Source organism: Dendrobates tinctorius, unplaced genomic scaffold (genome assembly GCF_039654945.1).
Source record: "Dendrobates tinctorius isolate UK_male_01 unplaced genomic scaffold, ASM3965494v1 ptg000058l, whole genome shotgun sequence".
NCBI classification, from domain to species: Eukaryota; Metazoa; Chordata; class Amphibia; order Anura; family Dendrobatidae; genus Dendrobates; species Dendrobates tinctorius.
In genome coordinates, this window is record NW_027361726.1 from 11,062,292 (window position 1) to 11,206,470 (window position 144,179).

General features: G+C 43.6%; 1 long non-coding RNA gene across 1 annotated transcript; it reads right to left on the reverse strand.

Moving 5' to 3' along the window:
• Positions 1–43,204: 43,204 nt before the first annotated feature.
• LOC141092218 (uncharacterized) lies at positions 43,205–115,089 on the reverse strand. Its single transcript, XR_012232710.1, has 2 exons — positions 114,903–115,089; positions 43,205–43,540 (listed from the first exon to the last, which is right to left on the reverse strand). It is a non-coding gene; the product is annotated as an uncharacterized lncRNA (long non-coding RNA).
• Between the last annotated feature and the right edge of the window lie 29,090 nt (positions 115,090–144,179).

Below are 144,179 nucleotides of genomic sequence, written 5' to 3' on the forward strand. Positions count from 1 at the left end.
CCAGGTCGTTTCTTGCGGTGTCATTTGTCCCCACATGTAGTAGCAGGAATGGGTAGTCATCTGTAGGTCTGAAGAGTCCTGATATCCTGTCAGACACATCTTTAATTTTTGCACCTGGAAGACAACACATTTCTCTTGAAGTTATATCCGGTCTGCAGATAGCGGCCTCTGTTCCTCTCAGCAGGGAATCCCCCATGACCACCACTCTCCGTTTCTTCTTCACAACATTTTTCTTTCTCCATCCAGGAGGACTCTGAAGGCGTACAAGGTTGCTGTTTGTTGGCAAAGTCTTATCCTGATGTATTTCTTCATCGTTTTCCTGCGTGAGAGCCTGGTACTGGTTTCTGAGCAGTATGGGTGCTGACTGCCTCGTGATCCTCCTGCTTCTCTGGGTCACATGTCTCCATTCCTCTGTTTCTTCAGGTGCACTTCGAATTTCTTCTCTTTCTGTAACATGAAGAGATAATTCTGCTCTGTCCAAGAACTCTTCACCTTCCTTAATGATCTTCAACGTAGCCAACCTCTCTTCGAGATTTTGCAACTTTTCCTCCAACAGGGACACAAGCTTGCATTTGTGGCATGTGAAGTTTGGCTTTTCCACTGGTAAATCTGTGAACATGTAGCAAGAAATGCAGCTCACCAAATGGCTCCTGGCCTCTTCCATCTTGAGATTTCTTAAACACGATGAAAGATGAGCCAAATTTTGCGCGCCGATAGGCGCGTGGTTTTTCCAATTTCCTCTTTTCAGCTGCAACGGCCAAAACCCAGTAATCGTTGAGCTCGCGGAGACTCTTCACTTATCCCAGAAGGCACTGGGAATATGCAAATGATCTCCTCAAGACTCTTCCCCTGGTTTTCCGATTTCCTCTTTTCAGCTGCAACCGCCAAAACCCAGTGATCGTTGAGCTCGCGGAGACTCTTCACTTATCCCAGAAGGCACTGGGAATATGCAAATGATCTCCTCAAGACTCTTCCCCTGGTTTTCCGATTTCCTCTTTTCAGCTGCAACCGCCAAAACCCAGTGATCGTTGAGCTCGTGGAGACTCTTCACTTATCCCAGAAGGCACTGGGAATATGCAAATGATCTCCTCAAGACTCTTCCCCTGGTATCATGATACATTAGAACCTTGGTGCTGTCTACAATTTATTTATATATATTATTTTATTATATTTTCATGATTATTATTTTGGTGGTACAGTAATTATTTATTTATGTTTATATTATATTGGATTATTTTTGATGATTTATATGATTTATTTTGTAGTCCTTATACATATTTATAACTATTTTTAAGAGTTGGTGTGCTGCATAGGCACTTTTTTCTTGAACGATTTTAATAATTTTTTTGCCAATTGATTTCAATAAAGGCTTTTTATAATATTGAGCCATCCCTGTTTTATGTCTTATCTCTTTAATATTATTCTATTATTTTAATTTGGGTCCAGCATTGTGGTTATATACAGTATATCTATGGCAAATCATGTATACTATGAATTCACTTTTCCCGGTAAGTGCAGCTTGCAAAGGGTTAAGCGTAGGGAAGACTCAGTCACTAGGGATGAGCTTTCCGATATTGAAATATCGGAAATTGGCCCGATATTTGCAATATTGGAATTCCGATTTCCGATTCCGATATTTTTTTCACATCGGAAATCCCTACTAACCATAAGCATAACCCTAAACCCTAACCCTACTAATCCTAACCCCTAACCCTTACCCTAACCCTAACCCCTAATCCTTAACCTAACCCTAACCCTAACTAACCCTAACCCTAACCCTACTAACCCTAAACCCTAACCCTACTAACCCTAACCCTAACACCTAACCCTTAACCTAACCCTAACTAACCTTAACCCCTAACCCTAACCCTACCAACCCTAACCCTTAACCTAATCCTAACCCTAACTAACCCTAACCCCTAACCCTACTAACTATAAGCATAACTGTTGTGAGTTCATTTTCCCCTTCGTCACTGAGGTCTGGTGAACTCCCTATTCTGGTAAAGGAAGGTAATGAGCCTGATTATCAGGCACCTGAGCCTAATGAGGATGACTGGCTGAGTGGAGTCACGGACTGGATATAAGGCTGCCGACGCCCTTCAGCCCTGCGGGTGATTTCTCTGTGGACTTCTAGGAAACCAGTCTGATTCCTGCTCCTCTAAAGCTAAGTTTTCTGCTTTGCCTTTTAGCATTTGTGTTTTGTTTTTGTTTTCCTTGCTTTTCTGGATTCTGCCATTCCCAGCTGGGGTGAGCTGATTCTTCTTTTGCTTTTTGCTCTGTCTTCAGAATATTCCTGAGTACTGACATAGTCTTTTTGAAGCCTAGCGTCTTTAGGGCCTTTTTCACTGTCAGTTTGTTGGCTCTTATTTTCATAGGGTTTTTCACGGATTGCAGACAGCAGCCTTCCTGTCCTTTCCTATCTAGTTAGCTTGGGCCCCGTCTTTGCTCAGTCTATCTTTCTGTCTGTGTTGTGTTCTTTCTTCTTGCTTCACCGTCATTATATGTGGGGGGCTGCCTTTTGCTTTGGGGTCTGCTCTGGGGCAGTTTAGATTTCCCTTTCTGTCTTTAGGCTATTTAATTCTCTGGCTGTGATCGAGGGGTCTAGGGCATCGTAGGAACCCCCCACGGCTACTGCTAGTTGTGTTGATAGGTTCAGGGGTCTGCAGTCCGATAGCTGCCAACCTCTCTGGTTTTCTGGACTTAGCTAGCATTTCTGTTTTTGCCTCCTACGGTGACTCAATCATAACACATAACCCTAACTGTAAACCCTGACTCTACTAACCCTAACCCCTAACCCTAACCCCTTACCCTAACCCTAACCCTACTAACCCTAACTATAACCCTAACTAACCCAAACCCCTAACCCTACTAACTATAGGCATAACCCTAACCGTAAACCCTTACTCTACTAACCCTACCTAACCCTAACCCCTAACCCTTACCCTAACTCTACTAACCCTAACCCTAACCCCTAACCCTAACCCTTACTCTACTAACCATAAACCCTAACCCTACCCCAACAAATCCTAACCCAAAGAAAAAACACAGCTGTTAAGAAGATGGCGACCAGTTTTCCTGCTACAGCTTTTTGCTCCTCTGCAAACTACTTCCCCATTATCCTGAGGTGTTTCCCCTCCATTTTATCCATTATATAGCACTATAGTGGTCATTTTGTAATTCCGATTTTTTTCTCCCATTGACTTGCATTGATATCGGAAATCGGAAATTCTGATATCCGATATTTTTTCAATATCGGAAATCGGAATTCCGATACGATATCGGGCAATATCGCTCATCCCTATCAGTCACCTACAAATGGAGACATAAAACAGTCACAGAATTTCTATCAAGATCATTTGCAACATTCTTACATCTCTTACTCCAAGATGAGTGAAAAATGATCGTCTGCAGCATGACGTTGTGGAAAGAAAGTAGCGCCCAGTGACATGCTCAGCATGACCCCAGGAGTGAGTTTTTTTTGGCTGCATTGTTTAATGAAACAAACCTCAATAAAAATATATTTTGCTTATTAATTTTTTTTAAGGTTTCTTTCTGGTCCGAAACTCACGGAAATGTCGCACAACCGTAGTCTTTTAGATTTGCACCATTCTTTTTTCCATTGAGATACAACTGCTGTGCAACACGTCGACTTCCAAATTCACCGGCCCTTGAGCTCCACGATTACTAACCAGCGCTGACATTTTAGCAATTCCCACATCCTGAAGAAGTTTCTGGGAAATATTCGTTTTCCAGAAATAGCAGCTGCTTGGCAAATATTTACTGTTATTGAAATCTTCAGAACTCTTTGTCCTCGCAAAATATCCTTGAACGTTTTTCTGCATAATACATTCCAGCTTTTACCTGCTGGCAGAGATTTGCTCAGAAATTATTTCATTTTTGCATAAGGACTGAAATATATATATATAAAAAATGAAGTTTCTTGTTTCCGAGGTAACCAAGAGGCAAGTTTATATTTTACTGCTGTTTTTAAGCTTTTGAAATTGCATGTTCAAGCTCTGCTTTGTCTAAGGATTGGTGACAGAAATTACAATTAGTCATACAGGCAAGTATGTACAAAAGTGATCTCCAAGGAAAGAAGCTGTAATAGGTCACTGGAGTACTTAAAGTGACCAGTGACAACAGCATGTGCATCCATGCACTGAATAACTGTTACGCAGAAATCATTTACACAAATATTGTGTATTGTGCAAAAACACATTACATTACTGATCCTGAGTTACATCCTGTATTATACCCCAGAGCTGTGCTCACTATTCTGCTGGTGCAGTCACTGTGTACATACATTACATTACTGATCCTGAGTTACACCCTGTATAATACCCCAGAGCTGCACTCACTATTCTGCTGGTGCAGTCACTGTGTACATACAGTATATTACTGATCCTGAGTTACATCCTGTATTATACCCCAGAGCTGCACTCACTATTCTGCTGGTGCAGTGACTGTATACATACATTACTGATCCTGAGTTACATCCTGTATTATACTCCAGAGCTGCACTCACTATTCTGCTGGTGCAGTCACTGTGTACATACATTACATTACTGATACTGAGTTACATCCTGTATTATACCCCAGAGCTGCACTCACTATTCTGCTGGTGCAGTCACTGTGTTTTAGGCGTTGGGTTCCTGTCGCTGCACAGCAGGAATCCCGAGCCTTGCTTCTGGCGGTCTCCCATTCCTCTCCAGCTGCAGAGGAGGTTGCTCAGCCGACTCGTCGGTCCCGGCGCTCTGCCCAGACTACCTCCATGGGTTTGGTTGCTGCTGCCACCTCTGGGCCAACTATAGCAATGCATGCTGGTCAGCATCAAGTCTCTCCAGGTACTAAGTCCTCCTGTCGGTCCACAGAGCATGCCCGTGGAGTGATCTCCCACTGGAGATCGAAGGTCACATGCTCAGGTCCTCCTCCTGTTCGGATTGGCCCATCCGAGAAGCCAGGAAGGTCCCGGACGCTCGTGGCTATAAAAGGTTCGCATAGCCACTCGGCCATGCGCTAGGATAGACTGTATTTTCAGACTATAAGGAGTGAGTGATGAATGCACGTATGAATGTCTCTGGTGACTGACTCATTAAGAAACCCCTACCCTTGGTACGCATGTGTTGTGCAGCCTAGCTTGCTAGCGCCCAGACTTAGGCTTAGGCGTAGGTAGGACAGAGTCTGAGTCAGGCATTAGGCCTCTTTCACACTTCAGTTATTTGCATCAGTTACAATCCGCCAAAAAGGCAGACAAGTGGATCCGTTCTCAACTGATGTGAACGGATGGCACAAGATCCGTTTTGAGACGGATCCTGAAAATGATGAAATTTAAAGGAATCGCTGGCCGGGAAGAGGAGAGAGAGAGAGAGAGAGAGAGATTTTTTTTTTGTCCGGCACCCAGACAGAATTTGGGGTTAATTCAGTGTCTGGAGGATCCGCCGGCCAAAAAAACGTTGCAAGCTCCGTTTGGAAATCTTTGAGGATGTTGACGGACAGCAACATTGTGGCGGATCCTCAAAAAAATGGATGCAACGGACGGCAATCAGTCAGGATCCGCCAATAATGAAAGTCAATGGGGAAAAAAAACGGATCCGCAAAGAAAAATGGCGGATCCGTTTTTTTTCAAAATTGGCGGATCTTGACTGATTGTCAAAAACGGAAGTGTGAAAGAGGCCTAAGGCTTCATCAGTGACTCGGCACGCCTCAGTGCAAGTGCTCCACACTCCAAAGCCAGCGTCTTTAGTGGCGTTCGTGGCATCGACGCCGCATGCTCATTGGGCCTAGAGGGACTCTAACCCCGTGTCCTTTGGGTTAGAGTCCTGTGGCCGCTTTCTGTGTGCTCATTGGCCGGGGTCTGTGGGCTAAACAGGCCCCGGCATTTATGTTCAGCGGTAGTGCGGCTCTGTGAGTTAACAGAGTTCGCTCCTCTTCACACTGGGTGACGTAACCCACGTGTGACTGTTTTCACACCGCTTATTTCTTCCGCCATTATCTAGCATCAGTATACCACTTCTGCACGGTGGACCCCGGGCTGCGGACGCACCTACTATTATTTTATAATTTGGTGCGTTCCACCAGCCCTAACACTGTGTACATACATTACATTACTGATCCTGAGTTACATCCTGTATTATATTCCAGAGCTGCACTCTCTATTCTGCTGGTGCAGTTACTGTGTACATACATTACATTACTGATCCTGAGTTGCATCCTGTATTATACACCAGAGCTTCACTCACTATTCTGCTGGTGGAGTCATTGTGTACATACATTACATTACTGATCCTGAGTTACATCCAGTATTATACTCCAGAGCTGCACTCTCTATTCTGCTGGTGCAGTCACTGTGTACATACATTACTGATCCTGAGTTACATCCTGTATTATATTCCAGAGCTGCACTCACTATTCGGCTGGTGCAGTCACTGTGTACATACATTACATTACTGATCCTGAGTTACATCCTGTATTATACTACAGAGCTGCACTCACTATTCTGCTGGTGCAGTCACTGTGTACATACATTACATTACTGATCCTGAGTTACATCCTGCATTACATTCCAAAGCTGCACTCACTATTCTGCTGATACAGTCTCTGTGTACATACATTACATTACTGATCCTGAGTTACATCATGTATTATATTCCAGAGCTGCACTCACTATTCTGCTGGTGCAGTCACTGTGTACATACATTACATTACTGATCCTGAGTTACATCCAGTATTATACTCCAGAGCTGCACTCACTATTCTGCTGGTGCAGTCACTGTGTACATACATTACATTACTGATCCTGAGTTAAATCATGTATTATATTCCATAGCTGCACTCTCTAGTCTGCCGGTGCAGTTACTGTGCACATACTCATTACTACTCCTGTACTGATCCTGTGTTATATCCTCTATTATACTCCAGAGCTGCACTTACTATTTTGCTGGTGCAGTCACTGTGTACATACATTGCATTACTTATCCTGACTTACCGCCTGTATTATACCCCAGAGCTACACTCACTATTCTGCTGGTGCACTCACTGTGTACATGCATTACATTACTGATCCTGAGTTACATCCTGTATTATACTGCAGAGCTGCACTCACTATTCTGCTGGTGCAGTCACTTTGTACATACATTACATTACTGATCCTCAGTTACATCCTGTATTATTCTCCAGAGCTGCACTCACTATTCTGCTGGTTCAGTCACTGTGTACATACATTACTGATCCTGAGTTACATCCTGTATTATCCTCCAGAGCTGCACTCACTATTCTGCTGGTGCAGTCACTTTGTACATACATTACATTACTGATCCTCAGTTACATCCTGTATTATTCTCCAGAGCTGCACTCACTATTCTGCTGGTGGAGTCACTGTGTATATACATTACATTACTGATCCTGTTCTGATCCTAAGTTACATCCTGTATTTTCCTTCAGAGCTGACTGTAATTCGGGGCTGTTACATGTCTTTGGGTAGTGCGTATAATATACACGTCATGTCTGGACTCCGTATAATAGAGTGATGATAATGAACTTATGTCCAGATGACATTTACAAATATCAATATAGTAATGCTTTCATGAACAGTGTGGAAGACTAGGTGCAACACGAAGGGATGAGGGTAAGATAGCCCAGACACTAGGTTAAGGGTGACTGGAGACCTCTAGGCAGATCTGATAACACCCTTCCTGCCCTACCTTCCCTAAATTGGTTCCTCATCAATTGCCGAACAGGAACCTAGGCCCTGTATCTCCCTAGAGTAAAACCCTGGGTAGAGAGGGAGTGGGCTGTGTGCACTAGTCTGTCCCCACTGTACACTAAAGACAAGAAGGGAGACAAACAAGTGGAATGAACTTTGCTTGAGCAGACTCAGGGAAGTAACACCAAATGTCCTCCGACAGCACCAGAGAGGAAGTAAGCCGACTGCTATAGTTCCAAGCCTTCAATTGGGAAAAATGTGAGTATCACTGGCAACACTCTGCAGCAGACTGGGGATATATAAACCCCCAGGTCTAAGGTGTGTCAACTAGAGCCAGAGGGAGGTGGTCGCTGGGTCCAGGACTCAGACGGATTAATGAGGAGTCTGTAATGCCGAGACCTTCTGCAGCCAGATGCAGAGCGACAGTCTGTTGCATCTAATACACCCATGACAAATGCCTCGCTCTATCTATTGGGATTACAAGGATTGATGATATCTGCTCTTGGCTTTGATGGTTGCCTATCACTGATTACATCCTCCAGAAGGAACTGAGGTGACCAAGAGCAACAAGATCGTTCTGTCTGTTTTTTGTCTATCAATGTCTCAAAACAGATTACCAGAAATTAGTGAAAGAATACAAACACAACAAGGTGAGAGCCCAGTCAATGGGAATTTGATGAGATGAGTATAATGTTATAATGGAGAATGGGTGCTCAACTGTCTGATTGGTGGAGCTTGGAAGTTAATAGATACAATAAAATTAGGTATAAACTTCAGCACTCAGAAAAATATGTTGCAATTAAAAGTTTATTAACAGAAGCATTGACCCAAAATGGATACCAGATCATCAAAAAGTCAACGTTTCGGCCTGACAACCGGCCTTTATCAAGAGATATCTGCATTAGAATATAAAATAAGCAGAAAAACACATAAGTTTTAACAAAACATACTATAAGGGTCTTATAGCATATTATCTATATAATTTGACAATCTTTATAATAAAGGATATAGAGGATAGCCCTTTGAGAAGGATGCTATCTAGCCAGGTGCGATATTAAACATGATCAAAAAATGTATATGAGATCTTAGTGCCTAGGAGGGAGAGCGAAAAAAGGAAAATGATTAGCATATCAATAGCCATATTTGCAAAGATTAAAGGGATATTATAGAAATATGTTCTGGTGAGCATAGAGAACAAAAAAAATTGAAAGTAAAAAATGAACAATAAATAATTGATAATGAATAAAAAAAAGATAATAAATAAAAAAGAGGGGAAAAGAAAATTATAAAAATGTGGAAAAATATATGCAAAAAAAAATTTAAAAAAATATATATAAGAAAAGGGGAATAATGTACAGAAATTAAAAAACAAAAAGGAAAGACAAAAGGAAGAAAAAAATATAAAAAAATGAAGAAGCTAAAAATGAAAAATGAAAAGGAAAAAAGATAACAAAGAATGAAAAAAGAAAAAAATATAAAAAATGAAAAAAGAAGAAAAGAACTAAGTGAGACTATAGACACAGAAATGTAGAATAGAGAATAAATAAATAAATAATTAAATAAATACTAATAATAATAATAATATGTGAAGCATGTTACCTGGGAAGGAAAGGGTCACTTAGAGTAGTAATTCAAAGGTGCAAGGAAATAATCCAGGTGAATAAAGCGAAAGCTGGTCAAAAAATGAAAAGTAAGAGGGTTGAAGAAGGTCCATAAATAAAGCCATTCATGTAGTAGAAAGTCATTCATTTAGTAAATATTCTGCCCGTAGGATCATGTGTAAAGGAAAGAGAAAGTAACCTGGTTGAGTTATGAGATCATGCTGCAGAGTAGCGCCATGGTGGTGTGTGAGGTCTATGGCATCTTTTATATGACGCCATAGACCTCATAGACCGCCATGGCGCTACTCCTTTTTTCTCTCTCCCTCCTAGGCACTAAGATCTCATATATATTTTTTGATCATGTTTAATATCGCACCTAGCTAGATGGCATCCTTCTCAAAGGGCTATCCTCTATATCCTTTATTATAAAGATTGTCAAATTATATACATAGTATGCTATAAGACCTTTATATAAAGTTTATATGTTTTTTTTTGTTTATTTTATATCCTATTGCAGACATCTCCTGACAAAGGCCGCTTGTCAGGCTGAAACGTTGACTTTTTGATTATCTGGTATCCATTTTGGGTCAATTCTTCTGTTAATATGCTTTCTATTGCAACATATTTTTCTGAGTGCCGAAGTTTATACCTAATCCTAAAGGAGGCACAAGGAATGTTTTTAAACTGGAGTTTAGATTTGTGATATAAAATCAGATTATTAAATTTGCTGTACTGAAAGGGACTTGTTGCAGCAGGAACCTATCCCACTCTTGCTGTAAGTGAGACCAGACAATGTCAGTGATTGCACAATGTGTGGGTGCAAAACCATCAATGAACTACAGAAAATACTGTATGTCAAATCAGTCCAAATGACATGATGTTCTAGAAAACAAAACCAATAATTGAACTGGTAAATTAAAACTCTAAAAAAACTTGCCAAATTGATAGATGGAAGCCAAAGTTTTGGCAAAACATAACAGTGCACAGGATAAAAGTGTGACTAAGGCTTTATGAATGAAATGCATGGAGTTTATAGGGAATCTGCAGGGACTCTGTATGCCGCCATATGGTGCCTCTCTATACTACCATATTGCCTTTTATTTTTTTTGCATATACCGTACATCTGCTTTTCTGAAAACTTACAAAAAATTGTAACAAATTAGGAGAATAATGAGAAGAATCCAGTTAAAAAATAGAAAATATTAGCAGACATGCATGGAAGCCACAAGTCGAAGTGTAGAATGAGAGTACGTCTAACATGTCAGTCTATCTTCCACATGTATACCTCATCCATGAATTAAGCGCTTTTACATTTTCCCTCCCAATTGAGAACCTTATTAGCTACAGCAGAGAGCACTTACAAGACTGGAGGACCCACCATTTGCAATACTGTTTTTTCCCTGTGGGGGCACTGCAGGATAACTAGATGTAGGCAGAGAAGGAAAAGGAGCTAATAGGAAGAACAGATACAAGGAGGGTGAAGGAGAGGTGAGAATAAGAAGGTTTTTGTTACAATTCCTTGTCTAGAAATTCAATTTGTTCTGGATTTATATGATTTGAATCAAATTTTACCCCTGAATTGAATGAATCTGCCCTAATTGACTTAGCAAAAATTTATTCTCCTTTATTCTCCATGCATCCTTCATGTAGAAATGATACTTTTTTTTAGTAACTTTATAATGATGGACCAATACGGAAAACAACAGTGAATAAACTACAGAGAAAAGTTTTTACATTTTTGTCACTTTGCAACAAAATATCTTCTCTGGTAATAACGCGGCTCTACCCGTCTGCTCCTGGGCAACTTCTCCAATGTTTCTGGAGGAAGTAAACTTTATAATGAACCACGTTGTAGCTCGGGAAGACATTCTAGCATGTCAATTTAAAGTTACATTGTTTAGACATGACAAAGAGATGTGAGGTTTTGAAGAGGTAATGAATGAGAAAGAGAAGAGGTCGAGGAGTGTCAAAGCTTCTGGGATTTTAGCAGGTGTTGAGGATCAATCCTTTGAGATTCTTCTTCTCACATGATCTCACCTATCTTGAAGCCGATGTCTTTACAGATTCGCACATCATCAAAGGGCAGACAGTTCTCATTGAACCTCCCACCAGAGCTGCTAAACTTTTTCTTGAGACTTCTGGTGTTCCTTGCATTTTTTTATATTCCATCTTCTCTGGAAGAGCAAAAGTGTTGTCTCTTTTTAAGAAAAAAATCCCAAATAAGCATTTTTTATTTTTAGAATCTACAGGCAATGAGATCTTCTATATTCCAGGCTTTGTGTGATTTCCGTTAATTCATAGGGTCAAATATGAAAAGGATAATTAACGCGAAGTGGACAACAGCTTTCTGAGACTTTCTGGAGTAGTTTTGTTTTAATATGATTAACACTAGGACTACTGGACTCGTGACCCCGACTAGAACTACTGAATGTAGTCATTCTGACTACTGACTTGTTTTCGTTTATTTTTAGAGTTTCATTTGTGGTTATTTATTAATAATTATATTTTTTTAAATATATTATTATTGTGAGATCCAACAGTATTGCTTTGGAATGTTTTCTTTCTGGTTTTTCATATTTTTCTACAGGAAATAACAAAAGTAAACTAGGTAAAACAATAATAATAGACATTTTACAATCATTTATTATTAAAGTGCACACATATAAACAACAACTCAAGAACAACAAGCAGAGAAAATGGCTCCTAGGTCAGTCAGTGCTCCTTCTCCTCAGTACCTGAAGAAGGCCGTTGGGTCGATACCGGTTGTACTTCATAATAACGTTTTATTGAGATTCAGCTCCAATTCTACATTTTCCTTCTCCTCCTAAAAAGTACGGCATAATTGAACTTCTAAACATTTGTTGATTCGCATTTCAGGCATCGTCTTTCATTTACGGCGGTACATTGCCCACACAAAGACTTACGGCAAGTCATACAATAGCCAACAGATCGATTATTTTTGCATTTTTCTTTTATCTGGCAAAATTTTTTTTGATGCATCACATCTGAAGATGTAGCAACTTGGGACATGCCACCCTTTCCCCTAGATATACCATAAGGACCACTCAACTCTGTAACAAGCTTTTGCAAAAATGCCTTGTGTGACAGTTTTTCGACATGGTTCACTGCTGAAAAATAGAAATGAAATGAAAACTAAAAGAAATAATACATGTTCTGCCACCTTCAAATGTAGGTGGGCTGAATCAGTTGACAGACAGCTAAACTCTTTCCTAACAATTCATTGAGGTAGATGCAGGGGGTCCTTTACAACTTTTATTGCTAGGATCATTGTAAAACTACAACAAAAAAATAGCAATACTGGACATATATACAGTATATATTCATATAACACAGCATACAATGAGAATCACCAGTAACATATCCCTGCTGTTTTGTTCGCTACCTCTATACAAATATAATGTTCGTTCATTTTTGACTGGACCTATAAAAGTCTTGATGTTTTAGCTAATTTATACATTTTTTCGCAGAATTATACTGCATGTGAACATGGTTGATCATAAACAAAAGAAAAATGAAAAAAACACGTAATTTTTATCGTTTTCGCCTCATAAACCATTACATTGCGTTATTGCTATATTCATGCATATTGCCCATTTGCAGATAAACAAATATTCTTTCTAGCTGTAAACTATAACTAATAACATCAAGCTGTATGCAAATATAGTTTTTCCCCCAAAAAATTGCTGCTTCACACTATACAGTACAAAATAATCGAATAATATGACAATAAAATGTTGTATCTGCTATATACTTGTATGAGTTTTTGAGCTCTTATGTCTGCATGTGTTCTCTTTGCCTCTTCAGCTGAATTGAAAGTAATTTACTATCCAGACTACTGTCTACTGCTAGGACCAGAGAAAAACAACACCCATCTTTAGCATAAGATAAGAGCCTACAGTATTACAAACAAGCTCTTTTCAGTTCAGCAATACACAGTAATAGAACCAGGTAACACAAGGAAAATGTGAAAAGTTGACATCTGAATTGAACTACATGTATATGAACATCAGGGTAAGTAAGATACAGTGAAAAAATTATGCACAGAACTTTACAGCAACTTTTAGTGACAAAAAGACAGCAATATATAGCAGGTAGTCAAAATGACTTCCTTTAGTAGTTAAAGGTAAATTTTGAAAAAAAACGCGCAATTTTTTCACCAAAATTATTTATTGTCACAAAATCTTTTTTCACATCTTATTTCAGGAAAAGTCACCGAGTCACAAGCCAGAATTCCGAAAAATGTAGTCACAGAAGAGAATGGTTTTCTGCTTCGGAGAAAAGTAAAAATGGGAATTGTGGCATGGAATTTACTAAAAGTCACCAAGCAAGGAACTAAATTGCCATTTCTTTTATGAGCCAATGGTTTATAGCAAATAGAGTTGAGCGAAACGGGTCGGTCAATTTAAAAAATCGCCGACCTTTGTCAAAGTCGGGTTTCATGAAACGAAACCAGACCATAGCGTGAGGTCAGCCATGAGTTCGGCGACCCGAGCGCCAAAGTCGCGTTTCAAATAATGCTTCCAGCACCTTTTTTCAGCCAATGATGGAGGACGCACAGACCTACAGCTTAGAGTGCTGTCCGCTTTTCAAACAGTTTCGTAGATCGGCTGTTTGATTACGGTGAAAACAAGACTAAGACAGCGTGTGTCAGTCCCTATACAAATAGACAGAGATTGACAATTTTCCATACAGACACCGTATAGTGGTGTACGATCCTTACACACTACCGTGTACCGGCTGGTATCACGGACAAATAGAAGCTACCTGTGTGTTACTGTGGAAAAAAAAGCCGAGGAGTTTTTCCATTTTTCCAGACCTACACCTTAGAGTGCTGTCAGCTTTTCAAACAGTTTGGTAGATCTGCTGTTTGACTATGGTGAAAACTAGACAGAGACAGCATGTGTCAGTCCCTATACAAATACACGGAGCTTGACAATTTTCCATACAGACGCCGTCTAGCGGTGTACGCTCCTCACACACTACCGTGTACCGGCTGGTATCACGGACAAATAGAGGCTACCTGTGTGTTACTCTGGAAAAAAAAGCCAAGGAGTTTTTCTGTTTTTCCAGACCTACACCTTAGAGTGCTGTCCGCTTTTCAAATAGTTTCGTATATCTGCTGTTTGACTACGGTGAAAACTAGACAAAGACAGCGTGTGTCAGTCCCTATAGAAATAGATGGAGATTGACAATTTTCCATACAGACACCGTATAGAGCTGTCTGATTCTCAAACAGTATTGTATATCTTCCTTTCGCATTACAGTAACATCTATACAGAGTCAGCGGAGATTGTTAGTTACACAAAAAACATATACAGCTGTACACTTCTGATACAGTTCCGTACATCTGCTTGTTGGATTACGGTCCAATACATACTGTGAGAGCGTCTGTGACTAACAAAATATATACGTAGATTTAATTTTTTTCATACACCTTACACTGCTGGATGCTCCTCATACAGTACCATCTCTCTGCTGGTATTTTTGGTACATTTTCCCAAACATGAGGAAGTATGGTGGAAGAGTCTGCGGACATGGGCAGGGGGGCGCAGTTGGTACTGATGGTGGTGGTGCATCGGCTGGTTCTGGCAAAAGCACAATAGCTGCTAAGGCAGGAAGTGTTGAGCCTGCGTCATCGTCTGGCCCAAGAAGGCAGTAAGTACATTGCCGAAACAGCCACCAGCTCTATTGCCTCCTCTTCTGAATGGTCGAAACCTGCAAGCACGGAGTCGTCAGTGCAGGGTTCTGGTCAGGAAAAACACCTTTCCTTGTGTCCTTCACCCCCACCAAAAGTTAAGGATGCAGCAGCCCACACTTCAGATTACTCTATGGAGCTCTTTTCACATACCATGCCTGGGTTATCCAGTCAAATCCAGAATTCCCCAGTCCAAGATGAATCTGACACAGAGTGCACTGATGCACAGCCACTGCTAGATGATTCTGCTGGTACATCGACCCAGAGCACTACATTGCCCTCACAGTCTATTGAGCCAGAATCTGACCTTGATGAAACTCAGGTGCCCCTTCCCGCATACTATACCACCTTACACTGTGACACAGAGGAAGGTAAAGAGGAAGGTGCAGATGATTTTGAAGAAGAGGTGATGAATGACCCAGTTCTTGACCCGGATTGGCATCCATTGGGGGAGGAGGGTGGCGCTGGCAATAGTTCAGATAAGGAGAAGGATCCACAGCAGGCATTGACATCGCAGCAGCGGTTATCTGGCAGGCCCGTAGCTGTCCAAAAACGTGGACCAAAAACAAAAAGAGTTGCAGGACAGCTTGGCCAGATGGTCAACTTAGCACAGCGTGCAAGGCCAGATAATGTATACCATAATAGGAAGAGTGCAGTGTGGCACTTCTTTGTCCAAAATCCTACTGATGAGGCAAAGGTTACCTTTAACAAGTGCGGAAGGACCTTTAGCCGAGGTAAACAACTCAGAAATTTGAATACCAGTTGCATGCTTAGACATTTAACCAACATGCACTTGCAAGCGTGGACGGACTACAAAACTTCAGATAGCACGTGTGCACCTGCTCCAACTCAAAGTAGCCAGCAACGCTCCATCTCTTCCCCCACTGTAAGACCACCGCCACCATTAAGCACACCACCAGCACTAAATGTGGAGTTGTCGTCGCAAGGCCAAAGCACTCAGGGAATCACAATGGTTTTGCAACACAACACTGAATCTAGGCCATCACCACCAATACCATCACCAACCCCCTCTCACTCCATCCGGTCCACCACTACGTCCCCCATATGCAGCTCTCCAGTCCAGCTCACCCTACCAGACACTCTGAGTAGGACAAGAAAGTATTCATTGTCTCATCCGCGTACACTTTGTTTGAACGCCTACATTGCCAAACTAATCTCATTAGAGATGATGCCCTACCGGTTGGTTGAAAGTGAAGCTTTCCGTGACCACATGGCATACGCTGTCCCACGCTATGACCTACCCAGTCAGCACTTCTTTTCTTGAAAAGCCATCCCTGCCCTCTACTGGCATGTGAAAGACCGTATTGTCCATGCACTAAAACAGTCAGTGAGTGGAAAGGTGCACCTCACAACAGATGCATGGACCAGTAGGCATGGCCAGGGCTGTTACGTGTCCATCACTGCGCACTGGGTTAATGTGGTGGATGCAGGCTCCACTGAGGACAGCGGCAGTGGAACAGTGCTGCCTAGCCCACGGTGTAGGAAACAGTTGGCTGTAGGCTTTCGCTTCTCCTCCTCCATCAGCGTAAGCTCGACCACAGAGCGCAGTCGCACGAGCACTCCATCCGCAGCTGGCAGTGTTCCACAGGAGGTGTCCCACAATCGAACAGCTAGTGGTAAGCTTCAGCAGGCTGTGTTAAAGATGATGTCTTTGGGCGACAACAGACACACCGCGGAGGTACTGACCGACTACTTGCAGCGACAAACTGAATCATGGCTGGGCAGTCTACATCTTGAGGCAGGCAAGGTAGTCAGTGATAACGGCCGTAATTTTGTGGCAGCCATAGCCCGTGCAAATCTCACACACATACCTTGCCTGGCTCACACTTTGAACCTGGTGGTGCAGTGCTTCCTTAATAATTATCCGGAGTTAACATCCCTGCTCCATAAGGTGTGAAGACTGTGCTCGCACATCCGTCGCTTGGCCGTACACTCCAGTCGTATATAGTGAGGGTAGTGCAATTAGGCATATATGACATGTGGGGGAAGAGAAAATGTAATCAGCAATCATAAATTGTAATTAGCATCCCACCATGTACACCCAAGGACTGTGAATGACCAGTTGTAATTATATGCAAAGCACAAGGGAGAGGACGAATCCAAAAAAACAACTAACGGTCATACGTAAAATTGCTTTTTTGTGATGAAAGGCAAGGTACAAACGTAACATGCTATACAGCCACAGAGAACTAGTAAAAACAACAGATAGGGACACAAGGACCCATGTAGCCAATGCTGCACTGAATTACACGTATGATTACATAGGCAGTAGTATATATTACTCACTATCATAAAGAATTGCCAGTGCTGCACTGAATAACGCCTATGATTACATAGGCAGTGGTATATGTTGCTCACTGTCATAAATAATTGCCAATACTGCACTAAATAGCGCATATGATTACATAGCATTGATATACACTCACTGGCCACTTTATTAGGTACACCATGCTAGTAAGGGGTTGGACCCCCTTTTGCCTTCAGAACTGCCTCAATTCTTCGTGGCAGAGATTCAACAAGGTGCTGGAAGCATTCCTCAGAGATTTTGGACCATATTGACATGATGGCATCACACAGTTGGCGCAGATTTGTCGGCTGCACATCCCTGATGCGAATCTCCCGTTCCACCACATCCCAAAGATGCTCTATTGGATTGAGATCTGGTGACTGAGGAGGCCATTTGAGTACAGTAAACTCATTGTCATGTTCAAGAAACCAATCTGAGATGATTCGAGCTTTATGACATGGCGCATTATCCTGCTGAAAGTAGCCATCAGATGTTGGGTACATTGTGGTCATAAAGGGATGGACATGGTCAGCAACAATACTCAGGTAGGCTGTGGCGTTGCAACGATGCTCAATTGGTACCAAGGGGCCCAAAGAGTGCCCAGAAAAAATTCCCCACACCATGACACCACCACCACCAGCCTGAACCGTTGATACAAGGCAGGATGGATCCATGCTTTCATGTTGTTTACGCCAAATTCTGACCCTACCATCCGAATGTCGCAGCAGAAATCGAGACTCATCAGACCAGGCAACGTTTTTCCAATCTTCTACTGTCCAATTTCGATGAGCTTGTGCAAATTGTAGCCTCAGTTTCCTGTTCTTAGCTGAGAGGAGTGGTACCCAGTGTGGTCTTCTGCTGCTGTAGCCCATCTGCCTCAAAGTTCGACGCACTGTGCGTTCAGAGATGCTCTTCTGCCTACCTTGGTTGTAACGGGTGGCAATTTGAGTCACTGTTGCCTTTCTATCAGCTCGAACCAGTCTGCCCATTCTCCTCTGACCTCTGGCATCAACATGGCATTTCCGGCCACAGAACTGCCGCTCACTGGATTTTTTTTCTTTTTCGGACCATTCTCTGTAAACCCTAGAGATGGTTGTGCGTGAAAATCCCAGTAGATCAGCAGTTTCTGAAATTCTCAGACCAGCCCTTCTGGCACCAACAATCATGCCACGTTCAAAGGCACTCAAATCACCTTTCTTCCCCATACTGATGCTCGGTTTGAACTGCAGGAGATTGTCTTGACCATGTCTACATGCCTAAATGCAGTGAGTTGCCGCCATGTGATTGGCTGATTAGAAATTAAGTCTTAACACACAGTTGGACAGGTGTACCTAATAAAGTGGCCAGTGAGTGTATATTGCTCAATAACATAGGCAACTAACGGTGACAGGATGGAATAAGTAAAGTAACCATTAGTAGACGCACAAATAGCAAATTGGATGATAGTAGACCAGGCAGCAATCAAAAATATAGATTCATATAGACATTATAATTACCTGGACAAAATAGCAGCTGGCAGATGGAAAAACAAGGGGTCCCTGTGTCCGCCCCAACACGCATTTCGGAACACCTTTGTCAGGGGGCACATAAAATAATATAAACAGCGCTGTTGTTTAAATAGCGGGCATAAACCGGAAATAGAGCTGACGTCAAATCCGGAAGTGGTCATGTGTTCCTATGGTGACGCACTCACAAAGGCGTGTGTAATGGATAAATAAAAATAAAAGGCGACAAGCCAATGTCTGAAGAACACCCACATCCTCCCGGCATGAAACCAATGAGATGTGGCACCAAGAACACGCGGGGCCCCGCGAGACTGAATGCTCATAGCTCATGGCGTCAGCACAGGAAGTACTGTGGGAGTCACACAAATGCAGAGGAACACTGAGGGAGGCGCCGCCATATTGGAAGCTGGCAAACATGCCCAATTTTACATGGGATACTAAGGGCAATTGCCGGTATATGAGAACAAAATGCTGCACACTAGTTATATAACTAGGGCTACCAATGCTTAATAAAAAGTTCTAAATATACCAGACAGCTACACTAAGACTATTATAATATAGATAATTCACGTGGAATAATATGCATACATATATCCAAAAAACGGGGCATAAACACTCATAGATATACACAGTAACATGTATATAATAAGATAAGACAATTATGACGACATATAAATTAGAAACATGTATATAGAGATGGCACAATATACATATCCAGACTACAATAGTAATGTAACTGATGACAATCAAATTATGGTACCACGAGAATGACGAAATGGACAGCACACACAACATATGTAAAGAATACAGTGTAGGAAAGCACACATTAGGATTAATGGACCAAGGGAAATTGGAAGTCCATAGTAACGCATAGACATGTCCATAAACCAGCAACCAGCTACTGACACATAATAAATAGAGGAAACATCAAGGCAGCCTGCGTCCACACAGATTCATCCAAGAATCCGTAAATGAATCAGGAACAATCTGTGCATTAATACCAGCGATCCATCAGGGAACACACGAAGAAAAACAAACATTTTCTGGCATATCAGTGAGGGGAAGGAACTTCATTTCAGTGGATCACACAACAACTGATCCATCCGAATGCCCGCAAGAGAAACATAAACAGCTGGAAAACATAAAAATATAAAATCAGAGAAGGAACTAAAAGCTGTACGACAAGGGGACTCCACAGACACCTATTCTAAAACAGGGGAAAAACTTAGACTCTCATTTAACCCGTGAGGATTCACAGTTTTTAACGTCCAAATCCAACGAGCCTCAAGACGTGCCAATTTGGTTGATAACTTCCCTCCCCTAATGTTGACATCAATGGCATCAATACCTCTAAATTTAATCAAACTGCCATTACTACCATGGTAAAGTTTGAAATGTCGAGGGATTGTCTTTAGGGAGGATATATCCACCTGGCAAGCTGACACCTCAATACGCAAGACATGCTCACGCACACGCAACTTCAGCTGACGAGAAGTAAGGCCTACATAGATAAGTCCACACGGGCAAATTGCGTGATAGATAACATACCTGGTATCACAAGAAATAGATTTCTTAATATTAAAAATCTTGCCACTAGAGTCAGCGAAGGTGGTGGCGTGAACAATACTTGGGCAGGTGACGCAGTGGCCACATGGGTAGCAACCGGGCCGCATAGGCCTACTATCAAGAAATGTAGTTTTAGGCTCACTGACATAGAGACTGCGGGTAAGATAATCCCTCAAATTTCTGGCCTTTCTGAAGGATAATGCAGGTCTCTCAGGTACAATTTTTGACAGGATCGGATCCACCCTAAAGATGGACCAGGACTTCTGAAGCCCTTTGCGAACCTTATTTGCTTGGGAATTATAGCCAGTCACAAACCTAACCTGAGGCTCATTGGATGAAGATGTACCTCCCGCATTACCATAAAGAAGGGACGAACGAGAGCTATATTTAGCCCTATTATATGATCTTTTTATGGAACGCCGACTATAACCTCTCTCCAGAAAACGACCCCTCAATTCCTCAGCCCGTTTCTCAAAATCTGAATCTGAGGAACAGATCCGTCACAAGCGGAGGAACTGCCCCACAGGTACCGCTCTGATAACATGCCTTTCTTGAGCACTCTGGATCCTCCTCGCATTTTGGGGAACTCATCCTTGATTTGTTAGAATAATTTTCATTAACCCACAATTTTTTCGTTTTTAAGGGGTCCTTCTACCTGCAGCTCCAGGGGACAGCCATGGGAGCGGCCTTCGCGCCCTCCTATGCCAATCTGTTCCTGGGGCTGTGGGAGAGGGACCTCTTCTTGTCGGATCGCCAGTCGTCAATGGACCGGGTCCTCCTTTGGACCCGGTACATTGATGACATATTTTTGATCTGGCAGGGTTCCCCTTCTGATCTTTCCTCATTTTTGTCGAACTTGAACAACAATGATCGGAATATCCGTTTGACATTCATATATGATAGGGAGAAAGTGGAATTTCTCGATACCTCAGTCAAGAAGGATGCTGTGGGTATGCTACAAACCGACATCTATCGTAAACCTACAGCCACCAACTCACTCTTGCATGCCACTTCATGTCATCCCAGGCATGTTATCAGATCGGTACCTGTGGGGCAGATCCTCTGCTTGCGACGGATCTGTTCCTCAGATTCAGATTTTGAGAAACGGGCTGAGGAACTGACGGGTCGTTTTCTGGAGAGGGGTTATAGTCGGCGTTCCATAAAAAGATCATATAATAGGGCTAAATATAGCTCTCGTTCGTCCCTTCTTTATGGTAATGCGGGAGGTACATCTTCATCCAATGAGCCTCAGGTTAGGTTTGTGACTGGCTATATTTCCCTGGCAAATAAGGTTTGCAAAGTGCATCAGAAGTCCTGGTCCATCCTTAGGGTGGATCCGATCCTGTCAAAAATTGTACCTGAGAGACCTGCATTATCCTTCAGAAAGGCCAGAAATTTGAGGGATTATCTTACCCGCAGTCTCTATGTCAGTGAGCCTAAAACTACATTTCTTGATAGTAGGCCTATGCGGCCCGGTTGCTACCCATGTGGCCACTGCGTCTCCTGCCCAAGTATTGTTCGCGCCACCACCTTCGCTGACTCTAGTGGCAAGATTTTTAATATTAAGAAATCTATTTCTTGCGATACCAGGTATGTTATCTATCACGCAACTTGCCCGTGTGGATTTATCTATGTAGGCCTTACTTCTCGTCAGCTGAAGGTGCGTGTGCGTGAGCATGTCTTGGGTATTGAGGCATCAGCCGGCCAGGTGGATATATCCTCCCTAAAGACAATCCCTCGACATTTCAAACTTTACCATGGTAGTAATGGCAGTTTGATTAAATTTAGAGGTATTGATGCCATTGATGTCAACATTAGGGGAGGGAAGTTATCAACCAAATTGGCACGTCTTGAGGCTTGTTGGATTTGGACGTTGAAAACTGTGCATCCTCACGTGTTAAATGAGAGTCTAAGTTTTGACCCTTTATTAGAATAGGTGTCTGTGGAGTCCCCTTGTCGTACAGCTTTTAGTTCCTTCTCTGATTTTATATTTTTATATTTTCCAGCCGTTTATGTTTCTCTTGCGGGCATTCGGATGGATCAGTTGGTGTGTGATCCACTGAAATGAAGTTCCTTCCCCTCACTGATGTGCCAGAAAATGTTTGTTTTTCTTCGTGTGTTCCCTGATGGATCGCTGGTATTAATGCACAGATTGTTCCTGATTCATTTACGGATTCTTGGATGAATCTGCTTGTGTGGACGCAGGCTGCCTTGATGTTTCCTCTATTTATTATGTGTCAGTAGCTGGTTGCTGGTTTATGGACATGTCTATGCGTTATTATGGACTTCCAATTTCCCTTGGTCCATTAATCCTAATGTGTGCTTTCCTATACTGCATTCTTTATATATGTTGTGTGTGCTGTCCATTTCGTCATTCTCGTGGTACCATAATTTGATTGTCATCAGTTACATTACTATTGTAGTCTGGATATGTATATTGTGCCATCTCTATATACATGTTTCTAATTTATATGTGGTCATAATTGTCTTATCTTATTATATATATATGTTACTGTGTATATCTATGAGTGTTTATGCCCCGTTTTTTGGATATATGTATGCATATTATTCCACGTGAATTATCTATATTATAATAGTCTTAGTGTAGCTGTCTGGTATATTTAGAACTTTTTATTAAGCATTGGTAGCCCTAGTTATATAACTAGTGTGCAGCATTTTGTTCTCATATACCGGCAATTGCCCTTAGTATCCCATGTAAAATTGGGCATGTTTGCCAGCTTCCAATAAGGCGGCACCTCCCTTAGTGTTCCTCTGCGTCTGTGTGACTCCCACAGTACTTCCTGTGCTGACGCCATGAGCTATGAGCGTTCAGTCTCGCGGGTTCCCGCATGTTCTTGGTGCCACATCTCATTGATTTCATGCCGGGAGGATGTGGGTGTTCTTCAGACATTGGCTTGTTGCCTTTTATTTTTATTTATCCATTACAAACGCCTTTGTGAGTGCGTCACCATAGGAACGCATGACCACTTCCGGTTTTGACGTCAGCTCTATTTCCGGTTTATGCCCGCTATTTAAACAGCGCTGTTTAAATTATTTTATGTGCCTCCTGACGAAGGTGTTCCGAAACGCGCGTTGGGGCAGACACAGGGACCCCTTGTTTTTCCATCTGCCAGCTGCTATTTTGTCCAGGTAATTATAATGTCTATATGAAACTATATTTTTGATTGCTGCCTGGTCTACTATCATCCAATTTGCTATTTGTGCGCCTACTAATGGTTACTTTACTTATTCCATCCTGTCACCGTTAGTTGCCTATGTTATTGAGCAATATATATCAATGCTATGTAATCATATGCACTATTTAGTGCAGTATTGGCAATTATTTATGATAGTGAGCAACATATACCACTGCCTATGTAATCATAGGCGTTATTCAGTGCAGCACTGGCAATTCTTTATGATAGTGAGTAATATATACTACTGCCTATGTAATCATACGTGTGATTCAGTGCAGCATTGGCTACATGGGTCCTTGTGTCCCTATCTGTTGTTTTTACTAGTTCTCTGTGGCTGTATAGCATGTTACGTTTGTACCTTGCCTTTCATCACAATGAAGCAATTTTACGTATGACCGTTAGTTGTATTTTTGGATTCGTCCTCTCCCTTGTACTCCAGTCGTATGCAGAAGCTGCAGCGATTGCTCCACCTCCCCAAGCACCGCCTAATCATAGACCTTGAAACAAAGTGGAACTCCACCCTGCACATGGTTGAGAGGCTGTGCGAACAGAGGTAAGCTGTAATGCATTTGTGGGAGGATACACAGGCAGGCAGTTTGAGGGATTACATGGAATTGTCGGGTGTGCAGTGGTCAAAGCTGAAAGACCTCTGTAAAGTCCTTCAGTGTTTTGAGGAATGCACACGGCTGGTAAGCGCAGACGACACCATCATAAGCATGAGCATCCCACTTATGCGTCTGCTCATGCAAAGTTTGATGCACATTAAGGATCAAGTATCTGCAGAGGAGGAGGAGGGAAGCCTTGATGACAGTCAGCCATTGTCTGGTCAGGGAACTGTCCTGGAAGAGGTGGAGGAAGAAGAGGAAGAGGAGGAGGAGGATGATGAGGGGGATAATTATTTTGGGCAGGAGGATGCTTCTCAGGGGCAAGAGAAAATGTTGGCATTCCAAAGTCAGGTATAGTGTTTGTGTGTGACTGTAGGGATGTGGATTTGCCAGAAAGTGCTCCTCCACCCACCACTGGCAGTGCATCATTGACACCTGGAACATTGGCGCACATGCGCGATTATGCCTTGCGGATCCTAAAAAGGGACCAACGCGTTTCCAAAATGATGAGAGATGACAACTACTGGCTTGCCAGCATCCTCGATCCATGCTACAAAGGCAAATTACACATCATCATGCCACAGGAGAACCTAGAGATAATATTGGCTAACAAACAAGCAACTCTGGTAAACAGGTTGTTTGAGGCTTTCCCAACACACAGCAGCGGTGCTGTTTCTCCCACGAGCCGTAGTGGGTGCAATGGAAGAGGTGCTCGTGGTGCACACAGCCGAAGTGGCATTGGAGACAAGGGTTTAATGACCATGTTGTGGAATGATTTCTCAAGTACTGCTCACATGACTGCTAATACTGCATTGATTAAAAGTGACAGGAAACAGCAGTTGTCAACTATGGTTACAAACTACTCCTCCCATATCGATGTTGTCCCTCACAAGTCATTACCCTTTGACTATTGGGCCTCTAAAGTGGACGCCTGACCTGAATTGGCACAATATGCCTTACAGAAGCTCGCTTGCCCTGCTGCTGGTGTGTTATCTGAAAGAGTCTTCAGTGCTGCTGGATCAATCGTGACAGAAAAAAGGACTTGTCTGTCTACCCAAAAAGTTGATTACCTAACCTTCATTAAAATGAACCATGCATGGGTTGCAAAGGATTTTGTCCCACATTCCCCTGATGACACATAGGTTGCCAGAAAACTGCCTCGCTTTTGTCCTCCTCTTCCTCGGACTTGCCCAATTCCGCCCTTTGCAGCAGCTGAAAGTCCAGCCAACACATCAACATATGCCATTTTTTTAAACCTCTCTAAGTGGGCTGCCCACCCCCCCATGGCTGGGGTGAACACCTGGCACACCCGGGCAAGTGCCGTTGCTCTGAACAGGTGGATGGGCCCACAGATGGCCGACGGCACTGGTAGAGGGCCCCTCATAGTACAATACAGTGTCTCTGACGGTGGGGGGGCCCACTCACCGTCAAACACACCATCATACTATGAGGGGCCCTGTGCCAGTACCGTCGACCATGAGTGTGCCCCCCCTGCTTGGTCATGGCCACAGCACTTGCAAGTTGCAATACTTACCTCTCCCTGCTCCACTGCTGTGTAATCTGGGCAGTTAAATTCTTCACAGGGATGGCCACTAGAAATTTGGTGTATTGATCGATGATGGTTAAGATGTAGCTATGCCCAGTCCTGCTGGCCTCTACCTTCAGATGATCAATGGTTACCATTTGTAATGGACATCAACTTACAAGCGGATGCAGTGGTGCTTTATGATCACCTTTCACAGTTGTGATAGTCACAGACGTGTGAAATTCCTGCCACCATTTTTCAATGTCTCCTTTCATGCCAATCCAATAGAATCGCCTACGGCCTGTGGCTTCTGTCTTTGGCACTCCAAAATGACCAGACAAATCATGATAGGCAGTGAGGACCATGTGTACATTTCTCCCTGTGATCACAGTTTGATGGAGACGAGTAACGGTGATGTGATCCACTCTACTGTGATAAAGCAATCCTTTCTTCACAAAGAACCATTTTCGCTGTCTCAACAGACACAGTAATTGAGGGTCTGCATCACCTCTGCAACATCTACCGGGAGGTTTTCCCACGATGATTAATTCCCAAATTTCTGATAACACTCAAATTTCCATCTGTACTTGTATCCATGTAGTTTCCAGTAGCGGAAAGTCTGGACTGGCTTACTGAGATTGAAATATATACGAAGATTTAAAAGTACCAAAACACTGTATACTGTTGTACGCTTCGACTACCTTTCCCTTTTTCTACTTGTTAAGTTCTGGTGTAATACATACTGAGCCTGTGAGTGTCTGTGTCTGACTCCGGAAGTATAGATGAAAATTTACAATTACCCCTAGACTAGATACACCTGGTATGTGCTGATACAGTACCTTTGTTCCAGATTTTGTATTACGGTATCATACATAGTGAGCGAGCGTGTGTGAGCGTGTGTGGTTTATGCCTTCTATATATACGGGGGATCGGAGATACCAATTTTTACCCTATACTCGATACAGCTTGTATCTTGTTATACAGTACCTTTGTTCGACATTTAGTATTATGGTCAAATCCATACTGAGTAAGCGTCTGAGACTGACTACGGGACTATGTTTACGGAGATTTCAATTTTACCCTATAACATACTGTATATACTTGCTATCTTGTTATCCAGTACCTTTTATAAAACATTTTTTACTATGGTCAAACCCATACTGAGTGAGCATCTGAAGGTGACTCCGGAAATATATACCGAGATTTCAAATTTGCCCAACACTGTATACAGGTGTACACTTGTGCTACATTACCCATTTACAGCTTTTCATATTCTTGTGTAATCCATACTGGGCCTGAGAGCGTTTGTGTCTGCCTCCTGAAATGTATACGGAGATTCAGAATGTTTACACTATACTATATATACCTTGTATCTGGTGATACTGTACCCTTTTTCACCTTTTTATTTTATTCGGTATTCCATACTGAGCCTGTGAGCATCTGTGTATGACTCATGAAATATATATGGAGATTTACTGCTATCCCTAGACTGTATAAAGCTGTACTCTTCTGATACAGTACCATATATCTGCTGGTATTTTGGGTCAATTTTCTAAAACATGAGGAAGTATGGTGGAAGAGGACGTGGACGTGGGGGTGGGGGCCAGCTGATACTGATGGTGGTGGTGGTGCATCTGCTGGTAGTGCCAAAAACACAATAGCAGCTAAGGCAGGGTGTGTTGAGCCTGCGTCATGGTGTAGCTCTGGAAGGCCTGTAAGGCTCCGTTTTATGGGAGAAGGTTGACTGCTTTTAAAGCCGGAGCATCAGGAACTGTTTTTGGCTTACATTGCTGAAACAGCCTCCAGCTCGATCGCCTCCTCTTCTTAAGTTAAAAAAATGCAAGCACATAGTCGTAAGTGCAGGCTTCTGGTAAGGAGCAACCACTTTCCTTGTGTCCTTCACCCACACCAAAGGTGAAGGATGCGGCAGCACACACTTCAGATTACTCCATGGAGCTCTTTTCACATACCATGCCTGGGTTAATTAAAAATGGGGCCCATCATATACTGGAGCATTCAAAATGGGGGACATCTGACACTGAAGCAGCATCTATGGGGCCCATCGTATACTGGAGCATTCCATAAGGGGGACATCTGACACTGGAGCATCATCCATGAGGTCCATCATATACTGGAGCATTCTAAATGGGGCAGATCAGACACTGGAGCAGCATCTATGGAACCCATCATATACTGGAGCATTCCATAAGGGGGACATCTGACACTGGAGCATCACCCATGAGTAGAGTTGAGCGATACCGTCCGATACTTCAAAGTATCGTATCGGATGGTATCGGCCGATCTTTAAAAAAAGTATCGGTATCGCCGATTCCGATACCGGAAGTCCCATTCAAGTCTATGGGACTTCCGGTATCGGAATAAGAAAAACCCTTTCCTGCCCTTGTACAGCCTCTCTGGGGTCTGTACGGGCCTTTCGGGGGGCTGTGCCGGCCTGCCAGGGGGTCTGTGCAGGCTCCGGTGGTCTGTGCCGGCCTGCCGGTGGTCTGTGCAGGCTCCGGGGGGCTGTGCCGGCCTGCCGGGGGGCTGTGCCGGCCTGCCGGGGGGCTGTGCCGGCCTGCCGGGGGGCTGTGCAGGCTCCGGGGGTCTGTGCAGGCATCGTCCGATGGGACTACAAGTCCCATCGGGCGATGCCTGCTACCATGACAGTGATTGACACATTAGCCAATGATGGGACAGTAGTAGTCCCATCATCCGGCTAATGTGTTAAATGTAAAAAAAAAAAAAAAAAAAAAAAAATTACATGCTACATACATACAACATGCATACTACATACATGCTACATTCATACTACATACTACATACATGCTACATTCATACTACATGCAACATACATACTACATATATACTACATGCATGCTACATACATACTGCATGCTACATACATACCACATATATACTACATACATACTACATGCATGCTACATGCTACATACATAACACATATATACTACATGCATGCTACATACATACTACATGCTACATACTACATATATACTACATGCATGCTACATGCTACATACATACTACATATATACTACATGCATGCTACATACATACTGCATGCTACATGCATGCTACATACATACTACATACATACTACATGCTACATACATACTACATATATACTACATACATACTACATACATACTACATGCATGCTACATGCATGCTACATACATACCACATACATAACACATATATACTACATGCATGCTACATACATACTACATGCTACATACATACCATATACATACTACATGCATGCTACATACATACTACATGCATGCTACATACATACTACATGCATGCTACATACATACTACATGCTACATACATACTACATATATACTACATGCATGCTACATACATACTACATGCTACATACATACTACATATATACTACATGCATGCTACATACATACTACATGCTACATACATACTACATATATACTACATGCATGCTACATACATACTGCATGCTACATGCATGCTACATACATACTACATACATACTACATGCTACATACATACCACATATATACTACATACATACAATACATTCATACAATACATACATAGACATACAGTACATATAACATAGAGTAACATACTTACCAATACTTGTCACATTGTTCCCCGAAGCCATTGTCTTTCCGGAATAAATATTAACATAACAAACCACAAAAATACTCACCCACGATCCGAAGCAGTCCACGAGTGTGTCCCACGACGATCTTGGGTAGAGAACGGCAGCATCAGATGATGCTGCCGTTCTCTACGGGCTGCAGGAATCCAATGACGGAAGGTAGGTATCCTTCCGCACTGTATTCCTCCGCCACTTAAAAAAAAAAAAAGTCCCTAGTCTCACTTTATGCCATTGCTGTGTGGGAAATGTGGCACACACCGCGCATCATGATGACGTCAGGCCGTCAATCAACTGAACTTCCGATTCCGATGCCGAATTCCGATATTGAAAAAATATCGGAAGTCGGTATCGGAATTCCGATACAGCAAGTATCGGCCGATACCCGATACTTGCGGTATCGGAATGCTCAACACTACCCATGAGGCCCATCATATATTGGAGCATTCCAAATGGGGCAGATCAGACACTGGAGCAGCATCTATGGGGCACATGATACACTGGAGAGTTAGAAATGGGGCCCATTATATATGGAGCATTCTTAGGGCCCATAAAACACTGAAGCATCATCCATGAGGCCCATCATATACTGGAGCATTCCAAATGGGGCAGATCAGACACTGGAGCAGCATCTATGGGGCACATTATACACTGGAGCATTAGGAATGGGGCCCATTATATATGGAGCATTATTTGGGCCCATAAGACACTGGAGCATTGTCCATGGGGACCATCATATACTGTAGCATTATGTGGAGCTCATCATATACTGTATGGAGCATTATATGTGACCAATTATTCTGTATGGAGAAATATATGGGGCTCATTATTCTGTATGGCGCACAATGTGGTGGCCATAATACTATATGGAGTAATATACTGTCCTTTTTTTGAGCTATTGTAGAATTTAAAATAGATCAGTCATGTCATGTAAGCAGTGATGTATTTGTCATTGTACTATACCTATATTTCTGTGCCGTATCGGAGCATCATGAGTTGTGGTATGTGTTAAAGGGGCGCTCTTTGGCCCAGTGCACATGAAAACCTGGAGCCAGCTCTACCCCCCCACAACTTTATCCAAATAACCCCGAGTTTTCAGTGCGTAACTATTATTATAAAGTAAATTAAGGTTGACAAGCTTCAGTAATAAGAATTGATGTTTTTGGCATTGAAATGGGCACTGTAGGTGTGTTTACTGTCCTCCACTCCCTGCTGACTTTGCTTCCCCATTGACTTGCATTGGGTTTCGTGTTTCAGTCGGCCTCCGACTTTTCCCTATAGTTGGCCGATTTCGTTCGACCCGACTTTTGAGAAAGTCGGGTTTCATGAAACCCGACTCGACCCTAAAAAAGGCAAAGTCGCTCATCTCTAATAGCAAACCCAAAACTTGGTGAATAATCTCGATAACCCAGCTGGAGAATGGATCTATATTGACAACTTGACCACTGGAGACTGGCACTGATTTTACTGCTGGGTTACTGATTTATACGCACTGGATATATAGCTAGACCATAAATTATTGAGCACTGTATCTAGTGCTGGCTCGTTGGAGCCTAGCAGTGTATATACAGATGGCTAACTACTGTATTCATTGCCTTATTGCTCAGTGACTGAGTGGAGTCTCTACTAACCCAACATTATGTGCAGTTCCCAGTATTACTGAGCACATGATCCCATCTGACCAGTGGTTTGTACAGTGCCCAGTATGCCAGGGACCCAGCAGTATATACATTGCTCAATTCAAATTGACCCAGATGTTAGCTCTATGCCTAAACTCCAGTTAGACCACACAAAAAATACTGCTGATGTCCTGTATTCCAGCACTAATTACAGTGCTCAGTGAGTTCAGCAGTGATCCAGCTGTAGATACAGTACCGGTCACCAGTAGAGTTGAGCGATACCGTCCGATACTTCAAAGTATCGGATCGGAATGGATCGGCCGATCTTAAAAAAAAGTATTGGTATCGCCGATTCCGATACCGGAAGTCCCATTCAAGTCTATGGGACTTCCGGTATCGGAATAAGAAAAACCCTGTTTTTGCCTTGTACAGTCTCTCTGGGGTCTGTACGGGCCTTTCGGGGGGCTGTGCCGGCCTGCCAGGGGGTCTGTGCAGGCTCCGGTGGTCTGTGCCGGCCTGCCGGGGGGCTGTGCCGGCCTGCCGGTGGTCTGTGCAGGCTCCGGTGGGCTGTGCCGGCCTGCCGGGGGGCTGTGCCGGCCTGCCGGTGGTTTGTGCAGGCTCCGGTGGGCTGTGCCGGCCTGCCGGGGGGCTGTGCCGGCCTGCCGGGGGGCTGTGCAGGCTTCGGGGGTCTGTGCAGGAATCGTCCGATGGGACTACAAGTCCCATCGGGCGATGCCTGCTACCATGACAGTGATTGACACATTAGCCAATGATGGGACAGTAGTAGTCCCATCATCCGGCTAATGTGTTGAATGTAAAAAAAAATAAAAAAAAAAATTACATGCTACATACATGCTACATGTGTGGGAATTTCCCACGCAGCAATGGCATAAAGTGAGACTAGGGACTTTTTTTTTTTTAAGTGGCGGAGGAATACAGTGCGGAAGGATACCTACCTTCCGTCATTGGATTCCTGCAGCCCGTAGAGAACGGCAGCATCAGCTGATGCTGCCGTTCTCTACCCAAGATCGTCGTGGGACACACTCGTGGACTGCTTCGGATCGTGGGTGAGTATTTTTGTGGTTTGTTATGTTAATATTTATTCCGTAAAAGACAATGGCTTCGGGGAACAATGTGACAAGTATTGGTAAGTATGTTACTCTATGTTATATGTACTGTATGTCTATGTATGTATTGTATGAATGTATTGTATGTAGTATGTATGTAGTTTATATGTGGTATGTATGTAGCATGTAGAATCATAGAATCATAGAATCATAGAATCGTAGAGTTGGAAGGGACCTCCTGGGCCATCTGGTCCAACCCCCTGCTCAAAGCAGGATTCGCTAAATCATCCCAGTTAGATGTCTGTCCAGCCTCTGTTTGAAGACTTCCATTGAAGGAGAACTCACCACTTCTCGTGGCAGCCTGTTCCACTCATTGATCACTCTAACTGTCAAAAAGTTTTTTCTAATATCTAATCTGTGTCTCCTCCCATTCAGCTTCATCCCATTGCTTCTAGTCTTTCCTTGTGCAAATGAGAATAAAGTTGATCCTTCTACAATGTGACAGCCCTTTAGATATTTGTAGACAGCTATTAAGTCTCCTCTCAGTCTTCTCTTTTGCAAACTAAACATTCCCAAATCCTGCAACCTTTCCTCATAAGACAGGGTTTGCAGACCGGTCACCATTCTGGTCGCTCTTTTCTGAACTTGCTCCAGTTTGTTGATGTCTTTTTTAAAATGTGGTGCCCAAAATTGGACACAATATTCCAGATGAGGTCTGACCAAAGAGGAGTAGAGGGAAATAATTACTTCACGTGATCTAGACTGTATGCTTCTGTTAATACATCCTAGAATTGCATTTGCCTTTTTTGAGTCACACTGTTGACTCATATTCAGTCTGTGATCTATTAGTATACCCAAGTCTTTTTCACATGTGCTGTCACTTAGCCCTATTCCTCCCATTCTATATATACTTTTTTCATTTTTATTGCCCAGATGTAGTACTTTGCATTTCTCCCTGTTAAAAACCATTCTGTTAGTTGCTGCCCACTTCTCCAGTTTATTTAAATCTTTTTGAATCCTCTCTCTCTCTTCTCTAGTATTAGCTATCCCTCCTAGCTTTGTGTCATCAGCAAATTTAATCAGTTTACCCTCAATTCCTTCATCTAAATCGTTGATAAAGATGTTGAACAATACAGGGCCCAGGACAGAGCCCTGTGGTACCCCACTTGAGACATTCTTCCAACTGGATGTGCAGCCATTTACGACCACTCTTTGGGTCCGATCACTAAGCCAGTTATGAATCCACCTAACAGTTGCCTTGTCCATTCCATACTTAGTCATTTTTTCAATAAGGATTGTATGAGAGACTTTGTCAAATGCTTTGCTGAAGTCAAGATATACTATATCTACAGCATTTCCTTGATCCACCCAATCAGTAATACCATCATAGAAGGAAATTAAATTAGTCTGACATGACTTATTAGTTACAAACCCATGCTGACTCTGTTTAATCACTTCATTCTTATCCAGGTATTGACATACATGTTGTTTAATAATTTGTTCAAAGATCTTTCCTGGTATAGAAGTCAGACTCACCGGCCTATAGTTGCCTGGGTCCACCTTCTTCCCCTTTTTGAAGATAGGAACAACATTTGCTCTTCTCCAGTCTTCTGGCACTTCTCCTGTTCTCCAAGAATTTTCAAAGATTATGGAGAGGGGTTCAAAAATTTCTTCTGCTATCTCCTTCAGTACTCTGGGGTGTAATTCATCTGGACCTGGAGACTTGAATACATTTAGGTTAGCTAAGTGTTTCCTCACTATCTTTCTGTTTATAGATATCCTGGATTCTTCTATTCCCTTAATAGGACAGTGAATAGCAGTTGATGTTACATTTCCTTTCTGAGAGAAAACAGATGCAAAATAGGAATTTAAAAGTTCAGCCTTCTCAACATCCTGTCTTACCATTTCATCATTTTCATCCTGTAAAAATCCTATAGCATCTTTGACTTTTCTTTTACTTTTGACATATCCCCAAAATCCTTTATTATTGCTTTTGACATCTCTTGCAAGCCTCAATTCATTTTCAGCTTTAGATAATCTGATTTGTGCCTTGCAGGTTCTGCAGACAGCATTATATTCTTCTTTAGATATGCCTCCTTCTTTCCATTTTATAAACATTTTTTGCTTCCTTTTTAGCATGTGCTTAAGTTCTGTGTTCATCCATCCTGGTTTCCTTAAATGCTTCCTATTCTTCCCTCTTTTCGGAATTGTTAACAACTGTGCTTTGAGAATTTCATTTTTCAAGATTTCCCATCCTTCCTGGACATTTTTGTCTTTAAGGATATCCAGCCATTGGATCCCTCCAATTCTCTTTCTGAATCCCTTAAAATCTGCCTTTCTGAAATCTAACCTTGACGTCTGAGTCTTCACAGGTCTTCCGCCTCTAGTTATCCAAAATTCTAAAATAGCATGGTCGCTACCTCCTAGGGTCCCAGCCACTTTTACCTCCTCAACCATTTCCTCCCTGTTTATAAGGATTAGATCCAAGGTAGCAGTTCCCCTTGTTTTCTCCTTTACCTTTTGGAAGATAAAGTTGTCAGCAAGAGAGGATAAGAATTTCCTTGACCTGTTAGTTTTGCCTGAGAGAGATTCCCAACAAATGTCTGGATAGTTGAAATCTCCCATGACAACTATGTCATATTTTTTGGAGAACTTGGCCATTTGATGCATAAAGAGTTCATCCATATCTTCAGCTTGCACAGGCGGCCTGTAGTAAATGCCTACAATGGTGTCCTTTCCATTGTTCTGTCCTTGTATTCTTACCCAAACAGTTTCCACAGAACTCCCAGTCTCTGAAGCTTCAATCTCTGTGCAGATATACGCGTTTCTAACATACAATGCGACACCCCCTCCTCGTTTATCAAGTCTGTTTCTTGCAAATAAGTTGTATCCTTCTAGTCTTGTATTCCAATCATGTGTATTGTCCCACCAAGTTTCAGTGATTCCAATGACATCATATTTCTTTTCCTGTGTTAGTAGTTCCAATTCTCCTTGTTTGTTGCCCATGCTTTGTGCATTAGTATAGAAACATTTTAGTTTGTGATTGGTTTCTCTTTCTCCAATATTTTTTTTAATTAGATTCTTTCGTCTTTGTTCTTCCTTTCCACTTCTAATAGCAGAGTTCTCAGTAGCATTTGTCAGGTGTATGGCTTTTTCTGGTCTTTTGCTTCCCTTCCCATGTTGTTCTAGATTAAAGCTCTCCTTACAAGTGTAGCAAGGCGACTTCCAAATACCTGCTTTCCAGTCTTCGTAAGGTGCACCCCATCTCTAGCAAGTAGTCCATCGTATAAGTAGTTCACTCCGTGATCCAGAAATCCAAATCGTTGCTGACGGCACCATCGACGTAGCCAGTTGTTCACCTGCAGAATCTTATTCCACCTCCTTGTTCCATGGCCATCCACTGGGAGGATGGAAGAGAAGACCACCTGCGCTCCCAGTTCTTTCACTTTCTTGCCTAAGTCTTCAAAGTCTCTGCAGATGGTTTCCAGGTCATTTCTTGCGGTGTCATTTGTCCCCACATGTAGTAGCAGGAATGGGTAGTCATCTGTAGGTCTGAAGAGTCCTGATATCCTGTCAGACACATCTTTAATTTTTGCACCTGGAAGACAGCACATTTCTCTTGAAGTTATATCCGGTCTGCAGATAGCGGCCTCTGTTCCTCTCAACAGGGAATCCCCCATGACCACCACTCTCCGTTTCTTCTTCACAACATTTTTCTTTCTCCATCCAGGAGGACTCTGAAGGCGTACAAGGTTGCTGTTTGTTGGCAAAGTCTTATCCTGATGTATTTCTTCATCGTTTTCCTGCGTGAGAGCCTGGTACTGGTTTCTGAGCAGTATGGGTGCTGACTGCCTCCTGATCCTCCTGCTTCTCTGGGTCACATGTCTCCATTCCTCTGTTTCTTCAGGTGCACTTTGAATTTCTTCTCTTTCTGTAACATGAAGAGATAATTCTGCTCTGTCCAAGAACTCTTCACCTTCCTTAATGATCTTCAACGTAGCTAACCTCTCTTCGAGATTTTGCAACTTTTCCTCCAACAGGGTCACAAGCTTGCATTTGTGGCATGTGAAGTTTGGCTTTTCCACTGGTAAATCTGTGAACATGTAGCAAGAAATGCAGCTCACCAAATGGCTCCTGGCCTCTTCCATCTTGAGATTTCTTAAAAAGATGAAAGATGAGCCAAAATTCGGCACGCGGTTTCTCCGATTTCCTCTTTTCAGCTGCAACGGCCAAAACCCAGTGATCGTTGAGCTCGCGGAGACTCTTCACTTATCCCAGAAGGCACTGGGAATATGCAAATGATCTCCTCAAGACTCTTCCCCTGGTTTCTCTGATTTCCTCTTTTCAGCTGCAATGGCCAAAACCCAGTGATCGTTGAGCTCGCGGAGACTCTTCACTTATCCCAGAAGGCACTGGGAATATGCAAATGATCTCCTCAAGACTCTTCCCCTGGTTTCTCCGATTTCCTCTTTTCAGCTGCAACGGCCAAAACCCAGTGATCGTTGAGCTCGCGGAGACTCTTCACTTATCCCAGAAGGCACTGGGAATATGCAAATGATCTCCTCAAGACTCTTCCCCTGGTTTCTCCGATTTCCTCTTTTCAGCTGCAACGGCCAAAACCCAGTGATCGTTGAGCTCGCGGAGACTCTTCACTTATCCCAGAAGGCACTGGGAATATGCAAATGATCTCTTCAAGACTCTTCCCCTGGTTTCTCCGATTTCCTCTTTTCAGCTGCAACGGCCAAAACCCAGTGATCGTTGAGCTCGCGGAGACTCTTCACTTATCCCAGAAGGCACTGGGAATATGCAAATGATCTCCTCAAGACTCTTCCCCTGTAGTATGTATGTAGTATGTATGTGGTATGTATGTAGCATGTAGTATGTATGTAGCATGCATGTAGTATATATGTAGTATGTATGTAGCATGTAGTATGTATGTAGCATGCATGTAGTATGTATGTAGTATATATGTAGTATGTATGTAGCATGTAGTATGTATGTAGCATGCATGTAGCATATATGTAGTATGTATGTAGCATGCATGTAGCATGTATGTAGTATGTATGTAGTATATATGTAGTATGTATGTAGCATGTAGTATGTATGTAGCATGCATGTAGTATATATGTGTTATGTATGTAGCATGCATGTAGTATGTATGTAGTATGTATGTAGCATGTAGTATGTATGTAGCATGTATGTAGTATATATGTAGTATGTATGTAGCATGTAGTATGTATGTAGCATGCATGTAGTATGTATGTAGTATGTATGTAGCATGCATGTAGTATGTATGTAGTATATATGTGGTATGTATGTAGTATGTATGTAGTATGTATGTAGCATGCAGTATGTATGTAGCATGCATGTAGTATATATGTAGTATGTATGTAGCATGTAGTATGTATGTAGCATGCATGTAGTATATATGTAGTATGTATGTAGCATGTAGTATGTATGTAGCATGCATGTAGTATGTATGTAGTATGTATGTAGTATTTTTTTTTTTTTTTAACATTTAACACATTAGCCGGATGATGGGACTACTACTGTCCCATCATTGGCTAATGTGTCAATCACTGTCATGGTAGCAGGCATCGCCAGATGGGACTTGTAGTCCCATCGGACGATGCTTGCACAGACCCCCAGACATCAGCACAGCACCCCGGCAGGCCGGCACAGCCCCCCGGCAGGCCGGTACAGACCCCCACAGGGTGCACAGACCACCGGCAGGCCGGCACAGCCCCCCGGCAGGCCGGTACAGACCCCCACAGGGTGCACAGACCACCGGCAGGCCGGCACAGCCCCCCGGCAGGCCGGTACAGACCCCGGGCAGTCCACACAGCCCCCCGGCAGGCCGGCAGAGACCCCCGGAAGGCCCAAAATGACGGCGCATCATGATGCGCACACACCGCACATCATGGTGACGTCATTTCGGCTGTCAATCAACTTTGAACTTCCGATTCCGATGCCGACTTCCGATATTGAAAAAATATCGGAAGTCGGTATCGGAATTCCGACACAGCAAGTATCGGCCGATACCCGATACTTGCGGTATCGGAATGCTCAACACTAGTCACCAGTGGTCCAGGTGTTATTACTGTACCAAGTCTTTTGTGGTCTAGGTGTTACTACAGTGCCAGTCTCCAGTAATCTAGGTGTTATTACAGTACCAGTTTCCAATGGTCCAGGTGTTATTACAGTTCTAGTCTACAGTGGTCCAGGTGTTAACACAGTGCCAGTCTCCAGTGGTCCAGGTGTTATTACGCAGCCAGTCTCCAGTGGTCCAGTGATTATTATAGTGCCAGTCTCTAGTGATCCAGGGGTTATTACTGTGCCAGTCTCCAGTGGTCCAGGGGTTATTACAGTGCCAGTCTCCAGTGGTACAGGTGTTATTATGGTGCCAGTCTCGAATGGATTAGCAGTGCTAAATATACATTTCTCCTATTGTAAGTAAAGGACCAGTCTACAATGAATTAGTGGTAAATGTGTTACGTGCACGCCGCTAGGTTCAGATAGGGGCAGAACAGGTCTCATGAATTCTTTGGAACTCTGGGGGAACTGTTACTCAGAGTGTCCATGTACTGCAGCTTCCTCAGGCACAAGATGGATCCACTTGCTCACACAGATACAACAATAGAGTCCTCATGAACATGAACAGTGTAGTTTAAAGTCACAGCACATTGAGTACAATTCAAGTCTCTTAAGCACAGGCTTTATCACAGCACAGCTGCTTCTTAGAGGCACATTGACAAACAGTCTCTTTTGTTAGCACAGTTCAGCACAGATCAAGACTCTACACAGGCACAGCAGTACACAACATTTCTTCTAGCACAGTGAGATGACGGAGGGGGGAGGGTTTGCTGAGGGAGATTATCCCTGCAACACAACTTCTTATTATACCTATCGTCCTGCTCCTGATAGACTTTCTCAAGTTGCAGTATATGGGTAGCCCAGCTCCACTCTGTAATAAATTCCTGTGTCCCTATGGTTCACTTGCCTGAACGTATTTGGGAGACAGATCATACACAGACTCATCCTTTTTGGCTGCAGCCAGAATGTAAACAAGTTTCCCACAATTTCCCTGGGGCTCGAAACACTCCCTGTCTCCTGTGACTGTGTTAACCCCTCTAGTTGCTGGATGCTTTTGAAGCAACAGCAGTTAGCACTATTTCTGCATGTCACAAATGCAATGACCAATACAATCCAGAACAAAACCAGCAGAAAACACAGCATCAGTTTTCAATAAAGCTGCAGTAAATGCAGTACCAAAATCTAGAGACCAAGCTTTACAACAGGGTCCAGATCCCTGTGATCAGGTAGTAAATGCAGTGCTTAAAGGGCTTGTCCAGGTCACTTCATAGAAGCTGCACTGCAACATCAACTTATGGACAGGATTGGTGCTGTTTCAGGAAGAAGGTAGCAATGTTTATCTAATCTGGTTAAATTCAGGAACTCAGGAGTAAGGAGCGCATGTGCTTTTGGTTTAACTGCCAACTATATCATTGTGTACAGTATCCAAGAAAAAATCAAAATGTGCATATTCCCTACAATAAGTAAATCAGTAAATGGTAATAGTACTTGTAAATACCGTATTTTTCGGACCATAAGACGCACTTTTTTTCCCCCAAAATTTTTGGGGAAAGTGGGGGGTGCGCCTTATGGTCGCAATATACTCACCTCCGGGGCTCTGCGGTGCGGTGGTGGCAGCGGGCGGGGCTCTGCGGGGCGGTGGTGGCGGCGGGCTGTGCTCCGGTGCAGGGGCGGCCGCTCCGCCGGCATTTCCTCCAAGCCCAGAGGCCCCCCGCACATCCCTTGCTGGCCGCCGAGATTTCGGGACGAGATCTGAAGCCGCGCATGCGCCGTCCCCGGACCGGCGGCCATCTTCCCGGCGTCCATGTTCCCGGAGGCCACCGCAACATGGCGGCGGCCAGCAAGGGATGTGCGGGGGGCCTCCGGGCTTGGAGGAAATGCCGGCAGAGCCGCCGCCCCTGCACCGGAGCACAGCCCGCCGCCACCACCGCCCTGCAGAGGCCCACCTGCCCCAGCACAACTGCCCCAGCCTCAGGACAGCTGCCCCAGCCTCAGGACAGCTGCCCCAGCCCAACATAGCTGCCCCACACAGCTGCCCCAGCCTCAGGACAGCTGCCCCAGGACAGCTGCCTCAGCCTCAGGGCAGCTGCCCCAGCCTTAGGACAGCTGCCCCAGCACAGCTGCCCCAGACTCAGGATAGCTGCCCCAGCCCCACAGAGCTGCCCCAGCCTCAGGACAGCTGCCCCAGGACATCTGCCCCAGCCTCAGGACAGCTGCCCCAGCCCCACACAGCTGCCCCAGCCTCAGGACAGCTGCCCCAGCACAGCTGCCCCAGCCCCACATAGCTGCCCCACACAGCTGCCCCAGCCTCAGGACAGCTGCCCCAGGACAGCTGCCCCAGCCCCAGCACAGCTGCCCCAGCCTTAGGACAGCTGCCCCAGCACAGCTGCCCCTGCCCCAGCACAGCTGCCCCTGCCTCAGGACAGCTGCCCCAGCACAGCTGCCCCTGCCCCAGCGCAGCTGCCCCAGCACAACCAACCTGCCCCAGCACAGAGCCACCACCGCACGAGCCTGGACCACTGAATGACCCCTGTGACTACTCCTCCACCTGTGCCGGATCCATTCCCAGGTAAGCTGAATTCGGACTGTAAGACGGACCCCCATTTGACACATTATTATTTTTTTCCCTATTTTCCTTCTGAAAATTGGGGTGCGTCTTATGGTCCGGTGTGTCTTATAGTCCGAAAAATATATAAGGGACTTAGTTAACACTATTTTTATCCAAAATGCATAAAAGCCATCCCACCACGGCAAGGTGAACCCATCAGGATGGTCCTACCCTGTCTCTAATATTAAAACCCTGCTGTGTATCAAACATTGTCAATGTAAATAAGGGCACTTGCAGTAGGGTATGTGCTCATTTTTTTTTCTTGGGTTTTGATTGTGAAATGGCCACAATATGAACATTGATATCGTATGATACACTGTAAGGTTTTAATACTAGGCAGGTTAGGACCAACCCAATAGGTACACCTTGTAGCAGTGCAATGGCTTTTATGCCTTTTTTTTAATCAAAATGGTGATAACTAATTAGCCTATATTATTTACATGTACTGTTGCTATTTACTTCTTTACTATTGCTGTTGTTACTCTGCATAGAATTCTCATATTTCTTGTACTTTGAATAGAATATTAATGGAGCATAAAACATCTCAGGCATTTAAATGATCCCGACAGCCATTCTGATCTGCTTTTAATCTCAAATTGTGCAAGAAAGTTCCCACTTCGCTGACTGGTCATTCTCACCCTGGGGATACAAATACTTCCACTCTGACTGTGTTTTATTTTGTTTGATAATAAATGGTGCATTGCATGCAGGCACATGTCAGAGGATGTTAGGGGAAAGCACGCTGGAAAGAGCAGCTAATCCAGAAGAAGGTTGTGAGGTCATAATACAAATGAATGAACAAGGGCGTAACTACAGCAGTCACAGCAGTTGCCACTGCGACTGGGCCCGGGGGGAGACAGGGGCCCGGCAGGTCATACCATATCTCCCAACCATCCTGATTCTCGCGGGACAGTCCCGTTTTTGACCCCCCCCACCTGCGTCCTGCCCGGGAGTCTATTTTTCCCTGCACTGCACTGAGCCGCCAACCCCCCATGCACCCCATCCTCGCCCTCCCACAGAGAGCCACCGCAGCTCCCCACAGCCAGCAATGACGTCGCTAGGCTGTTCTATAATGTGTGCACAGGACCTGTGATGAAGTCACAGGAGGGGAGGAGTCAGGGGGTCACTTGATCAGGGGCCTTGGTATGTGCAGGACTCTGCTGTGCTGGTCGTCATGGTGCTGGATGAGGGTAAGTTTATGTGTGGGGTCAGGAGGGGTTTTCAGTGTTGATGTAGCAGAGCCATGTGTGTACAATTTTGGATGAAGCGGAGCCATGTGTGTACAATTTTGGATGGAGCAGAGTCATGTGTGTACGAGGTGCACGGAGTGGAGCCGTTTGTGTACGTGTGTGCAGAGCGGAGCCATGTGTGTACGAGGTGTACGGAGCAGAGCCGCATGTGTACGAGATGTTCAGAACGGAGCTGCGTGTGTATGGGGTGTGCGGAGTGGAGATGTGCGTGTATTTTGGCATGGGGGCCCCATTTGAAAGTTCGCACCAGGGCCCATAACTTTGTAGTTACGCCACGGTGAATGAATGTAGTATTACCAGCTTGTTTACTTGTGGTCACAATCAACAATGAACAGGCATGCAAAGCAGAGCTGTAAAATGGCCTTAAAGGGGATGTCTGGTTTAGAAATCCTATAAACCTGTAAGAAGGTTGATGTTAGCCTTTGGACCCAAACACGACTGCTTGAGGATGGTACAGTGACAGGTTAATTTGAATCAAGTTTACCAGCTATGCTTAGCTGCCACATACTGTGTAAAGTATCTCAGGAAGGATATAAACTTAATGGTTATGCAACAATGTTGGCACATTGCTTCATGGGTTCACTTCAAGGCACTGAGTTTGGAAGTTGCACAATAACCGTAACAGTTTTTATGACTGTTTTATTACTATGAGCCACAAAATGTGGCTTTTATGCTATTAAGAGGTAGAGAGCTTGTTGGCTACAATACTAGCAGGCACATAGCTTGATGGTTATACTATTAAGGCATTCCCAAAAACTTGTCAGTTGCACTACTAGGGGGCCTACACCTTGGCACTTATGCTACTAGCCATCGCACAGCTTGATAGTTCTTCTACTAGAAGGTAGAGAACTTGGTTGTTATATTATTGACAGGTACAGAACTTACTGGTTACTTTACTCAAAGGCACAGAACTTGATAGTTATACTACTAGCAGGCACAAAATTTAGTAGCTCTATTACTTGCAGGCACAGAATTTGGTAGCTCTATTACTTGCAGTCATAGAACGCGGTAGTTATGTTACTATCAGACACATAACTTTGTAGTTATATTATTATCAGACACATAACCGTGTATTTATACTGCTAGCAGGCACATAAATGGATAGCTACGTATCTAGCAAGTACAGAACTTGACAGTCATTCTTCTAGCAGGCACAGAACTTGGTACTTATACTACTAGCAGGCACATACATTTTAGTTGTATTACTAGCAGGCACATAATAGTTACATCACTAGAAGGCATAGAACTTAATAGTTACATTGCTAGCAGCCACAGGACTTGAAAGTTATACTAGTAAAAGGCACAAAACTTGGAGATTATGTTGATAGGAGGCTCAGACGTTGGCAGTTATATTGCTGGAAGCAACAGAAATAGCAGGCAAATAGCTTGGTGGAAACACAGCATGGCAATTCCCTTAGGAGGCACACAACTTGGTGGCTGCAGTACAGAGCTTGGAGTTTACACTGGTGTCTGTTGCAGAATTTCCCCCAATCGTTCCTTTTCTTGATTAAAATCTGTTCAGGGGAATTAATAGCATACAGGTTTGTTTCTGTGCACAGACTTCTTGAACTACACTTACAGTAGCATACTTTTATCATTCAATCAAAGTGTTATAACCTAGTAAAAAGTATATCTACAAACACAAAATAATTGTAAATAATCATTTCCTTTACAGCTCTGATACAGCAAGGTGTAATATCTGTGAGAGTTGGTGGAATCCTTCACCATAGGACTCCTCCTCACTTTACCTATTAGGACCTTTTTCCTGACATGTCTTTCCTTAGTTTGTCCTGTCTCCTTCACAGTTAATTAGAATCTCTTCTACAGGTCGTTTTGTGTTAACATTGCATAAAGCAGCGTTAACGATGTTCATTTCTAGTTCATTTATGCTAATTAACACAATCCTATATTATTCCAACAACGCAAAACATTTGGAGACCAGCACACTAATTAAATTTGATAATTCACAAGGTGCTCTATAACAACGACCATTTACTAAGAATAGCTGCTATTACGGCAGAAAATGGGATCATTTCTGTTCAGAGCATTGGAATTGACGTCTAGATGAAGCCAGATCTAAAATTATTTAGAGACGGAGTCGTTGTGGGATGTAAGACAAAGGCTAGGCAAAGTAGGCAGCCACCTGGGACATCAATGATAGGGGTGACTGATGTTACATTCATAAAGAAATACCACAGGTCAATAGGATTGGAGAGGTGAGGGACAGAACCGGGGGAGATGCTACCAGAGCTAATGGACTTCATTAAGTGGTATGGTGGACAGTTCTGAATGTGGTTGAGGGATATGAGGAGTAGGTATGAAAAAAATTAAAAGTGAATGTGGGACTCAAACAGCTATGATGACAAACCTTTTAGAATGGATGGCGGTGTGGCACAATCTGAAAACCCTGATTTTGGCACCAAGAGAATGTTTCCCTGTCCTCGATCCCTCTTGTATCTCTTGTAATTCAAGGAACTTCTCTACAATCCTAACTGACCATTCATGATGTAAGAGGTAAACATTAGATGAAGAGAAGACATAAAATAAAAAATAACCTTGTGTCTTGTTCTTAAAAATGGAGGACCCCTGATGGTGGCGAGATCACTGGCCTATCCAGATGGGTAAGAAGTCGCCATCGAGACATCTTACATTGAATTGTGACTGCAATTGAATTACATTGAATTGTGACTTCCTAACTATTAATAAAAAATTGTACAACTTTGTAATTAACGTTTTTATGTTGATTCCTTACTATTTTCAGACTTTCTGCTTGTGTCACACGTTACAGTTGAGCTGAGGGTTTAGCTATATTTGTATCCATTCTAGGCAATCCTCTGTGAGTTAAATGGAGGACATTGTTTAGTGATGACGGTATCGAGTGCATCAACGTCCACATTTTGCTCCTTTTCCTTACCAGATTCCTGCTGAGAAGCCACTTCTATGGTTTTACAACATATTGTATGCATTTAGTCATTTGATTCATAGACATTTATTTATCTACTAGATGGTGGCCCGATTCTATCGCATCGGGTATTCTAGAGTCTCTGTTAAAATAAAAAATAGTTATATACTCACCTTAAGACGATCCCCGGACTCTTTCTCTCCTCTCACCACGCTCCCGGCATCTTCCGGTCCCAGTAATGCTTAGCGCGAAACACCGCTGATGACATCGCGCTTTCGCGAGAGTGACGTCATCTCCGGCCCTTACTGGGACCGGAAGATGCCGTGAGTGTGGTGAGAGAAGAGACAGAGTCTGGCGGTCGTCGGAAGGTGAGTATATAACTATTTTTTATTTTAACAGAGACTCTAGAATACCTGATACGATAGAATTGGGCAACCATCTAGTGTATTATACTCCTGTTACACCCGGAAATGCTGTCATTGTTCTGCTGTTATCTAATATATTGTACTCCAGTTAATCCCAGAGCTGCAGTCACTGTTCTGCTTTTACCTAATGTATTGTAGTCCAGTTACACCCAGAGCTGCAGTCACCGTTCTGCTCTTACCTAATGTATTATACTCCTGTTACAGCCAGAGCTGCAGTCACTGTTCTGCTGTTACCTAATGTAGTGTACTCCAGTTACACCCAGAGCTACAGTCGCTGTTCTGCTGTTACCTAATGTAGTGTACTCCAGTTACACCCAGAGCTGCAGTCACCGTTCCGCTGTTACCTAATGTAGTGTACTCCAGTTACTCCCAGATCTGCAGTCACTGTTCTGCTGTTATCTAATGTATAGTACTCCAGTTACTCCCAGATCTGAAGTCACTGTCCTGCTTTTACCTAATGTATTATACTCCAGTTACACCCAGATCTGCAGTCACTGTTCTGCTCTTACCTAATGTATTATACTCCTGTTACAGCCAGAGCTGCAGTCACTGTTCAGATCTTACCAAATGTATTGTACTCAAGTTACATCCAGAGCTGCAGTCACTGTTCTGCTGTTACCTAATGTATTGTACTCCAGTTACACCCAGAGCTGCTGTCAGTGTTCTGCTGTTATCTAATGTATTGTACTCCAGTTAATCCCAGAGCTGCAGTCACTGTTCTGCTTTTACCTAATGTATTGCAGTCCAGTTACACCCAGAGCTGCAGTCACTGTTCTGCTGTTACCTAATGTATTGTACTCCAGTTACACCCAGAGCTGCTGTCAGTGTTCTGCTGTTATCTAATGTATTGTACTCCAGTTAATCCCAGAGCTGCAGTCACTGTTCTGCTTTTACCTAATGTATTGTAGTCCAGTTACACCCAGAGCTGCAGTCACTGTTCTGCTGTTACCTAATGTATTGTACTCCAGTTACACCCAGACCTGCAGTCACTGTTCTGCTGTTACCTAATGTACTCCTGTTACACCCAGAGCTGCAGTCACTGTTCTGCTGTTACCTAATGTAGTGTACTCCAGTTACACCCAGATCTGCTGTCACTGTTCTGATGTTATCTAATGCAGGGTTTCCCAACTCCAGTCCTCAAGGCACACCAACAGATCATGTTTTCAGGATTTCCTTTGTATTGCACAGGTGAAGCAATTATCACCTGAGCAATACTAAGGAAATCCTGAAAACATGATCTGTTGGTGTGCCTTGAGGACTGGAGTTGGGAAACCCTGATCTAATGTATTGTACTCCAGTTACTCCCAGCGCTGCAGTCACTGCTCTGCTTTTACCTAATTTACTGTAGTCCAGTTTATACCCAGAGCTGCAGTCACCGTTCTGCTCTTACCTAATGTATTATACTCCTGTTACAGCCAGAGCTGCAGTCACTGTTCAGATCTTACCTAATATATTGCACTCCAGTTACACCCAGAGCTGCATTCACTTTTCTGCTGTCACCTAATGTATTGTACGCAAGTTACACCCAGAGCTGCAGTCACTGTTCTACTGTTACCTAATTACCTAATGTATTGTACTCCAGAATATGTACAGGACTGTGTCTGTGTAATGAGCAATGCAGCAGTGATGCCTTTAACGGCTGTAATGTGCCTGTACAATAAGCGATGCAGCCGTGTTGCCACGATGACTAAGCAACTGTCGCTGATTGGTTGCGGCCTAACTGCCGCGACCAATCAGCGAGGTGGGATTTCCATTACAGACAGACAGACAGACAGAATTAGACAATTATATAGTAGATTAGAGAAGAGATAATTGGTTCAAGTCAATTGGAATTTGCCTCAAATTTTACAAGAACATTCAGATTATCCTGAAATTTTCAGGATCTGCTTTGCAAAAATTCAGCAAAATAGCGGCCAGTTGGGAAAGGGGTTAAGATAAAAAAAAAATCTGACTGATCACCTGTCCTTCCTTGGCAATCCCCTATCTGCTCTTCTGTGAATAATTTCTTATGACTTCATGTTGTACCAGATGATTCTGGCGCCACGTAAGCTTCAGACGTCATGATGCAGGTTATTATGTCATGACATGTCTTGACTGAAGTGCTGACTAGAAGTCGGCCAATACAATGTGACATGTTGACGTGTCATGAACTCAGAGGCTTACTCAGCACCATAAGCGGGCACAGCATGAAGACATTGGATGTCATGCACTGAAAGAGAGAATGGACAGAACTTTGGGGGGACATTCCAGTGCAACAAGTGAGCATTAATTTTTCCCCCTATGCTTTTTAAGCTCTGGTCGGGATTCCACAGCATCAGAAGGAACATTTTCATCACTTAATATTAATATGAATTTAATTTCCTGACCAAATTTGAGCAATATGCAGAATTAAAATTTTGGTAAATTTGTTTATTGCTACAAATTATACTTAACACTAATATTGCAATAGTCTTGAGGTCAACGTTAATACCACATGGAAAATTCTCAGCTTTCATTTTTATTTCTTTTATATCTTTTATATTTAATTTTAATATTTAAAATTTGTAATATTTGCATCTTTTAGGCAGCAAGATTAAAACGGAACTTTGAAAATAGCGCCGCATTACAAAGCACAAGCCTATAATCCGCCCGATTGCTGAGAAACGTTTTGCAACTAAGTTTCATTTAAAGAGTAAAGAAGAAAAAAAATGTTTTTAATTAAGTGCAGAAAGTCCGGCATTTTATCTGTAAAAAGTCACGAGGAAATAAAGGAGAATGAACATGACGACACTTTGCAATTGATTCCCTGTGGTGTCTAAAAATAACAGAGCTCTCCAACATGAAAGCAACTTTAGCCAGAAGAGAAATATTCATTCATTATGTAATCGCACTGACGGAAAGCCCAGAAAATGTTCATCATTAATACACAGGATGTGGATGGTTGTGAAAAATGTTCCACAAAATATAATTTGGAATTACAAAAATGAGAAATATTTTATATCCACTGGAGAAATATTCTACATTTTCGAATCCACTTTGTGCAAGTCTGTAGACCATCTGCAGGCTGCATTGCTGCTGACTACAGATCATATTATAGTCTTTTTTAATTATTATCTTAGTTTTTAACATGTAGGACAATCACATTTTTCCAGTCTATTTTATGCATTGACTGAAAAGAAAATCTCAAAACCAAAGCAAGCAACATTTGATGCACTTATAGGTCTGCATATACAGTATTAAGCGCGGACTGCTCCCGTTGGGGAATACCAAACACAATTGGTGCACTTCTCAAAGTGAGACACAAAACTCTTAGTTACTGTCACTTTAAGTGGTACTCAAAACTTAGAGGTACAATACTCTTTGGAGAGCCTCTTATAGTCAGCTTGCACTTCAATCCTTTTAACTGTTAGAAAATGTGATGCCCCTGAAGATTTTTTTTTTGTTTTCACTTTCCCATGGTGATAGCCACAAAAGCCATAACTTTATTTTATGGAAACTTTGCTAACTGAGGTCTTCATAATTTTTTTTTCGAGTCCAGTAGTAAAAAAATAAAGTAAAAGTAAAGATAACAAATAATAAAATATATGAAGGCATCTACTTAGAGTCAGAGGTGGTGAAACTGAGAAAGATTACAATAAGTACTGGTGAATCTTATTCTCTCTGCAGGAAGTTAGGGCAGGTTTTAGTCTCTACAGAAAATGGGGGCAGGCCTTAGCTCCGACAGTAAGTAGGATCTGGTTTTACTCTTTCTATAGGAAGTAGGGGTGAGTTTCAGTTTCTCTACAGGAAGTGGGGGCAAGTTTTACTCTTTCTACAGGAAGTAGGGGTGAGTTTTACTCTTTCTACAGAAAGCGTGGTGGGTTTTACTCTTTCTACAGGAAGTAGGCGCAAGTTTAAGTCTTTCTACAGGAAGTGGGGTTAGGTTTTAGTCTCTCTACAGGAAGTGGGGTTAGGCTTTAGTCTCTCTACATGAAGTAAGGGTGGATTTTAGCCTCTCTACATGAAGTGGGGGCATGTTTTATTCTCGCTACAGGAAATGGGGGCAGGTTTTAGTCTTTCTACAGGAAGTGGAGTTAGGTTTTAGTCTCTTTACAGAAAGTGGGGTTAGGTTTTATTCTCTCTACAGGAAGTGGGGGCAGGTTTTATTCTTTCTACACGAAGTGGAGTTAGGTTTTAGTCTCTCTACAGAAAGTGGGGTTAGGTTTTATTCTCTCTACAGGAAGTAGGGGTGGTTTTAGCCTCTCTAAAGGAAGTGGGGGGCGGGTCTTAGTCCCTCTACAGGAAGTAGGGGTGGGTTTTTGTCTCTCTACAGGAAGTGGAGGCAGGTTTTAGCTTCTCTGCTGGAAGTGGGGGCAGGTCTTAGTGTCTCTACAGGAAGTAGGGGTGGGTTTTACTCTTTCAACATGAAGTGGGGTTAGGCTTTAGTCTCTCTACACGAAGAAGGGGCAGGTCTTAGTCTCGCTACAGGAAGTAGAGGGGTTTTAGTCACTCTACAGAAAGTGGCAGCAGGCTTTAGTCTCTCTACTGGAAGTAGGGGTGGATTTTATTCTTTCTACAGGAAGTGGGGATAGGTTTTAGTCTCTTTACAGGAAGTTGGGGTGGGTTTTAGTGTCTCTACAGGAAATAGGGGCAAGTTTTAGTCTCTCTGTAGGGAAGGTGACCTGACGGACGGACTTGTCTGTAGGAAGAAAGGACGGTTTGTGCACTATAGACGGATGTTTGTAATGACAGAAGGGAAAAAGCTGGGAAAAGTGTAGAATGAGTGCAGTACCTAAGTTTGACCACAAGATGGCAGGGGGGAGCGTGAGTACAGGACTTGACAGCAGCTTATGGCTTTAGAAACCGCTTAGTCATGGAGGGCGGGGAGACAGGAACCCAGAAGGGGATTTCCTGAGCAGGGAGATAAATAGGACAGGACAGGGTTCCAGAGAGTTCCAGTCCCGGGTGGAGCTCATGAGGAGAAGAGGCAGTAAAGAGAACGGACAGCAGTGGAGAGCTTGACCAGGGGACTGAGGAGAAAAGACAGTCAAGGGGGGTGGCCCCGACACGAAGAACCGCAGAACAGACGAGGCCCCGAGGGTACCAATTGGACCTCAGACTGGTGAAATGCTGGCGGTAGATAGGCCTAGGGCAGCCCCAGTGAAAGAGCCGCGAGGGACGTCACTATGACAGAAGAAAGGTGCAGGTACCCAGGCCTGAATACGGAGAGCTGTGGAAGTGCTGCGGTGTATTGCTGCGGTTGTCAGGAGGACGGCCAATAAACTCGGACCTGTTGATCCCGAAATCTGCCTCCGTCTCGTGTCTGGATCGTTTGTTCGCGGTAAGTAGTGGACTACCCCCCCAATCTGGGCCCCTACTACATCTCTACAGGAAGTTTGGCTGGTTTTAGTCTCTCTACAGGAAGTGTGGCGCGTTTTAGTCTAACTAAATGAAGTAGGGTTGGGCCTTTTACTCCTTTTTCTCTCTCCTGTCAAACTCTTTCTTATAGTGCTGTTAGAAAATTGATGTGGAATAGCTACCAACTTAATAAGAGTGTATAGCAAGGTAAAGAACATTAGAATTGGGATAGTTCTTAAGCTTATTTGACTGATCTTTGTCCCAAAAGTAGGTTTAACTTATTGTAAACAATGACAACAGCAAGGCCATGCTTGTCACAAGGGTAACTAGTCTATAATACTTTGTTGAACTTGTGTAGTCTTCTATGATGCTCTAGGAGTTATCTACTGACTCACCAGCCTCTCTAGCTCTCTTTCTTGGCTTTACTCTGTTGCAGACTTTAGTCAATCTCAGCCTGTCTGTAATATGGACGACATGCTCCTAATTAGCTAATTAGATCAAGATCGGACAGTGACTGTCTGTTTTTCATTAATTTAATGCACACATACTCCGTAGGGACACCAAGCACACATATAGAGATACACTTTAGTGCCAAAGCAAAAAACTTCTAGTGCTGCACTCAGATGCTTAATAACTCCTTAGCATCTCGATTGAAAGTGGACAGTGAGAACAAATAATGTTCCTCTTGCAGGAGGTCCTGCCCTGTTCTGCACTACAGAACCAGCCCATTGATATGAATGGTCATTGTGTAATACCTCATTTCCCCTGTTGGAGCACTGCAGGGAAATTGAACACTTAAATTACCAATTTCTCCACAGATCACAACTGATCACTGAAAGTACCACCAGGGAGAAACACTTTATGGTCAAGGAGCCGTAGTAGCTTTTCCAAAGTGCAGAACCCTTTAAGTTCTCAGTATGTTGTGCTCATTGAAAGGCTTCCCAAGCCGAGAGCAAATGAACTTGTCGAGCTGTAAGTTATGGCATACAATGAGAACAGAATTTGCCTCTAGGATCACTTTGATGCTTTGGAGATGTAAAATTTTGACTTGATACATTATTTCTTTTTGTTTTATTTTATTTAAAAAAAAACGTTAACTTAAAAATCCAAAACAAATCCGGGAGATGCTGGAAAAGTGGCTACTTGTAGGATACGGCTGACATTTCATGCTTGAACTGACTACAATCAAAGGGTAAAAGAATGCTGCTCATTTATCTGTAACTGCATTAACGAACAATGTGACAATTTCATTTCTTTCACCTACATGCAAATTAAAAAAATGAGCGGCGATGAGACAAGGACGTGAGCTTCTCCGCTTCTCCAGTTCACTTTGCTGTGTTGCTGTGGAGGGAAAGTTTGCCTGCTGTTTTCAGGCAGTCGTCTTTGCGCATCTCCTGTTCCCCGTGGAGATTCACTTAAGGCAGGAATGGAAGAAGGATAACAGAGGATCTAATGCCATACAGAAGCATTTGCTCCATGTAACGGAAAGTTAAAAGGGCAGGAAGCAGCGTAACGCTGGGTAATCGCATTAAGCTTACGGTGCAGCAGTAGATAAAAGAATAACTTCTGAGAAAACGTGGAAAACTTCATTTAAAGGGGAAATCCAATTAAATTTAGTACATTGTGAAATGACTTTGGAGAATCACTGACTTCAACAATAAAAGGTTCTATAGAGACGTTACACTCCTTTGGTACTCCTTGCAGATTTATCAAATTCTGACATCTTATGATTGTTCCATTCAATGTCCAAAAAAAGTCCATTCAGACTAATGGTTATTTGCGTAGTAATTTTTTTTTTAAGTGTAACTGTGGCACCCCTGAGGCTCAGTCGCCACAGAGGTACTGCACCTCCTCCTGTGGTGTGGTGCCCCACCATCCAGGTAAGTTGGAGGCTCCTGACCATGCTCCAACACTCGCACCCCACACAACAGAGTAGTTCAGCAAAGCCACATTGCGGCTCCCTGCTTGGAGTGTAGCAGAGCACCTTTGGTGGCTCCTTGCTTGGAGCACGAAACGTGCTGGGAGGCGGGTGGAGTTGAGAATACATAAAAGAGCGGGAATGTTTAGGATTACAGGTCAGTCTGGGAGAGGAAGCCAATCAGAGAGGAGTGCGGAAAGAAGATCCCTGAGAGAGGGATGGAGGAAGGAGGTGCTGCAGCAGACCTCAGTGACCTGGGTCTGCTGGCACTGGAAAGGAAAGAAGGAGATAGACATTGAACTGAAACCTGATCTTCCATAAGAGAGAGAGAGATTAGTACGGAACAAAGGAGTAAAAGGGAACAGAGGACGTGGGTTAGGAGAGAACCCTTCCTAGAAGTTCTAAGCGCAACCCCGAGGTTGTATGGACACTAATGGTTCTGCAGCAGACACCGGTGGAGTAGTGAGCTGTAAATGCACTACTCCTATCTAAGACTTGGGAGCACAACAGCAACTTGGATAGTGAGCCGGGACTCAGGAGTGAGGAGTCCCCGAAGCAGGTTACAGCTGTCTGCCGTACAAGTAGAGTTCTTGGGAACATCTGTCAGGAGGAACTCCAGTGTAACTCAGTACTAGGAGTACTTCACACTTAAAGGCGCTATAAGAGGAGACGTTCAGAAAGGTACATGTTGGCGGAGCATTGGAAGGGAGCATTCCATCTGACCTGGAGGTTGATCGAGCCTCTAACCCGGAGGACACAGTACGGAAGCAGGCACCTGTGTGTACTACAGACTATGAGTAAAGCTTTGGAACTTCATGCCCTGGTGTCCTCCATTGATTCTTGCGTCAACACACCCAGCACTGCTACATCTGGGTAGCAACTTCCACACTACTTGTGCCTCTCCTCTAACTCCACATCTACACTGCCCTGGGGCTATAGCTTCACCTGTGGGGAGCTTCACCATCTTGGCTGCAACACACCACCAGCCCCAGAGGATCTGCAAGCACCGTCGGCTTAACATTCACTTGCCAAACACCACAGGTGGCGTCACAAACTATTCCATTAACTACATTCCACAATTCAAACTCCCCCTATTAATTGGGCGCCCAGGGCCACGGACCGGGTCACCGCTGCTGTGACACATCCTGCCGACACCGGCTCAGTACCGAGTACCCCACGGCCCTGGGAGGGCGACCCATAACCAAATTAGGAATTCTACACCTGACCTATTTCAAGGTCTTCTATCCCCACGCAATTCCCTTCGGATCTGCAAAATTTCTCTCTTGCTACCGACTGAGTAGGTTGCATCTTTCTGATCCCAGGTAAGAACTGTGCACAGACTTAAAAAATATATATTTTCTGTCCTCAAAAGAAACTGCAGCTGCATCCTCCTCCTCCCTGCACAGTACTTACTCTAGAACGAGTGGCTGGAGACTAAAGGGCCCTTTACACATAGCGATATCGCTAGCGATATCGGTAAAGCTTCACTGATTTTGTGATGCAGCAGCGATATCACTAGCGATATCGCTACATGTCACACTCGCCTCCGACCGGCCCCCCCGCTGGCGCCGACGAGTGAGCCATGGACGCAGGCGGAAGACGGTCACCCTCGCCGTGTCTAACAGGAGAGTACGACCGCCGACCGCTGCTGCATCGCTAGTGAGATCTGCCTGTTTGGCAGCTCACTAGCGACCATTTAGCGATGCACCAGTGATTCTGACAGGGTTATATCGTGGTCGGGATCGCTGGTGCATCGCTAAATGTAGCGGGGCCTTAAGACAGACCAATATGAGCCATCCTGACCCTACTGCAATTTACCAGAATGCTGCTGTCTCCTCCAGTGATATTGTGCCTTCACTTAGAGGCAACTTGTCCTCAAGCTGATAGGTCACAGTGTCTGTAATCTACAGCAACACCATATGAACCCAACTACCTTTGAGGCATCAAATTTTATTTTTGGGGCTCACACAATGCCCGATGCATCTCTGCAGAGTTTTCCCAGTGATGGGGACCCTGTGTCGACATTCCTGAGCAATATGGCTCAACTGGTTATTTTCTTATGGGCATATAGCAATACGTAACACCATAATAACATATTGCGAATAAAGAAGTTTCAGGGAGCTTCCTTCAGAGAATCCTTAACCCAATTTGGAGCAAGAAGGACATATAACCAAATAACTAAGCATCTCTGATGTTAAATCAGATGATATTTTATTGGCTAGGTAAAATGCAAAATTTTATAAAAGACAATAAAAACATTAAAACATTTTTTGTTATAAAAAAAAACGCGTTTCGGCCATGTAGGCCTTCATCAGCTGTATAAATAAATGATTTTGTTGTAAACTATTTATACCCCATTTTCATTGCTAATGGGTGTGGTTATACTAACTGAGGAACCAATCACTATTTATCAAACTCTTTAGCAGTTAAAGTACGTATATTTATACACCTGATGAAGGCCTACATGGCCGAAGACTTGCTTTTTTTATAACAAAAAATGTTTTAATGTTTTTATTGTCTTTTATAAAATTTTTGCATTTTGCCTAGCCAATAAAATATCATCTGATTTAACATCAGAGATACTTAGTTATTTGGTTATATAACCTTCTTGCTCCAAATTGGGTTAAGGATCCCCTGAAGGAAGCGCCATGAAACTTCTTTATTCGCAATATCATGTGGGGGAAAATTTCTTTCTGGGAGAGGAAAATTATCTCCATGCTATTACAGACGGGCAGCATACCGGTGGAAGGATCACCCTTGTTTGCAAACTTTTCCCAGTGTTGTGTGTTGTAAACTCATTTTCTGGTCTGCCTCTGATTTCTGGTGAGGGAGCTGGTTGTGCTGACAGAGGAGTTGTGAGTTCTCTTTCCAGGCTCCCTCTGGTGGTGGCAGAAAGGTAGTGAAGCTGATCTAATTAACAGAGACCTGCCACCTGATAATGAGGAAGAGGATTGGACATCTGGAGTCTCAGACTGGATTTAAGACAGCCGACTCCCTATTCCCATGCAGGTGATTTTTTCCTGCCTCCTGAGGTCTTAGTTTCCAGCTCAGTTCCTGCCTTCTCAAGCTAAGTTGTCTTTGCTAATGTTCACATTTGATTTGGTTTGGTCTATTCAGTTTGTTGTGTGGTCAGCCAGCCCCGGCTGGGGCTGTGCTGAATTTCCATTCTTATGTCACTGCATGTGCCAGTTTGCTTTTGTCCCATATTAGATTGGCCTCTTTTTGCTCTGTTCTCAGAATATGCCAGAGTGCTGATATAGTGGGAGAAGTCTAGTGACTTCAGGGTATTTTTTGCTATCAGAAGTGTTGGACATTTTTGCAGGGTTTTTTGGCATGATTGCAGACAGTATCTTTCCTTTCCTGTCCTTTCTAGCTAGTGTGGCCCCATTGTTTGCTCAGCCTATTTTCCTACCTGTGTTCATGTTTTCATCTTGTCTCACCGTCAATACATGTGTGGGGGCTGTCTATTACTTTGGGGTCTGCTCTGGGGCAGTTTTAGATTTCCCCTTTTCTTGCTTTAGGCTTATTTAGTCCTCCGGCTGTGATGAGGCATCTAGAATCATCATAGGTACGCTCTACGGCTGCTGTTAGTTGTGTGGTTAGGATCAGGGGTCTGCAATCCACATAGTTACCACCCTCTCTGCTTTTCTGTGACTTCGCTTGGTCTTGTTTTCCTCCTTGGTGACCCATTCATAACAGTTGTGCCTCCTTGCACAACCACACCAGGTGAGCAAGTTTGAAGTTGTACTTTTCTCACCAAGCTGAATTGACTCATCTACTACGTTTAGATAGTGCTCTCTCTCCTTTTTCCCCTCTTACTCTCTTTCCCAGGACCTTACTCACCATAGTAACATAGGTAAGGTTTGGATGGGACAGATGTGCACAGATAGGGCAGTACTTGTGTAAGGACTAGGGATGAGCAAATATCAGAAATCACTCCAGTATCTGGGTGCTCTAATGTGCTCAGTATTCTGCGAGCATTGGATGGTGCTCGGATCTGAAGCTTGAATGCAGCCCTGCATGATTGGCGCCTAAGCAGCCAATAAGCATGTGGGGTTCTCCTGCCAATCACTGTAATGCCATAGCCATCTTGAAAGTGACATTACTGTGATTGGTTGGCCACATTACCTCATCCGAGGTTATAAAAGGACAAACACCACCACTCATAGCTCACTAACGCCAATGTACAGCTCAGAAATAGTTCTGATTGGAGGGAGAAAGCAGTTATCCATGCCTGTGTGTTGTGAGGCAGTGACTGGTGTCACAGGTAGGGGTCCCTGTGTGTTCCCCCAGGATGCGCAAGGAGGCATATTGAGGCCATGGGAGTGCATGGCAATCACAGGTGTAGCTGTTTGAAAAGCAGAATAAAAGTGAGTATAGGTCTTGAACATACTGGTTGTCCAAAGCAGATTTAGGGAAAACCTGCTCTGGGCTTTTGTGTAAAATTATACTGGAGGACTCAGGAGTCTTTTTGCTTGGAGCAAGACACTACAGAACACAGTTTGTAGGTGAAAAAGTCTATATTATAAACACATGGTGCTTCAAACAAGTTTAGAGAAAACTCAAGTCCATAACACTTTAAATAACTGAAAACGATGAAATGGTAAGACAGGATGTTGAGAAGGCTGAACTTTTAAATTCCTATTTTGCATCTGTTTTCTCTCAGAAAGGAAATGTAACATCAATTGTTCTTCACTGTCCTATTAAGGGAATAGAAGTATCCAGGATATCTATAAACAGAAAGATAGTGAGGAAACACTTAGCTAACCTAAATGAATTCAAGCTTCCAGGTCCAGATGAATTACACCCCAGAGTACAGAAGGAGATAGCAGAAGAAATTTTTGAACTGCTCTCCATAATCTTTAAAAATTCTTGGAGAACAGGAGAAGTCCCAAAAGACTGGAGAAGAGCAAATGTTGTTACTATCTTCAAAAAGGGGAGGAAGGTGGACCCAGGCATCTATAGGCCTATGAGTCTGACTTCTATACCAGGAAAGATCTTTGAACAAATTATTAAACAATATGTATGTCAGTACCTGTATAGGAATGATGTGAATAAACAGAGTCAGCATGGTGTTAGGCGTCGGGTTCCTGCAGAGGCTCAGCAGGGATCCAGACCCTCACATTCTGTGGTCTCCCATTGTCTATCGACCGCAGAGGAGATTGCTCAGCAGTCTCGGTGTCCCAGACGCTCTGCCCAGACCTGCTCTGTGGGTCTGGCTGTTGCTGCCACCTTTGGGTCAGCAATAGCAATGCAGGCTGCTCAGCAGAAAATCGCTCCAGAGGCTGTCCTCTCATTGTGCTACTGGGCATGCTCATGAGACGATCTCCCATTGGAGATCAGGAGTCACGTGCTCAAGTCCTTCTCCTGATCTGATTGGTCCATCTCAGAGATCTGGAAGGTCTCGGAAGCGCACGGCTATAAAAGGTCCACATGGCCGCTCGGCCATGCGCTAGTATAGTCTCTAGTTGCTACTGTGTGAATGATGATGGATGCATGAACCTGCGAATGACTCATTAAGATCCCCTTCCTCTGATATTACGAGTGTGTATAGGGACTTAGCTTTAGAGTCTGCGCCAGCCAGTGGCAAGCTACAAGCCACAACAGCATCCTCCACAGTGCTAGCGTCCGACAGTGCGCCTGCTACCGGGCATCGTCGATTAGCGGCAGTGTCTGCAGCTCCTCTCGGCGTCCGCAGTTGCGATGCCGCACACACGGTAGGTCTAGACGGACTCTGACCCTTTGCCTAGGGTCCAGCTCCTGTGACTAACTTAATTTCCTTCTATGATGGAATCATAGATAGGGTGGATCAGGGAAATGCTGTAGATATAGTATATCTTGACTTCAGCAAAGCATTTGACAAAGTATCTCACACAATTCTTACTGAAAAAATGACTAGGTATGGAATGGACAAGGCAACTGTTAGGTGGATTCATAACTGGCTTAGTGATCGGACCCAAAGAGTGGTCGTAAATGGCTGCACATCCAGTTGGAAGAATGTCTCAAGTAGGGTACCACAGGGCTCTGTCCTGGGCCCTGTATTGCTCAACATCTTTATCAACGATTTAGATGAAGGAATTGAGGGTAAGCTGATTAAATTTGCTGATGACACAAAGCTAGGAGGGATAGCTAATACAAGAGAAGAGAGAGAGAGGATTCAAAAAGATATAAATAAACTGGAGCAGTGGGCAGCAACTAACAGAATGGGAGGAATAGGGCTGAGCAACAGAACATGTGAAAAAGACTTGGGTATACTAATAGATCAGAGACTGAATATGAGTCAACAGTGTGATGCAGCAGCAAAAAAAGCAAATGCAATTCTAGGATGTATTAACAGAAGCATACAGTCTAGATCACGTGAAGTCATTATTGCTCTCTACTCCTCTTTGGTCAGACCTCATCTGGAATACTGTGTCCAGTTTTGGGCGCCACTTTTAAAAAAAACATCAACAAACTGGAGCAAGTTCAGAAAAGAGCGACCAGAATGGTGACCGGTCTTCAAACCCTGTCTTATGAACGTTTGGGAATATTTAGCTTGCAAAAGAGAAGACTGAGAGGAGACTTAATAGCTGTCCATAAATATCTCAAGGGCTGTCACATTGTAGAAGGATCATCTTTATTCTCATTTGCACAAGGAAAGACTAGAAGCAATGGGATGAAACTGAATGGGAGGAGACACAGATTAGATATTAGAAAAAACTTTTTGACAGTTTGAGTGATCAATGAGTGGAACAGGCTGCCACGAAAAGTGGTGAGTTCTTCTCCAATGGAAGTCTTCAAATGGAGGCTGGACAGACATCTGTCTGGGATGATTTAGCGAATCCTGCTTTGAGCAGGGGGTTGGACCAGATGGCCCAGGAGGTCCCTTCCAACTCTATGATTCTATGATTAATTACTTAGCAAGTCTATGGGAAACCTCAGAGAGAAATGCAATCAGCAAAACAGTCTGTGAAGCACAGTTTGCACTTGAGAATGCTGGAAACAAGTAGGTCCATGTCAAGTCCATGCATGGATAAGTGAGTCCAAAAAGGTGTTAGGTTATCCAGGCCTGGGTAGGAAGTCTCAGATTAAGCAGAGCAGTCCCGAGCTTTGCAGATAATTAAATGAAGGCAGAACCAGAGCAGCAGCAGCCAGCTTTTGTGTTGCAGGTGAAGGTCAGTAGCACCAAGGAAACAGCATGAGTAGTCAGGAGCAGGAGGAACACTGGCACAGATGAATACAGCAGAACTCAGAGATCAAGGAGAGGGTATACACACAGGCTTGAAGGAGCAGCTGGAAAGCCAGCAAATCACCAGGAGCAGAACACAGGCAAAATACTCTAGTACAGACTAGAGTATGGGGTGGAGTTATAAGGCAGGAAGACAAGGGGCATATGAAACCAAAGACGCCATCTTGAAAAAGGGCAGGCATGCCCAAAAGGCAACCAAAAATATTCAGAGTCCTGACATTTTTTGCTTTGAAATAGACTACAGGATGTTAGTGGTGCAGTGGGTTTCATTCCCGGCCTGGGTTTTCCATCTTGCCTACAGCTACAAATTCTAGTTAAAAGCCTTGCAAGAGTGCAGATCAGAAGAGTCTGCAGAACTCCAACTGTGTGAGGCAACACAGGCAAGTGGAGCCAAACAACCAAGGTAGCTGGAAGGCCTGGCACCCACAGCGTACATTGCGGTGCAGTCACCCACAGCAACAGGTCTTGGAGGTGGACAGGTGTGTTTATTGGCTGCAATCTGATGGACTGTTTTGTTTGCCAGCTGCGATCCGGTGGATATCCTTTTGTTTTCTACTTTGTGAGTACGCTGAACATTAAAGAGACTTTTGTTTTGGACTTTGCTGGGTCACTGCCTCATCACTGCTCAGTGTGGATACAAATTTAGTACAAAGGATTCACAAATAGTAAAGATATTCTCTTTACTCTTTGTGAATCCAAGGTACTAAATTTGTCTTTGTAGAATTCAGTTTCTTTTTACAATATACTTCTCAGGATGGTTAATATTGATACATTATGAATGTCCCCTCTGCAGCGCAATGCTGTGATATCTTGCTTCTTTCTATTCAGTTGCGCAGGTCAGCGGTAATGTTTTGCTCCTTTGGTAACAATTTATAGAGCCCCTACAATAATTCTGCCTTGAAAAACAATTGTAGATGCGAAATCACTATAAATATACATGTCTAGAGAACTCATGAAATATATTAAATAAACACTCATGAGTAGTGTTGAGCATTCCAATACTGCAAATATCGGGTATCGGCCGATATTCGCTGTATCGGAATTCCGATACCGAGTACCGATATTTTTACAATATCCATACCGGAATCGGAAGTTCCCATAATGCAATGAGCCTCTGTTGTGGCTGTGATTGGCTGCTGAAATGATGTCATCATGATGCGCGGTCTGTGCGCATCATGATGCGCGGTCTGTGCGGGCCTGCCGGGGGTCTGTGCGGGCCTGCCGGGGGTCTGTGCGGGCCTGCCGAGGGTCTGTACGGGACTGCCGGGGGTCTGTGCCGGCTGCCGGGGGTCTGTTCGGACTGCCGGGGGTCTGTGCCGGCTGCCGGGGGTCTGTGCGGACTGACAGGGGTCTGTGCGGGCCTGCCGGGAGTTGTATGTGTGTACAGGCATCGTCCGATGGGACTACAAGTTCCATCGGTAGTGTTGAGCATTCCGATACTGCAAATATCGGGTATCGGCCTATATTCGCTGTATCGGAATTCCGATACCGAGTACCGATATTTTTTCAATATCGGATATCGGAATCGGAAGTTCCCATAATGCAAAGAGCCACTGCTGTGGCTCTGATTGGCTGCCGAAATGACGTCATCATGATGCGCAGTCTGTGCGCATCATGATGCGCCGTCAGTTCGGGCCTTCCGGGGGGGGTCTGTGCCGACTGCCCGGGAGTCCGTACCGGCCTTCCGGGGGTCTGTGCCGACTGCCCGGGGGTCTGTGCGGACTGCCGTGGGTCTGTACCGGCCTGCCGGGGGGCTGTCCGACTGTCCGAGGGTCTGTGCAGGCTGCGGGGGTCTGTGCAGGATAGTCCGATGGGACTACAAGTCCCATCGGGCGATGCCTGCTACCATGACGGTGATTGACACATTAGCCAATGATGGGACAGTAGTAGTCCCATCATCCGGCCTATGTGTTGAATGTAAAAAAAAAAAAAAATACATGCTACATACATACTACATGCTACATACATACTACATACATGCTACATACATACTACATGCATGCAACATACATACATACTACATATATACCACATGCATGCAACATGCATACTACATATATACCACATATACAGTCATATGTTAAAGTTTGGGCACCCCTATTAATGTTAACCTTTTTTCTTTATAACAATTTTGGTTTTTGCAACAGCTATTTCAGTTTCATATATCTAATAACTGATGGACTCAGTTATATTTCTGGATTCAAATGAGGTTTATTGTACTAACAGAAAATGTGCAATCTGCATTTAAACAAAATTTGGCTTCGGGGATCAAAGTGACAAGTGATGGTGAGTATGTACTCTATGTTATATGTACTGTATGTCTATATGTATGTATTGTATGAATGTATTGTATGTAGTATATATGTATGTTGCATGCATGTAGTATATATGTAGTATGCATGTTGCATGCATGTAGTATATATGTAGTATGCATGTTGCATGTAGTATATATGTATGTTGCATGCATGTAGTATATATGTGGTATATATGTAGTATGCATGTTGCATGCATGTAGTATATATGTTGTATATATGTATGTTGCATGCATGTGGTATATATGTAGTATATATGTAGTATGAATGTTGCATGCATGTGGTATATATGTAGTATGTATGTAGTATGTATGTTGCATGTAGTATATATGTATTATATATATGTTGCATGCATGTAGTATATATGTGGTATATATGTAGTATATATGTATGTTGCATGCATGCAGTATATATGTGGTATATATATAGTATGCATGTTGCATGCATGTGATATATATGTAGTATGTATGTTGCATGCATGTAGTATGCATGTTGTATGTAGTATATACACTCACTGGCCACTTTATTAGGTACACCTGTCCAACTGTGTGTTAAGACTTAATTTCTAATCAGCCAATCACATGGCGGCAACTCAGTGCATTTAGGCATGTAGACATGGTCAAGACAATCTCCTGCAGTTCAAACCGAGCATCAGTATGGAGAAGAAAGGTGATTTGAGTGCCTTTGAACGTGGCATGATTGTTGGTGCCAGAAGGGCTGGTCTGAGAATTTCAGAAACTGCTGATCTACTGGGATTTTCACGCACAACCATCTCTAGGGTTTACAGAGAATGTTCCGAAAAAGAAAAAAAATCCAGTGAGCGGCAGTTCTGTGGCCGGAAATGCCATGTTGATGCCAGAGGTCAGAGGAGAATGGGCAGACTGGTTCGAGCTGATAGAAAGGCAACAGTGACTCAAATTGCCACCCGTTACAACCAAGGTAGGCAGAAGAGCATCTCTGAACGCACAGTGCGTCGAACTTCGAGGCAGATGGGCTACAGCAGCAGAAGACCACACTGGGTACCACTCCTCTCAGCTAAGAACAGGAAACTGAGGCTACAATTTGCACAAGCTCATCGAAATTGGACAGTAGAAGATTGGAAAAACGTTGCCTGGTCTGATGAGTCTCGATTTCTGCTGCGACATTCGGATGGTAGGGTCAGAATTTGGCGTAAACAACATGAAAGCATGGATCCATCCTGCCTTGTATCAACGGTTCAGGCTGGTGGTGGTGGTGTCATGGTGTGGGGAATTTTTTCTGGGCACTCTTTGGGCCCCTTGGTACCAATTGAGCATCGTTGCAACGCCACAGCCTACCTGAGTATTGTTGCTGACCATGTCCATCCCTTTATGACCACAATGTACCCAACATCTGATGGCTACTTTCAGCAGGATAATGCGCCATGTCATAAAGCTCGAATCATCTCAGATTGGTTTCTTGAACATGACAATGAGTTCACTGTACTCAAATGGCCTCCTCAGTCACCAGATCTCAATCCAATAGAGCATCTTTGGGATGTGGTGGAACGGGAGATTCGCATCAGGGATGTGCAGCCGACAAATCTGCGCCAACTGTGTGATGCCATCATGTCAATATGGTCCAAAATCTCTGAGGAATGCTACCAGCACCTTGTTGAATCTCTGCCACGAAGAATTGAGGCAGTTCTGAAGGCAAAAGGGGGTCCAACCCCTTACTAGCATGGTGTACCTAATAAAGTGGCCAGTGAGTGTATGTATGTTGCATGCATGTAGTATATATGTGGTATATATGTAGTATGCATGTTGCATGCATGTAGTATATATGTATGTTGCATGCATGTAGTATATATGTGGTATATATGTAGTATGCATGTTGCATGCATGTAGTATATATGTATGTTGCATGCATGTGGTATATATGTGGTATATATGTAGTTTGCATGTTGCATGCATGTGGTATATATGTAGTATATATGTATGTTGCATGCATGTAGTATATATGTAGTATTTATGTTGCATGTAGTATATATGTAGTATATTTGTATGTTGCATGCATGTAGTATATATGTGGTATATATGTAGTATGCATGTTGCATGCATGTGGTATATATGTAGTATGTATGTATGTTTCATGCATGTAGTATGTATGTAGCATGTATGTAGTATGTATGTAGCATGTAGTATGTATGTAGCATGTATTTTTTTTTTTTTTGTACATTCAACACATTAGCCAGATGATGGGACTACTACTGTCCCATCATTGGCTAATGTGTCAATCACTGTCATGGTAGCAGGCATCGCCCGATGGGACTTGTAGTCCCATCGGACGATCCTGCACAGACCCCCGCAGCCTGCACAGACCCCCGGACAGTCGGACAGCCCCCCGGCAGGCCGGCACAGCCCCCCGGCAGTCGGTACAGACCCCCGCAGCCTGCACAGACTCCCGGGCAGTCGGTACAGACCACCGGCAGGCCGGTACAGCCCCCCGCAGCCTGCACAGACACCCGGGCAGTCGGTACAGATCACCGGCAGGCCGGCACAGCCCCCCGCAGCCTGTACAGACACCCGGGCAGTCGGTACAGACCACCGGCAGGCCGACACAGCCCCCCGCAGCCTGTACAGACACCCGGGCAGTCGTTACAGACCACCGTCAGGCCGGCACAGACCACCGGCAGTCCGCACAGACCCCCGGAAGGTCCGTACACCCCCCCGAGAGGCTGTATTAGGAGATAAAAGGGTTTTTCTTATTCTGATACCGGAAGTCCCATAGACTTGAATGGGACTTCCGGTATCGGAATCGGCGATACCCGATACTTTTTTCGTATCGGGCCGATACCATCCGATACGATATTTTAGGGTATCGGATGGTATCGCTCAACACTACTCATCGGGCTATGCCTGCTGCAATGACAGTGATTGACACATTAGCCAATGATGGGACAGTAGTAGTCCCATCATCCGGATAATGTGTTGAATGTAAAAAAAATATATATATACATACTACATGCATACTACATACATACTACATCTATACAACATTCATACAACATACATAGATACTACATACTACATACATACTTCATATATACTACATTCATACAGCATACATACATACTACATATATACAACATTCATGCAACATACATACATACTACATATATACTACATTCATACACATACATACATAGTACATACTTCATATATACTACATTCATACAACATACATACTACATACATACTACATATATACTACATTCATACAACATACATACATGCATACTACATACTACATACATACTACATATATGCTACATTCATACAACATACTTACATACTACATACATACTTCATATATACTACATTCATACAACATACATACATGCATACTACATACATACTACATATATACTACATTCATACAACATACATAAATGCATACTACATACATACTACATATATACTACATTCATACAACATACATAAATGCATACTACATACATACTACATATATACTACATTCATACAACATACATACATACATAGTACATACTACATATATACTACATTCATACAACATACATACATGCATACTACATACATACTACATATATACTACATTCATACAACATACATACATACTACATACATACTACATATATACTACATTCATACAACATACATACATATATAGTACATACTACATATATACTACATTCATACAACATACATACATACTACATAATACATGCATACTTCATATATACTACATTCATACAACATGCATACATGCATACTACATACATACTACATATATACTACATTCATACAACATACATACATACTACATACTTACTTCATATAAACTACATTCATACAACATACATACATGCATACTACATACTGCATACATACTACATATATACTACATTCATACAACATACATACATAGTACATACTACATACATACAACATACATACAACATGCTACAGACATACAAAATACATACTACATACATACTACATACATACTACATACAATATATTCATTCATACAATACATACACATAGACATACAGTACAGAACATATAACACAGAGTACATACTCACCATCACTTGTCACTTTGTTCCCCGAAGCCAGTGTCATCTATAAAAAATATGAAAAAAACAAGCAATATACCCCCTGATCCGCAGAAATCCACGAGTCTCCCACGACGATTTCCTGCACTGCATCACTGAGAGGTTACTATGGTTCACTGGTCTCACTTTATGGCAAATGCTGCGTGGGAACTTTCTCACACAGCAATGCCAAAAGTGAGACTAGGGACTATTTTTTTACAGTGGCGGAGGAATACAGTGCGGAAGGATACCTACCTCCCGTCATTGTATTCCTGGGGCCCCTAACGTGTTGGAAATAAAACCACCATTTATATCACCAATACGCCTGGACATTATAATAATAATCTTTATTTTTATATAGCGCTAACTTATTCCGCAGTGCTTTACAGTTTGCACACATTATCATCACTGTCCCCGATGGGGCTCAAAATCTAAATTCCCTGTCAGTATATCTTTGGAATGTGGGAGGAAACCAGAGTACCCGGAGGAAACCCACGCAAACATGGGAAGAACATACAAACTCATTGCAGATGTTGTCCTTGGTGGGATTCAAACCCAGGACTCCAATGCTGCAGTGCTATCCACTGAGCCACCATGCATTCTTTTAGGCAGCAGCATAGGTAATATCCACGAATCTCTCCATTTGAAAAGCTTGATTGAGTGGTATACAGCCACTCAGGACTTTGTGCTGCAGCATGGGAATAGTCCACAAACCACTGGTGGGCTAAGCAGGACCGAGCCCGTGATGAGGGGGTAACCCGAAATGAGGATGACAAAAGTCCCATTTTCCCTAAAATGACACCAAGGTATAATCGTGCCACAGTGATCCGGTGTTGGCAGTGCCAAGGGCCCAGACATTTGGCTGCCAACTGCCCCGATATCTGAACCCATAGACTGTGGGTATACCCGCCGCATGTCTATGTATTTGTGGCACCACAGGAGTTTGGTTGCCACAGTGGTCTTGCCTCCCTCCAGGGGGGAGTGATGTAATGTCTGGAAGCAAAGAAGGAATTCCCTTATCAGGTAGGTCCAGCATACAGCACAGTTCCTGCTCCAGGCCAGCAGGGGGAGATCTGTTATGATTGAGTCACCGTAGGAGGCAAAAACAGAAATGCTAGCTAAGTCCAGAAAACCAGAGCAGTTGGCAGCTATCGGATTGCAGACCCCTGATCCTATCACAACAACTAACAGTAGCCGTGGGGGGTTCCTACGATGCCCTAGACCCCTTGATCACAGCCGGAGAATTAAATAGGCCTACAGAAAGAAAGGGGAAATCTAAACTGCCCCAGAGCAGACCCCAAAGCAATAGGCAGCCCCCAACATATAATGACGGTGAAGCAAGATGAAAACACTAACACAGACAGAAAGATAGACTGAGCAAAGACGGGCCCAAACTACCTAGATAGGAAAGGACAGGAAGGCTGCTGTCTGCAATCCGTGAAAAACCCTATGAAAATAAGAGCCAACAGACTGACAGTGAAAAAATCACCCGCAGGGCAGAAGGGCATCGGCAGCCTTATATCCAGTCAGTGACTCCACTCAGCCAGTCATCCTCATTAGTCTCAGGTGCCTGATAATCAGGCTCATTACCTTCCTTTACCAGAATAGGGAGTTCACCAGACCTCAGTGACGAAGGGGAAAATGAACTCACAACAGTACCTCCCCCTTGAGGAGGGGTCACCGAACCCTCAACCACGCCACCAGGGCGATCAGGGTGAGCCCGATGAAAGGCACGCACCAATCTTTTGGCATGAATATCAGAGGCAGAGACCCAGGAATTAGCCTCCTGACCATAACCCTTCCACTTAACCAAATACTGGAGTCTCCGTCTAGCCAGACGGGAATCCAGTATTTTCTCTACCTCATATTCCATGTTACCTTCAACCAATACAGGGTCTGGCGGTGCCACCCCAGGAACAACTGGTTCAACAAACCTCTTCAACAAGGATTTATGGAACACATTATGGATTTTAAATGTGACAGGAAGAGCCAAACGAAAAGAGACCGGATTAATAATCTCCAAAATCTTGTAAGGTCCAATAAATCTAGGCTTAAACTTAGGAGAAGCCACCTTCATAGCAACATTTTTTGATGATAACCACACCATATCACCAATCTTAAACTGGGGACCAATGGTCCTATGTCAATTGGAAAACCGCTGGGCGTTTTCCTGGGAGAGAGATAACTTATCCACCACTTGGTCCCAGATCTGGTGCATTCTCTCCACCACAGTGTCAACACCTGGGCAGGCAGAAGGCTCCACCTGCCCTGAAGAAAATCGAGGATGAAACCCAAAGTTACAAAAAAAAGGTGACATCAAAGTGGCAGAACTAGCTCTATTATTTAAAGCAAATTCGACCAAGGGCAAAATGAAACCCAGTCATCCTGATCAGCGGAAATAAAACATCTCAAATACGACTCCAAGGTCTGGTTTGTTCTCTCTGTCTGCCCATTGCTCTGAGGGTGAAAAGCAGAGGAGAAGGACAACTGAATTCCCAGCTTGGAACAGAAAGTCCTCCAAAATCTAGACACAAACTGAACTCCTCTGTCAGATACAATGTTCTCAGGAATCCCGTGCAAGCGAACCACCTGTTGCAAAAACAGGGGCACCAACTCAGAGGAAGATGGCAACTTAGGGAGTGGTACAAGATGAACCATCTTAGAGAACCTATCACAAATCACCCAAATAACAGTCATTCTTTGAGAGACCGGCATATCAGAGATGAAATCCATTGAAATATGGGTCCATGGCCTCCTGTGGACCGGCAAAGGCATCAACAACCCACTAGAGCGAGAACAAGATTTAGACCGGGAGCAAGTCCCACAGGACTGTACAAAATTCCTGACATCATGAGACAAGGTGGGCCACCAAAAAGAGCGACTCACCAGATCTCTAGTACCAAAAATACCTGGATGACCAGCCAATGCAGAGCAATGAACTTCAGACATCACTCTCTACTTGCACTGGTCAGGAACATACAACTTTCCACTGGGACAACGCTCAGGTTTGTCCTCCTGGAACTCTTGCAGAGCAAGTCTCAAATCGGGCGAGATGGCAGAAAGAACTACCCCTTCGCCTAAGATGGTAGCAGGCTTGGTCACCACAGGAGAATCAGCAAAGAAACTCCTAGAGAGGGCGTCTGCCTTGACATTCTTAGTTCCAGGAAGAAAAGAGACCACAAAATCAAAACGTGTAAAAAACAAGGCCCACCTAGCCTGTCTAGAGTTCAAGCGTTTAGCCGACTCTAGGTAAATCAAATTCTTGTGGTTAGTGAGGACCCCAACTTGATGTTTAGCTCCCTCCAACCAATGTCTCCACTCCTCAAATGCCCATTTCATGGCCAACAGTTCCCGATTCCCCACATCATAGTTACGTTCAGATGGAGAGAACTTTCGGGAAAAGAAAGCACAGGGATTCATTTTAGATGTTACAGGATCCTTTTGGGACAAAACAGCTCCTGCACAAATCTCAGAAGCATCCACCTCTACCTGGAATGGGAGTGAGACATCAGGTTGCCGCAAAACCGGGGCGGAGGTAAATCTTCGCTTCAGCTCCTGAAAGGAAGCAACAGCCTCCGGAGACCAATTCAACACATCAGCACCCTTCTTAGTCAGATCAGTCAATGGCTTGGCAATACTAGAAAATTTTGCTATAAATTTCCGATAAAAATTAGCAAAACCCAAAAACTTCTGGAGGGCCTTCAAAGAAGTGGGCTGAACCCAATCATAAATGGCCTGTACCTTGGCCGGGTCCATTTCAAAAGTTGACGGAGACTAAATAAATCCCAAAAATAAGATCCTCTGTACTCCAAAAAGGCATTTCGATCCTTTGACATACAGGGAATTCTCCCTCAAGATCCGGAACACAGTCCGAATATGTTCCACTTGAGAATCCCAATCCTTGGAGAAGATCAAAATATCATCCAGATAGATAATCAAAAATTTATCGACTAAGTCTCGGAAAATATCGTTCATGAAGCACTGGAAGATAGAAGGGGCATTAGTGAGCCCAAAAGGCATCACCAGGTACTCAAAATGTCCCTCCGGAGTATTAAACGCCGTCTTCCATTCATCCCCCTGCTTAATGCGGATAAGATTATACGCCTCCCTGAGGTCAAGCTTGGTAAAGCAGCAAGCACCTCTAACTCTAGAGAATAGATCCGAAATCAGGGGTAACGGATACTGATATTTAATAGTAATTATATTGAGGGCACGATAATCAATACAAGGCCTTAAAGAACCATCCTTTTTGGCCACAAAAAAAAACCCGGCACCTAAGGGTGAAGAGGATGGTCTAATATGACCCTTCTCCAACGCCTCCTTAATATAGGACCGCATAGCCTCGTGCTCGGGTACAGATAAATTGAAGAGCCGACCCTTGGGAAATTTGCACCCCGGGCTTAGTTCAATTGCACAGTCATAACTCCTATGAGGAGGCAAGGACGCAGACTCATTCTCACTAAATACATCATAAAAGTCCGCCAAATAGTCAGGAACATTATGCGACTGAGGAGAGGTGGAAAAAACCGGAGCCTCACTAAAGGCACACCGACAACCCCAACTCACCACAGACACAGACTTCCAATCCAAAACTGGATTATGAATTTGCAACCGGGGAAACCCCAGAACAACGGCATCATGCAGACCATTCAACACCAAAAATCTGCAATTTTCTTGATGGTCTGGGGCGACCCGCATGACCACCTGGGTCCAAAACTGAGGTTTATTTTTAGCCAAAGGAGTAGCATCAATCCCCCTCAAAGGGATAGGCGTCTGCAGAGGTGTCATCGGAAATCCACAACGTTTAGCAAAATCCAAGTCCATTAGGTTTAGCGCTGCTCCCGAATCCACAAAAGCCTTGGCGGAAAATGTGGACAGGGAGCAGATCAGAGTAATTGCCAGAAGAAACTTAGGTTGAACACCACCAACAGAAAACGTGTGTGCAAAGCGTTTCTCTCATTTAGGACAAACAGAAATAATATGCGAGGCATCTCCACAGAAAAAACACAGCTTATTACGCCTTCTGAACTCCTGATGTTGCGCCTTAGACAAAACTCTATCACATTGCATAGGTTCAGACGTCTGTTCAACCGGTGGCAACACCTCTCGTGCAATCCTGCGTTCACGTAAACGCCGATCAACCTGAATGGCTAATGACATAGAATCGTCCAGACCAGAGGGAACAGGAAATCCCACCATAGTATCTTTTACAGCTTCTGACAAACCCTTCCGAAAGAGAGCAGCCAAGGCATTATCATTCCAGGTAATAAGGACCGCCCACTTTCTGAACTTTTGACAGTACAACTCTGCAGAATCTTGACCCTGGTTTAATGCCAACAGGGTCTTTTCAGCCTGATCAATAGCATTAGGTTCGTCATACAACAACCCCCAAAGCTTGAAAGAATGCGTTCACATTAGTCAAAATAGGATCATCTGGTTTCAAAGAAAACGCCCAATCCTGGAGATCACCACGCAGCAAAGAGATGCCAATTTTAACCTGCTGAGCGGAGCTCCCTGACGAGTTAGGCTTCAAGGCAAAAAATAATTTACAATTATTTTTGAAACTCAAAAATTTAGATCGATCCCCAAAAAATATATCAGGTGTAGGGATCTTTGGTTCAACAGCATGCGAACAAGCAAGGTAGGCGGAAATTCCCCGCACTTCCGTAGCGAGCTGCTCCACATGATCAGACAATTGCTTTATCTCCATAGAGAGAAAAAAAAAATTCCCCCTACGGCCTCAGAGATATAGAGGAAAGAATATACACACACTTTTTTTTAACACAATTCTTTCCTGCTATTGAGTACCCTAGGATCTGCGGTATGGCGGGTGATTCTGTTATGATTGAGTCACCGTAGGAGGCAAAAACAGAAATGCTATCGGATTGCAGACCCCTGATCCTATCACAACAACTAACAGTAGCCGTGGGGGGTTCCTACGATGCCCTAGACCCCTCGATCACAGCCGGAGAATTAAATAGGCCTACAGAAAGAAAGGGGAAATCTAAACTGCCCCAGAGCAGACCCCAAAGCAATAGGCAGCCCCCAACATATAATGACGGTGAAGCAAGATGAAAACACTAACACAGTCAGAAAAATAGACTGAGCAAAGACGGGCCCAAACTACCTAGATAGGAAAGGACAGGAAGGCTGCTGTCTGCAATCTGTGAAAAACCCTATGAAAATAAGAGCCAACAGACTGACAGTGAAAAAGGCCCTGAAGACGCTAGGCTTCAAAAAAGCTATGTCAGTACTCAGGAATATTCTGAAGACAGAGCAACAGGCAAAGGGAGATTCAGCTCACCCCAGCAGGGAATGGCAGAATCCAGAAAAGCAAGGAAAACAAAAACAAAACATAAATGCAAACAGGCAAAGCAGAAAACTTAGCTTTAGGGAAGCAGGAATCAGACTGGTGTCCTAGAAGTCCACAGAGAAATCACCCACCGGGCAGAAGGGCGTCGGTAGCCTTATATCCAGTCAGTGACTCCACTCAGTCATCCTCATTAGTCTCAGGTGCCTGATAATCAGGCTCATTACCTTCCTTTACCAGAATAGGGAGTTCACCAGACCTCAGTGACGAAGGAGAAAATGAACTCACAACAGAGATCTAAACCTGACTTCAGGTGAGCTGCTCTCTCTGGTCAGGAGGAGGAAGTTAGTGTTAGTTAGTGCCTCAACAGGGTTGAGACAGGATGTGTGCAGAGGAGCTGGGGGACAGGAGCTATAGCTGAGCTCACCCCCAGGCTTGAGTGCCAGAGACCGGACCCCGGAGCCCGAGGCTGTGTGGGTACTAAAGCCCCAGCAGCAGAATGCGGAGGACAGAAGACCGCAGATCCTCTGTCCCCAATTGATCCTCGATGACACAGCAACACGTGTGAGCTGGAGACGCCAGGTGGGAGGCTACAGTTGCCTGTCATGCGGGTGGAGTTCTACCTAAGCAGCAGAGAGAGGAACTTGAATAGAGTCTACAGCAGCAAATACCTCAGAGAATAGCACTAGAAAGGAGACCTCACAACCCACCTAAGTAGATTCCCAAATTGCTTCCAGGCTGACCGACTCCAGAACCATCTGTAACCTGAGCCCTGGACTATGCTTGCATTGCTCAGTAACAGGTAAAGGAAACTGCACTTTGTTGTGTCTTCTGAATCTTTCCTGTGTCACCTTCCCTGCACCTCACTTTCTACCAACATCTCCTCTAACATCCTAATTGCCCTGGGACATAGCTCTGCCTGTGGAGAGCTGAACCAACTCTGCTTCATCAACAACTGTCCCAGTGAACTAAATGTGCAGCGTCGGCTAACATCTTTATTGCTGAGTACCACAGGTGGCGTCACAAACACTTTATTACAAACACTTTATTTTTTTTCCCTTTTTCACTATTCCTTTTTATTGGATGTCCAGGGCCACGGACCGGGTCACTGCTGCCGTGACACTGCCCCCTTAAGAAGTGGCCCGGTACTGAGTATCCCCACTGCCCTGGTGGGTGATCCATATTCCCAGTCATTCTGTACTGCCATTATGGGCACTGCTGGTGGACCGCAGCTGTGCCAGGTACTCATCAACGGGTACCAAACAGAAGCTCTCCTGGACTCTGGGAGCTTAATGACTATGGTCCATGGGTCCCTTGTTGCCAGGGTCAACCCCAGAGGACTGAAAGTGGAGGTGAGTACTGAACTGTGGAGGTTAATTTTCCACACCATGTGGGGACATTGAACATGTGGTGGGAGTGGTGAAGACCCTTCCATATGGGACTGTCTTCGGAAGAGATAACCCCTATTCTGCTCCATGCGGGAGACCAGGGTTAACCATTCCAAGATAAATGCTGTTCCGGGTACAGAATCTGAAGATTCCAAGTCAGGGATACCTGCCATAGGGGTCACCAGCCTAGGGACAGAGTGTGATCTGTTGTCAATTCACTTTATGGCCTCCCTCTGGTTATTACTGAAGATAGTGGAGCTGGTCAGATTGACAGAAGGCTTGCGAGTTCTCTTTCTGGGCTCCCTCTGGTGGTTACTGGAGGTAATGGAGCTGATCTGATTAACAGAGGCTTGCCACCTGATAATAAGGAAGACGATTGGAGATCTGGGGTTTCTGATTGGGATTTAAGACAGCCGACTCCCTCTATCCCTGCTGGTGATTTTCTTCTGCCTCCTGAGGTCTGATGTTTCCAGCTCAGTCCCTGCATGTTCAGCTATGTGTTCATTTGCTATTCTGTTTGAATTTAATCTGGTTTTGTCTATCTCAGTTTTGTGTGGGTCAGCCAGCTCCGGCTGGGGCTGTGCTGAATCACCGTCCATATGTTACTGCTTGTGCCAGTGTGTTTTGTCCCTTATTAGATTAGCCTCTTTTTGCTCTGCTTTTAGAATATACCAGAGTGCTGATATAGTGGGCAAAGTCATGTGACTTCAGTGTTTTTTGCATCAGACGTGTTGGACTTTTTGCAGGGTTTTTTTTGCGTGATTGCAGACAGCATCTTTCCTTTCCTGTCCTGTCTAGTCAGTGTGGGCCCCATCATTTGCTCAATCTATTTTCCTGCCTGCGTTTGTGTTTTCACCTTGTCTCACCAACAATATATGTTTGGGGACTATCTATTCCTTTGGGGTCTGCTCTGGGGCAGTTTAGATTCCCCCTTTCTTGCTTTAGGCTTAGTTAGCTCTCTGGCTGTGCCGAGGCATCTAGGATCATCGTAGGTACGCTCCACGGCTACTGCTAGTTGTGTGGATAGGATCAGGGGTCTGCAATCCACTTAGTTACCAACCTCTCTGGTTTTCTGTGGCTTAGCTTGGGCTTGCTCTCCTCCTCGGTGACCCATTCATAGCAGTGATCCCGATAGGCTTCCCCTAAAGGTATTGACAAGAGAGGTCAAGGAGACCTCATCGAACCCCAAGTTCGAAATATTCCCTGGTAAGTTTGGGACAGTCCAGTTCCAAGGACCCACACAGAATAGTTCGAATAAAAAGAAAGCCTGGAGTAACCAGGAGTGTGTGGTCGCTGAGGTGAATAGGGATGTACGCAAGAAGAATCCTCTGACACCGGCCAAGGATGTGGCCAGAGGTTGGGGTAAAATGGATAAAGTTCTTGCTAGACAGCAGCGTCGGGAGGCTCGGATTCAGGTGCAAGGTGGTACGAATGTATGCCCGGAGTTGCCGGGGTGGACCTCAGCGTTTCGGTGGGATGTAGTCACCGAGGCATGGGTAAGGGTACAGAGGAAATGGTACCAAGGGCCCAAAGGCATGTATTTAGGTGACAGGATGAGCTGCAGGGTTAGTGAAACCAAAATAAACAAGGTCGAGACCACCCAAAACTGGTCCAAATCAACTGTTAGTCAGTAAAGTGGGCATGTCTTCTGCAACAGAGAACAAGGAAGTGGATGGTCATGTAACGAAGTATGGAGGAGAAACGCAAAGGGGAGGGATGCTTGAGTCAACCGATGGTTCCGGTCTCTAATTTGGTTTCTCAGTACAGTGTCAGGAGGGGGTGTCACAGGGTCATGCGGATGCCCTGTCACACGCCCATGTGGGGTGACAAGTGTTCAAACGTCACACGCGTAGCTGTGGTTGCAATGCAGAGTAAAAGTGAGTATAGGTCTTGGACATGCTGGTTGTCCAAGGCAGATTTAGGGAAAACCTACTCTGGGCTTTTGTATTTTGAAACAGACTACAGGGTGTTAGTGGTGCAGTCCGTTTTATTCCCGGCCCGGGTTTTCCATGGGGCCTACCGTCACAGATTCTAGTTAAAAGCCCTGCAGCAAAGGGTTTGGGTGTGTCAGGGTCAGTGTCCGTTTGGTGTTTGCAAGAGTGCAGAACAGAAAGGTCTGCACAACTCCACCTGTGTGAGACAACACAGGCAAGAGGAGTCAAACAGCCAAGGTAGCTGGAAGGCTTGGCACCCACAGCGTACACAGCAGTGCAGTCACCCATGGCAACTGGCGTGCTTATTTTCTGCAATCTGACAGACTGTCTTTTTTCCTGGCTGCGATCCGGAGAATGTCCTTTTGTTTTCTACTTTGTGAGTACGCTGAACATTAAAGAGACTTTTGTCTTGGAACTTTACTGTGGTCACTGCCTGTCTATCATGCTGTATCAACCCCGCTGCACTACAGTGTGCACAGTTTAACTAATCAGATTCCTCTAGTGTTGATACTGATGCAGATGATGAACCATCATACTAAAAGTCCTTCTAAAAGCTAGTGTTGTAGTTTGCTGTTTGTATCAGATTTATTTGGCATTTAGCCCAGGGACACTTGCAGGAGCAGGGAGGATGGCAGAATAAAGCATCCATTGCTCAATATATACTGTAGCTGCTGCATATGATCACATTCTTTTTTTCGGGGGGTGAAAAAATTGACTATGTTATCCATAGAGTATTACGTGCATTGTGTTTCATTTCAATAGTATATAACACTAAAAAAAATTCAAAAATTTTTGTGGATTCAATTAGTCATCCATAAAGTTTAACGTGGTTAGTAATACATTACAGTGGTATATAAATGTCCAAAAAATTCAACATTTTTTTCTGGATTTAATTAGTAATCCATACAGTGCAATGTGCTTAGTGGGCGACAAAGAAGACAGAATCCTGCAAGACTCCAAAGGGAGCAATCTGAGGAATGTCAGAGCCAGACCAAGCTTTCGCAGCAGCAGAGGGGACAGGAGCCTGTGTTCGGCAACCGGCTGCTTTCCCGGAACAACCAAGGCCCAAACCCAGGCTGCAGCCTTCTATGCTGGGGTTCTTGCGTACTGTGGACAGGAGAGCCAGGATTTAGTAACTGGTGAGCAGATTGCAGGTCCTAGACTGGTCAGAACAGAGAAGGAGGTGAGACTGGACCAGTGCTCAAGACATGTTAGCAGGCCCGCTAACCGCAAGGTACCAAAAGCTGGCATCCCGGGGGGAGGTTGTCATGTATGTCGTCACATCTTGTGCAACCAGCGATCAGTAGAGCCTCGAAGGCAGCAAGAGCTGTAGCCAGGGTCATGTTCTTCAAAATGGAGGGATGATATCGCTGGTATGCAGTGAGTGTGATTCGAGAAGGAAGGGAGCAGGATGAACTCTTCTTGTAAATTAACTGGCCTAGGCAAATAAGATCAACGAATTGGCTTGAGATGGGGCAAACACCCCTGAGAGATCAGATTGTCCTTGGGGTTCCCCACTTCCTATGCGGGAGCAAATGATGGTGCAAGTGAGACTGGTGTCTGTTGCTTATTTTTACATGTATTACCCTTCTTATCTTTTTCTCCTTGCTTTCCACCTTGTGCAAAGCCTTTATGAGTGTAGGAGTGCCACAACTGCACTTTCTTCGCAATATTTGATTGAGGTACTACAGTTGATGACCCTGCCTGTAATTTTTGGTATGCTTTGCACTTAGTTTATAGCCTTTATGAGTCTCACAGTACCACTACATGACAATTTGAATACTTGTATAATGTGTATGAGGCCCTCCTTTCTCTCTAATACAGGGTGTATCTGAGTCCCCCCCCTTCCATTTAATTTTTGGCAGTTCTTGCTTCCTTCATAAACTACACTTAAATTTACTATCTTTTTTATAAAAAAAATAATACAAAATAACAAAACCTCAATTTTGGTTTACTTAAATTATTTTTATTTTAAATTGTTTTTACATTTTGTCTTATGTACAAGTCATTATACAGGAGAAAATATTCCTTAACATTTTTTTTTCTGTAAAATGCAAATTGTCAACGGTTTTGAATGTTATAATTGTCACTCTTTAAAGTGGAGTAAAAGTGACCCCATTGTCCTCAGCAGCAACCTGGGGGTCACAGATGCTTCCTGGGGCCTTCCCCATCCTGTTCTCCTTCCATTCAGCACTTTTCCAAACTATTTGAACATGTTCCCTGCCCCTCAGACCTCCTTGTAGGGTCTACCGGAAATATTTTTAAGATTTCCCATTGACTCCCATTAACCCCTTAACCCCCAAGGGTGGTTTGCATGTTCATGACCAGGCCAATTTTTACAATTCTGACCACTGTCCCTTTATGAGGTAATAACTCTGAAACGCTTCCATGGATCCCGGTGATTCTGACATTATTTTATCGTGACATATTGTACTTCATACTAGTGGTAAAATTTCATTCAAATAACTTTATTTGTGAAAAAAATTGAAATTTGGTGAAAATTTTGAAAATTTTGCAATTTTCCAACTTTGAATTTTTATGCCCTTAAATCACAGAGATATGGCACGCAAAAAACTTAATAAACAACATTTCACATATGTTTACTTTACATCAGCACAATTTTGGAACCAAAATTTTTTTTGTTAGGAAGTTATAAGGGTTAAAAGTTGACCAGTGATTTCTCATTTTTGCAACACCATTTTATTTTTACGGACCACATCACATTTGAAGTCTATATGATAGAAAATACCCAAAAGTGACACCATTCTAAAAACTGCACCCCTCAAGGTGCTCAAAACCATAGTCAAGAAGGTTATTAACATTTCAGGTGCTTCACAGGAATTTTTTGAATGTTTAAAAAAAAATGAACATTTAACTTTTTTTTCACAAAAAAAATATTTCAGGTCCAATTTTTTTTATTTTACCAAGATAACAGGAGAAATTGGACTGCAAATGTTATTGTGCAATTTGTCCTGAGTACACTGATACCTGATATGTGGGGGGGAACCACTGTTTCGACGCATGGCAGAGCTCAGAAGGGAAGGAGTGCAGTTTGACTTTTTCAATCCAAAATTGGCTCGAATTCAGATCGGACTCCATATCATGTTTGGAAAGCCCCTGATTTACCTAAACAGTGGAAACCCCCACAAGTAACCCCATTTTGGAAACTAGACCCCCCAAGGAACTTATCTAGATATGTGGTGAGAACAGAAGTTTATAACATACAGCCATACAATTAAAAAATCATATTTTTTCCACAAAAACGATTTTCCACCCCCAATTTTTATTTTCCCAAGGGCGATAGGACCCTAAAAGTTATTGTGCAATTTGTCCTGAGTACGCTGATACCCCACATGTGGGTGTAAATGACTATTTGGGCGCACGGCAGAGCTTGGAAGGGAAGCAGCGCCATTTTACTTTTTTGGCTGGAATTGAGATCGGACACCATGTCGCGTTTGGAAAGCCCCTGATATAACAAAACAGTGGAAACCCCCACAAATGACACCATTTTGGAAACTAGACCCCCCAAGGAACTTATCTAGATGTGTGGTGAGAACCTTGAACCCCCAAGGGCTTCACAGAAGTTTATAACGTACAATTAAAAAATCATATTTTTTCTACAAAAATGATCTTTACACCCTCAATTTTTATTTTTCCAAGGGTAACAGGACCCCAAAAGTTATTGTGCAATTTGTCCTGAGTACGCTGATACCCCATATGTGGGGGTAAACCACTATTTGGGTGCATGGCAGAGCTCGGAAGGGAAGCAGCACCATTTGACTTTTTTGGCTGGAATTGGGATTGGACGCCATGCCGCATTTGGAATGCCCCTGATGTGCCTAAATAGTGGAAACCCCCCACAACTGACACCATTTTGGAAACTAGACCCCCCAAGGAACTTATCTAGATGTGCGGTGAGCGCTTTGAACCCCCAAGGGCTTCACAGAAGTTTATAACGCCCGGGCGTGAAAATAAAAAAATCATATTTTTTCCACAAACATGATCTTTTAGTCCCCAAATTTTTTATTTTCCCAATGGTAACAGGAGAAATTGGACCCAAAAGTTGTTGTCCAATTTGTCCTGAGTACTCTGATACCCTATAAGTGGGAGAAAGCTACTGTGTGGGCACACGTCAGGGCTCGAAAGGGAAGTAGTGACATTTTGGATGCAGACTTTGATGGAATGGTCTGCGGTTGTCATGTTACCTTTGGAGAGCCCCTGATGTACCTAAACAGTGGAAAACCCCCACAATTGACCCCATTTTGGAAAATAGACCCACTAAGGAACTTATCTAGATGTGTGGTGAGCACTTTAAACCCCCCAGTGCTTCACAGGAGTTTATAACGCCCGGGCGTGAAAATAAAAATATCATATTTTTTCCCATAACATGATCTTTTAGTCAACAATTTTTTTATTTTCCCAAGGGTAACAGTAGAAATTGGACCCCAAAATTTGTTGTCCAATTTGTCCTGAGTACGCTGATACCCCATATGTGGGAGAAAACTACTGTATGGGCCCACGTCGGGGCTCGGAATGGAAGTAGTGACGTTTTGGAATGCAGACTTTGATGGAATGGTCTGCGGGTGTCATGTTACCTTTGGAGAGCCCCTGATATACCTAAACAGTAGAAACTCCCCACAATTGACCCCATTATGGAAACTAGACCCCCCTATGGATCTTATCTAGATGTGTGGTGAGCACTTTGAACCCCCAAGTGCTTCACAGAAGTTTATAACGCCCTGGCATGAAAATAAAAAAATCATATTTTTTTCCTCAAAAATGATATTTTTGCCCCCAATTTTTTATTTTCCTAAGGGAAACAGGAGAAATTGGACCCCAAAAGTTGTTTTGCAATTTGTCCTGAGTAGGCTGATATGTGGGGGTAAAACACTGTTTGTGCACATGGCAGAGTTTGGAAGGGAAGTAGCACCGATTGACTTTTTCAATGCAGAATTGGCTGGAATTGAGATCAGACGCCATGTCGCGCTTGGAGAGCACCTGATGTGCCCAAACAGTGGAAACCCCCCAATTCTAACTCCAACTCTAACCCCAACACACCCCTAACCCTAACCCTAGCCCTAACCCTAGCCCTTATGGGAAAATGGAAATAAATACATTTTTTTATTTTATTATTTTTCCCTAACTAAGGGGGTGATAATGGAGGGTTTGATTTACTATTTATGGCGGGTTTTTATTTTTGGCAGCTGTCAAGAGCTAAAAGACGCTTTTTATTGTAAAAACAGTTTTTGCATCACCACATTTTGAGAGCTATAATTTTTCCATATTTTGACCCACCGAGTCATGTGAGGTCTTATTTTTTTGCGGGACGAGTTGACGTTTTTATTGGTGCCATTTTCGGGCATGTGACTTTTTTGATTGCTTTTTATTCTGATTTTTGGGATGCAGAATGAACAAAAACCAGCATTTCAAGAATTTCTTTTGGGGGGTGCGTTTACACTGTTCTGCGTGCGGTAAAATTGATAAGGCAGTTTTAATCTTTGGGTCAGAATGGTTACAGTGATACCTCATTTATGTCTTTTTTATGTTTTGGCGCTTTTATGCAATGAAAACAATTTTATATTAAAAATAATTATTTTTGCATCGCTTAATTCTGCGAGCTATAACTTTTTTACTTTTTGCTGTTGATGCTGTGTGGCAGCTCGTTTTTTGTGGGACAAGATGACGTTTTCAGCGGTACCATGGTTATTTATATGCGTCTTTTTGATTGCGCGTTATTGCACTTTTTGTTCGGCGGTATGATGATAAAGCTTTATTTTTTGTTTTGTTTTTTATTTTTTAAGGGGTTCGCTAAGGGGACAGCTTTATAGGGCGGGTCATAGAATCGTAGAGTTGGAAGGGACCTCCTGGGCCATCTGGTCCAACCCCCTGCTCAAAGCAGGATTCGCTAAATCATCCCAGTCAGATGTCTGTTCAGCCTCCGTTTGAAGACTTCCATTGGAGGAGAACTCACCACTTCTCGTGGCAGCTTGTTCCCCTCATTGATCACTCTAACTGTCAAAAAGTTTTTTCTAATATCTAATCTGTGTCTCCTCCCATTCAGTTTCATCCCATTGCTTCTAGTCTTTCCTTGTGCAAATGAGAATAAAGTTGATCCTTCTACAATGTGACAGCCCTTGAGATATTTGTAGACAGCTAATAAGTCTCCTCTCAGTCTCCTCTTTTGCAAACTAAACAATCCCAAATCCTGCAACCTTTCCTCATAAGACAGGGTTTGCAGACCGGTCACCATTCTGGTTGCTCTTTTCTGAACTTGCTCCAGTTTATTGATGTCTTTTTTAAAATGTGGTGCCCAAAACTGGACACAGTATTCCAGATGAGGTCTGACCAAAGAGAAGTAGAGGGAAATAATGACTTCATGTGATCTAGACTGTATGCTTCTGTTAATACATCCTAGAATTGCATTTGCCTTTTTTGCTGCTGCATCACACTGTTGACTCATATTCAGTCTGTGATCTATTAGTATACCCAAGTATTTTTCACATGTGCTGTTGCTTAGACCTATTCCTCCCATTCTGTATATGCTTTTTTCATTTTTATTGCCCAGATGTATTCCTTTCATTTTTCCCTGTTAAAAACCATTCTGTTAGTTGCTGCCCACTTCTACAGTTTATCTATATCTTTTTGAATCCTCTCTCTCTCTTCTCTACTATTAGCTATCCCTCCTAGCTTTGTGTCATGAGCAAATTTAATCAGTTTACCCTCAATTACTTCATCTAAATCGTTGATAAAGATGTTGAACAATACAGGGCCCAGGACAGAGCCCTGTGGTACCCTACTTGAGACATTCTTCCAACTGGATGTGCAGCCATTTACGACCACTCTTTGGGTCCGATCACTAAGCCAGTTATGAATCCACCTAACAGTTGCCTTGTCCATTCAATACTTAGTCATTTTTTCAATAAGGATTGTATGAGATACTTTGTCAAATGCTTTGCTGAAGTCAATATATACTATATCTACAGCATTTCCTTGATCCACCCAATCAGTGATTCCGTCATAGAAGGAAATTAAGTTAGTCTGACATGACTTATTAGTTACAAACCCATGCTGACTCTGTTTAATCACTTCATTCTTATCCAGGTACTGACATACATGTTGTTTAATAATTTGTTCAAAGATCTTTCCTGGTATAGAAGTCAGACTCAACGGCCTATAGTTGCCTGGGTCCACCTTCTTCCCCTTTTTGAAGATAGGAACAACATTTGCTCTTCTCCAGTCTTCTGGGACTTCTCCTGTTCTCCGAGAATTTTCAAAGATTATGGAGAGGGGTTCAAAAATTTCTTCTGCTATCTCCTTCAGTACTCTGAGGTGTAATTCATCTGGACCTAGAGACTTTAATTCATTTAGGTTAGCTAAGTGTTTCCTCACTATCTTTCTGTTTATAGATATACTGGATTCTTCTATTCCCTTAATAGGACAGTGAAGAACAGTTGATGCTACATTTTCTTTCTGAGAGAAAACAGATGCAAAATAGGAATTTAAAAGTTAGGCCTTCTCAACATCCTGTCTTACCATTTCATCATTTTCATCCTGTAAAAATCCTATAGCATCTTTGACTTTTCTTTTACTTTTGACATATCCCCAAGATCCTTTATTATTGCTTTTGACATCTCTTGCAAGCCTCAATTCATTGTCAGCTTTAGATAATCTGATGTGTGCCCTGCAGGTTCTGCAGACAGCATTATATTCTTCTTTAGATATGCCTCCCTCTTTCCATTTTATAAACTTTTTTTCTTCCTTTTTAGCATGTGCTTAAGTTCTGTGTTCATCCATCCTGGCTTCCTTAAATGCTTCATATTCTTCCCTCTTTTCAGAATTGTTAACAATTGTGCTTTGAGAATTTCAGTTTTCAAGATTTCCCATCCTTCCTGGACATTTTTGTCTTTAAGGATATCCAACCATTGGATCCCTCCAATTCTCTTTCTGAATCCCTTAAAATCTGCCTTTCTGAAATCTAACCTTGACGTCTGAGTTTTCACAGGTCTTCCTCCTCTAGTTATCCAAAATTATAAAATAGCATGGTCGCTACCTCCATGGGTCCCAGCCACTTTTACCTCCTCAACCATTTCCTCCCTGTTTATAAGGATTAGATCCCCAAGGTAGCAGTTCCCCTTGTTTTCTCCCCTACCTTTTGGAAGATAAAGTTGTCAGCAAGAGATGATAAGAATTTCCTTGACCTGTTAGTTTTGCCTGAGAGAGATTCCCAACAAATGTCTGGATAGTTGAAATCTCCCATGACAACCATGTCATATTTTTTGGAGAACTTGGCCATTTGATGCATAAAGAGTTCATCCATGTCTTCAGCTTGCACAGGCGGCCTGTAGTAAATGCCTACAATGGTGTCCTTTCCATTGTTCTGTCCTTGTATTCTTACCCAAACAATTTCCACAGAACTCCCAGTCTCTGAAGCTTCAATCTCTGTGCAGATATACGCGTTTCTAACATACAATGCAACACCTCCTCCTCGTTTATCAAGTCTGTTTCTTGCAAATAAGTTGTATCCTTCTAGTCATGTATTCCAATCATGTGTATTGTCCCACCAAGTTTTAGTGATTCCAATGACATCATATTTCTTTTCCTGTGTTAGTAATTCCAATTCTCCTTGTTTGTTGCCCATGCTGTGTGGATTAGTATAGAAACATTTTAGTTTGTGATTGGTTTCTCTTTCTCCAATATTTTTATTAATTAGATTATTTTGTCTTTGTTCTTCCTTTCCACTTCTAATAACATAGTTCTCAATAGCATTTGTCAGGTGTATGGCTTTTTCTGGTCTTTTGCTTCCCTTCCCATGTTGTTCTAGTTTAAAGCTCTCCTTACAAGTGTAGCAAGGTGACTTCCAAATACATGTTTTCCAGTCTTCGTAAGGTGCACCCCATCTCTAGCAAGTAGTCCATCGTATAAGTAGTTCACTCCGTGATCCAGAAATCCAAATCGTTGCTGACGGCACCATCGGCGTAGCCAGTTGTTCACCTGCAGAATCTTATTCCACCTCCTTGTTCCATGGCCATCTACTGGGAGGATGGAAGAGAAGACCACCTGCGCTCCCAGTTCTTTCACTTTCTTGCCTAAGTCTTCAAAGTCTCTGCAGATGGTTTCCAGGTCGTTTCTTGTGGTGTCATTTGTCCCCACATGTAGTAGCAGGAATGGGTAGTCATCTGTAGGTCTGAAGAGTCCTGATATCCTGTCAGACACATCTTTAATTTTTGCACCTGGAAGACAGCACATTTCTCTTGACGTTATATCCAGTCTGCAGATAGCGGCCTCTGTTCCTCTCAGCAGGGAATCCCCCATGACCACCACTCTCCGTTTCTTCTTCACAACATTTTTCTTTCTCCATCCAGGAGGACTCTGAAGGCGTACAAGGTTGCTGTTTGTGGGCAAAGTCTTATCCTGATGTATTTCTTCATCATTTTCCTGCGTGAGAGCCTGGTACTGGTTCCTGAGCAGTATGGCTGCTTACTGCCTCCTGATCCTCCTGCTTCTCTGGGTCACATGTTTCCATTCCTCCGTTTCTTCAGGTGCACTTCGAATTTCTTCTCTTTCTGTAACATGAAGAGATAATTCTGCTCTGTCTAAGAACTCTTCACCTTCCTTAATGATCTTCAACGTAGCTAACCTCTCTTCGAGATTTTGCAACTTTTCCTCCAACAGGGACACAAGCTTGCATTTGTGGCAGGTGAAGTTTGGCTTTTCCACTGGTAAGTCTGTGAACATGTAGCAAGAAATGCAGCTCACCAAATGGCTCCTGGCCTCTTCCATATTGAGATTTCTTAAAAACGATGAAATATGAGCCAAATTTCTGATTTCCTCTTTTCAGCTGCAACGGCCAAAACCCAGTGATTGTTGAGCTCACGGAGACTCTTCACTTATCCCAGAAGGCACTGAGAATATGCAAATGATCTCCTCAAGACTCTTCCCCTGGTTTTCCAATTTCCTCTTTTCAGCTGCAACGGCCAAAACCCAGTGATCATTGAGCTCGCGGAGACTCTTCACTTATCCCAGAAGGCACTGGGAATATGCAAATGATCTCCTCAAGACTCTTCCCCTGGGTCGTTACAGATGCGGCAATACCAAACGTGTACTTTTATTGTTTTTTTTCATTTCCAAAAAATGAATTTATTAGGGAATTTTTTTTTTTAATTTATTTAGCGATTTTTTTATAAATTATTTTTACACTTTTTTTTTTTAACTTTATTGCAATGTCTCAGGGGGACATAACTGTCATGTGACAGATCGCTGATCTGTCACATCACAGATCGCTGTTTCAGAGCCGGTGTAACAGGCCAGAATAACCCCCTGCCCAGAATATACCAGGGGTTAAAGTGGCCTAGGCCAGATTATACCCCTCCGGGTCAGAATATACCCCAGCTGCTGTAGATCAGACCCTAACCTGGCAGACCCTACACCAGACCAGAACTTTTCACAAGGTTAAAAAGCAAGTCCAAGTAACCTTATCAAACATAGTCATGGAAACAATATAAGTTAAAGTGACCTCAAGTTTTTTTTATTATAGGAGCCTGAGCCACATCTAACTCTCTGGACATTAGAGGATCCTCAGCTACTCTGGAGGATCAGTCTGTTATATTATCTAGGTCTTTTCTTCAACATTTAATTAGGTGAAAAATAACATGGAAGGTCTCAAGAAACTGTGAAATATTTTTTTTTCCCATTTTTAACTTTTCCATAAAATATTTTTATTTTTATTTCCCTTTATTTATTTGAACATATAATGAGGGGTGTAAATCTGTAATCAGGGTACAAATGGAGGAGACTTTCAGGAATCTAAGGGGTAACACATATTTTGGCTTGTCTCGCACATGTTTTGTTCCTTAGGCCAGAGTCAAAAAATCACATTGCAATCGTCCCAATGTTAATCTGTGGGGCAGCTCCCATCATCCGATTTTTTTCTCGGCCGTTTTCCTCGGGCCGATACCCTCGCAGCATGTTGCGATTGTCACTGATTATCGGATTGTACTCGCCAATGCAAGTCTATGGATGCGAGAAAAAAATCGGATTACACACGGACCACAAGTGTGACTTGCGAGAAATACGCGCAGGTGTCCTTTAACAAAAGCCGGCAATTCATTTTGCGAGACAGTAAAATCACACTGACAGGTTTAATAAAGAAATGAAAGAATATAGACACATAGAATACACATGTATATATATATATATATATATATATATATACTGTGGTGTAGTGACCACTATGTCAGCTAGGGGGCGCTGTGTGGGTGTCCCAGGACAGGTGTACAGGCACATTCAGTGTGGTAACAGGAGCAGGGTCCTAAATGACCATTATGGGTCTCAAGGTGGGTGGCCTTGGGATGCAGGCTCCAGGGTGTATTAATCAGCAGAGGTACTGCTGATCTTTCTGTTACACTGTGTCATGGAAGCCTGTGTGTGTCTGTGCAATAGAACCTTTAGTGATGTCATAGCCATGTGATCACCTGTGGGTGTGGTTACAGGGCTATGTAATTGAGGTGTTTGGCACATGTGAGAGTGTGTGAGAGAGTCTGTCAGAGTGTGGACAGACTTCCATGTGTCCAGGTGGGACACTATAGAGAGTTGTATATGGGGAGGACTACACCTCCCAGCATGTGCTGAGACTCTCAGTCCAAGTCTCCAAACACGGACATTTGTGTTCTTTTGCCTAAGCTAGAGGCTATTTTGGTAATGTGCTGCCTTGTGGGTTTATGATGCAAATAAACCTCATGAACTTTGGGAAGAACCTGTCGCATATTTGTCTCCTGCTGCACCTAAGCGAGTCACATCCCTACAATTGGTGACAGACTGCAGGCAGCGATTCCCAGAAGCACGTGTGGCAGTGCTGGCGATTCTGAGCCAGGAGAGCAGACGGTCTGACAACCGTGAGTAATACTGACCGAGGTCAGAGAAAGTGACTGTGTTAATATTTGTGGAATACCTCTGAGGAGAAGAGGCATCCGAGAACCTGTGTGGCCGACACAGGTAACAGACAGGAGTCTGTGTTGCACTGACCAGGGTTAGTGAGAGACGGTGTTCCTGGAGGGGTCAGTGAGCAAGGTCCTGGAGGGTCAGTGTTGGGAGGTTCTGGGAGAGGAATCGGATCCCTGGAACACGTGATATGACCTTGGACCTGGTGAGGCGTGTGTTGGGCAGTCTCAGGCAGAGACGGATGTCCTGAAGAGCACCGCTGAGCCCCTGGACCTGGTGAGGCCAGTGTGTTGGGAGACCCTGGGGAGGAGGGTCGGCTCCCTGAATAGCACCCGGTGTGTCCTGTGTGTTGGACGTTCTCAGGTGGAGACGGTACGTCCTGAGTGGCACACGAACAGGACACGTGAGAGACTGTGCATGTGTTTTTTTTTTCTTTTCCTCTGCAAAACCTGGAGGTGCTTGCTGTGGCTCAGTGGGGTCACGAAGGTCTCGCAGCACAGGGACCTGGTTTTCTTTTTGGGATCTGCCCTGGGAGCATTGGTAGCAGACGCTGTCTGTCTACGCCATCCTGCTGCAGCTTTATGGCATGTGACTAAGCGGATACAGTAGTTGTGGCTTTACACAACTAATAAGGGTGAGTACCCTGTATTACTGCTTCATAACCCATTATGCCTGCACTGGTAAGGCCCTATGGGTGCACTTTTGTGTTTTTTTATCTTTGAGGGTGACAAGCGGCTTCCGGTAAGGCCTCTTTCACACATCAGGTTTTCGCCGTCAGGCGCGATCCGGCGCTTCTGACAGAAACCGGATCCGGCGAAATGCAATGCCGGATCCGGTTTCCCCCCCATTGACTTGCATTTGCGCCGGATCGCGCCGGATGGCCATGCGTTTCATCCGGTTTTCGCCGGATCCGGCAATGTGTCGCGATCCGGCGTCTGGAAAAAACGGGTACTGTAACGTTTTTTGTCTCCGGCGAAAAAGCCGGACACGCCGGATCCGGCGCGTCCGGCTTTTTCACACAATGAAAGCCTATGAGCGCCGCAATGCGCCGGATCCGGCTTTTTGGTCTGAGCATGCTCAGTAGCTCTGCCCACAGGAGATATATAAAAGCAAGACAATGGGACCCTCAGCCACACCCAACATGCCACCCAAGCCAAGAACCAGGAGCAGGAGAAGGCAGCAGACATCTGCAGCAGCAGCAGCACCATCAGCACCACCACAAATGGAGCAGCAAATGGAACATGCTGAGGAGGGGAGTCCAGCAGCAGATGAGAGACGGTAATTATCAAATCCCCCATTCCTCCAAACTAGGGCCATGGAATATCAAGATATTCATTGGCCCTTTGTTTCTCTTTATTCAACAGCCGCCAAAGAGATGCAGCAGCAGCAGCAGCAGCAGAAATGGCATCACTGGCAGCAGCAACAGCAGCAGCAATACCCACAGCCATGGAGTCTGGCCATCAACAGGACAGCACATCTTCTTCTGGGAGCCCTCCCTCGCATCATCAGCGTTTGACGGTAAGTTTTTATTTCCAAAATCCATCATCTCTGTAATATATGTCTATTCATTGCCTTTTATTTCAAAACAGGAATCACAAGATGAAGAGGAGCTCCCAGAAGAAGAAGGAAGGGGTGGACAGACACCTGGAGTGGGCTCACAATTGGTAAGTTTTTTGCATCAAACGCAGAAACACAACATCACACTACACACAACACATAGAAAACAATGTTCTGCAGACCACACACAGCAAACAAATGCCTACATCCAAAGACATAACATTTTTTGTTTTCTTCTCTAGTCTTCCCAATCTGGTGCTCGGCCAAGAGGTCCTCGCAGTGCCTCCCAGGGTCGTCGACGACAGCAACGCGGCGGTCACCAGCGTGTAAGTATAAATATTTTTGCTTTGTTTTTTTGCACTTTTTATTTCATTTCTTTTGTGGAGGCTAATTATGTTATTTTTGTCTTTTTCTTTAACAGCCTTCACAGCGTGCTCCCGACTCTGACGGTGAGGATGGAGGGATTGATGTGGACCGCCTCATCGATCTCGTCAGAGAAAGGGAGCCGCTCTGGAATATGGCTGACCGTCGCCACGCTGACCTGATCGTTACCCGACGACTCTGGGAGGAAATCTGTTCGCTCCTTGTGGGCCGCTGGGAGGACCTCGATGTTCGGGCCCAGATTAAAGAGCGTAAGGATATACAGTACCAGTTGCTTGATGTAAACCAGTGTTTCCCGAACTCTAGTCCTCGTGGTCCCCACGGATCATGTGTTCAGGATTTCTATTTACTATGGAAATCCTGAAAACATGACCCCTGGGGACCATGAGGACTGGAGTTTGGGAAACACTGATGTTGTATACTAACCACTCCTTTCTCGTTTCAGGGAACAGAATTGTGAATCGGTGGCGGTCTGTGAGGGATCGTTTCAAGAAGGAGTTCAATAAAGAGATGCGGGCCCCGAGTGGATCTGGAGGACGCAGGAGTAAGTACAAGTACGCACAAGCCCTGTCGTTCCTCCGGGAAACAATGCTCACCAGAAGGTAAATATTACACACCACATGTGAAAAAAATGTTAGATGTAACTTTTTTTTTTCAGCCAGGGCCATACCATGTCAGTATTTTAATTGTTTTTTTTTCTCTTTATTCCACAGCACGGTGAGCAGCACTCGGGAGCCTGCACGATTGGACCCTTCTGAGGCGATCCCTGAGGAGACCAGCACCGAGGGACACTTCGACCGCCCCGGTACATCTGCACCTTCCCAGCCTTCCCACACATTCGACCCATCTGTCCCATCCACCAGCACAGGAGCATCGTGGCCTCCTACATTACATGAAGCTGCTGGTGAGGAGATCGCTTTCCCTTTACCCCACCCTTCTGCCCCTGCCACCTCTAGTACACCTGCGGGTACTGGGCGGCAGCGGCAGAGGGGTCAGGAAAAGACTTATGCGCAAGAGTTCTTGAATCTGAATGCATCTTTCCAGAACTGTCTAAAAGTCTTGTCAGAGCAAATCTCCGCAGGCTTTCAGCAGATCAACTCCAGCATTCTGGAGGTGAAGACACTTCTGCAAACCATGCATTCAGAAGCAAGATCTTCGCCAAACCACACCTTTTTCAGGTCTGTTGTGGAGCGCATGGCAACACTATCTCCTACCCAGCAGATGCATGTAATGCATTCGTGCCACGGTGCTCTACAGCAGGTTACCTCCCAACCTCCACCTCCCACCACTGTAGTTCCTCCACCTGCACCCCCTCCAGCCACTTTCCATCCTCCCCCTCCTATTACATCTGCACCCCCTCCAGCCACTTTCCATCCTCCCCCTCCTATTACATACCAGCAACCTCACCAGTACCAGCAACCTCCCCAGTACCAGACATCTCCCCACTTCCAGCAACCTGCCCCGTACCAAACTCCTTCCCCGTACCAAACTCCTTCCCCGTACCAAACTCCTTCCCCGTACCAAACTCCTTCCCCATACAACTTTCCATCAACATCATCTGCTCCTACAGTCCCTGCCCAACCCTCCACTCCACCGCCCACCACCTCTTCTGCCTCCCACATGTCCACCCATTCTGTAGCTTTTTCCACACCTTCACCTCTAACTGTTCCTTCCCCACCACGATCCCAGTCCTCTCTCCACACACCCAGTGTCGAAGTGTCCCGCAGCCCCTCCAGCAGTATTTCCACCCCACAGTACACAGATTTGTAATGTGTGTTTTTTGTAATAAAAATGCCCATTGGGTTTAAAACCTTTATTAAAAAAGTTTTTTGCACTTTAAAAACATTTTACAAAAAAAAAAAAAATTTTAAATAAAAGTTAAATTATCGTTTCACAATGGTTGTCTGTCATTTCTTTCTGCGGCGAACTATGTTTAAAAAAAAGGTTAAATACAGGGTATTTCAAAGGTAAAAAGGTATTCAAAACCAGGTATATAACTGTGGGTAAATTTTAGCTTTTTGCCACAGTTGTGTTCCTGGTTGTGTTTGAAGCAAAGTATTTCACCTAAAAAGTTGTGTTTATTGTTGGTGATTTCCTACCAATGTACACAACTTTTGTTAAAAGGTGAAATACTTTGCATAAAACACAACCAGGTACACACCTGTGGCCTAAAGGTAAAAATAGTAAGACCATGACAAGATAGCCAACTTTGGTTGGCAAAGGTATATACTGTTGGTCCAGAAGGTACACAAGTTTGGTTAGGGCACAAATCTTTCACACTCTGTCATCCCAGTGTACTCTGCCTTGAGGTGACATAAAGTATAGTGGAAAATTGTCCCTGAAACCGTCACAGAACTTCTAGTGGTAATATTTCCAATGACAACATCCATCTTCACCAGTAACTTGCTCTTCTCTCCAACCTGCACTTTCTTCTCTACAACCTGTCAAAGAAGGGCTGTAGGAACATGCTATATATAGTTTTCCAGTTGCCAATCCCGTTCGGAAGGCCACAAGGGTCAATTTTAAAAACCGGATCCGGCGTAATCCGTCGAAAAACGGATAGAAAAACGGATGAACCGGATGAGACGGATCCGGTTTTGTCTGTCAAGAACAAGACGGATCCGGCAGAAAACCGGATCCGGCACATCAGGTTTTACAAAACATTTGCCGGATCCGGCATTCCGGCACGACACCGGATCGCGCCTGATGCCGAAAACCTGATGTGTGAAAGTAGCCTAACCCGGCGGGGTTACGAAAGGGACAAGCGGTTTCCGGTGGGTCGGCGGGTCCACGAAGACGGCGCAGCAGGAACTGCAGTGACACCAGCCGCTGTGTGTGTGTGAACAGCAGCCGGAGGTGCCGGTGGTTGGTGACAGCAGAAGCTGTGGTGGTGCCAGCAAGGACTTGTCTGGTATCGTGAGAGACTGTGTGGTGTGGACTGTGGCATAAGAAGTTCTGCAGAACGGACATGGGGAAATCCCAAAAGGGAGTGGTAACCCAAAAAGGGGTGGAGTCCCAAAAGGGGGCGGTGACCCAAAAGGGAGTGGTAACCCAAAAAGGGGTGGAGTCCCAAAAGGGGGCGGTGACCCAAATTGGAGTGGCAACCCAAAAAGGGGTGGAGTCCCAAAAGGGGGCGGTGACCAAAATTGGAGTGGCAACCCAAAAAGGGGTGGAGTCCCAAAAGGGGGCGGTGACCAAAATTGGGGTGGCAACCCAAAGCGGGGTGGTGGTCCAGAAAGGGGCCAAGTTTGAAGAAGTGACAGCACTGGGTGACTCAGTAGGTATGTCTGGAGTACCGCAGTGTATGTGCAGGTCTTTTTCAGAATGTGGAATATCCTTTCCGGGTAGTAATGACGGGCCACAGATGTGTACAGTGATGCTGCACCGGGAAGGAGCCTTTGGTCGGCTGGAATCAGAGAGTCAGGTGACTCTGACAGGAACTCCTCTCGTTTTCTGTCTGACCGAGAAAAATGTCAGGGTTCGCTGTAAACATGGGGTCACGGTGAACTACGCAGTAGACAGAGTAGTGTTTGAGGGGACCAAGGGTGGTGAGTGCCAAGGTGGAGGGATACCACGGGACTTAGTCTATGCCTGGGAGAAGGGCCGGGACTTTCTTTTGTTTGATGACGTTTGGTCGGACGATGGAGATGCTTTGACTGTGGGGCAAGCAGACACTGAGACAGTGATGGCTCCTGACATGGACAGGTCAGAGGTAGAACTGACCAGAGGAAGAAGTACATCTGCCCAACTGATGGACCTGACGTCTCGTGATAAGACAGATGGTGGGCTGGGAGATGAGACGACTGGACTAGACACATTGGTGATGGACGGTAACTGGAGGGTTAACTCGACTGGTGTGACTGACCCAGTGGTACCCTTTGATGATATAATTAAAGAGGTAGTGGTGAGACACGTGCTGGCCAACAAAGAACAAGATCGTGAGATACAGCTGATAAAGGAGACTGTAACAGTCCATGTCGAACGGGAAAGAGTCCTAAGGCAAGCAGCTGAGCACAGAGTGGATGAGCTGGAGAAGGAAGTCTCTGAGCTCAGAGGGCACCTGTCAGTGTGTCAAACTATGAACAAAGCTATAGTGAAGGATATGGAGGTGCTCAGAGAGGCCCAAGAGAATCATCATCAGGAGATTCTCCGGAGAGAGGATGAGTGTCGCTACCTGGCAGAGGAGCAAGATAAAGTTCTGCAAGAACTCAGTGGAGTAGTAAAAGGTCTTCTGCAGGAGAAGTGGATGGGCGAAGACGTACAGCGGCCGTGCCCGACTGAAAGCAAGGCAGAGCTGCCAAAGCCCATCTTGGAAAAGGGTCCTGAGGACTGTAAATCTCAGGAAGATGGTGAGCCAAGAGCTGCACAAGACAGTCACCTGGTCTTGGCAGATACCTTGAGGGAAGTGTCCGTGGGGAACCCAGAGCCATCTGTGCAGGATGAGAGCAAGTCCATGAACTTCAAGTGCGTGATGGAGGTACCCGAAGACGTGCGAGAAGCGTGTGCCAGCGAAGGTGTGCATGAGACCTTTAAAAAGGCAGTAAAGGCCTATAGTGTGAGCTGGGCACCAGAAACAAACTAGATGGTGATACTGGCAGAAACGGAAGACACAGAGACAAGGGTGGCTGTCCTGAAGGAGATGCACCTACAATGTCTCCGCACGAAACAGATGCTCGTGGAGCGTAATAGGAAAGCCGCTCGACATCTGGAGCTTGCAAGGGAGGCTCAAAGTCGGCTGGGCTTTGTGGAAGACATAATTCCGGTACCCAGAAATCTGGTGGGGAAAGTCGTTGGCAGACTTGGAAAGGTGATGCAGGAGATGGTGAATCGATCCAGTGTGAATGAGTGAGGATCCCACCTGCTGGTGAAATCCAAGTCGTTGTTGAAGATGACATGGTTCCTGTCATTGTGGTTGGTTCGGTGGAAATCATTGGGAAGCTTCGCATGCTCCTGGAATATCGGGTAGCGTACCTGAAGGAGATTGAGCAGCTAAGACAGGATCGACTGCAGATGAATGAGCAGATAGAGAACGTCAGGTGGCGTCCACCTCCAACCAAGGTGTAAGGACCCAAAGGGATCCTCCAAGGAATGAAAGGACAGGTAGTCGAAGGCAAGAACGTCGAGAGTCCGCAAGTGGCCGTTCTAATCTTAGTAACATAGGCACGAGACCCGGTGGTGGACATAGCGACAGAGGGTCAGACTCAGACCAGCCAGTTAGCCCAACTGGACATGGGACTCATGACCGTACGAACTGGGAGAGCCGGCCAGTGAGAGAAAGGTCAGGTGACGGAGCACACTGCAGACAGGTGGAGACTAAAGAGTGTCTGGTCACACTGACGACGTTGATGGGAAGGCCAATGCCCCAGGCCGAGATACTGACCACTGGGGGCGGGGGAGGCCTAACGTAAATATGATGCAGTATGACTACCAAAACAGATGGAGATGGTCCTCTCGACTTGTAGGGCAAGGTGACATGGGTGCCAGGTCTCAAGATACCTGGGTGATGTCATGTGTTCAACCCCACAAGTTTGAACAGAGGGGAGAGGTATGTGGTGTAGTGACCACTATGTCAGCTAGGGGGCGCTGTGTGGGTGTCCCAGGACGGGTGTACAGGCACATTCAGTGTGGTAACAGGAGCAGGGTCCTAAATGACCATTATGGGTCTCAAGGTGGGTGGCCTTGGGATGCAGGCTCCAGGGTGTATTGATCAGCAGAGGTACTGCTGATCTTTCTGTTACACTGTGTCATGGAAGCCTGTGTGTGTCTATGTGCAATACAACCTTTAGTGATGTCATAGCCATGTGATCACCTGTGGGTGTGGTTACAGGGCTATGTAATTGAGGTGTTTGGCACATGTGAGAGAGTGTGAGAGAGTCTGTCAGAGTGTGGACAGACTTCCATGTGTCCAGGTGGGACACTACAGAAAGTTGTATATGGGGAGGACTACACCTCCCAGCATGAGCTGAGACTCTCGGTCCGAGTCTCCAACCACGGACATTTGTGTTCTTTTGCCTAAGCTAGAGGCTATTTTGGTAATGTGCTGCCTTGTGGGTTTATGATGCAAATAAACCTCATGAACTTTGGGAAGAACCTGTCGCATATTTGTCTCCTGCTGCACCTAAGCGAGTCACATCCCTACAATACATACATGTCATTGAGACACATATATATATATACATTTATAGTTCATAGAGTTCTACATAGCAGAATAGCAGCTAATTCAACTGCCGGCTTCTTTAAAATCATTCCAAAACCCGACATGAAATGACACATGGTTTACATGCAGTAAACCATTTCATTTCATGTATTTTTTTTATATGTCCCTGATTAATAATTAGATTAGGGTTTGTGTGTAAAATTTGGGACATCTAGGTGTTAACTAAAGGGGTTAGTTCATTGAAAAAATTTACGTGGGCTCCCACGGTAAATTCACAACCAGAGAGGGAAAGCCAGTGAGTGAGGGCATATTTTAATAGCCATGAAAGGGAACATGGTTTTTGGCCCCCCTGGCTACAAAAATCTGCCCCCAGACACCCCAGAAAAGGCGCATCTATAAGATGCGCCTTTTCTGGCACTTAGCCTCTCTATTCCCATTGCCCTGTAGTGGTGGCTAATGGGTTAATATTAATGGGTTAATGTCACCTTACTATTGGAAGGTGACATTAAGCCAATTAATAATGGAGAGGTGTCAATAAGACACCGATCCTTTATTAACCCTAGACTATTAAAGGGTTAAAAAAACACACACAGACATGAATGAAAAATTCTTTTAATGAAATAAAGACAAGTTTTTGACCACATTTTTATTACTCTGCTAATCCATAAATAAACCATCGACCTGTAAAAAAAAACAAACAAAAAAAAAACAATATCCTTACCTCTCCGCTGGTCAGTCATGTCCCCCGCTGCAATCCATCAGAAGGGGTTAAGTGGTTTAGAATGGGACCAGTGCTAATGCAACCAGCCCGCTCTAAACCACTGCCAGAATGAATTAGTTCATCTCTGCACAGCCTCCCTGGCTGACCGGAGATGAACTAATGAGCGTGGGAAAGTTTCTGCATTTTTTACTACACTTATCAGTTCACCTCAGGTCAGCCAGGGGACTCTGCACAGCCTCACTGAAGTCCCTGGCTGACCTGATTCTAGGGTTAATAATGGATCAGTGTCTTATTGACACCTCTCCATTATTAATTGGCTTAATGTCACCTTAGAATAGCAAGGTGACATAAACCATTAATATTAACCCATTAGCCACCACTGCAGGGCAATGGGAATAGAGAAGCTAAGTGCCAGAAAAGGTGCATCTATAGCGATCCAGCTCACTTCATAAAGTAGAGCTCATTCTTAAAGAAGGGTATCTGGAACTTCACTATAGATGGAAATAGTAATATCTGTGAAATAGGATTATATTTCAGATATAAACTGGATAAATCTAAAACCTGAGATAGCGGAGAAGTTTCTCTGACTCCAGACTTCTGTCTGGTTGACTTGAAAAGCAAAAAATTACTTGTCAAAATATCAGTATGTTCAGAGCAATAAATTAGAAAAGAAATTATAATAGATACAAAATGTATCCAGGACTGTAATACAGGGTAGTAGTCGTGAGAACTAATGTAAGGGTAATGCTGCCCTTAGGGGTGAAGGGGGACAAGCACAATGATGGCAAGAAAAGGTCCAACTAGAAGCCCGGTAAGGAATTTTCTAGGGAATCTGTATTTTATAGCTATTACATACAGTTGTGCACAAAAGTTTACATACCCCAGCAGAATTTTTGCTTTCTTGGCCTTTTTCAGAGAATATGAATGATAACACCAAATATTGTTCCCTACTCATGATAAGTAGATGGGTGAAGCCATTTATTGTCAAACTACTGTGTTTTCTCTTTTTAAATCATAATGACAACCCAAAACATCCAAATGACCCTGATCAAAAGTTTACATACCCTGGTGATTCTCGCCTGATAACATGCACAAAATTTGATGCAAATAGGTTTGACTGGCTACTAAAGGTAATATCCTCACCTGTGACCTGTTTGCTTGTAATCAGTATGTGTGTGTATAAAAGCTGAGTGAGTTTCTGGGATCCAGACAGACTCTTTCATCTTTCTTCCAGCCACTGACATTTCTGGTTTGTGAGTCATGGGGAAAGCAAAAGAATTGTCAATGGATCTAAGAGAAAAGAGAGTTGAACTATATAAAACAGGAAAGGGATGCAAAAAGATATCCAAGTAATTGATATTGATAATACCAGTCAGCAGCGTTGAAACTGTGATTAACAAAACCACAGTCAGGTAGACCGAGAAAAGTTTCAATCACGACTGCCAGGAAATATTGTTTAGCATGCAAAGAAAGACCCACAAATAACATCAGCTAAAATACTGGACTCTCTGAAAACTAGCGGTGTGGCTGTTTCAAAATGCACAATAAGGAGGCACTCAAAGAAAGTGGGCTGCATGGTTGAGTCACCAGAAAAAAGCCATTACTGGGCAAATACCACAAAGTATCTTGCCTACAATATGCAAAACAGCACAGCAACAAGCCTCAATCCTTCTAGAACAAGGTATGTTGGAGTGATGAGACCAAAATTGAACTTTTTGGCAACAACCCTAAACCTTACATATGGAGAGAGGTCAACAAGGTCTATGATGAAAGGAACACCATTCCTACTATAAAGCATGGAGGTGGATCGCTGATGTTTTGGGGATGTGTGAGCTACAAAAGGCACAGGAAACTTGGTCAAAGTTGAAGGAAAGATGAATGCAGCAAGTTATTGACCTGTAGATTCAGGGTCGGTTTGGCCTTGTGGGATAGCGGTGAAATGCCCGGTGGGCCCTGATGAGAGAGAGAATCGGTCATGGGGACCCTTTAAAAATGTGGGCCCTTTAAAAGCACGTCTGAAGTATATGCAGTGTCGTGCGCACGTACCTTCAGCTCTGACCGTGGCTACACTCTCACTGTCTCACATGATAAGGGGGCCAGGCTGGGTGAGATTATTAAATAAAGTATAGATGGGGTCAGGATGAGGGACTTAATTACTGTTTGAGGGCCAGAATGAGGAACATACAGTACTATATAAGTTTATGATGACAAGTGGGGAATATAATTTCTTTAGGGTCTAATTAGGGACATTATTACAACTGTAATATAATTTCCTTTTTAGGAAACTGTTTTCCATGGAGGGAACAAAAGGGAGGTCCTGTTACTGTACAGTGCGGCACTACGTCTTTTTTTTCTTCATCTGACATAGTGTAGAAGTCAGGGAAAAAGTGGGGAAAGTGCTCTGGAAATGATCAGCTGTTGATGACTGTGTCTTATTTTTTGCAGAGACTAGTCCTGGCTGGAAGAAATGATGGTGGTTTGTGCTGGTTGAAGAAGAAAAGCGAAGATGAAGGACTTCAACTACAGATGTCACTGGTGAGTCCGTATGTTACATGGTCACGCACACTATACACTATATACTGTGTACAGAGCTCCCTGTGTATAGTGTCACCGGTGATCACTGTATTACTTGTACACTATACACTATATACAGAACTTATGTGTATAATGTCACTGGTGATCACTGTATCACCTGTACACTGACACTATATACAGAGCTACTGTGTATAATGTCACTGGTGGTCACTGTATTACCTGTACACTATACACTATAAAAAGAGCTCCTGTATATAATGTCACTAATGATTCCTATATTACCTGTACCCTGACACTATATACAGAGCTCCTGTGTACAATGTCACTGGTGATCCGATCCCTGTATTACCTGTACACTGACACTATATGCAAAGCTCCAGTGTATAATATCACTGGTGATCACTGTATTATCTGCACGCTATATACAGAGCTCCTGTGTATAATGTCACTGGTGATAACTGTATTACCTGTACACTATACACTATCATGGTGTGGTGGTATTTCTTCCCTGTATGTGGTATTATTGGTCTTGGTATAGTGGATTGTGTTGTGTATGGCAGTCACTTGTTCTATCTGATATTAATTAGGAGAAGATTGTTTATTTCAAAACTTTGAAGAAGTTCACCCAGAAGAAGGCGATAGCTGAAACGTGCATAGGGGTAGGCACCGGCACCCACCAGAGGTAACCTTTGTATCATCTTGATTTTATTCCCTTGTAGTCCTTCACACTCCTTGAAGATAAAGTTTTTTTCACTAGGAATTTTTGGCACTTTCTTGGATTCATTATCCTGTGAAGTGTGCTAAATTAAAAATCTCCATGTACAGCCTGTTTATAACATGTGGTGGGTTACTGGTGTCAATTTTTTTGGTTTCCCACTTTTTAATAACCTTGTCTGTCTTTTTGGTTCTTTTTTTGGTTCTTTTTTTGTCAATAAAATGTTGTATTTTTTACTATGATTGATTTCTGTCAGAGACACCGCACTGAACTTGCTCACTGAGCCAGTGCGCGTGCCCCGAGTAAGCGAAAGCGTGCTCAAAGCTACCTGTGGAGCTGGCAGCAACCGAATAGATGCGTACTTCAGAGCTGCAGGGCCTGAAGCACGTGACTGCTAGAGGCGTGCCTTAGACTCCACAGAGCTATGAGCTGCAAGACAATTCCTAGCAGAGTAACTGCGAAACAAAGTTACCAAGGGGCATAGACAGTGAGAATAGTCAGGACGTAGCCAATGAGTCACACACAGAGATAGCTGCAAGGTACCAAAGGGGGAGAGCAGAGAGTAATCAGGTCACAGGCAATGGGTCATACACAGATAATAACGCAGTACAAAATCAACAGGCAAACTCACAACGGGAAACAGAATCGGGTCAGAACCATATAAACAAGCTATAGCAATAAACAGGCACACGGGGGTCAGCACACTAGACCAAAGGCAAAAGTATAACTGGCAGGGATTGAAGCTACCCAGAGGTTTATGAAGCTCTCCCAGAACCTGAAAGAGGCCACAATCATTAACCCCAAGTGTGCAGGTCAAAACCTGCACAGAGCTCCAGACATTAACCCCCGGTGTGCAGCTCAAAAACCTGCATTGGGATCATGACAGTACCCCCCTCTCAACGGGGGGCCTCTGGACCCCCAGGCTTCCCCGGGTACTTGGCATGGAATGCACGAACCAGGCGATCCGCATGTACCGAATGAGCAGGGACCCATGAGCGCTCTTCTGGTCCATATCCCTTCCAGTGGACCAGGTACTGCAAAGAGCGGCGCACCCGCCGAGAGTCCACAATATGTCCGACCTCATACTCCAATTGACCCTCCACCAGCACTTGAGGAACAACAGTCTCAGAGTTCTCTTTGACAGATCCTGCTGGTTTCAACAGAGACTTATGGAACACATTAGATATTTTTAAGGAGGCGGGGAGACGCAACCTATATGACACAGGGTTGACTATCTCCATAATCTCGTACGGACCAATTAACTTTGGTCCCAACTTAACTGATGGTACCTTCAAGTTGATGTTACGCGTGGAGAGCCAAACCTTCTCTCCCACCTGAAACATGTCTCCCGAGGCTCTCTTTTTGTCCGCAAAATATTTGTATCTCCCCTGGGCCCGAGAGATATTACGCCGGACTTCAGCCCAGAGGTTTTTTAACCGTTGAACAGACCCCTCTGCTCCTGGACAACCGGAATCCACCCGAGAAAACTCCCCAAAATGCGGATTAAAGCCATAGTTAATCAGGAATGGGGACATGTTGGTGGACTGACTCACCCGGTTGTTAAAAGCAAATTCAGCCAACGGTAATGCATCACACCAATCCTCCTGTCTGGCGGAGGTCAGACACCTGAGAATTTGTTCCAGGGATTGATTGGTGCGTTCCGTCTGACCATTGCTCTCCGGGTGATATGCCGACGAGAAGGAGAGTGAGATGCCCAATTTCATACAGAACGCCCTCCAAAATTTGGCCACAAACTGCACACCTCTGTCAGACGCAACATTCAAGGGTACCCCATGCAATCGGACCACATGCTGCACAAACAACCTTGACAATGTTTCTGCTGAAGGTAATGCTACCAAGGGAATGAAATGGGCCTGTTTAGAAAACCTGTCCACCACCACCCAGATCATGGTATTGCCCCTGGAAGGTGGAAGACCGGTAATAAAATCCATGGAAAGATGAGTCCATGGCCTATCAGGAACCGGTAAAGGTATGAGTTCCCCAGCCGGTCGGTTATGCGAGCTTTTGGAACGGGCACACATGCCACAAGCAGAAACAAATTCCTTGACATCGGCCCTTAATGAAGGCCACCAAAAACCCCTGGTTACTGCCTCTCTAGTGGCCGTGATACCTGGATGAGCACTCAGCCTAGAATCATGAAACTCCTGCAGAAGTCTAGGCCGCAATGAATCTGGAACAAACAGTTTATCGCTTGGCCTGGTTGCCGGAGCTAGGGCCTGAGCCCTTAGGATTTCTTGTTCCAACTCAGTTGAGACCCCCGCCACTACCACCCCTGGGGGAAGAATGGAGGACGGCGGCTCAGGGGGAGACACTGGATCAAAACTTCTGGACAGGGCATCCACTTTAACATTTTTGGATCCTGGTCGAAAAGTAATTGAGAACTGAAATCGTGAAAAAAAAAGTGACCAACGGGCCTGTCTAGGAGTAAGCCTCTTAGCAGATTCAAGGTATGCCAAATTTTTGTGATCCGTGACAACCGTGATAGGGTGAGCCGCCCCTTCCAAAAAGTGCCTCCATTCCTCAAATGCCAGCTTGACCGCAAGAAGTTCTCTATTGCCTACATCATAGTTTTTCTCAGCTGAAGAGAACTTCTTGGAGAAGAAGGCACAGGGTTTGAGATTGGTAAGGGTGGCTGGACCCTGGGACAGCACAGCCCCCACCCCCACTTCAGAAGCATCCACCTCCACAATGAATGGTTTGGACGGGTCAGGTTGCACCAACACCAGGGCAGACATAAAACATTTCTTAATTGCTGAGAAGGATTCCTTAGCGAGTACAGACCAATTTTTTACATCAGCTCCCTTCTGGGTAAGATCCGTGAGTGGTTTAACCACTTGTGAGAAACCTTTAATGAATCTCCGGTAATAGTTCGCAAATCCTAAGAAGCGCTGGAGCCCCTTGAGATCTCGAGGCTGAACCCAGTCAGCGATCGCCAGCACCTTCTTAGGATCCATACGAAACCCCTCACAGGACACAATCAACCCCAAAAAAGACAACTCCTGTACAAAAAACGAACATTTTTCCAGTTTGGCGAACAATTGGTTCTCCCTGAGTCTCTGGAGAACAGTCTTTAGATGTTGCAAGTGAGATTGACTGTCCGGGGAATACACCAAAATATCATCCAAATAAATAATAACAAAACGGCCTATCAGATCAGAAAACACAACATTGATGAAATTTTGGAAAATAGCGGGTGCATTAGTTAACCCAAATGGCATTACCAGGTTCTCGAAGAGTCCCTCTGATGTGAAGAATGCCCGTTTTCCACTCGTCCCCTTCCCGAACCCTTATCAGATTGTAGGCCCCCCGCAGATCCAACTTGGAGAACCATTGGGCCCCAGCTAACTGGTTACATAAGTCTGGGATGAGGAGAAGTGGGTAAGAGTTCCTAACCGTTATCTTGTTCAGTTCCCGAAAGTCGAGGCACGGCCGCAAACCACCATCTTTTTTCTTCACAAAGAAGAACCCTGCTGCCACAGGTGACACAGAAGGCCTGATATGCCCTTTGCGGAGACTCTCAGCTATGTACTCCTTCATGGCTTGGCGCTCAGGCCCAGACAAATTGAACAATCGAGCCTTAGGTAACTTGGCTCCGGGTACTAAATCAATGGCACAATCATAGGGTCTATGTGGTGGCAGCGCCTCAGCCTCACTTTCAGAAAAAACGTCTTCGAAATCTTTCAGGTACTCCGGAATACCTTCCAGATCGACAGACAACACAGACACTGATTTAACAGCGTTAACAAGATGTCCCCGGTTACCACATTTACTATTGCATCCCCATTGAGTGATTTCCCCTGTAACCCAATCAATGGTAGGATTATGGCGTTGAAGCCAAGGCATCCCCAGTACCAGTCCTGCAGGCAAGTTATCTACCACCAGACAACTTAGTTTCTCCACATGAGTGGAACCCACTTTTAGAGAAAAAAGTTCAGACCTGCAACAGATACCGTCTTGGGTAAGAGAAGATGAGTCAATTGCCACAAGTTTAACAGGATCGTGAAGCCTGACTGTCCCTATCTTATAAAGAGTCATAACCTTGGTATCAATCAGGTTCACAGCCGAACCGCAGTCAATAAAAGCAGTAGTCTGAACAGGACCATAACCAAGTTCCAGTTCCACCTGCAGCACCATTTTTGCACATGAGGAAAATTGTACCTGAAGGTCTGGGTAGCCTCCTCGATTACTACCCAGACCTAGTCGTTTCCCGCCATCTTGGAGGATGACGGACAGGAGGGGCAGTCCTTCTTCCAATGTCCAGATTTCCCACAATAGAAGCACAACTGCTTTTCCCGGCGGCGTCTTCTTTCCTTTCCCTCACAGGTGACAGCGTTCACCTCCATAGCCATAGGAAGAGTCTGGGTCTCATCTCCACTGAAGAATAAGGGCGTTTCCCGTTGCATAATGCCTCTAGCCCGCAGCCTGCGATCCATGCGAACCGCTTGGACCATGGCATCCTCCAGGGAGTCAGGCAGAGGATGAAGTGCCAAAGCATCCTTCAGACGTTCACACAGGCCTCTGTGGAACAGCCCCCGCAGGGCGGCGTCACTCCAGGAAATTTCCGCTGCCCAACGTCTGAATTCAGTACAGAACCATTCGGCCGAGTGCTCCCCCTGACAGACACTCATCACTTTGTCCTCAGCCAACCGTACTCTATCAGGCTCATCATAAATAAGCCCTAAGGCTTCAAAAAATGAATCCACAGACATTCTCTCAGGGGCTGAAGAGGAAAGCAAGAATGCCCAGGCTTGTGGGGACCCCCTAAGCAGGGACATCACCACCCCCACCCTCTGTTTCTCATCCCCAGAGGAGCAGGGTCTCAAAGAAAAAAAAAGCTTACAGCCCTCCTTAAATGCCCTGAAATCATCCTTGTTACCAGAAAATATATCTGGCAATTTAACCGGGGATTCAGGTGGGACTAAAATGACATCTCTATTCCCCACCTGCTGGAAGCCTGCGGAAAGTACCCCCTGAACTGACTCCTCAACCCGCCGTTGGGACTGGGCCAGAGCTTGGTGTTCCAAACTAAGCTTCTGCAGTGACTGAGTCAAGCTTCTCACCTGCTCAGATAAAGCACACATTGGGTCCATGCTGCAGAAGTGAGGAGAGAAAAAAAAATTGTAGGCCAGTTATAATGTCAGAGACACCGCACTGAACTTGCTCACTGAGCCAGTGCGCGTGCCCCGAGTAAGCGAAAGCGTGCTCAAAGCTACCTGTGGAGCGGGCAGCAACCGAATAGATGCGTACTTCAGAGCTGCAGGACCTGAAGCACGTGACTGCTGGGGGCGTGGCCTAAACTCCACAGAGCTAGGAGCTGCAAGACAATTCCTAGCAGAGTAACTGCGAGACAAAGTTACCAAGGGGCATAGACAGGGAGAATAGTCAGGACGTAGCCAATGAGTCACACACAGAGATAGCTGCAAGGTACCAAAGGGGGCGAGCAGAGAGTAGTCAGGTCACAGGCAATGAGTCATACACAGATAGCTGCAAGGTACCAGAGGGGCGAGCAGAGAGTAATCAGGTCACAGGCAATGGGTCATACACAGATAATAACGCAGTACAAAATCAACAGGCAAACTCACAACGGGAAACAGAATCGGGTCAGAACCATATAAACAAGCTATAGCAATAAACAGGCACACGGGGGTCAGCACACTAGACCAAAGGCAAAAGTATAACTGGCAGGGATTGAAGCTACCCAGGGGTTTATGAAGCTCTCCCAGAACCAGAAAGAGGCCACAATCATTAACCCCAAGTGTGCAGGTCAAAACCTGCACAGAGCTCCAGACATTAACCCCCGGTGTGCAGCTCAAAAACCTGCATTGGGATCATGACAATTTCTGTGTAGATTTTTTCTTTTTCTGATGTTATCACTTATCCTGTAGAGAGGTGATTACTTTTTTGACAGGAGAACCCTTGTAATTGCATTTCTGCCGCTGTGTTCCAAGTATCTAATCTCTAATGGAAATAAAGAATCTTCTAATTATTATCAGAGAGAACAAATGACCGCCATACACAACACAATCTTTTGGTTTCCCACTTTTTAATAACCTTGTCTGTCATTTTGGGTTTTTTTTGTCAATCAAATTTTGTATTTTTTATTATGATTGGTTCCTGTGTACATTTTTTCTTTTTCTGATTCTACCATATTGTACTGAACCCATTATATGTCCATTTTTGTTTGGCACTTTATCATTATTTCTTACATATTTTATTTGGTGTATTTTGATTTGATGCCCTAATTATTGACCCAACTCCCCCATATAGGAGAAGTGATAACGTATTGATTGGTGGAGGTCTGACTTCTTGGCCCATTCAGCAAAATGTGGAACTTTTTATCCCCATTGGAATGAAGTGGCATGTCTGACTTGACCACTGATCCATTCTTTCCCTCCGTGGCTGCACTTGTCTTTATTCTGGAAGCCCCAAAAAGAATGAATGGAGCTGTGATCAGACATCTCACCTGCCGCTGCATTTTAAAATGGGGATAAGTGTTGTATCAATAATAAAACTTTTTTGCTCTTCCGATGCAGTTTCTAACGGTCGGACCTAAGTTATCACCTGTCCTGTGGGCCCATGGCTCAGTGAGAACTTGTTCTTTCCAAAGTACCCCATTAATGTAAGCTACTGTAATTATACATCCCATTTATGGTGGCGCACAGTAGATGTGCAGGATCCACCTATGTTTTACAGCCGATGCTCCACTATAATGGGGATAACGACTCACAGATATTTGCATATAGCTGTAGGGTGGGCCCCTAAAGTCCATTCCCCTGGTGGGCCCCAGAAACCCCAGTCCAATCCTATGTAGATTAGTGTATGTGGGTCTCACTGGCTGCAGCACAAGATATTCTGTACCCTAGTTTTTATAATTAACATTTTCTAGGAATGAAATAAAATCTACTGCAGTTTTTTAAAGATTCGCTGGATTGCATAATGGATATATTTCATTTTTCATGCTTTTTTTACTATACAAATAATAAAATGGAATATCACTTTAAGTCCCTCTCCCAAAGGACATGCTAATGTACACCCCTGATTAAGCCATTTATCTTAAAGTGAGAATAAACCCATTGTTTTAGAGCTTTCCGATAGCTGCAATAACAACCATGTTAACTAAGCAATGCTGCAGACATCCATATACCGTATATACTCATGTATAAGCTGAGATTTTCAGCCAATTTTTTGGGGCTGAAAGTCCCCCTCTCGGCTTATACACGAGTAGTGTTGAGTAGAGTTGAGCGATACCGTCCGATACTTCAAAGTATCGTATCGGATGGTATCGGCCGATCTTTAAAAAAAGTATCGGTATCGCCGATTCCGATACCGGAAGTCCCATTCAAGTCTATGGGACTTCCGGTATCGGAATAAGAAAAACCCTTTCCTGCCCTTGTACAGCCTCTCTGGGGTCTGTACGGGCCTTTCGGGGGGCTGTGCCGGCCTGCCAGGGGGTCTGTGCAGGCTCCGGTGGTCTGTGCCGGCCTGCCGGTGGTCTGTGCAGGCTCCGGGGGGCTGTGCCGGCCTGCCGGGGGGCTGTGCCGGCCTGCCGGGGGGCTGTGCAGGCTCCGGGGGGCTGTGCCGGCCTGCCGGGGGGCTGTGCCGGCCTGCCGGTGGTCTGTGCAGGCTCCGGGGGTCTGTGCAGGCATCGTCCGATGGGACTACAAGTCCCATCGGGCGATGCCTGCTACCATGACAGTGATTGACACATTAGCCAATGATGGGACAGTAGTAGTCCCATCATCCGGCTAATGTGTTAAATGTAAAAAAAAAAAAAAAAAATTACATGCTACATACATACAACATGCATACTACATACATGCTACATTCATACTACATACTACATACATGCTACATACATACTACATATATACTACATGCTACATACATACTGCATGCTACATACATACCACATACATACTACATACATACTACATGCTACATACATACCACATACATGCTACATATATACTACATGCATGCTACATACATACTACATATATACTACATGCATGCTACATACATACTGCATGCTACATGCATGCTACATACATACTACATATATACTACATGCATGCTACATACATACTGCATGCTACATACATACCACATACATACTACATACATACTACATGCTACATACATACCACATACATGCTACATACATACCACATATATACTACATACATGCTACATACATACTACATGCATGCTACATACATACTGCATGCTACATACATACTGCATGCTACATACATACCACATACATACTACATACATACTACATGCTACATACATACCACATACATGCTACATATATACCACATATATACTACATACATACTACATATATACTACATGCATGCTACATACATACTGCATGCTACATGCATGCTACATACATACTACATACATACTACATGCTACATACATACCACATATATACTACATACATACAATACATTCATACAATACATACATAGACATACAGTACATATAACATAGAGTAACATACTTACCAATACTTGTCACATTGTTCCCCGAAGCCATTGTCGTCTACGGAATAAATATTAACATAACAAACCACAAAAATACTCACCCACGATCCGAAGCAGTCCACGAGTGTGTCCCACGACGATCTTGGGTAGAGAACTGCAGCATCAGCTGTTGCTGCCGTTCTCTACGGGCTGCAGGAATCCAATGACGGAAGGTAGGTATCCTTCCGCACTGTATTCCTCCGCCACTTAAAAAAAAAAAGTCCCTAGTCTCACTTTATGCCATTGCTGTGTGGGAAATTCCCACGCAGCAATGGCATAAAGTGAGACTAGGGACTTTTTTTTTTTTAAGTGGCGGAGGAATACAGTGCGGAAGGATACCTACCTTCCGTCATTGGATTCCTGCAGCCCGTAGAGAACGGCAGCATCATCTGATGCTGCCGTTCTCTACCCAAGATCGTCGTGGGACACACTCGTGGACTGCTTCGGATCGTGGGTGAGTATTTTTGTGGTTTGTTATGTTAATATTTATTCCGTAGACGACAATGGCTTCGGGGAACAATGTGACAAGTATTGGTAAGTATGTTACTCTATGTTATATGTACTGTATGTCTATGTATGTATTGTATGAATGTATTGTATGTATGTAGTATATATGTGGTATGTATGTAGCATGTAGTATGTATGTAGCATGCATGTAGCATGCAGTATGTATGTAGCATGCATGTAGTATATATGTAGTATGTATGTAGCATGTAGCATGTATGTAGTATGTATGTGGTATGTATGTAGCATGTAGTATGTATGTAGCATGCATGTAGTATATATGTAGTATGTATGTAGCATGTAGCATGTATGTAGTATGTATGTGGTATGTATGTAGCATGTAGTATGTATGTAGCATGCATGTAGTATATATGTAGTATGTATGTAGCATGTAGCATGTATGTAGTATGTATGTGGTATGTATGTAGCATGTAGTATGTATGTAGCATGCATGTAGTATATATGTAGTATGTATGTAGTATGTATGTAGTATGTATGTAGCATGCAGTATGTATGTAGTATGTATGTAGTATATATGTAGTATGTATGTAGCATGCATGTAGTATATATGTAGTATGTATGTAGTATATATGTAGTATGTATGTAGCATGCAGTATGTATGTAGTATGTATGTAGTATATATGTAGTATGTATGTAGCATGCATGTAGTATGTATGTAGTATGTATGTAGTATATATGTAGTATGTATGTAGCATGCATGTAGTATATATGTAGTATGTATGTAGTATGTATGTAGTATGTATGTAGCATGCAGTATGTATGTAGTATGTATGTAGTATATATGTAGTATGTATGTAGCATGCATGTAGTATATATGTAGTATGTATGTAGTATATATGTAGTATGTATGTAGCATGTAGTATGTATGTAGCATGCATGTAGTATGTATGTAGTATTTTTTTTTTTTTTTTAACATTTAACACATTAGCCGGATGATGGGACTACTACTGTCCCATCATTGGCTAATGTGTCAATCACTGTCATGGTAGCAGGCATCGCCAGATGGGACTTGTAGTCCCATCGGACGATGCTTGCACAGACCCCCGGACATCAGCACAGCCCCCCGGCAGGCCGGCACAGCCCCCCGGCAGGCCGGTACAGACCCCCACAGGGTGCACAGACCACCGGCAGGCCGGTACAGACCCCGGGCAGTCCACACAGCCCCCCGGCAGGCCGGCACAGCCCCCCGGCAGGCCGGCAGAGACCCCCGGAAGGCCCGAAATGACGGCGCATCATGATGCGCACACACCGCGCATCATGATGACGTCAGGCCGTCAATCAACTGAACTTCCGATTCCGATGCCGAATTCCGATATTGAAAAAATATCGGAAGTCGGTATCGGAATTCCGATACAGCAAGTATCGGCCGATACCCGATACTTGCGGTATCGGAATGCTCAACACTACTACACTACTTGCTGTATCGGAATTCCGATACCGACTTCCGATATTTTTTGAATATCGGAATTCGGCATCGGAATCGGAAGTTCAGTTGATTGACGGCCTGACGTCATCATGATGCGCGGTGTGTGCGCATCATGATGCGCCGTCATTTCGGGCCTTCCGGGGGTCTCTGCCGGCCTGCCGGGGGGCTGTGCCGGCCTGCCGGGGGGCTGTGTGGACTGCCCGGGGTCTGTACCGGCCTGCCGGGGGGCTGTGCCGGCCTGCCGGTGGTCTGTGCACCCTGTGGGGGTCTGTACCGGCCTGCCGGGGGGCTGTGCTGGCCTGCCGGGGGGCTGTGCTGATGTCCGGGGGTCTGTGCAAGCATCGTCCGATGGGACTACAAGTCCCATCGGGCGATGCCTGCTACCATGACAGTGATTGACACATTAGCCAATGATGGGACAGTAGTAGTCCCATCATCCGGCTAATGTGTTAAATGTTAAAAAAAAAAAAAAAAAAATACTACATGCATGCTACATACATACTACATGCTACATACATACTACATATATACTACATACATACTACATACATGCTACATACATACTACATGCATGCTACATACATACTACATGCTACATACATACTACATGCATGCTACATACATACTACATATATACTACATACATGCTACATACATACTGCATGCTACATACATACTACATACATACCACATGCATGCTACATACATACTACATGCTACATACTACATATATACTACATACATACTACATACATGCTACATACATACTACATGCATGCTACATACATACTACATGCTACATACATACTACATGCATGCTACATACATACTACATATATACTACATACATGCTACATACATACTGCATACTACATACATACTACATACATACTACATATATACTACATGCATGCTACATACATACTACATGCTACATACATACTACATATATACTACATACATACTACATACATGCTACATACATACTGCATGCTACATACATACTACATACATACTACATACATACTACATGCATGCTACATACATACTACATGCATGCTACATGCATGCTACATGCATGCTACATACATACCACATACATACTACATACATACTACATACTACATATATACTACATGCATGCTACATACATACTACATGCTACATACATACTACATATATACTACATACATACTACATACATGCTACATACATACTGCATGCTACATACATACTACATACATACTACATACATACTACATGCATGCTACATACATACTACATGCATGCTACATGCATGCTACATACATACTACATGCTACATACATACCACATACATACTACATACATACTACATACTACATATATACTACATGCATGCTACATACATACTACATGCTACATACATACCACATACATACTACATACATACTACATACATACTACATGCTACATACATACTACATATATACTACATGCATGCTACATACATACTACATGCTACATACATACCACATACATACTACATACATACTACATACATACTACATGCTACATACATACTACATATATACTACATACATGCTACATACATGCTACATGCTACATACATACCACATACATACTACATACATGCTACATATATACTACATGCATGCTACATACATACTACATGCTACATACATACTAGATATATACTACATACATACTACATACATGCTACATACATACTGCATGCTACATACATACTACATACATACTACATACATACTACATGCATGCTACATACATACTACATGCATGCTACATGCATGCTACATGCATGCTACATACATACTACATGCTACATACATACCACATACATACTACATACATACTACATACTACATATATACTACATGCATGCTACATACATACTACATGCTACATACATACTACATATATACTACATACATACTACATACATGCTACATACATACTGCATGCTACATACATACTACATACATACTACATACATACTACATGCATGCTACATACATACTACATGCATGCTACATGCATGCTACATGCATGCTACATACATACTACATGCTACATACATACCACATACATACTACATACATACTACATACTACATATATACTACATGCATGCTACATACATACTACATGCTACATACATACCACATACATACTACATACATACTACATACATACTACATGCTACATACATACTACATATATACTACATGCATGCTACATACATACTACATGCTACATACATACCACATACATACTACATACATACTACATACATACTACATGCTACATACATACTACATATATACTACATACATGCTACATACATACTACATGCTACATACATACCACATACATACTACATACATGCTACATATATACTACATGCATGCTACATACATACTACATATATACTACATGCATGCTACATACATACTACATGCTACATGCATGCTACATACATACTACATACATACTACATGCTACATACATACCACATATATACTACATACATACAATACATTCATACAATACATACATAGACATACAGTACATATAATGGCATAAAGTGAGACTAGGGACTTTTTTTTTTTTTAAGTGGCGGAGGAATACAGTGCGGAAGGATACCTACCTTCCGTCATTGGATTCCTGCAGCCCGTAGAGAACGGCAGCAACAGCTGATGCTGCAGTTCTCTACCCAAGATCGTCGTGGGACACACTCGTGGACTGCTTCGGATCATGGGTGAGTATTTTTGTGGTTTGTTATGTTAATATTTATTCCGGAAAAGACAATGGCTTCGGGGAACAATGTGACAAGTATTGGTAAGTATGTTACTCTATGTTATATGTACTGTATGTCTATGTATGTATTGTATGAATGTATTGTATGTATGTAGTATATATGTGGTATGTATGTAGCATGTAGTATGTATGTAGTATGTATGTAGCATGCATGTAGCATGTAGTATGTATGTAGCATGCATGTAGTATATATGTAGTATGTATGTAGCATGCATGTAGTATATATGTAGCATGTATGTAGTATGTATGTGGTATGTATGTAGCATGTAGTATGTATGTAGCATGTATGTAGTATATATGTAGTATGTATGTAGCATGTAGTATGTATGTAGTATGTATGTAGTATGTATGTGGTATGTATGTAGCATGTAATATGTATGTAGCATGCATGTAGTATATATGTAGTATGTAGTATGTATGTAGTATGTATGTGGTATGTATGTAGCATGTAGTATGTATGTAGCATGCATGTAGTATATATGTAGTATGTAGTATGTATGTAGTATGTATGTGGTATGTATGTAGCATGTAGTATGTATGTAGCATGCATGTAGCATGCATGTAGCATGCATGTAGTATGTATGTAGCATGCATGTAGTATGTATGTAGTATGCATGTAGTATGTATGTAGCATGCAGTATGTATGTAGCATGTATGTAGTATGTATGTAGCATGTAGTATGTATGTAGCATGTAGTATGTATGTAGCATGCATGTAGTATGTATGTAGCATGCATGTAGTATGCATGTAGCATGTATGTAGTATGTATGTAGTATATATGTAGTATGTATGTAGCATGTAGTATGTATGTAGCATGCATGTAGTATGTATGTAGTATTTTTTTTTTTTTTTTTAACATTTAACACATTAGCCGGATGATGGGACTACTACTGTCCCATCATTGGCTAATGTGTCAATCACTGTCATGGTAGCAGGCATCGCCCGATGGGACTTGTAGTCCCATCGGACGATGCCTGCACAGACCCCCGGAGCCTGCACAGCCCCCCGGCAGGCCGGCACAGCCCCCCGGCAGGCCGGCACAGCCCCCCGGAGCCTGCACAGCCCCCCGGCAGGCCGGCACAGCCCCCCGGCAGGCCGGCACAGCCCCCCGGCAGGCCGGCACAGCCCCCCGGAGCCTGCACAGACCACCGGCAGGCCGGCACAGACCACCGGAGCCTGCACAGACCCCCTGGCAGGCCGGCACAGCCCCCCGAAAGGCCCATACAGACCCCAGAGAGGCTGTACAAGGGCAGGAAAGGGTTTTTCTTATTCCGATACCGGAAGTCCCATAGACTTGAATGGGACTTCCGGTATCGGAATCGGCGATACCGATACTTTTTTTAAAGATCGGCCGATACCATCCGATACGATACTTTGAAGTATCGGACGGTATCGCTCAACTCTATACACGAGTCATATACCTGGGGGTCGGCAGTGGAGGGGGAGTGGGGGTGTCAGAGATCATACTTACCCCCCTGGCGTGGTCTCTGCAGCCCCCCCTGCTTCTCCACGGTCTCCCTTCCTGCCTTCAGCGGTCACGTGGTACCGCTCATTAAAGGGAACCTGTCACACCCCCAGGCGTTTTTAAGTAAAAGAGCCACCTTGTGCAGCACTAATGCTGCATTCTGTCAAGGTGGCTCTTTTATTTAGTGTCCCTTCCACCGCAGAAATAATCATTTTTAAAATTGGTCACACATACCTGATATTTGACAGGGGGGCAGGTCTTTCCCCCCTGGACACAGACGCCTCACATACGTCAGTCATGTCCTGCTTTTGAATTTGGCGCTGCTTCCTCAGCGTATTCTGACATCATCGCAGGTCTTGCTGCACCGCTGCCCTGCTCAGCTCTGCCCCTACGTGTCACATGGTGCTGACGTCATCACAGGTCCTGCTGCACCACTGTTCTGCTGAGCTCCGCCCCTACTGGTCACATGGTGCTGACGTCATCACAGGTCCTGCTGCACCACTGCTCTCGTGAGCTCCGCCCCTACTTGTCACATGGTGCTGATGTCATCACAGGTCCTGCTGCACCACTGAAAGAATATTACAATGCAGGTGCAAGAAAAAGAAATGAATGCTGAGGAGGCTGCACCAAATTCAAAAGCTGGACATGACTGACGTATGTGAGGCATCTGTGTCCAGGGGGGAAAGACCTGCCCCCCTGTCAAATATCAGGTATGTCTGACCAATTTTAAAAATGATTATTTCGGCGGTGGATGGGTCGCTAAATAAAAGAGCCACCTTGACAGAATGCAGCATTAGTGCTGCACAAGGTGGCTCTTTTGCTTAAAAACGCCTGGGGGGTGACAAGTTCCCTTAAAACTCTTGAATATGGGCATATTCATGAGCATAATGAATGGTATCATATGACTGGTGAAGGCAGGAAGGGAGACTGTGGAGAAGAAGGCAGGAAGGGAGACTGTGGAGAAGCGGGGCTGCAGAGACCGTGACAGGAGGGGGTAAGTATAGCGATATTCACCTGTCTGGGGTCCATCGCTGCTCACTGCTGTCTGCTGCATCCTGTGTCAGTGACGTTTAGGCAGCAGAGGGCGCAATGGCGTGGTTAGTGTGCTCTGCGCATTTTGCTGGCTGAACAGTCACTGATACAGGAAGCCGCAGACAGCGGTGAGCAGCGATGAACCCCAGACAGGTGAATATCTCAGGTGCCGGTACCTGAGCAGGAGAGGTGAGTATGGCATTTTTTTTGCAGCAACATATGGGGGCATAATATATGGAGCGTCTTATGGGGGCAGCATATGGGGGCATATTCTATGGAGCAGCATATTGGGGCATATTCTATGGGGCAGCATATGGGGGCATAGTCTATGGAGCAGCATATGGGGGCATAGTCTATGGAGCAGCATATGGGGGCAGCATATGGGGGCATAATCTATGGAGCATCATATGGAGCATAATCTGTGGAGCATCTTATTGGGGCATAATCTATGGATCATCTTATGGGGGCATAATCTATGGAGCATCTTATTGGGGCATAATCTATGGAGCATCTTATGGGGGCATAATCTATGGAGCATTTTATATCTTATGGGGGAATAATCTATAGAGCATCTTATGGGGCCATATCCTTTATGGAGTATTATATGGAGTATATTATTCTATAGAGCACCTTATGGGGGCATTATTAACCTTTGTGCAGCATTATATGGGGTGTATTTTGTATGGAGCATATTATGGGGCCCATCATGAACTGTATGGCGCATTATATGAGGCTCCTGATTCAATATGGATATTCAAAAACATTTAACCTACTGATGTCTCAATTAATTTTGCTTTTATTGGTATCTACTTTTATTTTTGAAATTAACCAGTAGCTGCTGCATTTTCCACCCTAGGCTTATACGTGAGTCAATACGTTTTCCCAGTTTTTTTGTGGCAAAATTATGGGGGTTGGCTTATCCACGAGACGGCTTATACACGAGTATATACGGTAATTAATACTTACACGCCAACTATGAAGGACCTGAGAAGAACTTGTCCAAACCTTCTTGTCCATTATTAATCATCTCATCTACCTGTATCATTAGGTTTAAAAATGAAGTAAGTAAAATAAAAAAACTTCTCTTATTGATGAGCTGTTTTCCAGGGGAGTAATTAATCTTCTGGGAATTCCGATAGTCTGGTGGTTTAGACCCACTTTGCCCATATTGATGTCTCTGTAGAGGATGTGCTCTTTGTTAATTTGACTTGTATATAGGTTATTTTTGCTTTTAAGGTCTGAAATCACATGTTCAACATCCATCTCCTTTTCATCATCTTAAATGAGTAATCAATGTTCTTAAATTGCCAAGTGTTTCTGTAATCAAGCTTTGAATTAAATTTTCTACGTTAGGCTGTTATGGAAGGCATTTGGTGTAATTGGTGAGCGGCTGGCTGAATCTCAATGTCTCCTGAATTAAATCGCCACTTATGGCAGATTATGATTTATGCACCAATTAACGGGAGCTCATGTCTAACAGGGGCTGTTATGAAACTACTTAAGTTAATTAACTTCACATATGTTAAAAAAATGACTACAGTACAAACTTTTAAGGGTTCGTGTTATGTGGTATCTTACCCTAAGGGGAAGATCAAGAGACTGCTGTTGCAATGTAACTTTCTGTATGGCCATAAAACAGAAAGTATGTAAATGTACATAAAATGTTCTATTTATATAATTAAAAGCAAATTTGACACAACATTTTCAATTGACCCATTAACAAACATGTGACAGACTGAGGTCACAAAGGAGTAGAGAATAGATTACTCATGGCATTGGAAGGCTTGTCTGGTATAATAGTTATATACCTGTAGATATGGGGCAGTATTATAGTAGTAATATTCTTGTACATAGGAGCAGTAATATAGTAGTTATATTCTTGTACATAGGGGCAGTATTATAATAGTTATATTCTTCTACATAGGAGCAGTATTACAGTAGTTATATTCATGTACATAGAGGCAGTATTATAGTAGTTATATTCTTGTACATAGGCGCAGTATTATAGTAGTTATATTCATGTACATAGAGGCAGTATTATAATAGCTACATTCTTGTACCTAGGAGCAGTATTATAGTAGTTATATTCTTTTACATATGGGCAGTATTATAGTTATATTCTTGTACATAGGAGCAGTATTATAATAGTTATATTCTTGTATATAGGGGCAGTATTATAGTAGTTATATTCTTGCACATGGGGCAGTATTATAGTAGTTATATTCATGTACATAGAGGGCAGTATTATAGTAGTTATATTCTTGTACATAAGGAGCAGTATAATAGTAGTTATATTCTTGTATGTAGGGAGCAGTATTATAGTAGTTATGTTCATGTACATACAGTAGGGGCAATATTATAGCAGTTATATTCTTGTACATAGGAGCAGTATTATAGTAATTATATTCTTGTACATAGGAGCAGTATTATAGCAGTTATATTCTTGTACATATGGCAGTATTATAGTTGTTATATTCTTGTATATAGGAGCAGTATTATAGCAGTTATATTCTGGTACATAGGAGCAGTATTATAGTAGTTATATTCTTGTACATAGGGGCAGTATTATAGTAGCTATATTCTTGTACATAGGGGCAGTATTATAGTAGTTATATTCTTGTACATAGGGGCAGTATTGTAGCAGTTATATTCTTGTACATAGGAGCAGTATTATAGTAGTTATATTCTTGTACATAGGGGCAGTATTATAGTAGTTATATTCTTGTACATAGGAGCAGCATTATAGTAGTTATATTCTTGTACATAGGGGCAGTAGTATAGTAGTTATATTCTTGTACATAGGAGCAGTATTATAGAAGTTATATTCTTGTACATAGGAGCAGTATTATAGTAGTTACATTCTTGTACCTAGGAGCAGTATTATAGTAGTTATATTCTTGTACAAAGGGACAGTATTATAGTAGTTATATTCTTGTACATAGGAGCAGTATTATAGTAGTTATATTCTTGTACATAGGAGCAGTATTATAGTCGTTATATTCTTGTACATAGGGGCAGTATAATAGTAGTTATATTCTTCTACAAAGGGGAAGTATTATAGTAGTTATATTCGTGTACATAGGAGGCAGTATTACATTAGTTATATTCTTGTACATAGGGAGCAGTATTACAGCAGTTATACTCTTGTTGCCTTCCCCCACCTATTATTTTCATGTATTTTAAATGTATTAAAAGTAAGACCATATTAAATGCACACTGTACCTGAAACGTTTTTGAATCACTCCCAAGAAGCCAGAGAAGATGAGCGCAGATAAAGACCAACCACGGCTCTATTTAATTGTGCACCTGTATCTGGGCCTGTATCGCCCTATATGTGTGATTGCTGGTCAGGAGGGTGTGGAGTTCAAACCTGAAATGTCTGTCTGGACCTGGTTGGCCTTTGTCTGCGCTCACCTTTTCTGGCTTCATGGTAGTGATTCAGAAACACTTCAGGTACAGTGTGCATTTAATATGGTCTTGCTTTTAATACATTTAGGAGGCCGCAATGGCACAGCGAATATAAAAAACGTAGAGTAGGACTGCCCCATATGAGAATGCCTTGGCGTGGCGGGGTGGCTCAAATGATTGATCAATTTTTTGCTAAATGTCTCATTTTGAAATACAGTTAGAAATTAATATATACATATGCACTTTATGTATTGCGTTCTGACCTCAAGCAGCGCTGGCTTTTCTCCTTTTTTACTTGATGTTGGTTTGTGGCTGACACCACGGCTGCCGTGCGCGCTGGGTTATGTTCACCGTTTTTTCTGTATTCATTGTGATTGATCTAGGCTGCTGTACACACACAGCAGCCCAGCCCTGCCCCATGGCTCTATTTAATTGTGCACCTGTATTTGGGCCTGTATCGCCTTTCATCTGTGATTGCTGGTCAGGAGAGTGTGGAGGTTAAACCTGAAATGTCTGTATGGACCTGGTTATCCTTTATCTGCGCTCACCTTTTCAGGCTTCATGGAAGTGATTCAGAAATGCTTCAGGTACAGTTTGCATTTATTATGGTCTTGCTTTTAATACACGTGGCGGGGTAGCTCAAATGATTGATCAATTTTTTGCAAAATGTCTCATTTTGTAATACAGTTAGAAATTAATATGCACTTTATGTATTGCGTTCTGACCACAAGCAGCACTGGCTTCTCTCCTTTTTTACAGCATTATAGTAGTTATATTCTTGTACATAGCAGCAGTATTATAGTAGCTATATTCTTGTACATAGGAGAAGTATTAATGTACTAGATTATGGCCCGATGCTATCGCATCGGGAGGATGCAATAGCATCACACCTCTTGCCATGTTAACCCTCAACACACACACTCCTCAACACACACTCCTCCCACCTTTCACCATCTCCACTCACTCTTTCACTCCACATACGACCCCTTCTCTCACTCCTTCTCTCATACTCACGCCGTCATCGCCGCTGCTCCACGATCCCCGACATCTTCTTCCGCCGGCGCCATCCTGGATCCAGATGTTGTCCACGCCGGTGACATGTTCTTGCGGCGACGCCATCTTGAGTATCGTGAAATCCCCCGATAGTCAAGATAGCGTCACCGGAAGAACATGTCGCCGGCGTGGACGACGTCGGGATCCAAAATGGCATCGGCGAAATCTCGCGAGTTTTTGCCGACGCCATTTTGGATCCCGACGTCGTCCTCGCCGGCGACATGTTCTTGCGGCGACGCCATCTTGACTATCGTGGGATTTCGCCGATCCAAAATGGCGTCGCTGCAAGAACATGTCGCCGGCGTGGACGACATCGGGATCCAAAATGGCGTCGGCGTAATCTCGCGAGATTTCGCCGACGCCATATTTTTGGATCCCGAGTCGTCCACGCCAGCGACATGTTCTTGCGGTGACGCCATCTTGAATCTCGCGGGATTTCACAAAATCCAAGATGGCGTCGCCGCAAGAACATGTCGGCGGCCTGGAGAACGTCTGGATCCAGGATCGCGGCGGCGGAGGAAGATGTCGGGGCAGCGACGATGACGGTGTGAGTATGAGAAACGGAGTGAGAGAAAGGAACGTATGTGGAGTGAAAGAGTGAGTGGATGTGAGTGGAGGTGAAAGGTGAGAGGAGTGTGTGTTGAGGCGGTGTGGTGTGTTGAGGGTTAACATGTGTGTGTGTGTGGTGACGTCACCGGTTACAACTGGACGGAAGTTGTTACAACCAGAAGCTGCTTAGGGCATTTATTATTATAGATGATGAGGAAGAAGCCGTCTGTTGTTGGCGGTGATGGCGTGTAGAGGCTTCTTCAGCCAATGTAATAGATTTAGAGTTAGGGGATTCGTGTGTGAGACGACGGCGTTTATAAGCCTTAATCTTGTCAAGTCGATGCTGTTTTTCCTCAGGAGTCTCATTAGCACGGCGTTGTTTTTGTCGTAGTGCTAAAGCTGCTTTCCTTTCACTGGCATTGGCATACTGTGCATCGGTATTGAATGGTGGTATTGATAGGGCAGAAACAGATTGCTGATTAGTTATGTCAGTGAACGGCATATGGGATGAAGTGTAGCAGTAAATTGTTCCACATGCTGATGTGGAAGCATCCTGTTGTGAGTCTAATAATAATGATGAGGAAGAGGCCGTCTGTTGTCGGCGGTGACGGCGTGCAGAGGCTTCTTCAGCCAATCTTATGGATTTAGAGTTAGGGGATTCGTGTGTGAGGCGACGGCGTTTATAAGCCTTAATCTTCTCAAGGCGATGGTGTTTTTCCTCAGGAGTCTCATTAGCACGGCGTTGTTTTTGTCGTAGTGCTAAAGCTGCTTTCCTTTCACTGGCATTGGCATACTTTTTGTTATGACTCATGTTGGCACAGGTAAATGAGTCTATTTGGCAGTTATCTGGCAGTGAAGAAGGCGTCCTGGAGTATTGTAGAGTAAACAGATACTAATTGACCCTGTAATTGCCCAGCAGTAGTTATGGAGTGGTAGTGGCAAATTGGCCCTGTAGTTAGACACCGGCAGAGGAGCAAGGCAGCAGTAGTTATGGCGGTAGAGGCAAATTGGCCCTGTAATTAGACACCGGCAGAGGAGCAAGGCAGCAGTAGTTATGGCGGCAGAGGCAAATTGGCCCTGTAATTAGACACCGGCAGAGGAGAAAGGCAGCAGTAGTTATGGCGATAGAGGCAAATTGGCCCTGTAATTAGACACAGGCAGTGAACAGTCAGAGGAGCAAAGCAGCAGTACTTATGGCGGTAGAGGCAAATTGGCCCTATAATCAGACACCGGCAGAGGAGCAAGGCAGCAGTAGTTATGGCGGTATTGGCAAATTGGCCCTGTAATTAGACACCAGCAGAGGAGCAATGCAGCAGTAGTTATGGCGGTAGAGGCAAATTGATCCTGTAATTAGACACCGGCAGAGGAGCAAGGCAGCAGTAGTTATGGCGGTAGAGGCAAATTGGCCCTGTAAATTAGACACCGGCAGAGGAGCAAGGCAGCAGTAGTTATGGCGGTAGAGGCAAATTGGCCCTGTAATTAGACATCGGCAGAGGAGCAAGGCAGCAGTAGTTATGGCGGTAGAGGCAAATTAGCCCTGTAATTAGACACCGGCAGAGGAGCAAGGCAGCAGTAGTTATGGCGGTATAGGCAAATTGGCCCTGTAATTAGACACCGGCAGAGGAGCAATGCAGCAGTAGTTATGGCGGTAGAGGCAAATTAGCCCTGTAATTAGACACCGACAGAGGAGCAAGGCAGCAGTAGTTATGGCGGTAGAGGCAAATTAGCCCTGTAATTAGACACCGGCAGAGGAGCAAGGCAGCAGTAGTTATGGCGGTAGAGGCAAATTAGCCCTGTAATTAGACACCGGCAGAGGAGCAAGGCAGCAGTAGTTATGGCGGTAGAGGCAAATTGGCCTTGTAATTAGACACCGGCAGTAAACAGGCAGATGACCAAAGCAGCAGTGGTTATGGCGATACAGGCAAATTGGCCCTGTAATTAGACACTGGCAGAGGACAAAGGCAGCAGTAGTTATGGCAGTATAGGCAAATTGGCCCTGTAATTAGACACCGGCAGAGGACAAAGGCAGTAGTTATGGCGGTATAGGCAAATTGGCCCTGTAATTAGACACCGGCAGTAAACAGGCATAGGACCAAGGCAGCAGTAGTCATGGTGGTACAGGCAATGCCAAGCGTCTGCACAGCAAGTCGGCGTGAGGTAAATGACGCAATTTCACGAATGCAAGATGGCGTCGGTGAAATCTCGCGAGATTTCGCCGACGTCGTTAACACCTCTTGCCATGTTAACCCTCAACAAACCACACCGCCTCAACACACACTCCTCTCACCTTTCACCTCCACTCATGTCCACTCACTCTTTCACTCCACATACGTTCCTTTCTCTCACTCCGTTTCTCATACTCACACCGTCATCGTCGCTGCCCCGACATCTTCCTCCGCCGCCGCGATCCAGGATCCAGACGTTCTCCAGGCCGCCGACATGTTCTTGCGGGACGCCATCTTGGATTTCGTGAAATCCCGCGATATTTAAGATGGCGTCGCCACAACAACATGTCGCTGGCGTGGACGACATCGGGATCCAAAAAGATGGCGTCGGCGAAATCTCGCGAGATTACGCCGACGCCATTTTGGATCCCGATGTCGCCCACGCCAGCGACATGTTCTTGCGGGACGCCATCTTGGATTTCGTGAAGTCCCGCGATATTCAAGATGGCGTCGCCGCAACAACATGTCGCTGGCATGGGCGACATCGGGATCCAAAATGGCGTCGGCGTAATCTCGCGAGATTTCGCCGACGCCATCTTTTTGGATCCCGATGTCGTCCCCGCCAGCGACATGTTGTTGCGGCGACGCCATCTTAAATATCGCGGGATTTTACGAAATCCAAGATGGCGTCCCGCAAGAACATGTCGGCGGCCTGGAGAACATCTGGATCCTGGATCGCGGCGGCGGAGGAAGATGTCGGGACAGCGACGATGACGGTGTGAGTATGAGAAACGGAGTGAGAGAAAGGAACATATGTGGAGTGAAAGAATGAGTGGACATGAGTGGAGGTGAAAGGTGAGAGGAGTGTGTGTTGAGGCGGTGTGATGTGTTGAGGGTTAACGTGCGTGTGTGTGTGGTGACGTCACCGGTTACAACTGGACGGAAGTTGTTACAACCGGAAGCTGGTTAGGGCATTTATTATTATAGATAGTAGTTATATTCTTGTACATAGGGGCAGTATTATAATAGTTATATTCTTGTACATAGGAGCAGTATTATAGTAGTTATATTCCTGTAGATATGGAGCAGTATTATAGTAGTTATATTCTTGTACATAGGGGCAGTATTATAATAGTTATATTCTACATAGGAGCAGTATTACAGTAGTTATATTCATGTACATAGAGGCAGTATTATAGTAGTTATATTCTTTTACATAGGAGCAGTAATATAGTAGTTATATTCTTGTACACAAGGGCAGTATTATAGTAGTTATATTCTTGTACATAGGAGCAGTATTATAATAGTTATATTCTTGTACATAAGGGGCAGTATTATAGTAGTTATATTCTTGTACATAGGGGCAGTATTATAGTAGTTATATTTTTCTACATAGGGGCAGTATTATAGTAGTTATATTCTTGTACATAGGGGGCAGTATTATGGTAGTTATATTCTTGTACATAGGAGCAGTAATATAGTATTATTATTATTATTATTATTATTATTATTATAATTATGCATTTACATAGCGCCATTTATTCCATGGCGCTTTACATGAGAAAAGGGGAAATATAGACAAGTATAATAAACATGTGTCAGACAAGGGACACACAAGTACATAAGGAGAGGGGACCCTGCCCGCAAGGGCTCACAGTCTACAGGGATGGGTGAGTATACAGTAGGAGAAGGTAGAGCAGGTCGTGCGGTGGTTCAGTAGACCGAGGATCATTGCAGGCTGTAGGCTTGTCGGAACAGGTGGGTTTTCAGGTTCTTCTTGAAGGTTACCGTTGATGGTGAGAGTCTGATGTGTTGTGGCAGAGAGTTCCAGAGTATGGGGGAAGCATGGGAGGTCTTGTATGCGGTTGTGAGAAGATGAGATAAGGGGAAGTAGAGGAGATCTTGAGATGATCGAAGGTTGCGTGTGGGTAGGTACCTAGAGACAATGTGTCATGAATGGCAGACCGCTCGCCACCAAATTGTGACGGACAGCGGACCCTGTGTCACCAATAGGTCATGATCCCACCACCGACACGAGTTTGTCAGCGGACGGAGGGACGCGACGCACTGCCAGCACACGGCTATCACGGGCACAGTGGGGGCTTATCTTAGTTATCCCACCACCGGCACCACGTGACAAAAATACAGCAAGCAAATCTTGCTCTAACAGTTTACCGCAGGGGGGTATTTTGGATGCCCCACCACTGCTAACAACCTTCCAAGAACTGCGGGGATTTATGTATATCCCACTTTCTCAGTTCCGCTTTGGAACTCGCAGCTCTCCGGCGCCCCCCTTAACCTCAGTTCAGTCAAGGAACTGCACCTAGGATAATTAGTCGCAGGACGGGCTGCTTGTTGTGCACGGGCAACTATACTACTGCAGTAAGGGAATTATCAATGCTGTGGCCTCAACCACTCATTCAGCAATATAAGACCCTTCTGTACTGCCAGCTAGCCTCGCCAGCCGCGCACACCACGCTGACACCAGCCACGCTTTACTTAATCAAAGAGTTAATTAAGAGGGTCCACGGCAAACCCCTGAAATTAGTAGCGATTATCTAAAAAAGGCGCATAGTTCATTTCCTAGAGCATGGAGACAGAGATAATAGATTTTATCATTTATTCCCAAAAGAATGCTGGCAGTGATTACATAGATAAAAGTTGCTATAAAGTTGAGACATTAAATATGTACAGTTGCAAATATGAAAACAACTTGGATTAAAAAGCAGAAAGTAACACTTACATGTGCCTAGGTGGTATCAGGCAGACCATGCGGCTCGGGGGATGGGCAGCAGCCAAACATCCCAAGACATGGGGTAGGTCTGTTCAGCATCAGAACTCCAGCTTAACTGACTGGAATTTGGTAGGGAATAGATATAGCCTAGGGTCTGTGACCCTTTGAAATGGGTGGTCTGGAGAGGTCCAACCTCCCTCTCTCCAAGTTATGATTTGGCTACAAAACTATAACTAAATGAGAAAAAGCCCATACCAACACACATAGGGCATCATTGTTTGTGATTTACCAAATAGAATCTGAAGACACCAAGCATGCCATAATTAAGACCCTCTGTTATGAATGGGTCACCGAGGAGGAAACAACCTAAACATGCTAAGCCCAGAAAAACCAGAGAGGTTGGTAACTATGCAGATTGCAGATCCCTGATCCTACCACACAACTACCAGCAGCCGTGGAGCGTGCCTACGATGAACCTAGACGCCTCGTCACGGCTGGAGGACTAAATAAGCCTAAAGCAAGAAAAGGGAAAACGAACTGCCCCAGAGCAGACCCCAAAGGAATAGACAGCCCCCACACATGTATTGATGGTGAAACAAGATGAAAACACAAACACAGGTAGGAAAATAGGCTGAGCAAACGATGGGGCCCAAACTAACTAGAAAGGAGAGGAAAGGAAAGACACTGTCTGCAATCTGCCCAAAACCCTACAAAATAATGTCCAACACTTCTGATAACAAAATTAACCCTGAAGTCACTAGAGTTCTCCCACTATATCAGCACTCTGAAATATTCTGAGACAGAGCAAAAGGAGGCCAATCTAATAAGGGACAAAAAGCAAATTGGCAAATACAGATAAATAAGAGTGGAAAATCAGCACAGACCAAGCCGGGGCTGGCTGACCACACAAAAAACTGAATAGAACAACAAAATCAAGTGTGAACATTAGCAAAGAAACTTAGCTTGAGCTGACTGGAACAGAGCTGAGAACCAAGACCTGACAAGCAGAAGGAATCACCAGCACCAGTGTAGGGCGTCGGCTGTCTTAAATCCAATCTGAGATTCCTGAGGTCAAATCGTCATCCTCATTATCAGGTGGCAGATAACTACTGATTAAATCAGCCTCACTACCTCCTGTTACCACCAGAGTGAGCCTGACTGGTAGACCAGAAAATGAACTCACAACAGTACCCCCCTTGAGGAGGGGTCACCGAACCCTCATCTACGCCACCAGGCCGATCAGGATGGGCCCAGTGAAAAGCAGGAACCCATCTATTGGCATGAATATCAGAGGCAGAGACCCAAGAATTATCCTCCTGGCCATAACCCTTCCATTTGACCAAATACTGGTGTCTCCGTCTAACCAAACGAGAATCCAATATTTTCTCTACCTCATATTCCACATTGCCTTCAACCAACACAGGGTCAGGAGGTGCTGCCATAGGAACCACTAGCTCAACAAACCTCTTCAACAGAGATTTGTGAAATACGTTATGGATCTTGAACGTAACTGGAAGAGCCAATCGAAAAGAAACAGGATTAAGAATCTCCCAAATCTTTTAAGGTCCAATAAATCTTGGCTTAAATTTTGGAGATGCAACCTTCATAGGAATATTCTTAGATGACAACCAAACCATATCACCCACTTTAAACCGGGGACCAATGGTCCTATGCCGGCTGGAAAATTGCTGGGCCTTTTCCTGAGAGAGTGACAACTTATCCACCACTTGGTCCCATATCTGCTGCATTCTCTCAACCACAGTGTCCACACCGGGGCAGGATGAAGATTACACTTGCCCTGAAGAGAATCGAGGATGAAACCCAAAATTACAGAAAAAGGGTGACATCAAAGTGGCAGAACTAGCTCTATTGTTCAGCGCGAATTCGGCCAAGGGCAAAAATGAGACCCAATCATCCTGATCAGCAGATACAAAACATAATAAATAAGACTCCAAGGTCTGGTTTGTTCTCTCAGTCTGTTCATTGGTCTGTGGATGAAATGCGGAGGAGAAGGATAACTGAATTCCCAGACTGGAACAAAAGGCTTTCCAGAATATGGAAACAAACTGAACTCCTCTGTCGAACACAATGTTCTCAGGAATCCCATGTAACCGAACCACCTGTTGTAAAAACTAGGGCACCAACTCAGCGGAACATGTCAACTTTGGGAGTGGTACAAGATGGACCATCTTCGAAAATCTATCACAAATCACCCAGATAACAGTCATTCTCTGAGAGACAGGAAGATCAGAAATGAAAAACATTGAGATATGGGTCCATGGCCTCTTGGGCACCGAAAGGGCATCAGCAACCCACTAGAACGAGAACAGAGTTTAGACCGAGAACAAGTCCCACAGGACTGTACAAAATTCCTGACATCACGAGATAAGGCAGGCCACCAAAAGGACCGACTCACCAAATCTCTGGTACCAAAAATACCTGGATGACCAGCCAATGCGGAGCAATGAATTTCAGACATCACTCTCTTTCTCCACTGGTCAGGAACATACAATTTTCCCATAGGGCAACGCTCAGGTTTATCCTCCTGAAATTCCTCCAGGGCGTGTCTCAAATCGGGCGAAATAGCAGAAAGAACTACCCCCTCACCTAGGATGGTAGTAGGCTCGGTCACATTAAGAGAATCGGCAAAGAAACTCCTAGAAAGGGCGTCTGCCTTAGCATTCTTAGTGCCCGGAAGAAAAGAGACCACGAAATTAAAACGCGTGAAAAACAAGGCCCATCTAGCCTGTCTAGGATTCAAGCGTTTGGCCGACTCCAGATAAATCAAATTCTTGTGATCGGTGAGGAGGACCACAACTTGATGTCTAGCTCTCTCCAACCATTGTCTCCACTCCTCAAATGCCCATTTCATGGCCAACAATTCTTGATTCCCCACGTCATAGTTGCGTTCAGATGGGGAGAACTTTCGAGAAAAGAAGGCACAGGGATTCATCTTAGAAGTCACAGGGTCTTTTTGGGACAAAACAGCTCCTGCACCAATCTCAGAAGCATCTACCTCCACCTGAAATGGAAGTGAGACATCAGGTTGCCGTAAAACCGGAGCTGAAGTATATTTCCGCTCAAGCTCCTGAAATGCTGAGATAGCCTCAGGAGACCAATTCAGCACATCAGCGCCCTTCTTGGTCAGATCAGTCAGTGGTTTGACACTACCAGAAATTAGCAAAACCCAAAAACTTCTGGAGGGCCTTCAAAGAAGTAGGCTGAACCTAATCATAAATGGCCTGTACCTTGGCCGGGTCCATTTCAATAGTCGATGGAGACAAAATAAATCCCAAAAATGAAATCCTCTGTACACCAAAGAGGCATTTCAATCCTACATAGGGGCAGTATTATAGTAGTTATATTCTTGAAAATAGGAGCAGTATTATAGTAGTTATATTCTAGTACATAGGAGCAGTATTATAGTAGTTATATTCTTGAACATATGAGCAGTATTATAGTAGTTATATTCTTGTACATAGGAGCAGTATTAGAGTAGTTATATTCTTGTACATAGGGGCACTTTTTGAGTAGTTACAGTTGTGGCCAAAAGTTTTGACACACCTGCAATTTTGTCAGATAATACTCAGTTTCTTCCTGAAAATGATTGCAAACACAAATTCTTTGGTATTATTATCTTCATTTAATTTTTCTTAAATGAATAAACACAAAAGAGAATGAAGCAAAAAGCAAAACATTGATCATTTCACACAAAACTCCAAAAATGGGCCAGACAAAAGTATTTGCTCCCTCAGCCTAATACTTGGTTGCACAATCTTTAGACAAAATAACTGCGACCAACCGCTTCCGGTAACCATCAATGAGTTTCTTACAATGCTCTGCTGGAATTTTAGACCATTCTTCTTTGGCAAACTGCTCCAGGTCCCTGATATTAGAAGGGTGCCTTCTCCAAACTGCCATTTTTAGATCTCTCCACAGGTGGTCTATGGAATACAGGTCTGGACTCATTGCTGGCCACCTTAGAAGTCTCCAGTGCTTTCTCTCAAACCATTTTCTAGTGCTTTTTGAAGTGTGCTTTGGGTCATTGTCCTGCTGGAAGACCCATGACCTCTGAGGGAGACCCAGCTTTCTCACACTGGGCCCTACATTATGCTGCAAAATTTGTTGGTAATCTTCAGACTTCATAATGCCATGCACACGGTCAAGCAGTCCAGTGCCAGAGGCAGCAAAGCAACCCCAAAACATCAGGGAACCTCCACCATGTTTGACTGTAGGGACCATGTGCTTTTCTTTGAATGCCTCTTTTTTTCTCCTGTAAACTCTATGTTGATGCCTTTGCCCAAAAAGCTCTACTTTTGTCTCATCTGACAAGAGAACATTCATCCAAAACGTTTAGGCTTTTTCGGGTAAGTTTTGGCAAACTCCAGCCTGGCTTTTTTATGTCTCGGGGTAAGAAGTGGGGTCTTCCTGGGTCTCCTACCATGCAGTCCCTTTTCATTCAGACGCCGACGGATAGTACGGGTTGACTCTGTTGTACCCTCGGACTGCAGGGCAGCTTGAACTTGTTTGGATGTTAGTCGAGGTTCTTTATCCAACATCCGCACAATCTTGCGTTGAAATCTCTTGTCAATTTTTCTTTTCCGTCCACATCTAGGGAGGTTAGCCACAGTGCCATGGGCTTTAAACTTCTTGATGACACTGCGCACGGTAGACACAGGAACATTCAGGTCTTTGGAGATGGACTTGTAGCCTTGAGATTGCTCATGCTTCCTCACAATTTGGTTTCTCAAGTCCTCAGACAGTTCTTTGGTCTTCCTTCTTTTCTCCATGCTCAATGTGGTACACACAAGGACACAGGACAGAGGTTGAGTCAACTTTAATCCATGTCAACTGGCTGCAAGTGTGATTTAGTTATAGCCAACACCTGTTAGGTGCCACAGGTAAGTTACAGGTGCTGTTAATTACACAAATTAGAGAAGCATCACATGATTTTTCGAACAGTGCCAATACTTTTGTCCACCCTCTTTTTTATGTTTGGTGTGGCATTATATCCAATTTGGCTTTAGGACAATTCTATTTTTGTTTTTTCATTTAAGACAAATTAAATGAAGATAATAATACCAAAGAATGTGTTTGCAAAACTGAGTATTATCTAACAAAATTGCAGGGGTGTCAAAACTTTTGGCCACAACTGTATATTCATGTACATAGAGGCAGTATTATAATGGCTACATTCTTGTACATAGGAGCAGTATTATAGTAGTTATATTCTTGTACATAGGGAACAGTATTATTGTATTATAATAGTTATATTCTTTTACATATGGGCTGTATTATAGTACTTATATTCTTGTACATAGGAACAGTATTATAATCGTTATATTCTTGTATATAGGAGCAGTATTATAGTAGTTATATTCTTGTACATAGGGGCAGTATTATAGTAGTTATATTCTTGTACATAAGGAGCAGTATAATAGTAGTTATATTCTTGTACATAGGGGCAGTATTATAGTAGTTATATTCTTATTCATTGGGGCAGTATTATAGTAGTTATATTCTTGTACATAGGGGCAATATTATAGCAGTTATATTCTTGTACATAGGAGCAGCATTATACTAGTTATATTCTTGTACATAGGAGCAGTAATATAGTAGTTATATTCCTGTATATAGGAGCAGTATTATAGTAATATATTCTTGTATATAGGGGGCAGTATTATAGTAGTTATATTCTTGTACATAGGGGCAGTATTATAGTAGTTATATTCTTGTACACAGAGGCAATATTATAGAAGTTATATTCTTGTGCATAGGGAGCAGTATTATAGAACTTATATTCTTGTACATAGGGGAAATATTATAGCAGTTATATTCTTATACATAGGAGCAGTATTATAGTAATTATATTCTTGTACATAGGGGCAGTATTATAGTAGTTATATTCTTGTACATAGGGGCAGTATTATAGTAGTTATATTCTTGTACATGGGAGCAGTATTATAGTAGTTATATTCTTGTACATAGGGGCAATATTATAGTAGTTATATTCTTGTACATAAGGAGCAGTATTATAGTAGTTATATTTTTGTACATAGGGGCAGTATTATAGTAGTTATATTCTTATACATAGGGGCAGTATTATAGTAGTTATATTCTTGTACATGGGGCAGTATTATAGTATTTATATTCTTGTACACAGTGGCAGTATTATAGTAGTTATATTCTTGTACATAGGAGCAGTATTATAGTGGTTATATTTTTGTACATAGGGAGTATTATTATAGTAGTTATATTCTTGTACATAGGGGCAGTATTATAGTAGTTATATTTTTGTACATAGGGGCAGTATTATAGTAGTTATATTCTTGTACATAGGGGCAGTACTATAGTAGCTATATTCTTGTATAAATGGGCAGTATTATAAACGTTAGGTTCATGTAGATAAGACGCATTATTAAGGGTACATTACTGGCAATATTGTACATAGAAGCAGTATTACAACAAATATATATCTTGTATCTTATTGATGTTAATATAATGAGAACTGAGAATTCCTTCTATGTTATTGCTTGTTTTTGTTTTTTCTAGATCTCATAATTGACCTAAAAATATAATAAGACACTTGTACATTTTCTCAAAGAGATGAACTTTTTAAGCAAAGTATTAATAATATTACTCCTTTATATCACATTTCATCTCATTACATTCACTCTCTTATCTCCGCTTGAGTGTTAAGTGTTTTAGGAATAAACTTTGCTTTGTACATTTCTACACAAGCAATTTTTCCTTCGCTTAACCTTGAGTTTATCTTTGAGCGCAATTATGAAACCAGAAGGAAAATATGATGTTCGTCCAGGAGTCACCTTAGGGTGGAACAATGAGGTGAAAAATAAAGTTCTGATTCTGTAAAGACGATTCCTTGAAAGCTAATAACAAGTATAATAAGTTTATAAATATTGTGGAGAGAAGGGATACATTTGATCCTTTTTGGAGCCAGTACCTCCACAATTATTGCAGTCATTGCCCTATTTTTCAGATACAGATCGTTTTTAAAATATAAGATGATAACCAATCTCACCAATGTTATCTTTTAAATCCATGTATGTGCAGTGGATCTTGGAAAAGGGGTGCGTTCTCACATAGTATTCACTGTCATTCATTGATTGGACAATGATTGACTGTATATGGACACACCCCCTACTGGTAACACCCATGAGGAGTAAAAAAAAAATATTTGATGAGGAATGCATGACTGAAGAGGCGACCTCTTAAATGTAATATTTCTACCAGCAATGCTAGCCACACCTATCTAAAATTGCTTTAAATCTAGGCAGTAACCACAGTAATCAATCTTGTTCATTGTCTGCGTGGCTTTGTTGTTTAATTATTTGTTCTAGTATTGGATACAATCATGAAGTGAAGTCTGATTGGTTGACAAGTTTGTCCTCAAATATGACTTTTAGTGATGATTTCAGGCCTGACCTGTTGGATTCATATTTATCCCAGTACTTTAGTGCTTCTTCTGCCACCGCTGCCGTGTATCCTAAGTGGCCGTTCTGCTGCACTAACCTGTATAATTAACATCTGTATTCCTGAATCTGAACATCTGGGAGGCAGCAATGTGTTTCCCCATCAATAATTGCAACTAATTAAAATTTCTCTCAAAGCGGGAAGTCTAGAAAAAGATCATCTGTATAATCCAGGAGAGGCTGGTGATATATCGAGGGAAGTGAAACCACCCAATATGACAGTGTTCTTATCAGCATAATACTAATAACATTGTAAGAAAAGCAACAACACAAATGTATCAGTTTGTGACTTTGTAACATCCTGCTAATTAGATGAAATTCACAGATGAATTTTTCACACTTTTTCAGGCGTATGACATTTGGAGAAATTTAATAAAATCTAGTACGTCAATAAATTTGTTTCATGTGCAGCTTTTATGAAAATGGTAAATTTTTGCAGAATTTTCTCAATTTTTCCCCCTTTTAATGAAAAAAATGCGGTGGTAAATAATTGTTAAAAGCCGTTACAAACAATGGTTTCCTATTATTATATTTTTCTTTTTTCTTTTGCATACAAGTTATCATCCATGCTCAGCCACAGCCTATCCTGGCTAAGCTCTGCTCACTTTTCGAAAAGTTGGCGAGCTGGCCTGGAAAAATTCACATCCTGGTTCCATGAAGATTTTGCAACCTTTGCGACCAATTTTATCCCAGAAAACTGTCAAAAAATATTTACTGAATTGGGGCCATGTCATTTATTCCTATCTTAAGAGAGACTGCAAAAAAAGTAGAATTTTTCATAATTGGAGAATATTAGAAATAAATATCTATATATATAATTGCCTTGAATTGTTTGTCATACACTTCCGTCTGGATGTCCCCGAATCCCACATTCCACCGTGCCGCACGGGAAGTACGCCAACCGCCATTTTGGAACACCCAAGTGAATGTCACTCAGATCCAGGACGCAGCTGTGATGCAGAACGCCACTGCGATCCCGACCGCCACTCGGATCCAGGACGCCACTGCGATCCCGAATGCTGCTGCGATCCCGACCACCGCTAGGATCCCAGCTGCCGCTCGGACCCAGGTCGCCGCTACGATCCCATCTGCCGCTGGGATCCCAGCTACCGCTCAGATGCAGGCTGCCGCTGCGATCCCGAGCGCCACTGTGATCCTGACCGCCGCTGGGATCCCGGCCGCTGCTTGGATCCCAGCCGCCGCTCAGATCCCAGCTGCCACTCTGATCTGGGATGCCACTGCGATCACGAGGCTGTGAAAGGGATGTAACGAGGGATATAATGAGAGCGGTGTAATGAAGGGGTATAATGAGAGGGTGTAATGAGGGGGGAGTAATGAGAGGGATGCCGCCGCCGGACCCCTGCCAGGACCCACCGCCTGACTATACACGCGCCAGTTCCCGCCGCTGCCTGCCCACCCACCTCCGTGCAGTCACAGCCGGGAGGAAAGACCATGGCTTGAGGCCTGTGCTGGAGATTGGGTGCAGCCACCCTCTGGTTGCGCCGCACACCATCTCCAGCACAGGCCGCAAAACACCGTCTTTCCTGCCAGCTGTGAGAGGGGTGTAACGAGAGGGTGTAATGAGGGGGGAGTAATGAGAGGGATGCCACCGCCGAACCCCCGCCAGGACCCACCATGTGACTATACGCGTCGGAATCCCGCCGCTGCCTGCCCACCCACCTCCGTGCAGTCACAGCTGGCAGGAAAGACCGCAGCTTGAGGCCTGTGCTGGAGATTGGGTGCAGCCACACTCTGGTGGCGCCGCACACCATCTCCAGCACAGGCCACAAAACACCGTCTTTCCTGCCAGTTGTGACTGCATGGAAGTGGGTGGGCCGCCACCCCCAGCGCCACAAAGCTGCCCCCATCGTGATGTTTCTGCCCTCCCAATGCGATATCACATCTAGTTAAAAATAATTTGTTAGAATGTATGCAACTTCTATACATTACATGCACCACTGCCAGTAATCCCTAACTAAGAGCTAAGTCTTTTATATTTTCTTTTAAATGTGATTTTTTTTTCCTGATCTTTATTATTTTACTCTCCATAAGCTGATTGCTTTGGCAATTTCAACATTTAAAGGAACCCTGCTGAATACAATTTGGAGATAATTGCTACGTTACATGTGCAAATGGCCGGCAGGCTATGCCGAATATTGGTTTAATATTTAATTTTCAAGCTAAGAGGATTTCATCATTCCAATAATTTTGACAATAGTTTTTAAATCACACTAACTTTTTCCATTTTATTTAACTCTTGTTAGCACAAGAGTACTTTCGAGTCCGTTGGTATGGTGAATCACGAGTCTCTCATTTGAGGAAATCTACCCCCTTGTCTTTATGAGGGAGGGCAAAAAATGTCAATTTTCATTCTTTAAAATGAGCTGTATAGGGGTAAAAATAGAAATATTGTAGGAAGCGTTCCCAATTAGTTTTTTATTACAATAAGGTCAAATGTTGTCTGCTACAGTATATATCAGTGGCATAATGACATTTATTGCTTCAATGTACAAATATTAAAGTTTCAGACTACATTAGAATTAGGTATAAGCGAACAAGAACTCCGATATTGGAACTTTCTCGGAAGTCGGCTTAACTGTTCAGGTTCGGTGCCAAATAAAGTTTGTTGAAATGCTGCAGTACAGCCAATTAACAAGATTTTAGGCTGTGGGCACTTGTGGTGTCATCACAGCTATGCAGAACTTGGCATGGCTGTCATTGGCAGGTGCAACACGTGAACTGGCATAAACACCAAATCACTAGTTATTAAAGATAGGCGGGACTCCATGTCATTTTTTAAGGATCCTCCAAGGTCCATGGCTATTGCCACTTCCCAGCATAATAGGACCAGTTCACAGCTATCTTCTTTCCCTTGTCTCGTTATTAAAAATCTTGGGGATTCCAAGCTGTTTATTTTTTTATTTATTTACAAGTACAGTAAACTACACAAGCAAGGCACTGCTTCACTCCTCCACTTGGACCTCTGGCTCTTGATTAAAATTTTTTACTTTTTATTGTTTTTATTCATTTTAATTTAATTAAGCTTCCTACCCACATTTGTTTTCAGGGTAATTGTGCTGCTCTTACCCCTATTTTGCTTACTTTTGCAGCCCTCTAGTCCCTACCATGACCATTTTACAGCCATTTTATAGCACCAAAGTTCGGGTCCCCATTGATTTACCTGGGGATTGAGTTTGTGATCAAGCTTGAGTCAAGTTGGGACCAAAGTTCGGCCGAACCAGACGAACCTGAGCTTCCCAGGATCCGCTCCTACTCAATTAAAATTCCTGATAATATAACACGTTTGATACATTTTTGTTATATTATCCTTCTATTAATATTCATAAATATTTCTCATTGGGCTGGGAGAGGATGTATTTTTTGCAGGGCGAGATGACACTTTTATTGATACCATTTTGCGATGTTTGTGAAATTTAAATTGCCCGTTACAGTATTTTTTGTGTTTATGCAGCTACAAGAAATATTTAACTTTTGGAATTCTTGCTTTTTTTTCGTTAACGGTGTTTACTGAGTTCATTATTTTTATATTTTGAGAGATTGGACTTTTCTGAATGCAACGATGCCACATATGTATTTTTTTATTTTTCTGCTTTTATTATTTGGGGAAAAGAGGGGTAGTTTAAACTTATGGGTTTTTTATTACTTTTTTTCATCATTTTTAAAACTTTTTTTTTTACTTTTCACTGTATTTATGACCTATAACCTGCGATCGTCAGCTCCCTTTTGCTATATAAAGTGTTGCTGTATGGAGTAAGTGTCACTGTCTCATTTGAAGCCCGGCCACCGGCAGGGAATCAAGGGAGAACCATACTGAATGGCAAGGAGGTCTTCAATAAACCCCCTGCCGTCATATCAACCTATCGGCAACCTGCGATCACGTCGCGGCCATACCAATGGGCGCACAGAATGCGGCACCACACTGCCGACATGTTGTTAAGCAACATTTAACCCCTTCCGGACAATGTAAAGAAATATATTAAAAAATGTAAAAAAAATTTTTTTAAATCCCCAAGTAAAGAACAAAAAACAAAACTCATATTTTTCCAACAAATACATTTATGTATGTGAATAAAAATATAAACAGTAAAAGTACACATATTTGGTAGCGCTGCATCTGTAATGATCCGCTCTATAAAACTAACCCACTAGTTAACTCCTTCAGTGAACACCGTAAAAAAAAAGCGGCAAAAAGCAATGCTTTATCATCAGGCTGCCGAACAAAAATGGCAATAAAACACGATCAAAAAGGCGAATATAAATAAAAATGGTACCACTGAAAACATCTTGTCCAGCAAAAAAAATAGCTGTCATACAGCTCCATCAGCAGAAAAGTAAAAAAGTTATAGCTCTCAGAATAAAGCGATGCAAAAATAATTATTTTTTCTATAAAATAGTTTTCATTGTGTAAAAGCGTCAAAACATAAAAAAAGGTATAAATGAGGTATCGATGTGATCATACTGAATAGAATAATAAAGCTGCCTTATCAATTTTACCACACGCAGAATGGTATAAAAAATCTAACAAAAAGACATTCCTGAATTACTGTTTTTTGTTCATTCTGTCTCCCAAAAATTGGATTAGAAAGCAATCAAAAAATGTCATGTGCTGGAAAGTGGTACCAATAAAAACCTCAACTCATCCTGCAAAAAACAAGGCCTCATATGACTCTGTCGGTCGAAATTTAAAAATATTACAGCTCTCAAAATATGGTGATGCAAAAACTAGTGTTCGCAATAAAAAGTGTCTTTTAGTGTGTGACAGCAGCCAAACATAAAAACCCGATGTAAATTTGGTATCACTGTAATCGCACCAACCCGAAGAATAAAGTCGCCTAATCAATTATACTGTACGAGGAACGGCGTAAAGAAAATAAAATCAATTCTTCATATGCTGTTGATTTTTTTTTCATTCTGCTTCTCAAAGATGGCAGTAAGGCTCGTTGCACATTTATCCTGCGCTCTACGCTGAGCTCTGACACCAGGGTTTCTGTGTAAATCTCTCAAATACGTGATTCGTATGGAAACTCTGGGGGAATTCCCTATAATGAGGCAGATAGAGGCACTGTGGATGCCGTCTGACCTGTGATATGGCGGTGTCTGTCTTTTTAGGATTGCATAAAAGTTCTGTCGGCCACAGTTTTGTGCACTTCTAAAAAGAAGGACACCACTGAAAAAAGGCCAGACGGAGTTCAGAGTAAATCTGCTGCCTCACTATAGTGAATGGATCCATTAGAGGTTTCATCTGAATCACGTCACTTGGAGATTTAGATGGAATCCCCGATGTAAGTGCTCAGCATAGAGCGCCAGATAAATGTGATCATAAGCGCTATGTAAACTGTTCCCAATGAAAGCTTCAACTCAATCCACAAAAGAGCAAGTCCCCACTCAGGTCTGTAATCTGTTAATGGAAATATAGGGGGATTCCACGTTACTGGTAACACAAAGGTTCAGGAAAACCGAAATGGCTCCTCACCCGCAAAAGAAATTCAGCAAATTTTGCACTCCCAAATCAAAATGCCTCTCTCCCTTTTGATCCCCACAGTGTACCTAAACCACCTAATTGCATTCATGTTTGGCATTTCTGCAGTGATGAGAGCCCGCCTAATTTACATAGGCGTGTCTACAGAAGCATGAGCTGGGCATAATGTACTGGTCACTACAATGTACTGGTCACTACAATGGCAGTTTGCAATTTTCACTCATTAAACATCCACTGCTGCTTGTTTCTGGAAAACACCCTTGGAGTCAAAATTGTCACTACACCTGTAGATAAATTCCCAAAGGGTTATGATTTCTAAAATGGGGTCACTTCTGATTTTCTAGCACTTAGGGGTTCTTTATATGGAAATCACAAACTATTCTAGGAAAATCTGCCTTCCAGGAGTAAAATAGCGCTCTGTTCCTCCCAAGTCACTCCGTATGGTAAAATGGTACTGTAGATCCAGATATGGGGTATTGCCACATTCAGTAGAAATTGTGAGAAATTCTGTTGCCATTTTTACCAATTTTCCGACGTGAAAATGTAAATCTTGGGGCTAGCATGCCATCTTGGTGGTAAAAAAAGGAAATTGTTTTATCTTCACTGCCCAAGTCCGTGACACACCTGTGGTGTCTATATAATAACTGCACTTCTAGATGAATTCATTGAGAGGTTTAGTTTGTAAAATGGATTATTTTTTGGGATTCTGCTGTTCTGGCACCTCAGGGGCTCTGTCAATGTAACATGGTCCTCTCAAACAAGTGCAGTAAAATCTGCACAGTAATATGGCGTTTCTTCCCCTCTGACTGAGCTTTGCACTGTGCCTCAAATGTAGTTTTCTACAACATATGGGGTATTGGCCAACTCAGGAGAAATTGCACCACACATTTTGGGGTCCATTTCTCCTGTTACCCTTGTGAAAATACAAAATTTGGAGCTAAAAAATATTTTTGTGGGAAAAATTAGATTTTTTTATTTTCACGGTTTAACATTATAAACTTCTGTGAAGCCCTGTGGGTTCAAGATGCTCAATACACATCTAGATAAGCTCCCAAAGTGGTCTAGTTTCCAAAATGATGTATCTTGGGGGGGTTTCCACTGTTTAGGCGCATGAGGGGCTCTTCAAATGCGACATGGTGTCCGCTAATTATTCCAGCAAATTTTACATTCAAAAAGTGAAATGGCGTTCCTTCCCTTACAAGCCCTGCCGTGTGCCCAAACAGTAGATTTCCCTCACATATGGGGTATCGGCAAGCTCATGAGAAATTGCACAACCAATTGTATGGAGCAATTTCTCCTGTTACCCTTATGAAAATGCAAAATTTGGAGCTAAAAAGATATCTTGGAAAAATGTGATTTTTTTATTTTTTTTATTTTCATGGCTCTACACTATAAACTTCTATGAAGCACCTGAAGGTTCAAGGTGCTCAATACATATCTAGATAAGTTCCCTAAGGAGTCTAATTTCTAAAATGGGATCACTTGTGGGGGGTTTCCACTGTTTAGGCACATCAGGGGCTCTCCAAACGCAACATGGCTAATTATTCCGGCAAATTTTACATTCAAAAAGTGAAATGGCGCTCCTTTCATTCCGAGCCCTGTCATACGTCCAAAGAGTAGATTCCCCCAAATATGGGGTATCTGCGCACTCAGCAGAAATTGCACAAAAAATTGTATGATCTATTTTCTCCTGTTTCCCTTGTGAAAGTAAAAACATAGGAACATTTTTGTGAAAGAAAAGTAAATGTTTAAGTTTTCCTACCACATTCCAAAAATTCCCGTGAAGCACCTGAAGGGTTAATAAACGTCTTGAATGTAGTTTTGAGTACTTTAAGGGGTGCAGTTTTTAGATTCGGGTCACTATTGGGTATTTTCTGTCATATAGGCCCCTAAAAGTCACTTCAAATGGTTTTGCAAATTTTGTTGTAAAAATGAGAAATCGCTGGTCAACTTTTAATCCTTCAACCAGGAGAAAAATGTGCAGTATTTTGGTTTAACAAGTTGTATTTTTATTCATATTCATTCATTTCAACCATAAATAGCCAAACAGTATAAAACATAGGATACACAGACATACAGTGTGCTAATTGACTCCAATAGGGTTAGGTACCCAATAACAGTGAACATAAACCGATCAATGTAAATTGGTGTGAAGATGAGTACATGCAACACAGGTCAATGTAAAACCATCGAGGGGCTAAGTACTAGTCTGGTCGTAATGACCAATTAAGTGTATTGACTATGCCCAGTGCTGCATCTCAAAAGCATCATGCTTAATAAAACAAAGATCAAGTCATCTTACTCTATAGGAGAAAAAAAGTGCTGTCCACAAACCGAGTGGTTCCAACCCCATGCCTTGTGAAAGCAGGGAAAGATCGATGCGGAATGCGCTTTGGGGTTGGAACCACCCCAGCACTTATATATGATAATGCATCTTAAAGGGGTGCCGTGGCGGCTGTCGCACGCTGCAGAGGGGCCCTAGGAAGCCCAAAGTCCCACTGGCAGAGGGGAAAACAACATTATTATCCCAGCTGCAGTGGGGAAGTTGCTGCAGATTTTGCATTGGGCTCCAGATACCCCTCCGACTTCATTAGTAGTCCCCTTTAGATGTCGCTTTGGAAAGTTTCTGCACAGTTTCTGTAGAGTCAGGAGAAAGTTCTTTAGGTTGACTCTGACGGACAGACGATGAAGTTACAGAGCCGAAATAATTTAGAGTCATGATCACCAATGTCACAGGAATTTATTAGGCTCCAGAGACTTGTGAGATTCATTGATTCTCTGCTGATCTTCTCTTTTGTCAGTATGACCTTTAGAAATAAAAAACAATGTGACCTTGTCACAGAAAGATCTGAAATGTATAATAATAGGGAAATACTCTGCAAGTGTCATGATCCTGGTAATGAAATATTCTAGGAAAGGAGGGATATATAGCCTCAGGAAGACCCCAGATAAATCAGAATCCATATCTGAAGCTCAGAGAAAAATACATAACACAATTGTCACATGCGGGATGGCGGCGCGACCATCAAATAGTCAATTTCCATCACAATGTTCTCATATTCTTCAGTAAAAACAACCATGAGAATAATGCTAATTTGCAAACAAGAAAAGAAAAGACTTCAGAATAAGTATGAGGAATAACACTATTTCTGGCCATTCTATGACTTGTATCCTGCCATTTTCACTAATTTTCCCCTCTGTAGTCTCTATCTCTAATTTTTAGTGGCTGTAAATTAGCTGCTTATTATTATTATGCATTTATATAGCGCCATTTATTCCATGGCGCTTTACATGTGAAAAGGGGAAATATAGACAAGTACAATAAACATGTGCAAGACAAGGGACAGACAAGTACAGAAGGAGAGGGGACCCTGCCCGCGAGGGCTCACAGTCTACAGGGATGGGTGAGGATACACTAGGAGAGGGTAGAGCAGGTTGTGTGGTGGTTCAGTAGACCGAGGATCATTGCAGGCTGTAGGCTTGTTGGAACAGGTGGGTCTTCACGTTCTTCTTGAAGGTTTCCGTTGTTGGTGAGAGTCTGATGTGTTGCGGCAGAGAGTTCCAGAGTATGGGGGAAGCATGGGAAAAGTCTTGTATGCGGTTGTGGGAAGAAGAGATGAGGGGGGAGTAGAGAAGGAGATCTTGAGAGGATCGGAGGATGCGTGCGGGTAGGTACCTAGAGACCATGTTACAGATGTATGGAGGAGACAGGTTGTGGATGGCTTTGTATGTCATGGTTAGGGTTTTGAACAGGAGCCTCTGGACAATAGGAAGCCAGTGAAGGGCCTTGCTTATGATGTCTGCCATACACAGCACCACACACAGACATGAGGGAATCTTACTCTCTTGTCTCTATTAATACTATTATTAGAAAGCAGCACCATGAAGGACATTGTATAGTGTTATGATTGAGTCACCGTAGGAGGCAAAAATAGAAATGCTAGCTAAGTCCAGAAAACCAGAGAAGTTGGAAGCTATCGGATTGCAGACCCCTGAACCTATCAACACAACTTGCAGTAGCCGTGGGGGGCTCCTACGATGCCCTAGGCCCCTCGATCACAGCCAGAGGACTACATAGCCTAAAGACAGAAAGGGAAATCTAAACTGCCCCAGAGCAGACCCCAAAGCAAAAGGCAGCCCCCCACATATAATGACGGTGAAGCAAGAAGAAAGAACAAAACACAGACAGAAAGATAGACTGAGCAAAGATGGGGCCCACGCTAGCTTAGATAGGAAAGGACAGGAAGGCTGCTGTCTGCAATCCGTGAAAAACCCTATGAAAATAAGAGCCAACCAACTGACAGTAAAAATGGCCCTGAAGACGCTAGGCTTCAAAAAAGCTATGTCAGTACTCAGGAATATTCTGAAGACAGAGCAACAGGCAAAAGGAGATTCAGCTCACCCCAGCAGGGAATGGCAGAATCCAGAAAAGCAAGGAAAACAAAACACTAATGCAAAAAGGCAAAGCAGAAATCTTAGCTTTAGATGAGCAGGAATCAGACTGGTTTCCTAGAAGTCCACAGAGAAATCACCCGCAGGCCAGAAGGGCGTCGGCAGCCTTATATCCAGTCATTAACTCCACTCAGCCAGTCATCATCATCAGCCCCAGGTGTTTAACAATCAGGCTCACTATCTTTCTTCACCAGAAGAGGGAGTTCCTCGGGCCTCAGTAGTGAAGGGGAAAATGAACTCACAACAGTACCTCCCCCTTGAGGAGGGGTCACCGAACCCTCAACCACGCCACCAGGGCGATCAGAGTGAGCCCGATGAAAGGCACGCACCAATCTTTTGGCATGAATATCAGAGGCAGAGACCCAGGAATTATCCTCCTGACCATAACCCTTCCACTTAACCAAATACTGGAGTCTCCGTCTAGCCAGACGGGAATCCAGTACTTTCTCTACCTCATATTCCATGTTACCTTCAACCAATACAGGGTCTGGAGGTGCAACCCCCGGAACAACAGGTTCAACAAACCTCTTCAACAAAGATTTATGGAACACATTATGGATTTTAAATGTGACTGGAAGAGCCAAACGAAAAGAGACCGGATTAATAATCTCCAAAATCTTGTAAGGTCCAATAAATCTAGGCTTAAACTTGGGAGAAGCCACCTTCATAGCAATATTTTTTGATGATAACCACACCATATCACCAACCTTAAATTGGGGACCAATGGTCCTATGTCGGTTGGAAAACCGCTGGGCCTTTTCCTGGGAGAGAGATAACTTATCCACCACTTGGTCCCAGATCTGGTGCATTCTCTCCACCACAGTGTCAACCCCTGGGCAGGCAGAGGGCTCCACCTGCCCTGAAGAAAATCGAGGATGAAACCCAAAGTTACAAAAAAAAGGAGACATCAAAGTGGTAGAACTAGCTCTATTATTTAAAGCAAATTCGGCCAAGGGCAAAAATGAAACCCAATCATCCTGATCAGCAGAAATAAAACATCTCAAATATGACTCCAAGGTCTGGTTTGTTCTCTCTGTCTGCCCATTGGTCTGAGGGTGAAAAGTAGAGGAGAAGGACAACTGAATTCCCAGCTTGGAACAGAAAGTTCTCCAAAATCTAGACACA